Source organism: Furipterus horrens, unplaced genomic scaffold (genome assembly GCF_987537825.1).
Source record: "Furipterus horrens unplaced genomic scaffold, mFurHor1.1.pri manual_scaffold_2, whole genome shotgun sequence".
Taxonomy (NCBI): domain Eukaryota; kingdom Metazoa; phylum Chordata; class Mammalia; order Chiroptera; family Furipteridae; genus Furipterus; species Furipterus horrens.
In genome coordinates, this window is record NW_028327172.1 from 104322540 (window position 1) to 104466718 (window position 144179).

The window sequence follows — 144179 nt, forward strand, 5'->3', positions numbered from 1 at the left end:
TTTCTTTATGTCTTCATATTCTTCACAAAAACAAACTAAATGGCCAATTGGGACTGCACCAAATAAATTGCCATTGTGAAGGAGGACACACTACAAGCTCCGCTTTGAGCTATCGGTGAACAGTTGCCATTCAGTTGCATTCTAGGTTGGAATTCCCAATTCCTTCATTAAACCACGTATGTAATGGCAATACACAAAGTCACCGTCACTTTGAAGGTACTGCAGAAATGCACTTTCTCTTGATCAAAAGTAGTATACCTTTGCTCCTTTTTCGAGCAAATTTATCTCATGCAGTCTTGATGCTAGGAGTTCTGAAGCCTTTTTGGATAGTCCCAAATCTCATGCCACATCATTCAACTCATGTCAATCAAATCCCTCACGAACTGAGTCATCTTCAATTTCAAAATCTTCATTGTTGCTGTCACTTACTTCTTCACCGTACTCCTGTTTTTCAGAAGAGGGTAGTTCAATGAAACTGGCACTGGGATTTCAGATGAATGAAGAACACTGGGCATGTAGCTGATGATAGACTAGGATACTCTATTTTACATTTATTTTTCTTGTTATATCCTGATGTTTTCACTATACAAAAGTAACAGTCACTTGAATGATCTCTGGGCTCTCGCCAAAACATAGGTATACCAAATGGCAATTTATCACATGTTCCCTTCGTCCACATCCATAAACTCTTGACACACTGCTTGCACACCTTGTGAGGGACCCAAGACTTATCTTGATCACCAAGTTTTACTTTAAAAAATGCAAAATCGGCTTGCCTGACAAATGTGCTGTTTGTCCTTTGGGAATGGTGAAACTGCCACAGATACAACAAAATGAATCAGGGTTGTTTAGGCACTTACGATGAGAAATAGCAGAGGCAGACATGATCTGAAGGAAATAAGTACATATGCAAATAAAAAAATAAATTCTGCTAACTCCTTGTATACAGACAAGAACTCGGACTACACTTTGGAATACAATTCACTCTATAGAGCGACACACAACCTCTCACCACACTGTCTCATGTGTAACTGAATAGCCTAGACAAGTATGAATCTGTCACTGGTCTCCAAGGTCATCCCCCACCCCTCCCCACTTGAGGGAGGTTTGCTCTCAGCCAACTGGACAGCACTAGTGCTTCCCTCAATCCAGGCTCTATCCAGCCTAGAATGGTCACATTAAGATAAGCTGTAGAGAAAAACTTGACATGACAGAAGAAAACTAACGGCAGATTTGAAATCAGCATGCCTATTTAAGTCTAAAACAGCTGAAAAATCAAACGCAACAGGAATTATGTTAAAAATTGTTCCCCTGTATAATTAATACCTACCAGATTGGCAAGAATTAGGTTTTACAATAGCAAGTAAGTGGTAAACCATATTGTCAATTGGCACACCATTTTGGAAAAAACTGCATTATTGAGAAAACTGATACAAAGCTAACCAAGCACATACCTACAACCAACTCTACTTGTAGTTATATACTCTAAAAAACACTCTTGACTTCCGGCCAAGATGGAGACCTAGACAGACATGCTCTGTCTCCCTCCACAACTAAGGAGTACAACTACTCAAATCTAAAGACAACAAAAAGTTCCAGAAAATCCAACAGCATGGAAGTCCAACAAACAGATAAAAAAGAAATACTCATCCATACAGGTAGGAGGGGCATAGAGAACGCAGTGCAGTGGTGGCAGCAGTGGCAGCAGCAGGCTGGCAGAAAGCGCAGTAAACATTTTAAAAAGTTGAGAGGGACACCTGGGGAGCACTCGCAGCATCAGACCAGACCACACAGCTCATGGTTCTGGCACTGGGGACAATAAAGCCTCATTGCTTCTGACTGTGCAAACCAGTGAGGGTTGGGGCGGAGGCAGAAACTGCTGGTCTCTCAGCACAGTCCACTGGTTTAAAGGGCCCCCATGGTCTTAAAATGTCTGCAGACCCACCCACTCTGGAAATGACAGCCAGGGCAACAGCTAGAGGTGCCAGTCCCATATGGAAGTGAGAGAAGTGCCTGGAAAAGGGTCAAGTGCTGAGCAAGTGGCATTGTTCCCTCTAAGACCCCTCCCACACACACAGCACCACAACATGGTGAAACGAGTCGCCTTGTACTGATGAATACCTAAGCCTCCGCCCCTTACAATGTAACAGGTGTGATAGCTCTACCAAAGACACAGAAGCAAACAAATACAGGAGCCTGTCAAGATGAGGAGACAGTGAAGTATGGCCCAAAAGATGGAACAGATCAAGGTTCCAGTAGGAGAACTAAGCAATGGGGAGATAGCCAACCTAACAGATGCAGAGTTCAAAATGCTGGTGATAAAGATGCTCACAGACTTGACAAATATGCTTAAGTATGGGAAATGCATAAGGGAAGAAGTGAACGCTATGCTAAGTGAAACGAAGGAAAATCCAAACAAAACCATTGGTGAAGAGAAAAAAATCAGGGTTCAAATCAATGATTTGGAATATAAGGAAGAAAAAAAGTGAACCAGTACAAAATGAGGTAACAAGAATTGAAAAAAAATGAGGAGGCTTAGGAACCTCTGGGACAACTTTAAACATACCAACATCCGAATCATCGGGGTGCCAGAAGAAGAGGAAGAGCAAGAAATTCAAAGCTTATGTGAAAAAATAATGAAGGAAAAGTTCCCAAATTTGGTGAAGGAAGTAGACATTTATGTCCCAAACGCAGAGTCCCAAAGAAGCTAGACCCAAAGAGGACCACACCGAGACACATCATAATTAAAATGCCAAAGGTTCAAGATGAAGAGAGAATCTTAAAAGTAGCAAGAGAAAAGCAGAGTTACTTACAAAGGGGTGCCTATAAGACTATCAGCTGATTTCTCAAAAGAAATTTTGCAGGCAAGAGGGGACTGGCGAGAAGTATTCGAAGTGATGAAAAGAAAGGACCTACAACCAAGACTACTCTGTCTAGCAAAGCTATCATTTAGAATGGAAGGGCAGATGAAGTGCTTCCCAGACAAGGTAAAGCTAAAGGAGTTCATCATCACCAAGCCATTATTATATGAAATGTTAAAGGGACTTATTTAAGAAAAAGAAGATAAAAACTATGAACATTGAAATGACAACAAACTCACAACTATCAACAACTGAATCTAAAAAATAAAAAAACAAACTAAGCAGACAACCAGAACAGGAACAGAATCATAGGTGTAGGGATCATTTGCAGGGTTAAAGGCTGGGAGGGGGAAGGGAGAGAAATGGGGAAATGGTGCAGGGATCAAGAAGCATAATTGGTAAATACAAAATAGACAAGGGGAAGTTAAGAATAATATAGGAAAGGGTGAAGCCAAAGAACTTATATGCATGACCCATGGACATGAACTACGGGGCGCGGGATTGCTGGAGGGAAGGGGGTTACTGGGAAGAGGGGAGCAAAGGGAAAAGAAATTGGCACTAATGTAACAACCAATAGTTAAAAAAACACTCTTGCCCATGTGTACCAAGAAACTATATGAAATATGACTGTTTAACATTGTAAAAGCCAAAAAATAAAAAGGGAAACCATATCCAACAAAAATTACAGCTTTTCTGCCAGCTGCTCCCAACCCCCAAGCTGCCTAAGCTAGTGTAGCCCTTGTCTCCTTCCACCTAACTTCATGATCATCTACTGGGACTTCACCAGCCACACCGAGATTACAGGCAGCGTGTGCCTGGAGGTGGAGGGGAAGAGTGTCAGTAGCACAGAGGGTAACACTGATGACTTGGTCATTGGTGAAAATGCCTCTGCTGAAGACCCTAAGGGCAAAGATTCTGAAAGCACTGTCATCATTGGTGTTGATATCATCAAGAACCATTATTTGAGCCCTGGCTGCTGTGGTTCAGTGGATTGAGCGTCAGCCTGCAAACCAAGTGTCGCTGGTCTGATTCCCAGTCAGGGCACATAACTAGGTTGCAAGCCAGGTCCCCAGTTGAGGGCACGTGAGAGGCAACCGCACACTGATGTTTCCCTCTTTCTCCTTTCCCCTCTCTCTAAAAACAGATAAAATAAAATTAAAATGAAATAAAGTAACCTTGTTAAAAATATATTAAAAATAAATACTTAATTAAAAAAAAAAAACCATCATTTGCAGGAAACAAGCTTCACAAGGGAAGAGTACAAGAAGTACATCAAAGGGGACATGAAATCAATCAAAGGGAAACTTTAAGGACAGAAGCCAGCAAGAGGCAAAGCCTTTTATGACAGGGAATACAGAACAAATTGAGCATATCCTTGCTAATTTCAAAACTACCAGCTCTCGGTTGATGAAAACCTGAATCCAAATGGCATCGTTGCTGTGCAGGAGTACTGTGAGGATGCTGAGCCACGTATGATTCTCTTAAGGATGGTTTAGAGATGGAAAGTGTTTGGGTCTATCACCTGTCATCATAACTGGCTGCTGCTTTTCATCCACATACCAGGACTAGGACAAACGAGGCTGTTATCTTGAGCTCTTCATTTTTTACCTTGATTTGGAAAGGAGGCATTGTTTTAAAGGAATAAATGGCACGTAGGTTGTCTAAAAGTAAAATGCACTTAAACTCATTTGAGAGAATGCCTCTTAGTTTTAATGCATATTTAAATTGATCCTGTATACAATTCCTGGAGAAGCTAGAGCCTGGTTATATACCACTACTATAAAGCATAAGACTCTTCATATAATTTCTACAGTGCAACAGCTTCTGGGACTGGAATATAAAAAATCAAGGATCAAAAGTCTTTAATTCTGGTCCTGGATGATGTGGCTCAGTGGATTGAGCACCAGCCTGTGAACTGAAAGGTCACCTGTTCAATTCCTGGTCAGGGCACAAGCGTGGGTTGCGGGCCAGGTCCTCAGTTGGGGGCATGTGAGAGGCAACTACTTGATGCTTCTCTCTCACACATCAATGTTTCTCTCCCTCTCTTTCTCCCTCCCTTCCTCTCTAAAAATAAGTAAAAATATTTTTTTAAAAAGTCTTAATTCTGAGTTGAAGTAAAGGGAAAGAACATGCTCACAGCAGGGCCAAGATTTGAAATGGATTTCTTAGATATTTCATCACCTACAAACAGAAGTGGAAGAGATTACCTAAAGAATAAAGAGACTATTAATACAGTTGGAAAAAAAAAATACAAAAATTAATCTGTTGAATGAAAAGATTAAATACGTAAGACTACTTATAAGTACAACACTATTTTTAAAATAAAGCTCACCAACAAAAGCAAACAATATGTTAACAGGGATATATGTATAAAAACTCAAGGAAAAAAGCAAACTAACGATTGATTCAGGATACTTACTTTTCAGGTAGAAGAGTAGGCTGGGAATTGGAATTGAGAAGGAACACTGCTGTAGTCAATCCTACCAGAATGTTCTAGTTCTTAATTAGGATGTGGGTATATAGCTGTTTTATTAGTATACTTGATAATGTCCACATTGCATATATTTTCATGTAGGTGTCAAATACACATACAGAAATAGAGTGATAAGTGGCTACCACAGGCAGTTGTAGGGAGCTGGTGAAATGGGTGATGAAAGGCAAAGGCATAAACTTCCAGTTCTAAGTCCTGGGGATGTTATGTACAGCATTGTGACTATAGTTAGTAATACTGTATTATATATTTGAAAATTGCTATGAATGGTGATAGATGTTTAGACTTATTGTGGTGATCATTTCACAATATACACATATATTGAATCATGCTGTACTCCTGAAATATGTCAATTACATCTCAATAAAATAGGAAAGTGACAAAAAAGAAATATAGTGACCAGAAATACTTTCATACTGCTAAGAAGAGACTGTGAAAAAGCAAATAATCTTCCCTTATATGTATGTATACCATCTTGTAAAAAAAGTTATATAACTGGCTAGGTGGAACAGTGAAATTCTTCAGTCATAAAGAATACTGGTTAACCACTGATTAGTTCTGGATCTTGTAATACTTAATGTCCTTGAAACTATTTTTTAACTGTAAAATGAAGAATTATTATAGGTTAAAATATTATTTAAAATGTTATTATAAAGTGACTAATATAGACTGTACATTTTAAAAATTTTATGTATTAATACTCCCCATGACTATTACTCAAATTTAAGAAAACCCTTACAGTCTAAAGAGTATGTTCAGGTAGACTGAATTTAGCCTCAACCATTAAGATAATGGAAGAGTGATTTGTTAAAACAGCAACAAAAAGCACCAGAATTTTTTGCATTTAAATAGTTTCCCCCTCAAAGAAGCTATATACTTCATTCATTGAAGTTGATATTGCTCAGGGTAATTTTAGTACTCATCCACTAAAACTGTTTACACTTTTGAAAAAAATTGTTTTTCTAGTGAATGAAAAGATTCTTTGAGGGCAGATTTCACCTGTGATAAGCATAAACTATTTTGAATCAAGTCTGATGAATAAAAGTACAAAAAACTATAATCAAGTTAAGACCCTGCTCAAAATTAACATGACTCTCATGAGACCAATTCTCTTAGATGACTTACAAATGGACTCTTCGAAAAGTTTTTAGCAATGGCAACACAGCTAAAAAAAATAAATAAATCAATTACAGCTTCGCAAAGTTACTACCTAGAAAGACAACATTCATTGTAATGCATAAAGAATCTCATTTCTATATAGTACAAGTCTGCAACTGATGAAGAGACAATTGCCTATTCAGTCACTAAGGTTAGTGAAACTACTGGTATCAGCTCATAAGGGTAACAAAAATCTTCGTATTTCCAGTTAAAACAGAAAGATCCTTTTTATGAGAAAAATATTGCAGCCAGTCTACTAAGTCGATTGGTATCTGAGATGGAGAATAAATAATTACATTGTTTTGATAGGATTCTATAAAAGTAATCAAACGGTGAGAAGCAAAGTGTTATTGGCCTTAAAGTTAGATGTTCCTATTTATGATACATGCAATATTTAATCAATAAATAGCACTGATATGAACCCAAGTCTTTTATCTCACTACTTGATAGTGTATATAATAATTTATTATTTTGATTTGCTCTGTAGTAGTACTACACAAATTTACATATTGTTTTAAGAAAATATTACATTGAAGTTTTACTGCTACTTGTAACTCCACATAAAGGGGAAAAGAGCCTATGGCATCCCAATAATAATTTCCTTAAAGTCTGATATGAGAAACCACAGAAAACATGCTTAACTGGTAAGACATGAGTTGGATTCTAAATGCATTTTCTACCATATAATACAGATGAAAAAGGAACAAAAAATTTTCACATTTATCATTTGTTAAGAGTAGTTTAGGCAAGTTCAACAATCTCTGAACTAGACATTTAATAACCTTTAAGTTCAAAATACATTTGGTAATTAAGAGAATAAATAATAGAGGGAATACAAAGTTTATTCAAACATTCAAAAAATAATCAATTAGTTACACAGAATATAGTGAAGTTAGTCAAAAACAGTATCGAGTAATTTGTTTTTAAAGTGGTAGTGCAATAATAAAGCAATGGTTTTAATGACTATATGGGAAAATCACATAAAAGTACCTAGAACTATACCTTGAAAAATATGCAAATTTTCATGTTTTTCTTTTTTCTATGTACAATTTCAAAATTTAGCTATATTTTATATCACCTTTTGATAGGTGTTATTAATATCTGAAGTTAAAGTAACAGGGCTCACACCTAACGGATCATCTTTGAATATTTCATCTTTTTATACCTATGAATACAATAATCTGTCAACTGCATAATTCCTTCAGCCTGATTCTCATTTCATATCTAAAAGAATGTGTGTTTAATAAAGAGATTGTGCATGTGATTCCACTATCTATGTTTTTGACCACTGTCAGGTCCTTCAAGGCTGTGCTTCTGACTGCCCACACATAATGTTACAGACAGCCACACATTCCGTTTACTTTATGTGACTTCTCTTATGAGTACTTCGTATTTTATGAGTAGCTGGGGTACCAACTTAGTATGTTAGGTAACTACTGTATAATAAAAACCAGAATTGGAAATGTAGCATCTTTATGTTCCTAAATTCTATACATATGACAAAGGCAGAGATGTTAAAAAAAAAAGACTAAGTAATCTTAGAAATAAGATCAAAATCCCCTTCACCACAAAATAAATATAACAAACTAACTAGTAACCATGGCTACACAAGCACTGTAATACAAGAATGCCATGAGATATGATACATACATGTTGAAGCCAGGTTTTGAAATTTATTCTCTACTTCCAGCTAGTTGTAGCCAGTGCTATAGAGCTAAATGCTTTTGGGATTGCCTGAATATGGTTATAGTTATATAAGAGAACACTGGTTCAGATCCAGCAATGACACATGAACTTGCCCATAGCCTGGGAGCAAAAACATGGCATCATTTGGGAACTTTAAATCTACTTCATGAAAGACCTTTTTCTGCTAGCCTGAGCTCTCTTACATTTCTTTTCTTTCTTTTTTCTTTTTTTGGAGGGTCTATTATACCTAACAGGCACTGGCTTTTGTAATGTGGCTTTTTGACCTACTACTGCACTGACAAGCCCAGGCTGCCACGAATAAGGACCAACAGAGCTACTAAGCAATGAGCTGCAGGGCTCGCTAGGTGGGGTTAGTGTTCTCCACTCCCCTGCGAACCACAAGACTGGCCAGTAGTGAATTATACTAAACTCTAAGGCATGACTAAAGGAAAACTTAGAAAGGCCTAGAAGAGAGGTGTCAAATTGCATTGCAAATACAAAACAGACTATTTTAATATTCCTCATAAATATTTATAAAAATATATATACATATAACGAATAGGTCATTTTATAATGCTGGTTAAAACCACGAAAACCTGTTAAATCAGTACGTGTATGAATATACTGGTTTCAAATTAATGTACAGAAATATTTTCAATTAAAGTTCAATAAATATACCAAAGGGGATTAAATAAAACAGGAAAAAAAAGTAGTTTCAATCTTTCTCTGTTACCAACAATATCTTTTATTGGTAATGATGGACTTGAACTAATCAGTAAACTACAGTCTATACAGAGTTTATATAAAAATGCATTCATTTTCTGATAATAAATTAATCCAGATTTACAGTTAGAAACACCAGAACGGTGGCAAATAGTAAGATAGAAAGCTCAAAATCAAATATTAAGTCAAAATAGAGTGCTGAGCATATTTTCAGGTCTCCCTCATTAGGGCGTCACTTAATCGGTACTGTTTCTCCTTAAGGTTTCATGACTGGGCACCAGAATAACAACAGCTCTAAAGCCTTCCTCTAATATTTACTCTGGTTCAATTTCTGCTTATTATGTAAGAATTCCTTTTTGTATGAGATGAAAAAAATAAAAGTGCATCGGTTCAGGTGGAATTAGTTCAGCTAAGTCTTTTGATGTCTTAACAAATCAAACTGAAATTAAAATCTTATAACACTCTTATAAGCTTCTGAAAATGCAGTCAAGTGGCACACAGAAAGAGGAAACATTTGTTTCTACTTCTGTAAATATCCAAGCAATTGAAAAATCAACACCTAGAAAAAAGCAAGGTATAAATTCATGAGCACCAAATAGAATTGCTCTTTAAAAGGAGGTCTCTTACATATCCTGATATTCTGGTGTTAATGAATAGGTTCTAATCTCCTCTCTAGGAAAAGTCTACTGCCTAAGGTTAACACCTTTAGGCAAAAGATGTAAAATTCAAATGACTCTGTTGTACATTTTGATTCATCCACATTTTTTTAAATGGCGATTCCAACATTTGGCATGACTTTAAATGTTTTTTTTCAGAAAATATATGGTTTCAGGTTAGAATGTCTTCCTTCCCTACTCAATTATTTGCTAAAGTGAGAAGAAGCAAATTTAACTTAATTACTAATAATTCTTTAGCTATTATTCCAAAAGATGCACTAAGTCACAATATAATTGTTTACATTGAAATAAGACTCTAGTAATAGTTAAAATTGTTCAGGTGGTCATACAAAATCCTGGAAGTCTTTCTTGACTATTGGATATGACTAAATCATTGATGGCTGAAACTCAAATCACATGCAGTCAACCACATTATTTGGTCCATGGCCTACATCTCGAATTTGGCTAGTTAAACAGTCACACACAGCTACACCTGCGCCAGCTCTGCAGTGAGACACAGATCCAACCAGCTCCCACCTGAAAAGATAAAGGAGAAAGAATTTTATCTTGAAACAAAGCATGATTTACTTTACTCAAAATACCAACAGGATAAAAATTGCTTATTATGGGACTGGTTTTGAAAGACACCAAGCTTCCTTAAGGGAGAAAAGATATCCTAAATGTTTTAAGTTAACTACATCTAGCAGCATTTTAGCACTGTAACGTAATCAGTTACTGGAATATCCCATTAAAGCACAGAGATAACACAAATTACCTATTCAGCACTGGATCAAATGCTTCGACAGTATTTAAGTATGCATTGCCATTATGACCACCAACTGCAAAGATCTTGCCCATCACTGTTGCAATCCCCACTCCACCCCTGGGAGTGGTAAGTGCTGCTACATAATCCCACTTGTTGCTTCGAGGGTCATACCGCTCAACTGAACTCAGAGGAGAATTATCATCAAAACCACCTATATAGAGAAAAAATTTTAAAAGGCATTACATTTCATATAAATTAACTGCTGAATCTCAATTCAACAACTTCTACAATCTAATCTTTCAAAAACATTTTAGAAAACAAAAAATCAGGGAAAAAACTCACCTCAACATCTTTCACCACTACTAACTCCTATTAGATATTTTCTACAATTCATGATAACTGAAATAGTATTTTACTATAATACCAGGATTTAATCTTAAAGTAGGAAATACTGGAGTCCCTGTATCTAAGAAGATAATTTAAGAGAAAAGGAAAATAAAAAACAAAAAACCAGACACTGCTATAATTTTTCCTTAGCCTCCTACAAGAAACGAGACAGTACCGAGATTCCTGTGTGTACATGTGTGTATTATATTTTTAAACAGTAACAGGGCTTGAGAAGAGAATTAACTATATTAAATCATTTGACTCATTTAGATATAAGTTAAAGTTTTTCAACTGTTTCCCTTAATACCATAATTGCATCATAACTAGAAACAGTAAACTAGAATTGAATCCTTACCAATTTTGGCCAAAACTACATCCTCATGCTACATTACTGTAGGTGATGATAGTCCTCTCTACAGATCATTCTAACAATGTTACCTATAATATTCCTGTGGTTGAACAGAGGCTGTTATTTTAACAGTGCTTTTTCCTTTGCAAATAAATGTGTCTCTCTTTAGGCTCCATCTCAGTCTACATGAGTAACAGTTCTCTTTGGTGACTAAGCCTAATTTTCTGAGGGCAGGAAGTGTTGATATTATGATCAATCTATTTAGAAGCAAGGTCAGTAAAAATAGAATATCAACAGTCAACTTCTCTAATGGGCTTAACTTGATTTAGTCAACTTTTAAAAAGTATATTTTATTGATTATGCTGTTGTCCCAATTTTTCATCATTTGCCCCCTCTGCCCAGTATACCCCTTCTCCACAGCAATCCCCCTTTAGTTCATGTCCATGGGTCGTGCATATAAGTTCTTTGGCTTCACTCTTTCCTATACTATTCTTAACTTCCCTCTATTTTGTATCTACCAATTACACTTCTTAATCCCTACACCTTTTTCCCCTTTCTCCCCCTTATCCCCACAGCTGATAACCTTGCAAATGATCTCCATATCTATGATTCTGTTCCTATTCTGGTTGCTTGCTTAGTTTGTTTTTGTTTTTTAGATTCAGTTGTTGATAGTTTTGAGTTTGTTGTCATTTTAGTGTTCATAGTTTTGATCTTTTCCTTTTCTTAAATGAGTCCCTTTAACATTTCAAGTAATAACGGCTTGGTGATGATGAACTTCTTTAGCTTTACCTTGTCTGGGAAGCACTTTATCTGCCCTTCCATTGTAAATTATAGTTTTTCTGGATAGAGTAATCTTGGTTGTAGGTCCTTGTTTTTCATCACATTGAATACTTCTTGCCAGTCTCCTCTTGCTTGCAAAGTTTCTTTTGAGAAATCAGCTGACAGTCTTATGGAAACTCCTTTGTAGGTAACTCTGTTTTTGTCTTGCTGCTTTTAAGATTCTCTTTTTATCTTTAACCTTTGGCATTTTAAATATGTGTCTTGGTGTGGTCCTCTTTGGGTCTAGCTTGTTTGGGACACTCTGTGTTTCCTGGGCTTGTATGTCTTATTTCCTTCACCAAATTAGGGAAGTTTTCTTTCATTATTTTTTCACATAAGTTTCCAATTTCTTGCTCTTGCTCTTCTCCTCTGGCATTCCTATGGTTCGGATGCTGGCACTTTTGGAGATGTCCCAGAGTCTTCTTATAATCTCATTTTTTAAATTGTTTCTTCTTTCAGTTTGGTTGAATATTTATTTCTTCCTTATGTTCTGAGTTGTTGATTTGAATCCATACTTCCTTCCCATCACTGTTGGTTCCCTGTGGATTTTTCTGTATTTCACTTAATGTAGCTCTCATTTCTTTTCTTAAGCATTTCCTGTCCTCAGTGAGTTTTCAGAGTATCCTTGTCACCAGTGTTTTGAACTCTGCACCTGAGAGGTTGGCTCTCTCCATTTTGTTTAGTTCTTTTTCTGGGGTTTTGTTCTGTTCTTTCATTTGGGCCTTATTTTTTTGTCTCCTCGATTTGGCAGCCTCCTTGTGTTTGTTTCTGTGTATTAGGTAGAGCTTCTTTGACTCCCTTAGTACACCTGTTAAGTTGCATGGGGTGAAGCCTTGGGTATTTGCCAGGGTGGGGGGACCCACTTCACTGCTTTGTGGTTCTGTGGGTGGGGAGGGGTTGGAGAGGAGATAATGCTGCTATCTGGCTTCTGGAGGTTTGCCCAGCAATTGCCTCATTTCTAGTCACTTCACCCACTTCCCATATGGGAGTGGCACCCTTCTAGCTGTTGCCCTGGTGGTGATTTCCAGAATGGGTGGGTTTATGTACATTCTAAGCCCATGAAGGCCCTTTAAACAGACTCTCTTGAGAAATCAGCAGTTTCTTCCACTGCCCCAACTCCCACTGGTTTTTACAGCTAGAAGTTATAAGGCTTTATCTTCCCAGCAATGGAACCCTGGGTTGTGTGGTCTGGCCTGGGGCTAGGATCGCTTGCTCCCAAGGTATCCCTCCCAATTTTTATCTACCACATGTGAATGTGCCACTGCCTGTGTAGGTGCCTCTCTACCCCGACTTCAGGTTTCTACCCCTCTCGATGACTGTAGCTTCTTTAAGTCCTTGGTTGTTGGACTTCCATACAGTTCAATTTTTGGCAGTTCTGTGTGGGGAACCGCTCCTTGTGGTTTAGGGAATTGTAGCCCCAGCCTGAGTATGACCTGCTGCCAGCACTCTGGCCGTGCTGGTCTTTAAGCCTCAACAATGGCTGTGTGGGAGACATGCCTGAAAACCATTCAGAGGGTTTCCATGGAGATTGGATTCAAAGAATATTAATATGCTTTAGAACTTGCTCTGCTTTCCTTTACCTTTTAATTAAGTATAAACAATCTCTAACAGGGAGTATTTGAAATCTTGTACCTAGTGCCAATGTGGGGTCAAAATGGTTAATAGACCCTGGCATAGACTATTCGTTGTCCCTGCTGTACTGAAATTTGTAATCAGTTATTATTGATTGTAACCTAGGTACCTGAAAGCTATTGATAATTTATGAATGTTGATCTTATATCTCCAATGGTATCCCCTTCTCAATAAAAACCATGAGGGATGAAGGTCTAGCTACTGTTCTCCACTAGAGAGGCAGTCACCTTCCTTCCTCCAGACATAATGAAATGTCCTGGGTAAAAGTTATTTCATCAGACATAATAAAATGCCCTAGATTAGAGTTTATTCCGCTGTGGTCATGAAGCCTCTGCTGGACAGAGCAACTTCCAACCGAGCCTAGGGTGTGTGAGGCACCTCTGCCTCAGTTCTGGGTGTTTTTTTGCTTTGAGGTTAATCGTAATTCTTCTTGTGGTTGTGCAAGGAGGCGAAGTGTGTCTACCTATGCTTCCATATTGACCAGAGTCCCTCCAATCAACCTAAGGTAAAACTCACCGATTTTATGTGCATAATTAGATGAATTTCAACAAATGTATCAACAGATGGCAATGACTATCATCACCACCACAACCATGATATAGAACATTTCTTCATTATAGTAAGAATTTAGTTTTAATTATTGCTCATGCTAATGTAGAAGATTAAGTTTTAATTGTCTTTTTCATAGCCCTCGTTTGCACTGGCTCCCTATCATTTCCCTAGGTAATGCATATAAATGTATAAAAGAGAATTCAAAGAAGAGAAAAAAAGGATGTAACTTGCTTGTGAGACATGTGCATAGTTACCTCCAAATCTTTCTGATTCAAATCCATTAAGTAGGATGTGAAGACTAAGAGGGTTTTTTTAATGTTCAACCTGAGTTAGTCTAATTCTTACCATATCTGTTCCAATCACAAGGTTAGATTAAAAAGTGACAGCAACAATGATATTCCTATTGACATAACACATGTAATGCCTATGCTGGATAGGGAGCTGTGAGAGGCAGGAACTGTGTACTGTAAAATCTAGTCTCTCAAGAACTAGAATAACAACAACAAACAAAGCCTAGGGCAAAAAGAAGGAAGGAAATCATCAAGATCAGAGCAGAAGTAAATGACATAGAGACTAAACAAATATTCCAAAAAAATCAACAAAACTAGGAGCTGGTTCTTCAAAAAAATAAAATCGACAAGCGTCTAGCCAAGCTCATCAAGAAAAAAAGAGAGAACACCCAAATAAACAAAATCAGAAATGAAAGAGGAGAAATCATGACTGATACCACAGAAATACAAACAATTGTAAGAAATTACTACAAACAACTGTATGGCAAGAAATTTGACAACCTAGAAGAAATGGACAAATTTCTAGAAACATATAACCTTCCAAAACTGAATCAAGAAGAAGTAGAAAGTCTCAACAGACCAATAACAAAGAAGGAAATTGAAACAGTAATCAAAAATCACCCTGCACACAAAAGCCCTGGACCGGTTGGCTTCACAGGCGAATTTTACAAAACATTTAGGGAAGAACTAACTCCTACCCTCCTCAAACTATTCTAAAATATCCAAGAAGAGGGAAAAATCCCAAACTCTTTCTATGAAGCCAGTATTACCCTAATCCCAAAACCAGGTCAAGACACAACAAAGAAAGAAAACTACAGGCCAATATCGCTGATGAACATAGATGCTAAAATCCTCAACAAAATATTGGCAAACAGGATCCAGCAATACATCAAAAAGATCATTTACCACGATCAAGTGGGATTCATCCCAGGAATGCAAGGATGGTTTAATATTCCCAAATCAATAAATATAATACATCACCTAAACAAAATGAAAGACAAAAATCACATGATCATATCAATGGATGCAGAAAAAGCATCTGATAAAGTACAACACCCATTTATGATGAAAACACTCAGCAAAATGGGAATAGAGGGAGCATACCTTAACATAATTAAGGCTATATATGAGAAACCTGAAACCAACATCATACTCAATGGACAAAAACTGAAAGCATTCCCCCTGAAATCAGGAACTAGACAAGGCTATCCACTCTCTTCACTCCTATTCAACATAGTCTTGGAAGTCCTAGCCATAGCAAGCAGACAAGAAAAAGAAATAAAAGGCATCCAAATTGGGAAAGAAGAAATAAAACTATCACTATATGCAGATGACATGATAGTATACATAGAAAACCCTATAAACTCCACTAAAAGACTACTCGATATAATAAGTGAATTTGGCAAAATAGCAGGGTACAAAATAAATATACAGAAATCTAAGGCATTTCTGTACACCAACAATAAAACATCAGAGACAGAGACAGAAAAGAAAATATCATTTACTATAGCAACAAGAAAAATAAAGTACCTAGGAATAAACTTAACCAAAGAGATAAAAGACCTGTACACTGAAAATTATGCAACATTGAAGAAAGAAATTAAGGAAGATACAAATAAATGGAAGCAAATACCATGTTCTTGGATGGGAAGAATCAACATCATCAAAATGTCCATACTACCCAAAGCAATTTACAGATTCAATGTAATCCCTATTAAAATATCAATGCCATATTTCACTGACCTAGAACAAATACTCCAAAAATTCATATGGAACCGAAAAAGACCCTGAATAGCAAAAGCAATCTTGAGACAGAAGAACACAGCAGGAAGAATCATGATATCAGACATCAAACAATACTACAAAGCCACTGTGATCAAAACAGTCTGGTACTGGCATAAGAAGAGACATATAGATCAATGGAACAGAATAGAGAGCCCAGAAATAAATCCAGGCCTCTATGGTCAACTAATATTTGATAAAGGAGGAAGGAACATAAAATAGAGTGAGAAGAGCCTCTTTAACAAATGGTGCTGGGAGAACTGGACAGGGACGTGCAAAAAAATGAAACTAGACCACCAACTTACACCACACACAAGAATAAACTCAAGATGAATCAAAGACTTAAATGTAAGCCGTGACACCATAAAAGTCCTAGAGGAAAACATAGGCAGGAAAATTTCAGATATCTCACTTAACAATATCTTCACAGATACATCTCTTAAGGCAAGAGAAATAAAGGAAAAAATAAAAAAATGAAACTACATCAAACTAAAGAGTTTCTGTTCAGCAAAAGAAAACATCAGCATGATGAAAAGGAAACCAACCATATGGGAAAACATATTTGCCAATGATATCAGACAGGGGGCTGACCTCCAAAATATATAAAGAGCTTATATGACTCAACATCAAGAAAACAAACAACCCAATTAAAAAATGGGCCAAGGACCTGAACAAACACTTCTTCGAAGAGGACATACAGAAGGTCCATAGACACATAAAAAAATGCTCAACATCACTAGCCATCAGAGAGATGTAAATAAAAACCACAATTAGATACCACTTTACACCAGTCAGAATGGCCATCATCAACAAATCAACAAAGAACAAATGCTGGTGAGGATGTGGAGAAACGGGAACCCTACTGCACTGTTGGTGGGAATGCAGACTGGTACAGCCACTATGGAAAACAATATGGAATTACCTCAAAAAACTAAAAATGGAACTGCCTTTTGAACCAGCGATTCCACTGCTAGGATTATACCCGAAAAATCCTAAAACCCTAATTCAAAAGAACTTATGCACCCCTATGTTCATAGCAGCCCTGTTTACAATAGCTAAGTACTGGAAACAGCCTAAGTGCCCATCTGTAGATGACTGGATCAAAAAACTGTGGTACCTCTACACAATGGAATACTATGTAGCAGAAAGAAAGAACTCCTGCCATTTGCGACAACATGGGTGGAACTAGAGAGAATTATGCTTAGTGAAATAAGCCAGGCAAAGAAAGCAAAATACCATATGATATCACCTAATACAGGAAACTAAAGAACAACACAAACAAACGAACTAAATAGGACAGAGTAGAATAGCAGTCAATAGGGGGGAGGGGGGAGGTAGAGAAGGGGGATAAGTAAGGGAAGGGTCTAGTCAAGGAACATGTATAAATGACTCATGGACATGGACAACGGGGAGGGATATGATTGCGGGAGAAGGGGTGGGTTGGGTGTAGGGGAGCAATGGGGGAAAAATGGGACAACTGTAATTGAAAAACCAAAAAATAAAAGGAAAAAAAAAATCTAGTTTCTCACAGACCCAAGTACAAATTCCAGCTTTGTCACTTGTTTAGGTATGTAACTGAGTAAATTATTCACTCTCTCTGAGTCTGACTACTTCACAGAACTACTGTGATCAGGCAAGATCTAAAGATAAATTATGTTATTCCTCTTCTTTAATACACATGAGCACTGGAAGATTCATTATTACTTTTATTACTTGGAGATATTTAAACACTAACCATATCACACTCTCTTTTCAAAAACCCTAAGGTATGTAACATCTCACTATCTACATGAACATTAAGTATGACATGTGCTAGTGACAAACTCTGAATTTGTTTCTTCCTCTGTAAAGGAAGGAATTACTAATCCCAATATAGCTACCTATTTATTGGGTAACTACAAAGTACCAGATGCAGTTTGAGATGTTTAACATATATTATCTCTAATTCTTAAAACAATTTTGAAAGATAGGCATTATTATTCCTATCTCTTGGTCCTTCAAAGCCTAACTATTGGAAGTGAGTGGACAGGAAGTAGCATCAATTACTACTAGGGAACTGATAGAAATAAAGAATCTGGGCCCCTCCTTTGCATTTTAACAATATCTCCATATTATTCATATACATATTAAAGTTTGAGAAAACACTGCCCTACGATTCCTTCCAACTCTGCAATTCAGTAAGTCAAAATTCAATACAATGATGCCAATACCCATTATGTATAGCTTAAAGTAGTCAATATAATTCTCCTGAGATGGGTAAAACATGTCTTAGATCTTTAAAGATTTTAGCAAAGCACATTCAATTTGTGCCCTTAGATTAAAAAAATATATATTTTATTTCAATGTAATCCCTTACTTTAGATATACTTGCTACTCCTAGTAAAAACATGGGGTAGAAATTTTAAACATGAAAGAGGAAGATGTAAACAAAAAAGCATGAATGTGAACCCTAAGAGTTCAAAAGTAAAACTTAGGATGGATTCCACTTGAACCTAAATACATAATAATTTGTGTTATTGTGTTGTTTTATAACACTGTCATTGTATATCCTGTAATAAATTAGACCAGAGAAATACCATGCACTCACCAACAACATATAAGCAACCATGGAGCTCACTAACTCCATTGCCTGCTCTTCGTTGACCCATCTCTTTAACTTCTATCCATTTATCCAGATATGGATCATATCTCTCCACACTAGATAAAGAAGCTACTCCATCATTGCCACCTACTGCATAAACATGGTTCTAAGTAAAGAGAAAATAAAAACATATCATGTTAGATTTTGAATTGATTTATATATTATCCTAATGGTAGATCAAAATATTGAAAGAAAACAGCATTTTGTGAAATAATATGATGTATAATCAACATGTGCACACTGAAGATATGAATATACCAGATCTTTCCTTATTTGGTTAGGGGTGTGATGAAAAGCAATCCAATGAGCAAGTTGCCATATAACTTACTATTAGAGCCACAGAGCCAACTCCTCCACGGGGAGTATTCATTGGTGCGACTGTATTCCAATGATCACATTCTATGTCATATCTCTCCACGTAGTTGAAGCAAGTGTTGTCATCTAACCCTCCAATTGCGTAAATTGGGCCTCCTAAGGAGGCCAAGGCAATTCCTCTCCTGCAAAGATGATAAAACACACTTTGGCATCTGGGTTTGTTTTTAGAAAACAGGTAGCAAAGAAAATTGTGCTAATGCAAGTCATTCATGATGCTAAACTTCAATGTGCTATTTAGATTTCTCAAAGCTTCTGAATAGATGGGTTTGGTGTTGCCAACTGTGCAAGTCTATGTGAACAGTGCCCTCTGAAGTTTTATGATGCACAACATATACAGGTTACTTTAAACTCAAGTGAAGTAATAAGGTAAAACTCAACAAAATATTATAAATAGAGTCTAAAATATTCAATTCGTAAAACATAGTTGCATAATTGAGAGGCTGATGAGTTGCAAGATGGTTTACTATGGAGATCAGAAGTCAGTATCATTTTTAAATTCATGTAATTTGTAGAGTACTCTTTGTTGCAGGGTTTCATTATATCACACAAAAGAATATCAGTTTTTATATTACATAGCTTTACTTATATAAGACATTTATTTCTCTTCTTGGAAAGGAAGAGATTTAGCCCATGATAAAAGCTAATTTATTATAATGATGATCAGAAAAAGATCACATAAATTTCTTAAAAAACACATTGCAACAATCAAAAGTTGAACTATTTTAGAACTATTCTGTATCACTAACTTGGTATGCACTTTGGATAAAATAGTGTATTTCATAAATCTCTTCTACCTTGCTTCTTTATCTGTAACCCATTTGAGACAAGAGTAGATATAGCTGATATTAGTGAGTTAATACAGGTAAAGCACTAAGAATAGTGATCAGCCCATATTTAGTGCTATTTATCAGCTATTGTTATTGGTGAGAGCAGCTATTCTACTGAGATCCTAACTCTAAGTTTACCAAAAGAGTATCCTAGGAAAGAATTCTTAAGGATAATGTCATTCATTTTCAGTCACCTTAACCTCTTTTCTCTTAAGTATAAAGCAATGACTTATAAAATCTTGTGGTTTAAAATTTTTTCAGGTGTGTGAACACATGTGTTCACTCTAAAACATAAGGGTGTTATATCATGGCAGAAGTAAGTGTGCCTGATAATTTTCCCTCCCCATTTACACATCAAAGCACAAGAGCATATGACATTGACTATTTCCTATTCCTCAAAACTCTCCTCTTGATTTTCATGACATCACATGTTGGAGTTCCCTCCTACATCGCCAGCTGGTGCTTTTCAGTTTTCTTTATCAGGGCCTTCTTTTCTACTCCATTGTTAAATTATGAAGTTTCCTAAGGCCCCTTATCACCCTCTCCTCTCTCTTTGTAGGCAATCTCATCCTTCCAATGGATTTATAACTAATATCCAGATATATATCCAACTTCTACCTCCAATCTGTTTTGCTGGCTCTTCAACTTCACTTTAATCTGACGTGAAACTCACTTCCCTATGACAGGCAGAATTTTAAGATGCCCCCACTAGGATATTCACCCTCCAGTTTTTGCTTATGATATGCTGTATTACATGGCAAAGGGGAGTCTACTCTAGTAAAACATGCCCTTAAAAGCAGAGAGGTTTATCCAGCTGGTAGCAGAAGACAAGTTAGAAATTTAAAGAATGAGGTGGATTCTGCATCCACTGCTTGTTTGACAATAGAGAGGATCACTTGGCAAAAACCTGAGAGTAGCTGCTGGCCAAGAGCCAGTAAAAATGAGAAACTCATTCCTACCTTGGAAGAAGTTTCTTCCTCAGAGCCTCCAGATAAGAGCTTAGCCCAGTCTACACCTTAATTTTGGCCGTGTGAATCCCTCAGTGGATAATCTAGTTATACCTGTGGAGCATCTGACCTATGGAACTCTGAGCTAAATAAATGGATGTTGTGTTAAGATGCTAAGTTTGTGGTAACTGGTTACACAGTAATAAAATACTAACAGACCCATCACAAGACAAACAAAAATTTTATTCTATTCCTGTCTTGTTTTGCCTAATGCAGAAAACTGCATCACTATCCATATCCAGATGATTAAGCAGAGAACTGAAGGATCATCTTTGCCTCTATCTTATTATTCTTTCTAGCTCCCACACCTAATTATCTTGTTAATAGTACACTTCTGAACTCTCTCAAATATGTCCTCTTTTCTCTATCCCACCTTCTACTACTTTAGTCCAAGCCACCATTATCTCTTGACTGAAATATTACATCATCCTTATGGTCTCCCAGACTGTTTTTGGTCCTTCTCAAATCACTTCTCCATTTCACATGCAGAGGATCTTAGAAATGAGAAACATGATTCTATCATTTCCTGCTATTAAAAAGTGTGTGTGTGTGTGTGTGTGTGTGTGTGTGTGTATTTCACAGCCCAGTAGATAAAATAAATCTTGGCAAACCTGAAAGGCCCTCATTCTTTGCCTACTGTTTCAGCCTTGTTTCTATTCACTATTCCCTTTTATTTCTCACCCATACTTGACGTCTTTCATACTCTCTGCTCTGGTTCACCTCCAGATTTTTAAAGATTCTTCATTTTTTTCCACCCCCCACCACCACTTAACTAGGCTAAATTATTCTATCCCTTCAGATTTTAGGTTAAAGGAGACACTTCATTAAAATCTTTTCCACTCTCCAGCACCCTTTACTTACCCTGTGCTAACTAACATTACTACTGCTCTTGTAATAGTGTCTTTATTTGTATTTTCCCTTCTAGAATGTAAGCTCTATGGAAGCAGGGACTTTAGCTGTCTTATTTATTATTGTATCTTCAGCATTGGTATGTCTTGCAATGGTCACTTAACTGGTATTAGCTGAATAAACCAATCAGTCCCTAGAGATGCTTTGTTAGGATGAGGAGTTTCAATAAATCACAGGTTAAACAAAACCAGTGTCCATTTTAGCGGAAAGATGAAAAAAGGTGGGGGGGGTAAAGAAAACCAGTTACTTTACATGTGAATATGATATTGGAATGCATACTGAAAAAATGATTTTAGGCAAATAATAACAAAATAATTGTAGTTCTATTATTTTTTATATAGTTGGGTAGCTATTGTAAAGTGCTCAAGACATATTTTAAAAGATTAAAGAAATTCAACTGCTTTTTGCTGGAGAAGTTTCAATTCTTGGCTAAAAGTAAGCTTAGCATGATAAAGAGGCAAGGATATAAAGATAAAAAATATACTTTAGGATTTTCTCCCTTATTTTAATTCATCCACTACAATTTAAACTATTTGTAGTTACCACGTAGCATAAATCAAACCCTACTGAAATATGAAAATGTCACTTATATATATATTGGAGGTAACAGCATATTTTAAGATCAGCTTTTTCCCCCTAGGATTCTTTCTCCTTGTGGGGGAAAAAAAAAGGCTAAAAATATCTTTTTAGCAGAACTCTCTTCACAGTTCCATCTAATCTTTCATACTTATAACACATCAAGAAAATCCAGTTAAAAACACTTCATTTTAAATTGATAAAGTATAGAAAATTAGATGGCAATGTATCCCATGTGCAGTTCAACCTAAAATTGCTTGTTTCAGTAACAAGTCATTTTTAACTCTTACAGAATGTTGCTACTGTTTACAAATCATACCAGTTATAATGTCTGAGGTTAAGTTTTGCTTGGGTTTGTTTTTTAAACTAAAATTATAATAGAGATGTTTTGATTTTTGTTCTCTATACAAATCTATTCTTAAGCAGTATTTTGAATGCTTATTCAGATAGACCTCTTTTTCTTTCTTTTATTACGTTTTCACTCTGAAACAAAGAGGAAGAATTATTGTAGCTAGGTTTATGGAAATTATTAAGCTCATTGTTTGAAATCCTCCCCCTATTTGCTGAATATTAAATTTAAAAATGAAAAGAATAGGTAATCTAATTTCCCACTTGGTGCAAAAAATATGTTATCTTTCTGACATATAATTCCAGTCATTAGGAGGTATTATAGTATGCTGTATTATTATATTGAACTATAAATACATATTTATTTCTTCCTTCTAAGGCACCACACATCTCTTAAAATATCTAGGTACTCTCTTAAGTGCTTATGTCTCCAGACCAAAACTCTTCAACAGTTTTTTACATGACATGGTTTTCAGATCTCTTACTAACCTATTAGTCTGTACTTCCAAGCAGCCCACATATATAACAATTTTTGTGCACCCCTATAGACCACAGCTATTTTCAAATTGTAAACACATATTACTATACTAACAGATTATGTTCGTTATAAAAAATCCACTCAAAATAAATTTAAAAGGATGAAGTTAAAAATGTGCAGAGTCCCATATTTTATTCCCACACCCCACTGATGTGCACACCCCACTCTGAGCCCACAGCTACAGGCACAGACGGCGCAGCACAAGGAGCAGTGCAGCTGCAACCTCTCTTGACCGAAAGGCTTCAGTTCTTTTAATGTAGGCAACTACATTACACTGCTTTTTCCTTTCTTTTTCTTTTTTTTTAAAGTGCTGTGCTTTATTTTGGTTCAGGTACTTTTTCCATATGAAAATAATCACAAACCTGACTGCCCACTATGCTGCACTGGTGTAATTGATTTTTAAAAATTATGTAAAGCAGTTGTTCATCTAGGACTCTAATTTTAATATTTTTAGGTTGTCTCTAGATCTAGAGTATGTTTGGTCTGTTTGTTACATTTCTGAATCCTGATTTTGTCACATACCTAAAAATTTGGTATTGAAGTCATTTTAAGAATTCTGAACAGGCTAGTCAACATTGACTAAGTCATGTTACTAAAAATCTTCTTCCCCTTTAGACTGATGCATTTATCAACATATATTTCAATTTACTCTAGATGAAGATTTTAAATATTAGTAGTCATAATGATAAAAAACAATAAACAGAAATTGTAGGATATTTTCTTATCATGTTAAAATACATATACCTGAGTCCTAAAGCCATTATCTTATAGGGAAATATTTTTAATTCTCAAGAAAATTAAAAAAAGTTGTAACAAAGCATCACATTGGATGGTTTAACAAAATGTGTTTGAGAAGATTATTTAAAGGTTCTAAAAACGTAAAAATAAAAAAATTAGCCCTTTCAATCATAGGAAGCTTTATTTTATACCAGCAAATCAAAATAAATTTCCATACTGATCTACCTCTTTGTGTTCATTGCTGCCTTCATCATCCATTTATTAGTGAGAGGATCAAACATCTCCATGCTACCTAAATGTTCATTTCCATCATGTCCACCTACTGCATACACTTTACCTGTCAAACAGAGAATTGTTTTCATTTGATTCCAAATAAACTGACAGTTATTTTTATATATATTCAATATATGAGGTCTGTCCGGAAAAAGTCCAGCCATTGTAAATATAACGAGAATGGTTTGCGCGACATCGATGTAACCTGGGAGCCAAGAAGAGTGGACTAAAATGCACATGCGTGAACAATGACGACTTCACTGTACTAGTCCATGGGGCGGTAGACACCATTGAATGAGCATGTGTACTCTGTGGCTATCACATTTAAAGTGACTGAGCAAGTAGAGCAATGAATTTGCATCAACATTTGCATTAAGCTTGAACGTTCCTCTGTGGAAACTATTCATATGATTTAGAAGGTCACAGCTATGGGCAACTGGTTATTGACAGCTTCATCACAACAACACGCCGCCTCATACATCACATCTAACGCAGAGTTTTTTGGCGAAACATCAAATCACCCAGGTGGCTCAGCCCCACGACAGCCCAGGTTTGACACCCTGCGACTTCTGGCTTTTCCCAAAATTAAAATCACCTTTGAAGAGATTCCAGACCATTGATGAGATCCAGGAAAATACAACAGGGCAGCTGATGGTGACTGGGAGAACTGTGTGAGGTCGCAAGGTGCCTACTTTGAAAGGGACTGATGAAGGGGACTGAGATGTCATTGTGCTATGTACAATGTTTTCTTGAATCTTTTATCATCTTCAATAAATGTCTCTTTTTTTTTCATATTACATGGCTGGATACCTTTTCTGGACAGACTTTGTATAATTAGAACAGCATAATAATTTTCAGCAAGTATTCTTCTGGCCAACATTATGATCAACGTCACTTTTGTAGTCAAGTGAAAATAATTGTATGCTTCTACTTAATAAAATGCCTGGAAGGTACTGTTCTAATGGAGTTATTTAAATGCTCAAACACTATCCCTCCCTTCAGTTGACCAACTTTTCATTACTTAGTAGATAAAATCAGTAATCATACTTTCAATGGATACTTAGTAAAATGAAAAAATGCTCTTACATAACAAAGAATATAAAACTTAATACAATATGGCCAATCTTTTTCTAAATGAAAGAAATAAAAATACACAAACACATGTAAAGACTACATGTCAAAATGTTAACTGTGACAATTTCTGGGTGGTTACATTACAGATTTTTCCATTTATTAAAATGTTTTATTTTCCCCAAAAAGCATTTATGTGTTTATAATCAGAATAAAAGTGATTTTTTAAAAAGTCTCCTAACAATTTCTCCATGATTTTCTGCAATTAATCATTTTCAGTAACCAGTAAAAATAAATCTAATTTCAATGATAATTAGATGGGTATAGAAAAAAGCTGATATACATTTATTATTTGGATTCAATAAACATTTTTTTTCAAGTTGGTTCTTTTAGAAATATAGTTCATTTTAACTCCCTTTTCCTTGATGCTCATCTCTTGTAAAGCAACTACATGCAAGAGATTGTACGCTGATAATCAATGGGCATAAAGTAAGTAAATAATCAACACCCAAGTATTTTATTAATATACTGAAACATATCTTATGGTTTAGCAATTTTCTTATAGAAAGAAAGAATTCTCAAAGTTCAAACATTTTAAAAGAGCATCATGATCATGTGATGTGATTTAAACAAGAGTGATCCCACCTTCCACAGAGATGACACCCACATGTCGCCTTCTACTATTCATTTCTGGTCCAAAGAACCAACTGTTTTTGTTGATAGAATAGCATTCAATACTGCGAAAAGGGTCACCAGATCCACCTCGACCACCTACACAAAATAGCACACCTAAAGGTAAAGTCACAAAACAGAGGTCAAAATCACAGTTGCCAATTTTTTAAAAAATTCGTATGGAAAAAATATTTAAGAAGTTAAAAGTTTGATTAATGGCAAAAAAACAAAAACAAAAAAAGGAATTATCTGTGTAGCATTCAATGTTATTACATTATTAGAAATCTAATTTTCATTTTTTCTTTCACTTCATTTGATTTTTCTCAAAGAATAGGATACATCAGCCACCCTGCTTGTTAACCTCCCATTACATTATGGTTTAGATCCTCACCCACTACGTAAAATTGCTCTCTCTAAGGTCATAACAAGAGCCAATGAACTCTTAATTTCTACTGAACACAACTGCAACATTTGATCACTCTGTTTTTTGAGAAAAATCCTTAACTCTCTTGGTTTCACTAATATCAGTCTCCTTTTGTGTCTGATCATTTCTTTCCTTCCTATGTTTTCTATGGTTCATCCTTAGCTAACTTCTCCCATACCTCATGCTCACACAGGAAAAGTTTATTCCTTTATTTTAAATTCCATCTGTATGATAATGCCTTCCAATCTATATTTGTATGCCACATTTCCACCTGATGTCTCACAGGCACCCAAACCCAACATGTTCAAAAGGATCTCCCTTTCTCACCGACCCAAACAACCTCTCCCTTCCCTGAGGTGTCCTTCTTCTTCGCTATTCCCACTGCCCCTGCCTTAGTGCAGGCCCTCCTCAGTGATCTTTATGTTTTCAGACTGCCAAACGAACAATCTAATTATAAAGGTTCTTGTAACAGCTTTTCATTACCTACATCAACAGTTTCTTAAAAGTGTTAGCAATGCCACTAAATTATACATTTAAAAATGGCAATTTTAATGCCACACAAGCATACCTCAGAGATACTGCGGGTCCAGTTCCAGCGCACCACAATAAAGCCCTATCACAATGAAACCAGTCCAAGAATTTTTTGGTTTCCCAATGCACAAAAATGCTATATTTGCACTGTACTATAGTATATTAAGCATGCAATAGTATTATGTCTAAAAATGTACACACCTTAATAAAAACTACTTCATTGCTAAAAAATGCTAACCATTTATTATCTGAGCCTTCAGCAAGTTGTAATCTTTTTTTCTGGTGGAGGGCCTTATCTTTATTTTGCAAAGAAAAAAAATGCAGTATCAACTAAGGCAAGAAAATGAGGTATACCTATGCATATTTACCACAATTAACAAGAAACCAAAATTTTAGTGTGGCTCGGGGTCACCCCAAAGGCATAAAACACTGATTGTGGGGCCTGATCCCCAAAGTTTCTGATTCAGCAGGTTTGTCGTAGGTTCAAGATTGTACTATTTCTAATAAGTTTCCAAGTGAATGCTGATGCTACTGGTCCAGGCACCACCACTTCCTTCATACTATGAGAACCACTGCCCTACAAGATAAGGCCTTAGCACAGATAAAGGCCTGCAGTTTCTAACTTGATTTTCTCCCTCTCTTTCTCATAAGACTTCAAGTTCCTGCAACATGCATATAGTTAGTGCTCATCCTTGATGTTCTGATAGCAACTTTTTGGCAACTCTCATTCACTTAATACACTATTTTGAAATAATCTATATATTATGCTTTTATTTGTCACCAGAAGCTAAGCTAGGTTAAGACTGGGTGGCAAGTATTCATGCAGTAATAAGGACAAGAACAGTTCCTGGCATGTATTAGGCATTCAATAAATGTAAAATAAAAAATAAACAGAATACCCCTTCCCCTAACTGGCACCCAGAAAAACATCTATTTCTTATTAAAAACCAAGATTGAGGTTTACTTTTTTATAAAACCTTTTCTGACCTTTGCAAGGTGAAAATTACCACTCTTTTCTCTGTGCTTCTTATTACATCTTATAATTATATCAAAGTATTTGTAATACTTTATTGCATTTATTTAGCGATATGTCTATTTTCCTAGATGAAACTACAAGTTCTCTCAAAACAGAGTTGACTATATGTGTTTGCATTCTAATGTTAACCTAGAACCCAGCACGTGGTAGGCACTTAATAAATGTTTGCTGAATGACTGCATAAATAAATGTTCAGAACTACTTGTGCTATATTTTCCAACTAATTCAATATTTTAAGTCAGAGGAATTTAAAGTTGGAAGAGACTTTAAAAATCACACAATCAAAATTGTTTATAAATAAATTGAGGCCATTAGAGATAAAGAAATCTGCTCCAAGTATATAGATATTTAATGGCACTGCTGGAATGATAATCCCAGAATGTAACTCCAATCATTGGTGAGATTTTCTTTAAATGGATATCAGTATTTCAGCTACATAAGTCACCTAAGAACATGACATGGGATAAAAGAAAACTAAGAATGAAGCAAAAAGATCAGGATGCAAATCCTTTCTCTGCTATTTCTCTGTGTGGCCTTGAGCATACTTTCACCTTCTCTGATTTTTAGTCTCATCCATAAGTGGAATAACACCAAATATCTCATAATGAGGATCAAATCCTTCACTGAAGTCTACTTCATTAAGTTCCTGAACATGTAAGGGATCATATACATGAGGGTTGGGCATATGCTTGGCATATAACCTAGACTACCAAGATGTTGTCTGAATTCAAATCTAAATCTGAAGAATTTCATTAAATAACTTGACATTCTGAAACAGGATTCACAAAAAAATAAATCTACACTTTAAAATAATTTAATTATTGAAACCAACCTATAAAAAAGGAAAATAAATCAGCAGTCCTTTCCTGTTAAAATTATTTATAATAACTATACTTCATAGGCAAATCTATGACATTCAGATTTTCTTTATACTACCTAGATAAAATCCCAGTATATGTAATCAAATATTGCCTTCTGTTGTTGTTTCAAGCTATTCCATTGGTGTCTTTTTTAATAACTATGTTAGATAGCAGCAAATTTAGCAGAAATCTCTGATCAGAGTACTAATATCTGAATTCCTGGACCTAATTTATTTTCCTTCCTCCCTCATATACTCTTTATATTTCCAGAGTAACATTAAGTGAACATAAACTTAGGAAAAGATCAAATCTGAAAATTGTGCAAATAAAGGTGAAACTGCATGCCTTCTCCAAAATGAGAGTTTTAGGTTCTAAGAGTTTAATATGGTATGTTATACAAATGTTAGATTTAGTACCTTTCTTTTGATTTGATAAAATGCAAAAAGACCCAAGTATTTAAGAATATACTATGTGTCAAGCTCCATGCCTGGCACTACAGATACAAAACTAAATAAGATAGGTATCTGTCTTTGAAGGGCTCAAAATATATCAAATAAATAAATTTTAATGCAACAGAGCAAAACTTTGAAAATGCAAATGTTCTAAAAGCACGAATGAAGAATTAAAAAGATCTCAAGAGATATTTCAGCGGGCTCCTCAGAGTGTATAAGATTTATAATGGCTTTTTCATTTTTCTTTTTTATTAAATTTATTGGGGTGACATTGGTTAATAAAATTATGTAAGTTTCAGGTGTATCATCTGTGTAGTGCATTATGTAATGGCTTTTTTTTAAGTTGGTATATTGGTAAAACTATCTGAATCATGTACAATAAGAACTCACATATGATGTCAGAGGAATGGCAGCATGAGAAATCCCCTTGGTCTCTCCCCTGAAAATGTCAACAATTTGAACAGCTATAACTCAACAAAAGATTCCCTGCTCAAAGTACAAGCATGCCTGAGAGATCCACACATTTAAGCATCTAAAGGTGGATCACTGGGAACAAACAGGAGATGAGCAGGGAGAAGAGCTGAGCCACGAACAGCAGCCCTGCAGCTCACGGTGGGGCTCAGCCCAGAGAGGGGAGGAAGCCAGATGTGGAAGGCACTCCCTTCAGCCAAGAGTAGCAAAGAGATTTGGTGGGCATCTCAGAAAGAGTGAGCAGTACGATCCAAGGCTAAGCCCAGAGATATGGACAAGGACACAGCACTGTGGTACTGGAAACAAAGTCACAGAGCCCAGCTCAGAGCTCTCTCTTCTCCCTTCACCCTTGGTGTTGGGTTGCAGAGCACATTATCTGCAAACCTGAGAACTGGTACTACAGAATGTCTATTTTCTCTGAGGAAAGGGTACACTCTGTGACTGGTCCCAGGTCGAGGTTCAGGGGGGACCTGGCATAGGTCCAAGGCCACCATTACCGGGAGGGCAAAACAAAGAAGATGGCGGGGTTCCCCTAGCCAACTCAACCCCATGTATCGTGGCTACACTGACAGCAGCCAGAGACAGCTGGGGTCAGTGCTGGGATTTCACAGACCTAAAAACTTGTGATTCGGCGCCACCTACTGGAAAATAATAGAAAGACGCCTTCCTAGTAATCTATTAAGAGAAGTGCCACTCATACACAGATGCCTAGGCAGAAGAGGAATCCATCAAATACCATACATAAATAACCAAGGTAACTAGGCAGCTCAGAAAGAAAATAAAAAATCTCCAGAAAGGAAAGTTAAGCACATGGAAATATGTGATATAAATAACAGAGAATTCAAGATTGCAGTTCTGAAAATACTCAATGAGATGCAAGAAAATATAGACAGGCAATTTAACGTGCTCAGAACACAAATTAACAAACAAAATGAGTACTTTACCAAAGAGAACGAAACTTTAAAAAGAATCAAACAGAAATTCTACAGATGAATTCCATAAAAGAGATCAAGAATGAACTAGTAAGCATAGGAAATAGAGCTGACCAGATGAAGGAAAGAATGAGTGATACCAAAAGTAGAAATCTAGAAATGACGCAGAGGGAAGGAGAGAGACTTGAGCATAAAAAAATGAAAGAAGTCTACAAGAAGTATCTGACTCCATCAGAAACAGCCATATAAGAATAATAGGTATACCAGAAGAAGAGAAGGAAAACGGAACAGAGAGCCTATTCAAACAAATACTTGATGAGAACTTCCCAAATCCAAGCAGCAAACAAAACACCTAGTTACCTCAATCCAAAGCCTTTTCCAAGGCTCATTGTTTTAAAATTGTCAAAAATTAGTTACAAAGGAAGAGTTCTCAAGGCACCCAGGAAAAAGAATAAAGTAAACTATAAAGGAAAGCCCATTAGGTTATCATCAAACTTCTCAGCAGAACTCTATAAGCCATAAGAGAGTGGAACCAAATATTCGAACTACTGAAAAGACAGAAATTATCAGCCAAGAATAATATATCCAGCCAAGTTATTCTTTATATATGAAGGAGAAATAAAGAATTTTCCACACATACAAAAGCTGAGGGGGTTTATCACTAGATCTCCATAGCAGGAAGCACTCAAGGGGGTTATTCTACCTGAAACAAAGAACAAAAGGTCACAAAACAATGTGTAAGATCACCAACAAACTTACAGCATAGAGACAGTTTGTTACAGCAAAAACATAAAAAAGGAGGGCGTAAATATCTGAATTCACAAACAAGGATGGAGATCAGATGCAATCAGAAGAAACAGGCCAACTGTATATATGAAACTATCTTTTTCATAAATCTAATGTTAACCACACAAAAAAAACTCCAAATTGAGACACATAGCTATTGATTAAAAAAAGGAAAGGGAGGAAAGAAGTATGAAATACCACCAACAAAAACAAAAGACAGAAACACAAAGGAAAAGAGCCAACAGAGACACAGAGCTACCAGAAAACAAAATAAAGTGGCTATAGGAAATCCTCATATATTATATAAATAATTAACATAAATGTAAATGGACTGAATACACTAATAAAGAGGCACAGAGTAGCAGACTGGATCAAAAAACAAAACCTTATCATATGCTGCTTTCAGGAGACTCATGTAAGCTACAAAGATAAAATTAGACTCAAAGTGAAAGAGTAAAAAAGGATTCTCCAAACAAATAACATCCACAGAAAAACAGGTGTAGCCATACTTACATCTGACAAAATAGATTTCAAGATAACAAAGGGTAACAAGAGACAAATATGGACATTTTATAATGATAGAAGGAATACTACATCAAAAAGATACAATACTTCTTAATATATATGCATTCAGTCAGGGAGCACCAAAATATATAAAGCAACTACTAACAGAACTAAAGGGAGAAACTGACAAAAACACAACCACACACACACACACACACACATATATATAAAATACTCCACTGACAGCTCTAGATAGATCATCCAAACAGAAAATCAATAAAATACTGGCCTTAAATAAGAAATCAGAACAAATGGACATAATAGACATTTACAGAGACTTTCATCAGAACATCAGATTATACATTCTTCTCCAGTGCACATGGAATAGTCTCAGGAACAGACCAAATGTTGGGTCACAAAACTAACCTCAACTAGCCTCAATAAAATTCAAGAAAAATGAAATTATACCAAGCATATTCTCTGACCACAATGCTTTGGAATTAGAAATCAACTGCAAAAAGGGAGTAAAGAAATCCATAAATATAGTGAGATTAAATAACATACTACTAAAATATGACTGGGTCAAAGAAGAAATAAAAGGTGAGATTGAAACATACAGAGAGACAAATGAGAATGACAATGCACCATAGCAAAATTTCTGGGATACAGAGAAAGCAGTAATAACAGGGAAATTTATATCATTACAGGCCTGGCTCAAGAAACAAGAGAAATCCCAAGTAAACAACCTAACATTACACCTTAAAGAATTAGGAAAAGAAGGACAGAAATAATCCAAAGTCAGCAGAAGAAATAAAATAATAAAAATTAGAACAGAATTGAAAAGAGAACAAGAAAACTACAAAAAATTAATATAACAAAGAGCTCGTTCTTTGAAAAGATTAATAAACTTGACAAATCCCTGGCTAGACTCACTAAGGACAAAGAGAAAAGACTCATACAAACAAATTCAGAAATGAAAGAAATTACCACAAACATCACAGATATACAAAGGATCATACTATAATATTATGGAAGACCATATGCCACCAAATTCAATAACCTAGAAGAAATAAACAAGTTCCTACAAACATATGACTTTCCAACACTGAATCAAGAAGAATTGGAAAATCTAAATAGACCAGTCAACGGTGAAGTAATTGAAACCATCAAAAACCTCCCAAAAAGTAAAACTTCAGGACCAGATGGCTTCACTAGTGAATTCGACCAAACACTCAAAGAAGATTTGATCTATCTTCCTCAAACTCTTCCAAATAACTGGAGAGGCAATGTTCCCTAACACATTTTATGAGGCCAACATAATCCTGATACCAAAATCTGACAAGGATCACACAAAAAAAGAAACTATAGACCAATCTCTCTGATGAATACAGATGCAAAAATCCCAAACAAAATACTAGCAAATCAAACACAACATACATTTAGAAAATAATTCATCACACTCAAGTGGGGTTCATTCCAAATGCCCAAGGATCACTCAACACATTACAAATAATACACCACATTAACAAATCGATCAAGGTATTGGGTTGGCCAAAAAGTTTGTTGTTGTTTTTTTTGTCTGTAAGATGGCTGCAGTAGTGCTTAGCTGTCTTTAACTTCATTTGAAACAATTTTGTTAGACTGTATGGTGACAGCTGTCATATCAGCATGTATTTTTTAAAAGTTATTAAAATTGGTGGATTTTTGTGTAGCCATTTTAATATTAAAGATGGAAGAAAATATGCAACATTTTTGGCACACAATGCTTTATTTCAAGAAAGGTAAAAACGCAACTAAAATGCAAAAAAAAAAAAAAAGATTTGTGCAGTGTATGGATAAGGTGCTGTGATTGACTAAACATGTCAGAAGTTGTCTGTGAAGTTTTGTGCTGGAGATGCTCCACAGTTGAGTAGACAAGTTGAAGTTGATAGTGACCAAATCGAGATATTAGTTGAGAACAATTATACCACACAGAAGATGGCCAACATACTCAAAGTATCCAAATCAATAAACTTATTAGTGAAAATGAAAAATGTGTCTTTTTGGCCAACCGAATAATACAGCACATTAACAAAGGATAAAAATCATATCTTATCAATAAATGAAGAAAAAGCATTTGAAAATATACAACATCCATTTATGATTAAAATACTCAATAAAATAGGCAGAGAAGGAAAGTACCTCAATTAAATAAACGTCACGATAAACCCTCAGCCAATATTCTACTCAGTGGTGAAAAACTGAACGCTTTCCCTCTAGGATCAGGGACAAGACAAGGATGCCCACTCTCACCACTCTTATTCACCATAGTTCTGGAAGTCCTAGCCAAAGCAATTAGGCAAGAAAAATAAAAAAATAAAAAGCTAAAAGTCATCCAAACTGAGAAGGAAGAAGGAAACTATCAGTTTTTGTACATGACATAATTCTGTATAAAGAAAACCCTAAAGACTCCAACAAAAAACTATTAGAAACAATAAACTAATACAGTAGCATTGCAGGATACAAAATCAATGTACAAAATTCCACAGCTTTCTTATATTACCTGATTTCAAATTATACTATAGAACTATGATAATCAAAACAGCACGGTATTGGCAGAAAAACAGGTACATAGAATCAAGAGCCCAGAAATAAAACCACATGTATATGAGCAAATAATTTTTGACAAGCCAAAAACACACAATGGAGTAAAGAAACCTCTTCAATAAAGAGTTCTGAGGAAATTGGAAAGCCATATGCAAAGAATGGAACTAGATTATAGTTTGCTCCCCTGTACAAAAATTAATTAAAAACAAATCAAAGACCTAAATATAAGATCTGAAATAATAAATTATATAGAAGAAAACATAGGTACTAAACTTATGGACCTTGGTTGTAGAGAATATTTTATGAATTTGACTTCAAAGGCAAGGGAGTTAAAGGCAAAAATAAGTGAATGGAACTATATCAAACTAAAAAGCTCTAGCACAGTAGAAGAAACCACCAACAAAATAAAAAGTCAACCAACAAAATGAGAGATGGTATTTGCAAACAATAGTTCCAACAAGGTGTTAATATCCACAATATATAAACAACTCATACAACTCAATACCAAACAATCCAATTAAAAAATGGTCAGAGGACATGAACAAACACTTCTCCTAAGAAGACATACAAATGGGCAACAGATTCATGAAAAGATATTCAACCTCACTAGCTATTAGGGAAATACAAATAAAAGCTATAACAAGATACTACTTCACACCTGTTACAATGGCTATTATCCACAAGACAGGTAATAAATGTTGGACAGATTGTGGAAAAAAGGGAACTCGCATTTGTTACTGGTGGGAATATAAACTGGTGCAGCCACTATGGAAAACAGTCTGGCAGTTCCTCTCCTGGGTATCTATCTACCCAAGAAACTCGAAGACATTTATTTGCAAAGATATATGCACTTCTATGTTCACTGCAGCATTATTCATGGTGGCCAAGACATGGAGACAACCAAGGTGTCCTTTGATAGAGGATTAAAGATGTGGTACATATATATAATGGAATACTACTCAGCCATAAGAAAGGATGAAATACTGCCATTTGCGACAACACAGATGTACCTTGAGAATATCATACTAAGTGAAATAAGTCAGTCAGAAAAAGCTAAGAAGCATATGATTTCACTCATATGTGGAATATAAAACTTAAACTCACGGATACGGGCAACAGTGAGATGGTTGCCACAGAGAAGGGGGTGAGGAGATGGGAGGAACTAAAGAGTGGCCAGACATTTGGTGACAGAGGACAATCTGACTTTGGGTAGTAGACACATGATATAATATACAGATCCGGTATCCTGGAAATGTACACTTGAAACTTATGAACCTATTAACCAATGTCACTTCAATAAATTTAATTTAAAAAGTCATCATCAAGGAATTAGTATAAATGACCCATGGACATGGACAACAGGGGAAAAACTGGGACAACTATAATAGAATAACAATTAAAAAGAAATTTAAAGGAAGTCATTAACTATCCAGTGTTTTCCAATCCCCATTACTATTTCCAAGATACAGTTAATTAAAAAAATATATCATAAATAACCTTATTTGTCAATTATTACTCTAAGATAATCAGATATTAATCATCTTACAATTAAATCTAGGCATACATAACCAATTCTCAAATACAACAAAGATCCTTCCAGCAGAACTGATAAATGAGTAATTTTATTACCAGCAGTATGCTTCCTTGGTGTAGTCCGAACAGAGTATTCAAAGTCAGGTACTGCTCTGCTACTCAAGTGAAGGTGGTAATTTCTTGCTTCATCCAATAAATCTCTACATTTTAGATTCTGCTTGACAATCTGTTCTTTTGCCACAACACCCATAAGAAAATCCACTGGCAACAGCGGCAAACGAACCTAAGATCATGGATAGTTGTAGATACAAATTTAAGTTGTAACTGATCACTCATTCTCTACTTTCACTGCAGTACATTATCTTTCTTTTTAAAACTGACTTCAAAGAGAGAAGAAGGGAAAGAGAGAGAAACATTGATTGTTTTGTTCCATCCACTTATGCATTCATCAGTTGACTCCTGTATGTGCCCTGGCCGGGGACTGAACCTAAAATCTTAGGGTATTGAGACAATGCTTTCACCAACTGGGCTATCCGGCCAGAGCCCACTGCAGTCTATTTACCTTTTAAAACTCATTTACTTCATAAAGACTTAAAGTACAATGTGCCAAGTTCTAAAACAATTTCCAGTAGGTCTGCATTAATGAAATCATATTATATGCTAAATAAATTCTCCTCTTTCAAATACAGATTTAAGTAGTCTAAATAAATTCAATTGTCTTCATTCAAGTTTACTTCCAAAATGGTATTGTCATAATTAGAAGGCCCCTTGTTGCTAAAGAAAATGCACAATCAAAACAAAATGAATGTTCTTTGTTATTTTGCCCCTTAAAACTAAGACTGAACATATCAAAAGTGATCTATATCTTATCTAAACACACAAACATTCAGATCTAAAACAAATAGGTGTTTTCTTCAAATCAATCACCTTGGAAAGCTATATATACTAACTCAAGGATGCATCCCCTCTTTTAGTAGAAGCATTCACCATTCCTCTCTTAAAGAAGCATTCATTTTCTAGTGGATTAAAGAGATTATCAAACCCAGTGATACTATTTTGAGTTAAAAGCATGCACACACACAAGATATAGCTGCAAGATAATGAAACTTTTTGTTTATTTTTGACAAATTTGTTTTCAAAGTAATTCTAAGGCCTATTTATTATTCAAGTAACACCTGTTGACACAGAACATAAATGATTAAAATAAAGACCCATTTCTAAGATTTAAAAAGTAAAACTGAGTGAGGGAAGAAAATGGGAAGTGATACCTTGTAATTCTTTCCAGAACAAATCTATATGCATTAGGAATAAGTGTAGTTTCATTAGCAATGTAATTCAGTAGAAACTTCATTAAAAACAATAGTTATAAATGAATTTTGAGCAGTTTCCTCAGAACCATTTTCTACTAGAATAAAAAATATTCATTACTACTATCTCAAAGGGATATTTTAAATATTAGTTTAAAAAGCAGAGAATGTAAAAAATTCAGATTTATCCTTAAATAGTACAGTGAGTAAATAGGAGAGTAGGGGTCAAAGCCATTTTCATGTATTATATCAATTGCTAATTTACACCTTTCATGGTAAATGAAATATGCTGTTTGCCTCTGTATTGTTTATATCCATACACAAGCTCATTTCAGTCCCTACCTGTGCAAGTATTTCATCTAACCACTTGGAATGATGCTGAGGATTGGCAAGAAGCCACTTGATGGCTGCATTATAGACCTGCTTTTCATTCTCAATATTTAGATCACTGGAGGACAAAAGCTTATGGAGATGCTGGGGTGACACACTTGCAAAGTCTTCACACTCCACTACTTCAGTAAAATGCTCACAGGCATACTGATCTGCCATGTCCATTAAGTCTATTCGATTGTGACTTTCTGCAAAGGCTCTTACTGCCAAGCAATTGGAGGGATGAAAATGTAACTTCATGTATTCACAACAAGCTCTGGCCACCAGTTCAACCTGTAGAATACAGGCTGCATATAAAAGAGGCTGGACGTTGTCCACAGTCAAAGTGAGCCGTGAAGAATAGACAAACTTTACCAGGTCTTCTATTGCATCCCCATCAAAATCTCTAATCTCAATCACTGTTTGCGTGGCTTCAGCCATTTCAGAGAGAAACATGGCTCTGAAGTAGGGAATAACACAAGCCAATACCAGTTTGTGACATGTGATTAACTTTGAGCCAACCTGTTCAAAACAAACAAAAAGATACTCAGTTTAACATCACAATTAGTTTTAGATCAGCTATAGCAGGGACAATAAATCCAGAAAAATTTGATGTATTTGTTTTTAACAATGTAATTCTTTGGTCACTTACTTTTAATCTAGGCCAATTCTCAAAATCAGGTAATTTTCTTCCAAATTAGACACTTATCTTCTACACATCTATGTATATACAATGTGTACACAGTAAACTATGACATATAACATTGATAAGTTTAAGATATACAATATAATGATTTGATATGTTAATATTATGAAATGATTACCACAACAGGTTTAGTAAACATCCATTGCCTCACATAATTATTTTTTTCTTTCCTTCTGATGAGAACTTTTAAGACCTTAGCAACTTTCAAATATACCATCCAGTATTATTAACTATAGTCATCATGTCAGGAACTATTCTAAGTGCTTTTCATATATTAATTCACTTAGTTGTCCCAATGCCCTATGATCATGTACTATTATTATCCACAATTTATCAAGTGAGGAAATTCTGAAGCACAGAGTAAATAAATCAATATTTAGTAGTATTTACTATGACTTAACTAAGGTTTCTTTTAATCATTTCCTACTTGTTATTTTGAAGTAATATATTTGGTATAAAAATAATAAAAATACTGAAATCTCACCACTTTAATTATTGAAATATTAGATTGCTTACAATAGTTTACTATTACAAATGACCCAGTGATGTAATTTGTAGAAATTGACTTTGTCTACATTCCCTGTTATTTCCTACATATAAACTCCTAAAAAGAGAAATGCTGCTTCAAAGAATAGGTGCAATTTGGATGCATTCTGCTAAGTTGTCCATTTTTGATCTACCTACAATCTTTGTGTCATTTTCTGAGTGTTAACTTGTTAAGAAATATTTGCCTGTTTGATGAATGAAAATATTATCTCATTATTTTAGTTTTTCTTTAACTAATACAACTGATTCATTCATACATTGTGGGCTATTTGTTTTTCTTCTATAAACTTTTTTTTCTATGACTTTTTTTCTTTTGTAAGAACTCATACATTTAGAGTATTAGTCATTTGTCTCATATATACTTCAATTTTCTTTTATAGTGTGCTTTAAATTTTACTCTCCCCTATAGATTTTCTATAATCAATCTTTTCTTTATGACGTCTGCTCTTGGAACTATGCTTCTAATATTCCATAAACATTTATTTCAAGTATTTTTTTCTAGTATTTTTTAATGTTTTACACCACAAATTTTATTTCCACCTGGAAATTCTGGGTACTGAATAGACAGATATCTTCTTTTTAACACACAGTAGTTATACAATTTCGCCAGCACTTTATATTGAATAATCAATGAATGAAGGTAATAGAATAGTAGCGTTTTAGCAATTTTCCTATTTTCATGTAGCATTTCATTATATAACACACTTATAGTTGTGTCTCATTATTTGGGAACTAATTTTAAAATAAGAGCTTGTAAAGAAAAAGGCCCAAGGAATGTTACAATGTGTAAATGGTTTTGCTTAAAAATGTCCTTGCCCCAAATTTTTTCACTGATTTAGAGGGAAAATGAACACTACATATTTCAACAGATGATTATTTCTGTCATATATACTATATTAAATTTGTGAAAAAAATTTACAAGGTAGGGTTTAGATTCTATTGGAACTAAAAACTACACTAAAGTAGAAAGCTTGGCATGTTTTCAAATTCACTTCAGCCCTACAATGAGATCTAAAATCTGATATCAAACATTTTCAGAATATCCTTAATATATACCTTTTTTGAATTATCGGCACATGCCACCATTGAGATTTCATTTTTATAGAGATATCTGTAAATCTCACATGACTTACACGGTCAGTTAAACCACTTGCCAACATTCTATTACATAACAGTACTATGGAGTTCTAAAATTTCCAAATAAACATTATTTTACCACCACCTTCTAATTCAAGCTGTACAAATGAGTGGGGTCCATAAGTTATCTTTATGTTGTTTATGATAAGGGTCTGTGCCCTCTATAACTATGGTTTAATTTCTTAAATAAACAAAAACATGGATATTTAATACACAAACACACATACATAATCACACCCTTATGTAGCCCTTAGAATAAATACCCATCTTAACTTTAAAAAGAGCGCTAAGCAATATGTATGCAATAGGAACATTAAAGATTGCTTTTTTACTAATTCTCTTTTGACACTATATAGTTTCACTATATTCTTAAAAGTTTATTTGTACATTTTCCTTCTCTGGTATACAAAAAAACATTTCATCAGAAATTTAGAATTAAAAGAAATCAAAGTCTGTAGACTAGATGTTTAAAATTAGGTGAAAAATACACAAACTACAAAATATAGATATCACTATACAATTTTAAATGATATAAATACTATATTATGTGTCCTTGGTGCTAGTAAAATTTCTAATTGATATATTTCTTATCAGATCGGTAAACATATGAATAATTCAAGATGTTCAAGGGGAAAACATGTCAAGCTTAAACTTTAGTAGAAATACGTGGAATATCAACATTAATAATATGATTCCCATTAAAAAAAAAAAAAAGCTTTAAATACAAACTATAAATCAAAACCTTGAGTAATTTTTCATGGAGTACCCAAAAGGGATCAAAATACAATGAAACAATGGCTTTTAGATTGGTAAAGCATTCCCCCTTCACAACAGGGAAAAAGGAAGTGGGCAGTCAAACATCCTTAATTTTAATTGCTTAGTCCACATATAGGTCTAACCAGAAGCACTACATGAAAAACTAAGTAGAACTCTGAAATATAAATGATCTTCTCTGAGTTATGAGGTAAAATGAACTAAAATGATAATAAAATTGCATAACATTAACTAAACAAAGAACATCAAAAATTTCATTCAGATCTGACTTGTAAAATGAACCTAACTTACATAAAAAGGTCATTTATTTTCAAGTTTTCTTTCCTCCCCCCTCCTTCTATACAGCATATATTTGATGTGTAAAATCAAGAAAGTACAGAAAAATATAAGGAAAAAAATTCACTCAACAAATAATATCAACTTATTGGTATGTTTCCTTCAAACTTTTTTTCTGTGCATTTTGAAATATAACTGAAATTGTCCTGAACTTTGTTTCCTAAGTTTTCCTTTTCCCAAGTTTCTGAAAACTTTTGTAAGCTTCATTCTTATTGGCTGCATGCTATTCTAAACAGTGGATGTAACACAGTTTATTTAACCATTTTGATATCAGCCATTTAGATGTTTCCATATTTTAAATAAAATTAGTACCTTAGAGCAAAGGTTTTTTTCCCAGCACTTTAGAATATTCCCTTGAGATAAAATCTGAAAAGCAGAATTAATGAATCAAAAACTGTAAGCCTTTTATAACTCTTGATACATAATGCCAAACTGTCCATGAAATACAAAGAGCCAATTTGCTTATCCACAGCAGTGTCTGAAATACCACTTCATTAAAATTTGAAAAGCAATAAATGTTTTAAATATTCAATATGTTGATAAGTAAACAAACTTTTAATTGATTTTAGCTATATTTTACTTTTTTAAAAATTGGCTATCCTGTGAAATATTCTTTGGCAAACTAGTTGTTTTACACAGGTTCACTTATGTCAGAACATGGTGGCTGCTGGACTGCCTGCCTGGACTTTTGATGTATGCAAATGAACCATATGCAAATTAATCTGGTCCTAGCCCCTCCCAGTTGGAAATGAAAATGGACTTTGCTTATTCTCAGAAGAAATGTTGATGAACCTAGCCCGATACATTGACTGGCCTGGTGAGGGGAAAAGCAGGGAGATGTAAATAACCTGCTGAATGTGTTGATGCGTAAACTCATGCTAATCCAACGTGTTTGGCAAAGTGTGGAGACAGCGCCTGCAGAGGCTCAGGCAGGCAATTCATACGGGCCTCATGGGTGACCCGGAGTCTCTACTCTCTCTTCCTATCCCCTTTCCTCCTTCCCCCTTCCCTTTTTCCATTGCTCCAACAGGTCCCTGCGAGTTGAATAGGAAGTCACCCCCCACCCCCCAAACCCCCAACCCCGCTTCCCTTACTCCTACTGGCCCTGGAGTTTGTCTGGAAGTTTCCTCTTCCCTCCACGCCCTCCCCTCTTTTTCATCAATAAATCCATTGTTTAACCCTAGAATGGTCTCCGGGTGATTTCTCAGAGTAAGGCTACCTGACAACTTCATTTCTAAGTTTTAATTATATAATCCCATTAACACAGATTATTAAAAACAATTTTACAAACACACCAAAAAAATTTTAAATCATCAAAACAAAAACTAAAGTATATTAGGTTGAAATGTTTATAATTATGCCACAAACAGTAACTCAACCGTTTGAGAACTACACTGAAATAGAAGTACAGAAAACACACAGTGGAACATAAATGAAGACAGGAGGGGGAAAAAACCTATTTAACCAAGATTCCTTGTGTGTACATGTATAAACTGTATTCTAATTTTTTAGTTCAATCCCTTTCAATTTTGCCCTTTTAAATTAAATAGCTTCTCCTTTCAACAATTCACTAATGTTAATGAGCTTGAGTAGCCAAAAAAGTGTTTTATTGTCAAGATCAAGGAAGAGTTAAACATTTAAGACTCAAGATAATGTCTTAGCTTGCAGTGAATCACCCTATCACAACATCTAGCCACATTTACAGTTCTACAGTCTTAACTAATCTTATTCATTTTTAAAAATCTACACAATGGAAATAATTTAGATAGCATTTGGAAGGTCAGATAAATAAGGATCTAGGAATATAGAGTTAATATCTCTCTCCTTTTAAAAAAAGAATTAACATTTATTACCTCATACAATCTGTGGGTATCAAATTTGAGAACAGCTTAGATAGGTGGTTCTGGCTTGGGGGGGTCTCTCATGAGATTTCTTTTCTTTTTAAAAAAAAAAAATAGTTCTCTTTTTTAGTGTAAATACCCCTCTTCTAAGCAACATGGAAAAAATAAAAATATTGACTTATAAGTTGAATGGAGTGATCATTTTATAGACTTAACATAGAATGCTAAATGTCACATATAGTATAACTCTCTCCTTTATCACTTCTCTTTTATTACAGTATGTCTACTTTTCCATCAGGAATTAACCATTACATTTATAAGGGCAATAATGTTATCATTTATACCTCTTGGAAGTATAATTTATAACATAGTTCAAGTATTTTTTTCCTGAATTGTTTCAGAGCACTTATTCTACTTTATAGCAAATAGTAACACAAAGAGCCTTTTAAAATGTGTTTTAGAACCCTATATTTGTTTTATTTTTAAATACTTGTTTTTAAAAAAAAATCACAGGAACGTGCACTTTCAAAAAAGAGAAACCGAATAAAATGAATAAAACATATTTAGTGGTTGAATTAGGAGGTGATGTAAGGGGTTGCCTTACTCTAATAATCTCTAATTAATCTCTTGAGGAAAAATTAACTATGATTTTTCATAAGGACAATGACGTTTCCTCAAACTACATAAAGCATGAATAAAAGCATTTTTGTAAATGCTACTCCTGTTGATCTACAAAACAACATTTGCAATGCCTCTTCAACACAATTTCCTCCTGCCCCTTCCCCAAACAAATTGTTTCCCTTAAGAGGCTTCCTCCACATATAATTTTAGAGCTGCTACTGGATATAGTTTAAAATATTTTCCCTAATAAATCGTCGGCAGCCGTCCGTCTCGAGAGACGATGGTGTAGCTTCTTAACTATCTGCACCGCCGAGAATGGCTGTGCAGTCCGACTCGGGAGTGACACGGTATCTGTCTCCTCCCGTGTTGAATCGACATCTTGCGATGACGCTGGAGTGTCCTCTCCAGTGAAGCTGAAGCTACAGAGCCTGGGCAGGGTGATATGGAGGGTCTGCTGTTGCCCATGCAGCAGACCCCCCCTCTCTTCGCAGCTGAAGGGTCCAAGGGAAAGACGGAGTCAATACAGCTTGGCTTCAGGTGCGCCGCAGGAGTTGCCGGTGTTGACTACAACGTCAAACCGCCTTAGGGACTCCGGCTCCGGATTTTCTGTCGGGGTTTACTCCCTTAGCCTTTCCCCTGAAGAGGTATGCCGCAAGGCAGCGGAGGTTTTTTGGAGTCAGAGTTTTCCTTCTCTGATGTGCCCTGACTGGAAGATCGAACCAGCGACACTTAGCTCGCAGGCCGACGCTCAATCCACTGAGCCAAACCAGCCAGGGGACCCTTCTCCTATGCTCCCATAAAAATAACATAAAAATGACAATCACTAAATTGTATTACAGTTAGCTGTGTAAGTGCCTATCTCTGGCTAATACAGTATATTCTTCAAATTTATTTATACTCTCCATGTACTAGAGTAAGACCTTAGTAAATATTTGGCTAAATAAATGTATTTGTTGTTCACTTTGAATTTTAATGATCTTATATATGAATAAAACAAATTATGATAACTGCTTTCCTAAAATGTTTATCCTAAAAGCAGTATGATCAAAGAAAACATAATAAAAGGAGATGAATTTACATCAAGGAAAAATCTTCTAGGTTATATGAATATAAAAAGTGAAGTTTATGTTGAATAAAGCATTATAAATTATCCATAATCCTACTTGGTTTAGTTGTTCTGTGATAATTAAATTCTGAAAAGTTGAAGAAATGTGAAAGAAACCAATCCAATAACAAACCTGATAAAACATTAAGTTGTCATTCTTTCTAATGAACAGGAACAGAATATACCATAGCAGAATTATGTAATACCCTTAGAACAATATTATACATAATGATCCTAATAGCTGATATGTACTGATTATTTTGTCCCAAGAACTCTCATAAGGACTTTATACACCTCAATTCTCTTATTCCTCACAATAACCTAACCATCAGCATAATTTTACAGTTGAAGGAAAAAATGATAGTTTCTTTACATTAGTGAAGTTTCTCATTCCTAAAAGACTTCTGTCACTGCTTCAAACAGTATTTTTCATCTACCACCACAGATTCTTCTGAAGTTTTCATTTCAATCTATTGCTGAAGTTACTCAATAAAGAAAACTTACGAGTTTAGTTATCATTTGCCCTAACATGACTATATCCTTATTTTTTAAAGTATATTTTATTTATTATGCTATTACAGTTGTCCCAATTTCTTTTCCCTTTGCTCCCCTCCACCCAGTACACCCCTTCTCTCCAGCAATCCCTCCCCTCAGTTCATTTCCATGGGTCATGCATATAAGTTCTTTGGCTTCACCCTTTCCTCTATTATTCTTAACTTCCCCCTGTCTATTTTGTACCAAACAATTATGCTTCTTAATCCCTGCACCATCTCCCCATCTCCTCCCCTTCCCCCTCCCAGCTGATAATGTATCCTTACACTTTACTTAACAAAATTAATATGCAATAGCTTGCAAAAGTTATTCTAAAATCTAATTAAAATTTATAAAGTAATATTTTATTTAATTACTCTTCATGCATATATTGATATGCTGAATTGATAATTGAACTAATTTAAATAATGTTTTTTACATTTTTTATTTTTGCCAAAGCCAGTGCGGGTCACTGAATATCATACTAAGGCTGAAAATTAGAACAGTGTGTGAGATTAAAACATAATTTACCATATGAATCAACATGTTCTTTCACTAAAATATACGCATAGCTAAATTTCACACAGAGCTAGCAGAATTATATAATAGCTTTTTCCTCAAAATCTTAGGACCTAGAAATATGTTTAGCACACTGAAAGTTTAAGTAAAGAGGATATAGATCACTTATTCATAGTGTGACACTAGACTCCTGGACATTCTGGGCCTGAAACTCAAAGCTTATGTTTCCAGCTACAGACTTTTGCTGAGTGTCTCCTGATCTTATTCTCTAAGTATGCCCTCAAGTCCCACAACTATGAGCTCAAAGAACCTGTGTCATCAGCAACAGAAAGCAAAATCTAAGACATCCTGAAGTGGCAAATCTTATGTGAAAAATGCTGCATGGATGTATATGAATCACTAAAAAAATTTAAAACTACACTGATAGAAAAAAATAAGAAAGTATCTTAAACAGATAATGAAAAACAATTAGAACACAGGGTCTTCCACACTACTGGATCACTTTCCAATTTTATTAAAACTGTCTTTTGTAGCAGACTGACCTACCCCTATAAACCAGAGACTGAAACTTTACTAAATACTTTTTCATCCAAGTCTAAATAGATTTTTTTATTTCACCATCAGGTACAGATAAACAATCTCACTTAACAGAGGATAGTACTAAAGTAGAGATTAAATTACCAGGACAGGAACATAAGTAAAACACTAGCGCAATTGCGTAAACAACCAAGAATTCCTGTCTTCGAAAATCAAAAGTAAGTGAATGTATCAAGTTTTTAAACTCAAAAGGTTATATGGTCAACAGCAATTTGTTAATTTTACAAATAATAACAATGTGTTGTTTTGGAATTCAAGAACTCTCAGAAATTAAACTAAGAAATAATGACTATTAACCTTTTTCCTAATCTCCCTTTATTTACCCTCCCTTATGTCCCTTCCCCTTCAATAAAAAGGAGTGAAACTAAATATTATTACAACAGCACCAAAAATTTGCCTAAGTGGTAAACAGAAACCCTCATTTCTTATAATACTCTAAAGACACTGAGAAAAGTAAGAAAACAATAGTCTCACCTTTAGTGTGACATCACAGAGTTCTCCATTTTCATAAAACCGAAGAAGAGATCCATGAAAATCTTTCCAAGCTTCATGTGCTTCAAAGATAAAGGAGTCTTCTCCATCACCATCACTAACCGAAGATCTATTCTTTACTTGCTGGTGCTGTTGCCTTTTTCCCTTTGTGAAGTGACTCCTAGCTTGTTTTGCATTCATAGATTCTGAAGCCATTTGCAACACTCTTCTTTTAACAGAGCTGTCTTCGCAAACACCCCATTTACTCTTTTGTAAATGGCTGGGCAAAAGCAGAAGATAGATGAGCCCACCAAGCTTCAGACATTTTCAAAACTCATTCAACTGCCATTGTCCAGTTTTCTGAAACTGAAAAATGAACAACAAAACATATGTAGAAATAAATCAAAAGAAAAATTCAGTAATAATTATAGCTTACCAATACTATATATGTAAAAAGACTATATAAAAAAGAACAAGTAACTTTGGAGATGTTATGATGAATGTCACATAAATTATCTCAGCAAAATACACGTGACCCTTATGCAGAGGGGGTTAGCGGCACCACTCCCAACTGCAGTTGGAAGCCCAGATATAATTCTACAATTGGCCTTTTGCATTCACGGATTTAACCCACCAAAGATTTAAAACAATATTTTCCATTCACAGTTGGGAATTCAGTTGGAAATCCATGGTTAAGAATGAGAAAATACTGCTTTTGATCCAGGGCTAGTTGAATTTGCAGATGTGAAACTCATGGATACGAAGGGCTGACTATAAATCTGTATATAAGTGGACCAACATCGGTCAAACCTATGTTTTGGAAGGTCAACTGTATTTTGTATAAGTGAAGAAACACCTTTAAAATCTATTTTGAAAATTGTGGGGAGAAGGTGAAATAGAAAGCACCAGGAATTTGTCTTCCCAGGTAGATAGCTGCAGTGGCAGAATCTGTCTGGTGTAACTATTTTGGAACTCGAGTGTTGAAGGCTTGCAACTTCCAGGAGAAGACTTGGATGGTAAATTATGGTTAATTTTTGTCAATTTCAGCTCCTAGTTCAGCAGTAGCTGTCCCTTCCACAACCCCAGCCATGTGGCAAGCAGCTGTGCCTGTGTTACTGGAGCAGTTTGCACACAATTTGCAGGAGCCATGATGGGCAAAAAGGACCCTGTCCTCTTATTGCAGAATGCTATTTCCAATCACAGAGATGTAGACAAAGAATGAGCAGCCATTTTTGTTGCACCTCATCCTACTATTGCAAGCTTCTCCTTCTCAGTTAAAGTAACTTCCAAGGGATTTGCAAGGGTGGTGTCCTTTACCCCCTACATTTCATGCTTTTTCTCCTTAAGGGAGCAAGACACAAAACACTTAAAACATTAAAAAAAACAAACTACTGCGCAGCTCTAGATGGAGTGTCTCAATTGGTTGGAGCATCATTCTGTAAACCAAAATGTCTCGGGTTTGATCCCTGGTCGGGACAAATACCTGGAGTTATGGGTTCAGTCCCTGGTCAGGGCAACTGCGTGTGAAAGCACTGACTGATGTTTCTCTCTCACATTGATGTTTTTTCCCTCTCTTCCCCTCCCTTTAAAGTCAATGAGGATGTCTTTGGGCAACGATTAAAATAAATCCTACTAAATATACAAGGAATCTTAAAAAGTCATAGTGTGTGCCCAGGAAAAGGCTCAGAAAAGAACTGAGATCACCTTAAGCTTACACATCAGGGTGATCTTTAGCAGAGACAGAAAAATAATAACAAAGAAACAGCAAACCTTAAGAAACAGAAAGAATACGATTTTCAGATTTATCACAATATTAGATTCAAATATCCAGTGTTCAACAACAAAATCACAAGGCATATGTAGAAATGGAAAGGTATGGCCCATTCAAGGGATAAAATAAATCAAAAGAAACCACCCCTGAAAAAGGACTAATGACATGTATATGTACTAGGCAAAGATTTTAAGACACTCTCTTAAAGATGTTCGAAGAACCAAAGGGAAATCTGGTGAAAATAATTTGTGTGAACAAAATGTGACTATCAATTAGAAGCAAAAAAAAAAAAAAAAAAAAAGAGAGAGAGAAAATCTAAAAAGGAACCAAAAACAAATTCTGGAACCGAAAAGTACAATTACTGAAATGAAACATTCTTTAGAGGAATTCGAAGGCAGATCTGAGGAGTCAAAGAAACAACTGGCAAACTTGAAGATAAGACAATGACAATTATCAAGAGAGGAACAAAAGAAAAGATTGAAAAAATATGAACAACACCTCAGGGATTTATGGGACACCATCAAACAGACCAACATATACATTATGGGAGTCCTAGAAGAATAAGAGAGTAAAGTGGAAGAGAGAGTAATTTAAAAAATAATGGCTGATAACTTCCTCCCAATTTTTTTGAATATCCAGTGTCTTTTATTTTTATAAGTATATTTTATTGATTAAGCTGTTACAGTTGTCCAAATTTCTTTTACCTTTGACCCCCACCTCCCAGTAACCCCTTTCCCTCCAGCAATCCCAATCCCCTTAGGTCATGTCCATGGGTCGTGCATATAAATTCTTTGGCTTCACCCTTTCCTATATTATTCTTAACTTACTCCTGTCTATTTTGTACCAACCAATTATGCCTCTTAATCCCTGAACCATTTCTCCTTTCCTCCCCCTTCTCGCTCCCAGCTGATAACCCTCCAAATGATCCCCATACCTATGATTCTGTTCATATTCTGGTTGTTTGCTTAGATTGTTCTTATTTTTTTAGATTCTGTTATTGATAGTTGTGAGTTTGTTGTCATTCTAATGTTCATAGTTTTTATCTTTTTCTTAAAGTCCCTTTACCATTTCATATAATAATGGCTTGGTAATGATGAACTCCTTTAGCTCCACCTTGTCTAGGAAGCACTTTAACTGCCCTTCCATTCTAAATGATAGCTTTGCTGGATTGAGTAATCTTGGTTGTAGGTCTTTGCTTTTCATTACTTTGAATACTTCTTGCCAGCTACTTCTTGTCTGCAAAATTTCTTTTGAAAAATGATCTGATAGTTTTATAGAAACCCCTTTTAAGGTAGCTCTCTTCTCTCTTGCTGCTTTTAAGATTCTCTCTTCATCTTGAACGTTTGGCATTTTAATTATGATCTGTCTTGGTGCAGTCCTCTTTGGGTCTAGCTTGTTTGGGACTCTCTTTGCTTCCTGGACTTGTATGTCTATTTCCTTCACCAAATTAGGGAAGTTTTCCTTCATTATTTTTTCATGTAAGTTTTCAATTTCTTGCTCTTCCTCTTCTCCTTCTGGCACCCCTATGATTTGGATGTTGGCAAGTTTAAATTCATCCCAGAGGCTCCTAAGCCTCTCCTCACTTTTTTCAATTCTGTTTCTGCATTCTCTACTGGTTGACTGTTCATTTCTTCCATATGTTCCAGATCATTGATTTGAATCCCAGTTCCCTTACCTTCACATTAGTTTCATGTGGATTTTTCTTTGTTTCACTTAGCTTAGCCTTCAGTTCCCTCCTGTGTTTGCCATATTCAAGCCTATCTGTCAAGTCTGTGAGCATCTTTATCACCAGTGTTTTGAACTCTTCATCTGTTAGGTTGGCTATCTCCTCGTTGCTTAGTTCTCCCACTGGAACCTTGATCTGTTCCCTCTTTTGGGTCATACTTCTCTATCTCCTCAACTTGACAAGCTCCTGTGCTTGCCTCCGTGTCTTAGGTAGAGCAGTGGCACCTGTTAAGTTGTAAGGGGCAGAGCCTTATGTATTCGTCAGTACTGGGAGACCTGTTTCACCATATTGTGGCACTGCATGTGGGGTAGGGGTCTGAGAGGGAACAATGTCACTTGCTCAGCACTTACCCCTTTTCCAGGCACTTCTCTCACTTCCCATATGGGACCGGCACCTCTCTATCCGTTTCTCCCGTTGTGGTTCCAAGAGTCGGTAGGTCTGTGGACGTTCTAGGACCATGGGGGCCCTCTAAACAAAACAAACTCTGCTGAGGGACTGGCAGTTTCTTCCTCCACCTCAACTCCCACTGGTTTTCACAGTCAGAAGCAGTGTGGCTTTATTTTCCCCAGTTCTGGAACCATGACTGAGCAACAGGTATGGTGCTAGGAGTGCTCACCAGGTGTCCCTTACTACTTTTTTTTTTACATGTTACTGTCTTTTCCACTGGTCTGCCACTGTTGCTGCCTCTCGACTACAGCTCCACCCCTCCTACCTGTCTGGATTAGTATTTATTCTTTAAATCTTTGTTGGACTTCCATAAAGCTAGATTTTCTGGAACTTCTAGTTGTCTCTAGTTTTGAGAAAGTTGTATTCCTTCTTAGTGGTGGAAGGTGATGCAGCGTGTCTACCTACACCTCCATCGGGCGAGAAGGCCCCTAAATTTTATTCATTCATTCATTCATTCATTCATTTTGGGGGGACCCTCGCTCTGTAACAATACCACCCTCTCAGACTTAAGACCCTTTATAATCTTATAAAGGACAATGGGTGAAGGTCTTGTGCTCCTCTAGCTACTTCAAGCTGGACATGGTAGTTGTCCTACCTACCCTTGGGCCCACAAATCCCTAATAAGAGTGGGGGTGTGGAGGGGAGGGTGGCCTTCCCACATGGGGAAGGATCTTGCAGACTCTAGGTCAGTTGGCTGTGCCCGGACAACGGTGCACTTGGTTTAACAGGCTAGCATCCTTGTTGTGTTCTGGGGGCAACAGATTTGGCGAAAAGGGTTAAAAGACATCATTCAACCCATAAACACTAGATGACAAAAGGCAGGGATTAATTTTTCAATGTCTCATATTAGGGAAAAAAAAGGCTTCTTTGGAGGAAGGTGTGCAAGGCACGTCACACCTATCCAAAGCCCTTTTGCCCACTATACTTAGTTTGGCCTGAGGGGAATATTTTAGGTTCCCCCCCCCCATCTCAGACCTCTGAGTCCTTTCTGTCCAAGCCATTAGGACAGAAAAGAAAAATCAATTTTAAAGTGAAGCCCACAGACCACCCCATACTTCACCAACCCAACCACTTAGTTCAGTTTAGTTTAGTTCAGCCAAACTGTTGAATCTCAGGGGCAGCAATGCAGCCAGGATGAAGTGTGGCTTACATACAATCACTCAGGTAATGAGATCACAGGCTATGACCTATGAAAACAGAACACACATGTTAATTTATACAACATAACCCACAAACCAGTCTCTATATCTGTGAGACTGTCCTATTGGGAAGACATCCAGTTGCAAAGCACTTGACATTCTTCTTGCCTATAAATGAAGCATCTTTGATGATGTCACAGACCTAGTTTAACTTTCAAATGAAAACAAACTTTGATGAAAATAAACTTTAAAGACAGTTAGCTGCACTAGTTTATAGTCTATCACCGAGCATTGTGATTTTCCTTGAATCGTGATTTTTCTCCTTAAGATTATCCTCCTTGTCATTAAAAGGACTGCTTTAAGTCTAGTTTTAATTATCCTGTTCATTTGCATAAACACAACAAGAGCAGCAAATGATCACATACGATCTTTAGGTCTGCTTAGCTGGAACTTACAAAATGAACCTTTAGTGAGACTTTTTTTTTTAAGGTATATTTTATTAATTATGTTGTTACAATAGTTTCAATTTTTCCCCCTTTGCTCCCCTCTGTCCAGTACCCCACTTCCCTCCAGCAATTCCACCCCCCTTAGTTCATGTCCATGGGTCATGTATATAAGTTCTTTGGCTTCACCCTTTCCTATATTTTTCTTAACATCCCCCTGTCTATCTTGTACCAACCAATTATGCTTCTTAGTCTCTGTACCATATCCCCATTTTCCCTCCTCCCCCATCCAAACTGATCTTCATACCTATGATTCTATTCCTATTCTGGTTAGCTTAGTTGGATTTTGTTTTTCTTTTTAGATTCAGTTGTTCATAGTTGTGAGTTTGTTGTCATTTTAGTGTTCACAGTTTTGATCTTTTTCTTAAGTAAGCCCTATGACATTTCATATAATAATGGCTTGGTGATGACAAGCTCCTTTAGCTTTACCTTCTGGGAAGCACTTCATCTGCCCTTCCATTCCAAATGATAGCTTTCTGGATAGCATAATCCTGGTTGTAGGTTGCCTTTCATCACATTGAATATTGCTTGCCGGTCCCTTCTTGCCTGCAAAGTGTCCTCTGAGAAATCAGCTGATAGTCCTATAATTCCCTGTAGGCAACTCTCCACCTCTCTTTCGCTGCCCCCAGGACTCTCTCTTTATCTTTCACATTTGACATCTGAATCATGATGCATCCTGGTGTGGTCCCCTCTGGGTCCAGCTCGCCCGGGACCCTCCGTGCTTCCCAGACCCGTATGTCCAACTCTTTCACAAAATTTGGGAAGTTTTCCTCATTTTTTTCAATTCTTGCTTTCTCATTCTGCACTGGTTGACTGTTTTTTTCTTCCTGATGTTCCAAATCATTAATTTGAACCCTGGTTTCCTTCCCTTCACCATTGGTTTTGTGTGGATTTTCCTTCATTTCACTTAGCATAGCCTTCACGTCTTCTCTAATGCAGCAGTACTCAAGCATATCTGTCAAGCCTGTGAGCATCTTTATCACCAGTGTTTTGAATTCTGCATCTGCTAGGTTGTCTATCTCCTCATCTGTTAGGTTGGCTATCTCCTCGTAACTTAGCTCTCCCACTGGAACCTTGATCCGTTCCCCCTTTTGGGCCATACTTCTGTCTCCTCCTTCTGACAGGCTTCTGTGTTTGTTTGCCTTCATGCCCCAGGTAGAGCTGTCGCTCCTGTTATAAGTGGCGAAGCCTTAGGGATTTGTCAGTACAGGGCAACCTGTTTCACCACGTTGTGGTACTGTATGTGGGCGAGAGGGAACAATGCCACCTGCCAAGCACTCGCTCCTTTTCCAGGCACCTCTCCCACTTCTGCACCAGACTGGCACCCCTCTAGCTGCTGCCCTGGCCGCTGTTCCCACAGTGGGTGGGTCTGCAGATGTTCTAGGATCGTGGGGGCCCTTAAAACAAGCGGACTCTGCTGAGAGACCAGCAGTTTCCACCTCTACCCCAACCCCCACTGGTCTGCACAGTCAGAAGCAATGAGGCTTGATTTTCCTCAGTGCTGGGATCATGAGATGCAAGGTCTGGAGAGGAGCTGGGAACGCTCCCCAGGTGTCCCTCCTGACCTTTTAAAATGCGTGACTGTGCTTTCTGCTGGTCTGCTGCTGCCGCCACCACACCACATCCTCTCCACCTCAGCTCTGCCCCTTCTACCTGTCTGGGTGAGTATTTCTTCTTTATATCTTTGTTTGCTGGACTTCCATGCAGTTTGATTTTCTGGAACTTCTGGTTGTTTCTAGTTTTGAAGTAGTTGTATTCCTTCTTAGTTGTGGAGGGAGACAGCATGTCTGTCTATGCCTCCAGCTTGGGCAGAAGTATCTAGTGTGACCTTCAGTCTGCCCTTCAGGGCACAGAAGCTGAGCCACATACCTGCCATTCAGCCTTGCCTGTAAACACCTGTCTTTTCCAATTCCTTCAGGTTTTCCATTTTGCCTTAAGGTTCCTTCTAGCCAGCTTTCAGGAAAGCAACCTTCAGTTCCTTCCCTGGAAAGATTGCCATGAACCGCACCACCAACAAAGGTACCAAGTCTTTTTTCTCATGGGCTTTTATTGTCTTCAAAAGTCGATCCTAGTTCCTCAGTGCTTTTTGGTAACAACCAGAGCCCAGGCATGCCTCCTTTAGGCATGACATTCTAGTCAAAGTCTTGGTTAACAAAGCCTCTATTAACAACTGGTCTTATTAGTTTTATGCAAAGAACCTTATGTCATTGCTTGCTTCAGAATGCCAAATTCTGGAGGGATCAGGTAGGGAGAAAAACATACAATGTGAAGGAAAATCCTTGTCCTTCTAATGTTTACTAAAATTGCATTCCCATACTTTACATTTTGTTTTGTTCACTTTCCTACATATGAAGTTTTTCTTGGGGGCGGGGGGTTGCTGACTCATTTATTTTGCTTTCATTTTTTTCCCCACTAAAATTTTTTGTTTGTTTCTCTATTACAGTTGTCCCACTTTTTTCCTATTGCTACCCCCCACCCTGCCCACCCCTTCTCCCACAGTTAATCCCCACCATGTTGTCCATGTCGATGTGTCATTTATACATGTTCTTTGACTAGACCCAGAAGTCCCCTAAATTTGAGAGACATGAATATAAACATCCAAGGAGCTTCAAAAGAAAGATAAACTCAGAGACCCAAAACCTATATACATTACAATCAAACCCTCAAAAGCCTATGATAAAGAGAATCCTGAAATCAAGCAAAGCAAATGAAATTGTCACATAACAAGAGATACTCAATAATATTATCGGGTTGCTCATTGAAAACTTTGGAGGCCATGAGACAGTAGGAAAATGTTCAAAGTATTCAAAGACAAAATCTGTCAACTAAGAATCCTATATATCCAGCAAAACTGTTCTTCATATGTGAGGAAGAAATAAAGAATTCCTAAATAAACAAAAGCTGAGGGAGTTCATGAGCACTAAACCTGGTCTGCAAGAAAAACTCAAAGGAGTCCTACAACGTGAAGTGAAAGAACACTAAATTAAAAATGGAACTGCCTTATAACCTAGTGATTCCACTACTGGAAATTAATCCAAAGGAACCCAAAACACTAATTTGAAAGAACATAAGGACCCCTGTGTTCACTGCAGCATTATTTACAATCACCAAGATATGGAAGCAGCCCAAGTGTCCATTGGTAGATAAATGGATAAAACAACTATGGGACATTTATATAATGGAATACTACTTGGCAATAAAAAAGAAAATTTTACCCTTTGCTAAAGTACAGATGGACCTGGAGAACATTATGCTGAGTAAAATAAGCCAGAGAAACACAAACACCATATAATTTCACTCTTATGTGGAATCTAATGAACACTGAACTAACAAGCAAAGTAGATAACAGACTCACAGATAGCAGGATGACAGCTAAAGGTGGGCAGGGTTAGGGGGCAGAGGGATTGAGCAAAAAAGAAAAAGGACTATGGACATGGACAACAGGGTGGTGATTGTTGGGGGAGTAAAGGGACTAAATGGTAATGGAAAAAAAGTACAATAAAAATTTATTCAGCCCTGGCTGATGTGGCTCAGTGGACTGAGCACTGGCCTGTGAACCAAAGGGTCGCCCGTTCGATTCCCAGTCAGGGCACATGCTTGGGTTGTGGGCCAGGTCTCCAGTTCGGGGTGTGCAAGAGGCAACCACACTTCGCTGTTTCTCTCCTTCTCTTTCTCCCTCCCTTCCCCTATCTTTAAAAATAAACAAGATCTTTTAAAAATTTTTATTCATTAAAAAATATTCTATGCAAATAGCAACCAAAAGAGAGCAGAAATGACTACTACTATCAGACAAAATAACTTTAAATAAAAAAAAAATGTCATGAGATAGAGATTCAATACAGCAAGAAGATAAAACAATAACAAACATTTACACATATAAGGACAGATCATCAGAATATATGAAGCAACAACTAACAGAACTGAAGAGAGAAATCAATAGTTCTACAATAACAATGGAGAATTCGATCCCCCAGTAACAATAATGGGTAGAACATCAGATAGAAGATAAATATGGAATCAGAGGACTTAACTAGCTCTAACAGACATATCCAGCACACTCTACCCTACAACAAAATACACATTCTTTTCAAGTGCACACAGGATTTATTCCAATATAGACCATATATTAGGCCACAAATGTAAGTCCCAATAGATTTAAAAAGATAACCATATCGTTATCTTCTACCACAATGATATGAAGTTAGATATCAATAACAAAAAGAAAAATGGAAAATTCACAAAACTGGAATTAACACAATTTAAAACCACCAAAGGAACAAAGAAGAAATCACAAGGAAAATTAAAAAATACTTAAGAGTTAATGAAAACTAAAACAAAACATATCAAAACTCAGTGAAAGCAGTGCTCAGGGGGAAATTTATAGCTAGAAACACATTTAAAAGAAAGTCTTGAGTCAACAACCAAACTTTACAACTTAAGGGACGGGAAGAACAAACTAAAACCCAAAGCAGAAGGAAAGAAATAATAAAGATTAGAGCAGATATAAACATACAATTTATCATATTAACTATTTTTAAGTTCACAGTGATACAATCACATTTTTGTGCAACCATCACCACCACCATCCCCTATAACTCTTTTCATCTTATAAAACTGAAAATCTGTACCCATTAAAGAAGTTCCCATTCTCTCCTCCCCTCAGCCCTTGCCAACTATTACTATACTTTCTGTGTTTATGATTTTGACTACTCATACCTCATATAAGTTGAATCATACAGTATTTATCTTTTTGTGACCGACTTATTTTACTTAGCATAATGTCCTTAAGGTTCATTTGTGTTGTAGCTTATTGCAGAATTTCCTTTCTTTTTAAGGCTGAATATTATCCCATTGTGGGATACAGCTAAAATAGTATTTAGGGGAAAATATAGAGCATTAAATACTGATATTAAAAAAAAAAAAAAAGCCCTGGCTAGGTGGCTCCATTAGCTGGTTGGAACATTGTCTTTTTACACCAAAAGGTTGTGGTTCAATCCCCGCTCAGGGTGCATATGGGAAACAACACTAATCAATGTTCCTCTCACATTGGTGTTTCTCTCTCTCTGTCTCCCACCCTTCCTCCCTCTTCCTCTCTCTCTAAAATCAATAAATATACACACTCAGGTACAGATTTTTAAATATATTTATAAAAAAGCTCTTATATCAATAACTTAAGCTTTCACCTTAAGAAACTAGAAAAAAAAGAGCAAAATGTACCCAAAGCAAACATAAGGAAATGAGTACAAATCAGTAATGTTGAAAACAGAATAGACAAAATCAAAACCAAAAGCTGTTTTTTGAAAAGATCAACAGAATTCATAAACATCTGGAAGACTGACAAAGAAAAAAAGAGGGAGAAGATACAAGACCCCAATATCTGGAATATCAGGTATTATCACAATGAACCCCAGAGGCACTGAAAGTTTAGTAAGGCAACTACTATGGAAAACTACATATGATATTCAAATATGACAACCTAGTAAGTGTAAGTTCTTTCCAGTTCAATATGGCACAAAAAAATAAATAAAAGGCACAGAGATTGGAAAGAAAAGAAGTCTGTCCCTATTAGCAGACATGATTGTCTGTGTGGGATAGACACATATAGGAAAAGAACAGTACAGAGAGTTAAAAAATAGACACACACCAACATGGCCAATTTACTTTTGACAAGGTACAAAAGCAAAGCAATGTAGATAGTTTTTTAACAAATGCTGTTAAACATCCACATTAAAAAAAAAAATGAACCTTGACCTCAGCCTCATACCTTAAATAAAAATCAATTGAAAATGAACCAGACTGCACACACACACACACCTTTTAGAAGAAAACAGGAGAAAAACTTCATGCCTGAGTTTAGTCTTTAGAAAAGAATTTTTAGATACATTAAAAAAAAATTGATAAAATGGACTTCATCAAAATTTAAAACTTTTGTTATGAAAAAGACTGTAAAAGAATAGAAAGATAAGCTACAGACTAGGAGAAAATGCTTGCAAATAAAACATACGACAAAAGACTTGTATCCCAAATATACAGGAGTGGGGAAGAGCAGGATTACAGTTGTGAATATGCAAAACATAGTTTATTCTTGTATTATTATTTATTATTGTATTATTTTCCATATGAACAACTGTAAACCTACTTTTTGCCCACACCCATATAAAGAACTTTCAAAACTTAACAGTAAGAAAACAACTACTAATTAAAATATGGGCAAAAGACTTAAGGCATTTCAACAGTGGAGATATACAGATAGCAAATAGCACACAAAAGATGTTCAACATAATCACCATTAGGGAAATAAAAATTAAAATCATAACGAAATACCACTGCACACCTATTAGAATGGCTAAAATAAATACTTGTACTGAGCACCAGCCTGTAAACCAAAGGGTCACCAGTTCAACGCCTGGGTTGCAGGCCAGGTCCACAGTTGGGGGCTTGCCAGAGGTAACCACACATTGATGTTTCTCTCCCTCTCTTTCTTCCTCCCTTCCTCTCTTTCTAAAATTAAATACAATCTTGAAAAAAAAATACTAACACTACCAAATGCTGGGGAGGATGTATGTAACTTTCATAGACTGCTGGTAAAAATAACATGGCACAGCCATTCTAAAAAAAATTTGTCAGTCTCTTATACATACAATATACCCTATGACCCAGCATTCCCACTCCTGAGTATTTATAAAATTTTATGTTTGAGGCCCTGGGCAGGTAGTTCATTTGGTTGGAGCATTGTCCTGTACACCAAAAGGCTGTGGGTTTGATCCCTGGTCAGGGTGCATACCTAGGTTGCAGGCCCAGTCCTGGTTGGGGCACGCACCGGGTGTGTATGGGAGGTAACCAAATCGATGTTTCTCTCTCACATTGATATTTCTCTCTCTCTCCCCTCTTCCTCTCTCTCTAAAATCATAAATATATCCTCAGGTGAGGATTAAAAAATTTTTTTTAAACTTACGTTTGTACAAAAACCAGTACATGATAATTTATAGCAGCTCTATCTACAACTGCCCAAACTGGGAACAAACCAAATAATCTTCAACAAGTGAATGAATAAACAAACCATCGTACTTATTCAGTGGAACACCACTCGGCAATAAAAAGAAAAAAACTCAATACATAAAACAACTTGAATGGATCTCAAGTGCATTATGCTGAGTGAAAGAAACCATCCTCAAAAGATTACATTTATATATTTCCATGTATATGATATTCCCAAAAGGATAAAACCATAGAGATGGAAAACAAATCAGTGGTTGCCAGGGGTTAGGGGGAAGAGGGATGGTATGACTATAAAGAACTGGCACAAGGGAGTTTTGGGGAATCATAGAGATGTTTCATATGTTCATTTTGGTGGGAATTAGGCAAATCTATACATATGTTAAAATTCATAGAATTGTATACCAAAAATGTCCAATTTTACTGTAAGATAAGAAAACTGATAAAAGGAAGTTATATTCCAATATATTCATGATAAAATTTAAAGGACACAAAAGGCAATATAATCACAAGCTACTCTATTCCCTAAAAGGATTAATCAGCCACATAATAACATATTAAGGCAGATAATGTCATCAATACCAACATCATCATCACCATCATCATCCAAAATGCACATATCATATCATCAATGCACAAAACACTAATACCTGCCAGCCACTGTTTTTAGTGATTATGGATATTAAATTGTTTAGTCCTCACTACAAGTCTATAATGCAGCTACTTTTATTTTACCCTTTTTGCAGATAAGTAAACTGAGCACAATGAGGTGGAGTGGAGCCCAAGTGATGGAGCCAGGATTCAAACCTAGGCAGCAGGGCTCCAAGAGTCTGTGCTGTTAATCACTGGAGTACTGTTCAAAGCATTCTGCAAGTGAAATAGAATTACAGAACAATAATGACAAAAATGTATTTAAAAAATTCAAGGTCCCTATTTTCTCCCCTCTAAAATCAGCCTTTCTTTCTAATTCTCCTACTCTTGCAAGTCAACACCATTTTTTCAGTTGTCTTATTTCAAAACCGGAGCCATATCTGACTCTTCTCTCAACTTAACATAGTCTATCAGTTTCAATTCCTCTGATTTTTACTTGGGAAATTCTCTCTCTCATTCCATCTCTTCTTTCCTACTCTCACTGAACTCTAATTCAGATGCACATATCTTGCCTGAATTATAAGTCTCCAACAATCAATCATCATGCCCTTCTCTCCTATCTCTTTACATCAATCAAGGGCAATGCCGCCAGACCTATCTAGCTCTAGGTGTCACTTTCATACTGCTTACTGTAGGTAGTTCAAACAGCTTATCCAGGCATTCAAAGCCATCCTCCACCTCCAGCCCACCAACCAGTCTTTTCCTCCATTAACTTTTGGCATAAAGTAGGGGAAAGGAGGGGAAAGACTACTTACTAAACCACTACGTGCCATATATTTTGCTAGAAATATTACACACATGCTTGCTCATTTAAGCATCATAACTATGTTACAGATGGCCTAAACATCCCTGACTTGCCCAGTCACACGGGCAGAAAATAGTGGGAACTAGGGTTTCAATTCAGCTCTGATTAAAGCCCATTCTTTTTCTACTATATCATAGACTTCACTTTTCTGATTTCCTCAACTATCTGTTTAAGTACTCACACCATTCCTTGTGGAGAAATGATGTGAAGATCCAGCTTAAAAACAGCCATTTCACAAAACCTGTTCTGAATTCTCCCAATGGGATGTGATCTCCCTTCTGTGAATCCACATAGTACTTTGTACTTCTCTGACATTCACTTTCTTACCTTTATCTGTGCTTTAGACGTACATACTGAATACAGTATGAACTCTTTGAGAAGACCATGTCTTAACAACATTTCTGCATCTTACCCACATGATGAGCCTGGGTCATGAGTGACTGAATCAACATGACTTTTGTTAGTTGGGTGCTTCTCCCACTCCAAATATATACATAAAAAAAAAAAAAAAATCTGAGTCAACTCTTCATTATTGGTTAATGAGTCTTCTTTCATCTAGAACTTTCATCACATCAAGGTTGTGCCCTAAGTGTCTGAGTATTATGACTACAGACATTACTAATATTCTGTTTTTAAACTTTACGAGGTTGCAATACATACAACTCAAAACTATCACACACTTTTCCCCATTATATCCAACCACTCTAGCATTTGCCTAGCAAAAGGCTTTATTTATTTATATATTTATTTTTGCTCCTTGCACACACATTTTAGATGTTTTGCATTTTTTAAAAATGTTTCATTGATTTTGCTGTTACAGTTGTCCTAATGTCTTGTCCCTCTGCTCCCCTCCACCCAGTGACCCCTACTCCCTACAGTTGTCTCCCCGTCTTAGTCCATGCCCATTGGTTGTACATATAGTTCTTCTCAACATCTTCCTGTCTACTCCACTCCCTCCTACTATGCTTAATTCCTGTGCCATCTCCCTCTCTTTCCCCCTTTCCCCCTCCCTGCTAACCTCCCCCATACCTATAATTCTTTTCCACTCTCATTGCCTACTTTGCCTTTGTTTTGGTTCCCTAACTTCTGTTGTTGGTTGTTGTGATACAGTTTTCATTTTAATGTTCATAGTTTGGATCCTCCTTCTTCTAAACAAGTCCCTTTAACATCTCATATAACAGTGGTTTGGATCTAATGAACTCCTTCAGTTTTACTTTGTCCTGGAAGCACTTTCTCTGCCCTTCTATTTTGAACAACAGCTTCACTGGATAGAGTAATCGTGACTGTAGGTTTTTGATTTTCATCACCTTGAATACTTCTTGCCAGTTCCTTCTTGCTTGCAGAGTTTCTTTTGAGAAATCAGCTGAAAATCTTATTGGGATCCCTTTGTACGTAATTCTCTTCTTCTCTCTTGCTGCTTTTAAGATTCTCTCTTTGTCCTTAATTTTTGACATTTTGATTATAATGTGTCTTGGTGTGGTTCTCCCTGGATCCAGTTTTTTGGAACCCTCTGTGCTTCCTGGACCTGTAAGTCTATTTCCTTCCCCAAGTTAGGGAAGTTCTGCTTCATTATTTTTTCACATAATTTTTCAATTTCTAGTTCTTCTTCTTCACCTCTGGCAACTCTATGATTTGGATGTTGGCCCACTTATAGCTGTCCCATAGGTTTCTGAGCCCCTCCTCATTTTCCTCACTTTTCGTTTCCTCTTTCTGCACTGACTGACTGTTTGTTCCTTCCCTATGTTCTGATATGTTGATTTGACCCCTGGATTTCTTTCCCTCACCACTAGTTTTGCATGTGTTTTTGTTCATCTCAGCAGGACTACCCTTCATTCCTTCCCCATCTTAAGATCTGCTGTCAGGTCTGTAAGCATTCATATAACCAAAGCTCCGAACTATGCCTCAGAAAGATTTCCTATCTGCTGCTTCGTTAGATGAGATATTTGCTGTCTGGTCAGCTGCGTCACTGGGATCTCTATCATGATTTGTGCCATCCTGACAGTTTTGTGTATACCTTTGCTTCCTGGGTGGGGCTGTCACTCCTCCTACACTATAGGGGGAGGGCCCTGTGCACTCGTCACAACTGGGTGGCCCTTTTCACCACGCTGTGGCGTTTTCTGTGGGAGTGGGGATCTAAGATGGATTCCTGCCATTCACTCTCCACTGAGTGACCGGGAGCCTCATCCTCTGTCCCCATCCCCTCTGGGCCTCACCGTCCAAGGCAATGGAGGTCTGCCTTCCCCAGTGTTGGAATCAAAAGCTGATGGGTCTGGTCTGCAGTCAGGGGTGCTCCCCAGGCGCTTCTTGCCTCCCCTTAAATATGGGTGTCTGTGCTTACCGCTGTCCCTCCACAGCCCCCGCAGCTACCGCTGCCCTCACGGCATGACCTCTCCGCCCTGGCTTTGCCCCTCCTGCCCGTCTGGACGAGCACCACTTCTTTATAACTTCATACATTGGACTTCCATTTATTTTCTAGAAATTCTGGTTATTTCTAGTTTTGTGGTAGTTGTAGTCCTTCTTAGTTGTAGAGGGAGATGGAGCGTGTCAGTCTAGGCCTCCATCTTGGCCGGATGTCTCCTGTGTGTGTTTGTCTCTGTGTCTTAGGTAAAGCTTGGATATATTATTTAAATAACAATCATATTTAGTATTTTAACAAAGACATTTATTTCCTTTTTTTCTTTTTCTTTTTCTTGGCAGGGCCAGTGGAGACACTGTTTTGGGAAAAAACACTTGATTTGGCTTTTTGTTGGGGGCATGGGTAACAGATGGTCCCCCAGGCAGTAAACTCCCCCACCCCAAGGGTGAGCTGAGGACCGGGGTTGAGCTTCAGATAGATCTCCTTTGACCTCCCCTCTCTGGCACAACTCCTTTTCCGCAGGCTCAGAGGACAGGAGGGACCGTAGTAGTTGTTCACTTGGGCAGGACATCAGATAACTCAGACACAAGCTTCCCATCATGGGTCTCAACCTTCTTCACAACCACTGTCTTGGAGGAGCTAGTGCTTGTGCGACTGACGGAGCCCAGGTCCCCGCCACTGTCCAAGATGGACTGGAAGCCACTGATGGTCTTGGTATGGATACTCCTGCCAGTTTTCCTCACTCTCCAGCACCTAGTGGTAGGCAGCAATCTCCACATCCAGGGCTAGCCTGATGTACATGAGCTTCTGGTAGTCACATAGCTGCCAGACCATGACCTGTTTGGCAGTTCTCAGATGTGGCTTCCAGCTCAACCACCTTGGCCTGAGCATCCTTGATGGCCAGCTCCCTATGCTACTTGGCATCAGCGATGGTGGCCTCCACAGGAGCCCTCTGGCCATGAGGCCATCGCTCTCGGCCTAGATTCGGCTGATGTTCCGTTTAATCTCAGAAATTCGTCTTCATGTGATGCAGGTCATCCCTGTGCTTCCCAGTCAATGTCTGCAGCTCCTCGTACTTGATCTGGCACATGTTCTCAGCCTCAGCCCAGCTGCGGATGGTGACCCCCTTGTACTGGGCCTTGATATTGGTGATGATGCCATCCAGGTCCAGGAAGTGGCTGTTGTCCATGGACAGCGCCACTGCATGTCAGAGATCTGGGATTGCAGCTCATGAATCTCCTCTTCATATAGCTGCCTATAAAAGCTGATCTCATCCATCAGCCTTTCCAGGTGAGACTACAGCTCTACCTTGTTCATGTAAGCTTCATCTACATCCTTCCTGATGAGGAAAAATTCATTTTCCATTTCTGTGCTGTTGATCCCGTCCTCATTCTTCAAGTCCTCCACACCAGCTCCTGCAAAACTCTGCCTATGGTCAAGTTTCTCCTGGGCCAACATTTCCAGCTGCTGCAGGTTGTTGATATAGATCGTGAACATGCTGCCCATGTTACTGCGAGATGTCTTCTGCTGCTGCAGGAGAGTCCACTTGGTCTCCACAATCTTACCCTGCTACTCCAGGCTCTGTACCTTATCGATGAAGGAAGCAAACTTGTTGAGGCTATTCATCTGCTCCTTCTCCTGGTTCTGCACAACCTGGATATTGGGGTCCACCTCCAGCTTCAGGGGGGCTCAGCAGGCTCTGGTTCACTTGGACAGCTTTGATGATCCCCATACTCCCAGCTCCACTGAAAAGCCCCAGCCAAATTCGTGTTGGTGCCTAGGCCAACTCAATAGCCGCTGTGTGCCCACTTGGGAAAAGGCCAAGGACCTGATGAATAGCCCACTCAAGTATGAGAGGCTACTGAAGGCCTGGGGGCCAGAAATGGACACCTTGTAGATCTTATGGGTCACGCCTGTGGATATGGTAGAGGCTGGAGTGGAGGTGAGGAGGCCAAAGCAGACAGAGATATAAGGAGCCAAAAAGTATTTTTAAATTGTTTTATTTCAAAAGTAAATGTTTTTAAAATTTCTTTTACTTTTAAATCAAACAAAATTAAACTACTCATTATTTCCTTTTTATTTATAAAGGCACAGAGTAGGGGTTTTAAATTTTGAATCAAATAGCCCAAAAGAAAATATATTGTGCTAATAATTAAAAGGAGATTCTCCTGTTCTGACAAACTGATTTAGTTTCAATAGTTCCTATTCAGTCAAGGTATACATGACTTCCAACAGTTTAGTACTATGACTTAAAAAAATGTTTTTATGGCCCTGGCTGCGGTGGCTCAGTGGATTGAGTATCGGCCTGCGAGCCCAGTGTCGCTGGTTCGATTCCCAGCTAGGGCACATTACTAGGTTACATGTCAGGTCCCCAGCTGGGGGCGTGAATGAAAGGCAACCACACAGGAAAAAAAAAAAAGTTTTTATTATCAACAGCATTCATTAGATACTGTTACAGAAAGGGGGTGTCCAAAAACCCCCAGAGCTGGCGGCTGGGGTATGGGGAGAAGGAAGCAGCTTTCAGGATGCCTTCACATGCCTGAGGCTAAGGGCTACTGTCTTTGTTATGCAAATGGTTTAATGCATCCAAGGCCCGGGGAATGGTATGGAAAGAGCACACAGAGCCTGCGTGAGGTTCTGTGAATGGTAAGAACTGGGGACCATGCTCTCTGCATCACAGGACGCAGTCAGGGATTTAAAAATAAGCGGCAGACATTTTAACGAGACTGACCATGCGGTTTTGAGAAGTTCTCCATGTGGATTACAAAGGAGGGTACACCATGCAGTTTTAAGAGGGTGCACCATGCTGCTTTAAGAAGGGAAAACTCCATGTAGCTTATAAGGAGGCTGGGAATCTACGTGGTTCTGGATTAAAAGCTGGTGAGTACCATAACACAGAAAGACCTTCCCAATCAGAATTGAATGATTGGCAGCTACTGGTAAAGCTAAACTGTGTTTAGGAAGTAGGGAAACAATATCTCTAACTTCTCTAAAACTAGCCTGGTTTGGTAGAGGGAGGCAGAAATATGTGTTTGTGGGTGTTTTAAGGAACATAAGACTTCACGGCAGAAATTCGCAAATAATCTAAATCTATATAACTATTAAACAATTTTTTCTTTTCACTAAACTCTGGTATTGAGAGTTATAATTCTGATGGTGGGCAATCGGGCCCCTAACTAAACAGCCCGTGGGTGCTAGGTTTCAATTGGAGCAGCCCAGGGGTTCTGTAACAATACCACTGTTATTAAAGTTTGCTTGTTAAATACTAACGCCATTTCCAGTATCTATAAATAATATTTTCACTGTACTGAATACTTTATGTTTCTATTGGGGTGGTCTATTTTATTAAGGCACTCTATTGTTGCTTCACTAGCATAATTATTTCCTTGTTTGAATTGGACTGCTCAATTTATTAATAGTCAGAGTAGTCTGAACATCTAATATAAAATAGTAAAAAAAATTGACTTGGATTTTATCTAAATATGTGAACTACATCTATTATTATTTTTATTTGAGCATGCACAGAAGTCACAGGATTATACTCAAGGTAACAAATAATAATTTTTGAATAAAAATATAAAGCCTACCAAAAAATAAATTTACTAATAATTTCTTTCCAAGTGTGAAAAGATATTTCCCACTAGATATCTTAAATAAAACCAAAACCACTAAGTTGAATAATATCATTCCTTAGTTCAGGGAGAGCCCTGCTGGTCAGACACAGTCCCTCTGAGTAGAGCACATTGCTAAGCTTACACAGGGTTTGGAAGTATGCAGTTCAAGGGTTGGTGGACTTTCAAAGGCTTACAAGCATGGTTACTGGAAGGGCTATCACTGACTGGTTGGCTTGCAAAATTCTGTACACTAAGGCAAGTTATTTGCTAATTGATTACACTGACCTAAAACCAATTCTAAAAGAGTATCATTTCTTAAGTAGGTTTAACACTGGTTCTGGTAACTGTTACCAAGGCTAAATAAGAATGAGTCTTCTAGGAGTTTGGGAACTCCCTTTTATTTTTATAAGGTGAGCACAGAAACCAACATACACATATATACATACATATTAGTCATAGTTTTATAACCACATTTCAAGAAATTTCAATAGAAAGAGAAATGTGACTGTGAAAGGGAAACACCATTTTTTAATATTAACTTAGTCAGTCATCACATAGTATATTACAGGTTGTGGAAATTCAGAGATAAATACGAAAAGCAATGACCAAGTGCTTTTAAAGTAGTGCTATTCATAGTGGGTCTGATCTACATACTTTTCACAGGTCTGCAATGAAGTACAAAAATGGATTCTTGTATCACTTCTTGGCCTTTTGGCTAAGACCAAGTGTACAAATGCATTATTTAAAAACTCTTATAGTAAAATTATATTTGACAGAGTAATTTTATATCTGTTGAATCTAATAAAAAGTTGATGTTTGTATTTTGTGTCCTTTCTTTCATTTTTCTAGTAATTCATTTTTGTTTGTTTTTTTACCAAAGTATTAGTTCACAAACTAGTCTTTCACCACAGAGAGTTTGAGATGCACTACTTTATGGGACTCAAGAAAGGGAGGGATCCACAATAGGTGAGCCTGTGTTATGTATGTTCTGCTACTAAGATACATGTAAAGGATATGTATCACACAGCAAGCAAGTAAACATCTGCATCAAAATTTGAAGAACTGTATTGATGACTTACAAGAAAATACCTCAGAAGGTGATACAGCACACTTAAGAAAGGCTGCATCATCAATCCTCTCTAGATAGACTAGGAGAGTATGCTATATGGAAAAACAATTGACCCTAAGATTAAAATTTGCAAGAGTCAGACCCCGATTGTGAAGAAATTTAGGAATATCTTACCCAATCTATCCCTTGTGTTTTCCTTTTTTAAAAAGTGTAAGCAAAAGATTAATCTATTTTGTAAACTATTATTTACCTGAAATAATTTCCCTCCAAAAGAGAAATAAGACATGACATAATTCCTACTGTTAAGGAGCTTGGATCTAGCTGGGACAAAAACAGATGATAATAATAATAATGTGATAAAGGCAACAGAAGAAAGGTATATTGGGTATTATGGGACAACCTAAACTAACCTGGGTGATCAAGAAGGCTCCCCATTGAATGTGATAGGTCACATGTACTCAAAGTTCCCATTCAACTCTAACTACTATAACCAAGTTTCATACATCCTACTTCCTAAATTTCTCTCATATTGTTGACATTGCTTCTTCTCCAGCCACAACACTTTAGTCACTGTCCCCATCATCTCACAGCTATTATTATAGCCTCTCTCACCAATAATACACCCTTCGTACTGCTGCCAGTTATTTCCTAATTCAAATCTGACCACATCACCTCAACGCTTAAAAACTTCAGGAATAATGTAATGGTAAATGGAAAAAAGGGGATATAAAGTGTTAGGTCTCTATTTTGTAAATATGTACAAGGTCTGTCAGGAAAAAGTCCAGCCATTGTTATTATAACGAGAACAGTTTACATGGCATCAGTGTAACCTGGCAGCCAAGGGGAGTGAACTGGAATGTGCATGTGCGAACAATGATGACTTCACTGTATTTGTCAGTGGGGGCAGTAGACGCCATTGAATGAACATGTGTACTGTGTGGCGGTCATATGCAAAATGACTGAGAAAGCAGAGCAATGAATCTATGTCCAATTTTGTGAAAAGCTTGAACATTTCTCCATGGAACTATTTTGATGACTCAGAAGGCCGCAGCTATGGGCAACTGGTGATTGGCAGCTTCATCATGACAATGTGCGCGCTCACGCATTATGTCTCGTGTAGTTTTTTGGCAAAACATCAAACCACCCAAGTGACTCAGCCCGCCTACTTCTGGTTTTTCCCAAAACTAAAATCACCTTTGAAAGGGAAGAGATTTCAGACTATCCATGAGATTCAGGAAAATATGACAGGGCAGCTGACGGTGACTGGGAGAACTGTGTGAGGCCCCAAGGTGCCTACTTTGAAGGGGACTGAGGTGTCACTGTCCTATATACAATGTTTCTTATACGTTGTATCTTCTTCAATAAATGTCTCTTTCTCATATTACATGGCTGTATACCTTCTGGACAGACCCCGTATATGTGACAGGTTTCCATCTGCAAGACAGGTTCCAACTGCAATTGCTGTTTTGTAATCCAATTAATAAAATGATTCTAAAAGCCACTTTATTACAGAAAAATTTGTGGAGGAAAATAAGGAAACATAAGTTTAAACTGGACCACAGAACTTTAAGGCATGGGCCATACAAAGTACACACATATTCCCAAAGCTCTTCAAATTGTAAGGGAAGAGAAATGATTAAATGTTTACTGTTATTATAACGAGCATGTCTATTTTAACTAGGTTATATGAGTATATTCTTATACAGTCACGTGCTGTATAACATTTCAGTCAACAACAAACCGCAGATACAACAGTGGCATACCATATAGCCTATATGTGTTGTAGGCCATACCATCTAGGTTTATGAAAATCACTCTATGATGTTCACACCATGATAAAATCTCCTAAAGATGCATTTTTCAGAATGTATCCAGGACAATAAGTGGTGCATGACTGTATATCATAAAAATTTTATGATACTTTACAGTCTTATATAATGATCATATAGTACACTTGTTGATTTCATAGAATGTACAAGGTAGCACGGTATAGCAGAAATAACAGTTCAGTTAGGTAACAGGAGAATTGGATTTTAACTAGTTACATTATTGGGAAATTATCTAATCTCTCCAAGTCTCAGTTTCTTCATTTATAAAAGAATAGAGGTAGTCCAGGTCAGGGGTCAGTTTCTTTTACTGTAAAGGGCCAGAGAACAAATACTTTAAGCTTTGTGGGTCATCTAGACTCTGTCACTACAGCTGACGCTTGAACAACAGGGGTTCTGAACTACCCCACTTAAGGGAGGATTTTTTTAAAAAAATGACCTAGATCAAACCACATAGTTCAAAGATCAACTCCATGGCTGGGAATATGTATATGCATCCATGACAGTAGTTAAAGGCAGATTTTCGACTTCAGGGAGGTCTATGCCTCTCCTCCTCACCCCTGTCAACTGTACCCAAATATGACACTATAGTAGGAAACCAGCCATAGACATATATAAAGAAATGTGTGTCGTTGTGTTCCAATACAACTTTATTTTACAAAACCAGCAGCAAGCTTAGTTTTCCCTATGAGACCTTAGTTTTAGGTAATCACTGTTTACTCCCAAGTCTAAACTAGGAGAATACTTTTTTTTTAATTTAAAATTATTTAAGCTGTTTCCTTGCCTTTTTAGAGACATGTTATCATATCTAGCACAAGGCACATAAACTAGAGGTTAACAGCAGACTTTAGAGCCAGATAGTTTAGGGATTTCCTATCAGCTGAATATCCCTGGGCAAGTCACTTAAAAATATTGAGTCTTGCCCTGGCTGGGTGGCTCAGTTGGTTGGAGTGTCATCCATGCATCAAAAGGTTGTGGGTTCAATCCCCTGTCAGGGCACATAACTAGGTTGTGGGTTTGATTCCTAGTTGGGTCACAGATGGGAGGCAACCAATCAATGTCTCTCTCTGTCTCCCTCTCTCTCCAAAATCAATGAAATATATATGTATATATATCCCCATCTCCTTGGGTGAGAATTAAAAAACAACAACAAAAAACTGAGTCTTAGCTTTCTTGAAAGGTTGTTTTATAGGTTAAATGAGATAATATATATAAAGTACTTAGCCCTATATCTACCACACAGTAGGCATTCAATAAATGGACATTAATACTTTTATAAGTTATGAAATTCTGAGTCACTGATCAGAAACACAATCTTCCAAATCACATTTTTTCCAGCAAAGAAATAAAATATGCTTTATAATGATCTACATGTTGATGAACTTTTCACTAAGCAAAAGATAAGGACTGGCTATATTACTTTAGGTCTTCCCCTTCCCCCTCTCCTTTTTTAAATGAAATCAGTCAGCATTAGTGAAGTGCTTACTATCAACTTACTAGCTATATGACCTTGGTTCAGTTACATAACATTTCATTAACCTCAGTTTCTTCATTTATAAAAAAGAAGAAAAGTACAGTACTAACTTCATAGGACTGTTATAAGGATTAAATGAGTTAATAAATTGGCACATAAACTATATTAAGTAATTACTATTTTTTCAGTTAGATACTTCACATTTATTGGTTTCAATCCTCCAAAGAGATATTATTTCTATATTCACATAAAGATATATGTATAATGAGGCCCAGAGAACTTAAGAAAACTATCCAAGGCCATACAGCTATTAAGTGGCAATGCCCAGGACTCAACATAGGCTTGCCTGACTACAAAGCCAAAACTCTTTAACACTAGGCCAAAGATGGCATTAACTATATCTCTGTGTGGGGAGCATAACTATATCTTTACATGGTATGCATACATTATTTTATGAGAACTAAAATACAAGTATTAATAATATTCTGCCCACACAAAAAACATGTTTGAATTTTTAAAAAGCTCAAGAGGAAGAGAATACACATAAAATCACTGATCTTAAAATGATAGTACTCCTATAAGTAACTTTTTTCTAAAATAATTCCTCTTTGTTTTCCATATCCAATTAATTTAACTCACTTTCATTATTAAAGAAATAAACAATCCTATACATTAAAATAACTAAAAATGCAGCATACTGGCTTTTCTTTCATACATACAGTACCATGCAAATGCTCGCATTCATCACTAATTAATCTTTGAGATCTATATAGACTTATCAGACTATTTTTATAAAGAACAAATCTAGAGAGGCAAAAACAGTTCTGTTACTTTATTCTATAAATCCCCAAATATTGATTTAGAACCTTGAACTTTGAAAAGCATTACGATTTCAAATTTTTAAAAAGACTGATCAATATCAAAGGGAAAAGGACAAAAAAGATCAGAGGAAAAAGACAAAAAGACAATATTCTAGCAGACAGATTCATTGATAAGTTTGTAAAACATCACTTGATCCACCTCATACTCTTCAGACCTTGTGACTACTACTGGTAACTGACCCAGAAACAGAAGTTGACTTCACATTTTAAAGCCTTATAGCTCAGCAACCTATCACTTACAAGGAAAAAAGGGCAGTTTGATATAGCTTACTTCAAACTCAAAAGAATGAACTCAAACTTAGAACTATAACCTAATTCTGAAATTTCCCAAATGCAAATAAGATTAATTTTAAATGTTATAAAATCAAATAATAAATTATAATCTAATTTACATAAGACGATTGTAAATTCCATATTCTTTCCTTACCAGCAATACTGAAAGTCAAAATGATCGATTAGGATTTAAAATAACTTTCTGCTCTCTGCTATAGAAGAAGAAATATCATTCAACACATATACTATGTAAATATCACCTAGAAGATAAAATACTTACTTTTCTTTCACATTTGGTGTTTTGTTAATAAAAGAAAAAAATGTTCAACTTTTAGAATAAACAAACCAAATTATCTTTTAGCATTTCAAAATAATAGTCTAACATGCTGGATTGTATTAGGGTGCCATTCTTTGCCATGCATTCTCTAGCACATCAAGGCTGGGGAGGGGAGGAGTGGACAGTATCTGCCTAATGACAACAGATGAATCAGTGGTGTAATCTCCAGGTCTAAGAAGCAGCACTATCATTCATATGAAAGTATTATATCATAACTATCAACTTCTACTTCTAGTAGAAAACAGCGACTCATGGCGATTTAAAATTACTGTTCACTTTCTTTTCTCAATAAACCAATGTTAAAAATAATCTGCAAAATATTTAGTAAAAACAACTGCCTAGAAAATTGAAGCTTATGGTTTTTAGGAACTTTGGGTGGGGGAGGATGTCCATAAACACCTTTTGAACATATTGAAAGCTGCAGTCTTCTTCCCAGAAAACTACTGTACAGATATATATAGAGTTTACACTCTTGGAAGACCATTTATGGGGACACTCATAGGTCAGGTTAAGAACCAGTGAGATGACATTGTAATTTTGCAGAGCAGTGTTTTGTTACTCAATGTGGTTATGCTACTAAAAAGTGCTTTTTGATTCAGCACGTTGTAAAAGAAAATGGGTCATTTTTTAACTTATTAATCACTCCATGGGTTCTAGATATCAAGTTTATTGGTTGAAGTTTGCTTTCTAAGTATTTTAAAGCATTAATACAATTTGCACAGGAAATAGTGAAGTATAGCTCCACTCTCCCCTATATTGTTCTTATCCATTCATTTCTATGAACAGAACTATTATATCCTTTCACCCACAAGTTGGAGAACAGGTGATAATTGTGTGCTGAGAATGGGCATGGTCTATGTCAAAGCCCCGACCATGCAGACAGTAGCAGAAATATCATCCAACATGCTTACTGGGCACATGGGACCTAGCACACCAGACCAGAAAAACTGTGGCTCAGTGGCTCTTGGTCACATTTTACTGTAGCTATATCTTGACATTAGTAAAGAAAAATTAATATAACTAAAATGTCCAATTTCTTCTTCATTGGTTAACATAAAACATGTTTTTTCAGAAAAGTGAAGAAAAGGTCAAGTGAATGAGTTTTAGGACTGAAAATATGACATTTTGTTTTTCTATGAAGCATTTCTTCTCCCTCATCTCTTTACTCCTTAATATACAAAAACAAATAATTGTTGAAAATTCAAATATAAGAAACCAGTTTAAACATCCAAATTTTTTAAAACATAAAAGCTATTTGAAATTAATTTTTAGAGTATTTAAAATATGCTCTTTAATCTTCTAAAAATGACAACACTCATTTCAGTTTCCTACACCTCATAAAAGTTCTTGACTTTTTTTAAAGGAGTCATTTATCTAAATCCATAGAATGTACAGACACCAACAGTGAATGGTAATGTAAACCCTGGACTATGAGTGATAACAATGTTATTAATGTAGATCCATCAGTTATCACAAATTTACCATTCCAATGTGGAGATTTTTATAGTTGGGGAGACTGTGCATATGTGGGGCAGGGCAGAGGACATATGGGGCAGAAGGTACATGAGCTATCTCTGTACTTTCCAACTCAATTTTACTATGAACCTAAATATATGCGTATTATACTATGTCTGAAAAGGGATTGGGGTGTTATGTACCTCACTATCTTCTTAACAATGAGCAAATAATGTTTGTTTGTTTTTAAATTACACTCAATGACCATGAATTAAGTTTCCTTCCAGGCTATAGAACATGCAATTATTACAGAATATATTATCATAAAAGATAATGTGAGAAAGGCTCACAATAAAAACACTGGGACACAGGACTTAAGCAGTAGACGAGGCAGTTGTTTATTCCCAGATCTGCAACTCTGGGCGCAGCCAAATCAAAGGTGCGAGCGGAAAAAAGGGAGCTGGCTATTTTTATCCTAACAAGAGTAAAAAACCCCTCTTTCCCTCTCCCCCTCCTTTTCCATTTTTCCATGCTAGATACTCCAGAGTTACAATCTAATGCAATTAACTAAATTAACTGAGGGTGATCTCGTTATAGGTCTATCTCCAGCTCTCCTTTGAAATTTCCCTAGTTTGCTGGGCTGTCTAGCTACATTTTCCCATTTCCCTGGGTTTGGTAATGAATATCTTTCCCCTTTGATCTCAGAGGCAGGCATTTGTGTTGAGCTTTGGAGTGTCCCTTCCTGACCTGTAAGTGTGCTAATACTGTTAACTCTGGCTCAGAGACCCCTCCCCCCCAATTCAAGATTACATTTGTCCTTTGCTACTAATCATTTTCTACTGGTTTGAGAGTCACCAGTTTCCTTGCCCCTTACAATAATAATAGTAATTTTACCAAATACTAAAAGAATTAGTAGCTTTAAATGTTATCATGATGAAGGTAAATGCAACAATAGTTAAGGCACAGTAACCTCAAATTTCTTTTTACATCTATATTAATACTATTTGGTATCTTAAACGCAATTTCTAAAGTGACTAAAAGTTTGAAGTGGGTCATGGGTCGACTGAATAGGGGTGACAGTAGGAATAGGAAATGCAATAACCAATGAAAAAAGCCACTGCCAGACAGAGGTTCTCTCCTCACCCAAGTCTACCCTCTGTCAGGGTCAAGACTGGAGGGAGATGCAGGAAGAGGATTTCCTCCTAGAGTGAGAATGAGGAACACCAAGAGCTGAACAATTACAGAATCAGCTTACACAGGAGAAAAGCAATGCAAAAAAGAAAGGTGCAACTAGCAGATAAAATACTTTAAACCCAAGTTCTTCCAAAAACTTTTTCCCAAAGAATCCTTCCAAAGTGGTAACATTAGTGAAGGGAGCAAAGTTTTCCCTTCCTGAAGCTGCCTTTTTAAGATGTTGATTTTTAAGTTGTTTATTAAGAAACAAGACTCAAAGAGAATCCTTGACCCTCCCCCCTTTCCTGCCCAAGACATTCAGACAAAGAAACATGCTTCAGGAAGGATACATATCTTAGGAAGCTTTATCCTAATTTGAGTTATGTATGGTAAACAAAAGGGCTTCAGGCTAGATACAGCACATGTTCCATTGTTTCAGTGTTGCCAGCAAGGGTTTTCCTGTCACGTATGTCCGCTCTTAAACTACCTGTAAACCGTTCATTCCGCCCCCCAACCACCCCCCCGCCTTTTTTTCCCTTTGTCCAAAGTCTTATATACCCAATGTTGCCTCACTGGTTCTGGAATGTTCATGCCTGTGTGAATTCCCCATACACATATATGAAAAACTGTTAATTGGATGAGTAGCCCAGCCAGAAGAACTTAAGAGGGTGGGAGAAAAAGTATTAATATTATTTGAGCTCGGTATTAGCATAGGGGAAAGGGTCAAATGTGGTTATGCTATTAAAACAGATTTAAAGGGAATGATGAGAAAAGTTCAATTTTCTACGAAAAGTCATCTGATTAAACACTGCCAAGAGGGAAAATATATAAAAAGGTTTTCAAACCCAGGCACCTGGGAGAGTGTAAATCCAGTAAAGCGCGAGCCCCAGGCTAGGACACACCAGCAAGGTAGACAAGTCACCCTCCCTGAAGAAACCAGCAAGCTACCTAAGCCCAGGGCAGAGTGGAGAGAGCTGGCTGGCATCGCTGCAGTAGAACAACTCCACTGAGCGACTGCGTGTGTTGAAAAAGGCTGCAGTTTCCGGTGTCACACCAGGAGGCACTCTTCCACACGGTCTCCAGCACCGCAGGAGGTACACCTGTTGCAGGCAGAAGCCCCTGGTGCCAGCAATTGTGACCGGCAGTGGGCCGGCTGCGGGGCAAATTCCGTTGGGCAACTCACCGCCCTCTTCCAATCCCCCGCCCCCGACCCGAGTACCCCAAGCCCGGGAGAGGTACCAAGCCCCCTAAGCAAGTCCCGGAGAGGCAGCGATGCCCTTCAGCGGGCTGCGATTTCCCGAACAGCAGGGCCCGGAGACAGCCCACCACCCCGCCCCCACAGCCGCTGTTCTGGGGGGCGTCCCGCGCCCTCCCTGACCCCGAGCCCCCGCCAGCTGATTCCCTGGACCCCGCGACGCACCTGCTGGCCCTCTTTTCTCTGGAAGACCGTCAAGAGCGCATCAGGGGGCAGCCTGTGACACAGACAGAGCCGGAGGCTGGGATTCTCCTGGAGGAACGCGACCCGTTCCTCCAGCCAAAGGGAGCAACGGAAATCATGCAGCACTTTAATGGGCCCAAACCCCCTGGGCTACGGAGTTTTGTTCACTGCCCGCAGGGCTGCTGTTTCCCGGGCGTCTGAGGCGCGAGCCTGGCGGCGGTAAGATTTGCAGCTGGGGTGAGAGAGGGCTCGGCGGGAGTGCAGGGTGCCGCACAAAGGAGCGGAGAGTGAAGGGGAATGAGTAACTACTTACCTCGGTCCTTCGCTAGTCCCTCCGCTTGCTTCCTGATGGCCTTGCCAAGACTGCAGCCGAGCTACCAGGTTCCCTCAGCTGCCAGGCACTAGCCCTCCATAGCGAGCAGCCGTGCGTCCTCCGGGCTCAGCCCCCTAGAGCGGCGCCTCAGGGGCGGGGCGAAGAGTGTGCTCGGACTGCGCACAGCACTCTGGGAAGTGTGGTTTATGTTCCCGCCCCCACCTCCTGGGCGCCCCCTGCTCACTCCTTGTGTTGTCCAGCTGGGATGTGGCAGGCCAGGGCCTAGCGGCAGTCCTAAAATCATGTTTTTGGATAGGACACTGGTAGAAAACTCTGGAGTTATCAGTTTCTTCATTGCAGTGGCTGTACAAAATTTAGTTTATTTTTATATCCACCAAGTTTCCTCATGTGCGTGGTGTTCTTAAGTTTTATGACTTTAAAAAAAGAGAAAAAAGGGTTCTACTTTTATTCCTATATCACTTTCTCCATATGCTCTACAAAGGATATACAAAACAGCTCGTGTTTATAACTACATACCCACAGGTTATCAACCTAAGAAAACAGTTTATTGACCTAAACAAACACTGCTAAAAAACCATTGTGAGTAAAAATGATGATGAAATAAACCAACTTTTCAATAGTTAATGGAGTGTAGGAGGGTAGAGATAAAGAGCAAGCAAAGAAAAAAATTTAAAAGAACGATATTCCCCTAAATGTGCCTTTTGTTTTAGCAACCTTAAGCTTCTACAACCCTGGGAATCTAGTTCAGAATAAATTCAACCATAGTTGCATTTATGAATATTAATGCATAGGTTTGTTTTATGCTACAAAAGAACTTTTCTTACATTAGCATCTTATGTAAAAATTCTAAAATGACTTTTTGCATTTGAAATTTCATTTCTAGAATCTAAAAGAGGAAATCACATTTTTTACATAGCAGAAATAGAAATAAATAATTCTTAATATTTCAAAATACTAATCTTCAGAGCATATTTTGAAAATTGAATGCAAAAACCCTTAGAAAAATAGAGCAAGACCAGTTTTAAGGTGTGCACACACACCCCCAAAAATGTAAAATTTGTCTGGAAGCATCATGTAATACAATGTATATTTAATAGGACCATGTTCTAATAGAATTTTTTATAATGTGAACTTCTTTTTTAGTCAGGTATGCAATGTTTCCTAAAAAAATGTTCATGGAGATCTTTTTTTCTGCTAATTGACATATGCAAACAATAGAATACCTGTAGTTGCTACTGACATCAGAGAAATATTCATGATGTTTCCATATTGTTATTATTTACTTATTCAGAAATATTTATTGAACATCTACTGTATGCCAGACACGGAGCTAGGAACTGAGAAATACACAGTGAACAAAACTCAAACCCCTGCCCTGATAGACTTAAGATCCAGTAGAGGAGACAAAGAACTAAACAGATGGTGAGAAATCAAAAGGTATGCACAGGGTGGCTAGGGGAGGGGGAACATATAAGGTACATCAATGTAGAGCTATTTGTTGGGAGAGGGGAGTCAGGCAAAAGTTCTGAAAATTAAATGAGATTCTCAAAGCAAATGACAAACCATGGGGAAAAGTTCTTCCCTTAAAAATGATATATCCACAACAATGCTCTCAAATGTAAATATATATGTAACAAAACAAGCTATATCTTGATGTGGTTCAGGACATGCTGCCTAAAATACGGCAGCTTGGCATATTAAATATTTTTAGCTGAAGAAATCTGTTGACAGAAAGAGAAATGTCACTCTTTCTTCCACACCTCTATTCTCCCTTCTTCCGCTGAAACAAGTCATAAAACTCCTATGTGAAAGATACTCTCTGTTCCAATAGAAAAGAAGACGTTTTTATCACCAGAGAGGGAAGTTAGGGCTGAGAAGTCTGTATAAACAAACCTTGTTAAACTAACCCTTGTCTTCCTAGATATTGTGTTGTCCAAAAAGTCCATTTAGTTTTTGCTGTAAAATAAAAGACACTTTTTTTCATTTTCACCAGTAACTTTATTGATTTCAATATTTCGAGTAAATTGGCTATCTCCTGCATGGTAAAACATTGATTTTTCTCAATTACTGTCAAAATCTGATCGCTGTCAATTTCAACTGATCTACCCAACCATGGAGCATGTCCAACAAGTCTCCAACACAAAGCTTCCCAAACCACTTTTGACACATTTGATCAGAGCACCTTCTCCATATACTGAACAATTTTTTTGTGTGTGTTTCAATTGCATTTTTGCCTTTCTTGGAATAATAAAGCATAATATGCTGAAAATACTGCATACTTTCTTTCATCTTCAATATTAAAATGACTACACAAAAATTCATCGATTTTGGTAACTTTTTTAAAATGCATACTGATATGACAGTTATCACAATCTGACAAAATGTTTTGAATGAAGTTCAAGACAACTAAGTGCTACTAGAGCCATCTTAGGGAAAATACCAAATGAACATTTTGGCCAAACCAGAACTTCTTTGCCATTTAATAATCCTAGCCCAAACCATTTTGTCTTGTCAGTTCTTCAGAGATTTGTTTATTTGTTTAAAAGCTATAAAAGCTTCCTGCTCTGGTCACTTCTTTGGGTCTTCATTCTCTTGTGTACATGTACATGTAAAAATTCAATAAAATTTGTATGCTTTTATACTGTTAATCTGTCTTTGTCAGTTTAATTTTCAGACCCACCAGCCAGGGACCTTAGGATGGTCAAAGAAAACTTTTTTCTCCCTTACAACGTCAACTGGAAGAAAAGAACATATATTTCCTAAATCTAACAGAAGGTATCTTAGCTTTTATCCATTGCTTCCTGCTCATTTGAGAATAAACAGGACAGGCAAGGATCTTTCATTAGAAACTCCTTCCCTTCCCTAAAAATCTCATAAATCAAAACTGGAAAAGATCTGATATCTGTTTTGCTCATTGTCTGTTGTACTTTGGTACAAATGCATTTCATTTTTTTCTACATCTTTTTTAAATTAATTAAATCAATTTAATCTATTGTATTTTTAACAGCTATAAGAAATATGTTGGGAGGTTCAATATATGAAGGCTTTCAACTTTGTATAACATTCTTTAGTTTAAGTTACTCAGATATGAAGTAAAGTAGTAGGTAAGTTTTCAATTAAACACTAACAGTATGATATCTAAAAGCAAGTTTACTACTGCTCACATCAACCTTTTCCCTTCCTTAATGGGAAACAACAAATCACAACCATTTTACATTACTGTCTACCTTTCAATCTTTTAAGGCACTGTTCTTTATTTTCTCGATAATATAAGGTGCTTTACAAGTATTAACAATAACCTGCTACACTTTAGTGGTTTGTATACTTTCCATTCATTTCTTTAAATCTGGAATGTAATTCCCTGGTTGGCATTTTTTTTTTTAATGCAGGAAAAATGACTATTATCAAGCACAAAATTTTACTCTAAGAATACAGTATATTTTATGGATATTAAACATAAATTTATTCCATTTTTAAAATGATTGCCAAAAATCCACCTAACTGATGCTAATTTGGCACATTCTTCTCAATTCTGGTCACTAAACTACATACTGAGGATGAAAATAATGCAGCTTTCAGGCTTTAAAATGATTAAATTTAACTGCCAGAAGAGTCATGAGGTTGTCTGTGCATGACAGTGTTTACCATCACTTGCAGAGTTACATTTGACATGTCAAGAACAGAACATAATCCCACAGCAGCAGCCATTAAAAATATAAGAAGACAGCTAGCCATAGGATTTGTGCAGAATATTTTAAATATTCCTGTTGAATGATGCTCCAAAATATCTTATATGCATCCTTTGAAAATGTAAAGATCCTGGAATAGCATCTTCCATGTGGGACATCTTGAAAGATAATATTTTGGTTTCATTGAGTTACACACAGTCCTTGTTAATCTAATGGGTACATTTAGAGTGTGGTAGATTTGTTCTTTCGATTTGTAGAATTTATAGAGAAAGAAAATTATAGCCTATATGTCCAAGACAAGAACAGTTCCTCCAATGAAACTGGTGGCATCAAAGGTAGACTTCTGCATAGGCTGTAAAGTTGAAGTTAAAGTGGTATTAGTTGAACCTGGAACAGTAGCCGTAGAAGAGGAAAGCATAGTTGTGGTTTTAACTGTAGAATTGGTTGGCAACGGACCAACATCGGGCACATAACAGAAATCTGTGCTGTTCTTCCACCTAGCAATCACTAACTTGAATTATGTGAACAGTAGCTTTCACCTTTACATTCCATCCAAAGGCAGGTGGTACAGTATTAGCAACAGCATTGATAGCATTAACACAGGAAATACAGCTTTTGCGGTTTTCACCGGTTTCTGGTACTAGAGTGGTGACCAGCGCGAGGGTCGTCGACGGCGTCAAGTGTGTGTGGTTGATGGACGCTGAAGTCGTGTTGGGGGCCATTGTGCTGTTCTGAGCCACCGTTGGTACACAGAGCACGTCCAGGCAGACAATGGCCCAAAGCAGCAGGCGGGGAAGCCCAGACATCACCACCTTCCTGTCAGTGCTCTGGCCAAAGCTGCAGTGCACAATGCTTGGCGTGCACCTCTGTTTTCTGCAACACCTCCTCCCAAATTCTTTACATCTTTATTGTATTTTTTCCATTACCATTTAGTCCCCTTATGCCCCCCCCCCCCATAATCACCACATTGTTGTCCATGTCCATGAGTTCATATGTAACAGAACCCCTGGGCCGCTCCGATTTGAAAACCCACAGGCTGTTTAGTTAGGGGCCCGATTGCCCGCTGCCAGAATTATAACTCTCAGTACCAGAGTTTAGTGAAAAGAAAAAGAATTGTTTATTTAACAGTTATATAGATTTAGATTATTTGTGGATTTCTGCCGTTAAGTCTTATGTTCTTTAAAACACCCACAAACACATAGTTCTGCTTCCCCCTACCAAACCAGTCTAGTTTTAGAAAAGTTAGAAATACCGTTTCCCTACTTCCTAGGCACAGTAGCTGCCAATCATTCAATTCTGATTGGGGAGGTCTTTCTGTATTGTGGTGCCTGCCAGCTTTCAATGCAGAACCGCGTGGATTCTCAGCCTCCTTGTAAACTGCCTTCTCAAAGCCACATGGTGTTTCCCTCTCAAAACTGCATAGAGAACCTCTTCACCAAAGCCACATGGAGAGAATTCTTCTTAAAACAGCATGGAGAGCCCCGCTAAAAATGTCTTAGCTGCTTTTTAAATCCCTGACTGCGTCCTCTGACGCAGTAGGTGTGGTAACCAGTTCTGACCATTCACAGAACCTTACGCAGGCTCTGTAAGCTCTTTCAGTACCATCCCATGGTCCAACCCCCCCCCCCACCCCACCCGTCTTCTTGGGCTTTGGAAGTATCAAAGCCATTTGTGTAACAAAGACACTAGCCACTAGCCCCAGGCATGCAAAGGCATCTTAAAAACTGCTTTCTTTTGCCCATCCCCCAGCTGCAAGCTCTGGGGGTTTTTGGACAACCCCATTCTGTAACACTCCTTTTTGCTCAATCTCTCCACCCTTTCTCCTACCTTCTGCCCCAAATTGCAGTTTTAACCTCAATTGACATTTGCTTTTCAAATCTTTATCTCTAATCCTGGAATAAAAGGCTTTATAATCTCCAAAAGACTTTCAAAAGAGGCCTACAGAGAGATTTGGGAAGATTAATGAAGATGACAATTTTATCTTCATTTGCAGTGAAGGCAAAGCTTGTAACTAGAGGGCAGTCCTCTGGACAGCTGCCTGTCTATGAAAACTCCCTTAAAGAACCTTAACACTACCGGCAATATCACCCCTTCCTGTCCAGGTCAAAGTCGCTGGACCGCAGGTAACCTTTCTTCCCACTCCTTAACTCATGTCTTATCACTCTCCTCCACAGCCACCCCTTAGTGTGATGGTTCAGCTTCCCTTAACAACAACTACTTCCTGCTTTCTACCCCACTACAAACTGTGTTTTCTGGCCTTGGTCCAGTGGCCCAGCAGCCCAGCTTATGCTATGTTAGTTTATGACAGTTCTTTCATCCTTGCTTAGCAAGCTAACATAAGTATTGCTGTGCCTTCTCCCTCTTTTCATGGCTAACTCCTACTCATTATCCAATATCATTTTAGGTACTGTTTTCATCAGGAAGCCTTTCCTGGTTATAATACCCCTCTCTTCTGGGTTAGTGCCTCCTATATATGCCTATAATGCAACTTATTTTTGCCCCTAAGATAGCACTTACCAGTAAGCTTTTTAATTAGTTATCTACTCTTTCATTTGTCTGAGAACTTCTAAAATAGAAAGTAGGAGCACAGTACCTGATATATAATAGCTGTTTAATAACTACTCAGGCAATAAATGAATGCATGTTAACTTTATGCAGTAAAGAAGGACTCAGCAAATATCTTCTGTAAAGGGCCATATAGTAAATATTTTAGGCTTGTGGACCATAAGATCTCTGTTGCAACTATTCAACTGCTTCCTGAAGAACAATGGCTAGTTCTCTCCAGATACCTCTATAAGATAGAATTTGAGCTTAAAATTGAGTGGAAGGAGAGGGCTAGAGGACAATATTTGAGAATATGTTTCCATAACAGGTACATTGTTTTTGTTTAGAGTGATTATTTCAGGTAGTTTGGGTTTGGGTGGGGTTCAATTTGTATATAAAATTCTTTGAAAATGAACTATGTTGGTGAGTTTTTAGAATTTATAATTTAATCTGGGATGGTTGTTTTTCCATTTTTTAACATTTCACTTTTGCTGTTCCATCATGCCCAAGTTAAATCACTCTCCATTTCCCATGAACTTGCCTAGACATGGTTGCTCTTTCAGGCTGCATATATGAGGAGCTGTGGAAACCTCTCTAGAGCAATATGTGAAATGACAGGATGAGAGCAATTTGTTTCTGTCCCTGCTACACTCCAGAAGTGCTGTGACTTTAGTTATCAGAAAAAAAAATTGAGAGAAACTTTATTTTCCAACCTCCATGTTTGAAATGTGTGCAATACACTTTTGAGCAAAATTATAAAACAATGTAATATTGTTTCAATTTCAATATGTATTGCAGATGTATAATATTTCATTAAGATACAGTTCTATATTACATTAGCTTTCTGATATCATCACATTCTCATAATAAAATCTATCTCGGAAAAATTTATTTATTTACTCAAATCCTCACCCAAGGATATGCTTATTGATTTTTTTTTTAAGTATATTTTATTGATTATATTGTTACAATAGTTCCAATTTTTTTCCCCTTTGCTCCCCTCCGCCCAGCACCCCCCTTCCCCGACATTCCCCCCTCCAAGTCCATGCCCATTGCTCACGCTTTCATATATTCTTCTTCTTTTTTTTAAAAAATAATTAATTAATTAGTTAAATATTTGAACAATAAAAAATAACAATCCCTCCCTCTCAGACTTAAGACCCTTTACAATCTTATAAAGGACAATGGACGAAGGTCTCGAGCTCCTCTAGCTGCTTCAAGCTGGGCATGGTCGTCGTCCTACCTACCCTTGGGTCAAGAAATCCCTAATAAGAGTGGGGTTGTGGAGGGGAGGGTGGCCTTCCCACAAGGGGAAGGATCGTGCAGACTCCAGGTTGGTTGGCTGTCTCTGGACAACAGCATGCTTGGTTTAACAGGCTGGAATCCTTGTTGTATTCTGGGGGCAACAGGGTTAAAGGACATCATTCAATCCGTAACCACTAGATGACAAAAGACAGGTATTAATTTTTCAATGTCCCACATTAGGGAAAAGAAGGGCTTCTTTAGAGGAAGGTATTCCAGGTACATCTCACCTGTCCAAAACCCTTTTGCCCATTATACTTAGTTTGGACTGAGGGAAATATTTTAGGTTTCCCCCCTCTCAGGCCTCTGGGCTCTTTCTATCCAAGCCATTAGGATAGGAAAGAGAAACCAGTTTTAAAGTGAAGCCCACAGACCACCCCATTCTTCACCAACCCAGCCACTTAGTTCAGCCAAACCATTGAGTCTCTGGAGGCAGCAATGCAGACAGGATTAAGTGAGGCCTATACGTACAGACAATCACTCAGGTAATGAGATCGTAGGCTTATGCCCTTTGAAAACAGAAAACACATGTTAATTTATGTAACATAACCCACACACAAGTTTATAGATCTGTAGGACTGTCTTATCGGAAAGACATCCAGTTGCAAGGCATTTGACATTCTTCTTGCCTGTAAATTAAACATCTTTGATAATGCCACAGACATAGTTTAACTTTCAAATGAAAACAAATTTTAAATGAAAAGAAACTTTAAAGACGGTTAGCTGCACTACTTTATAGTCTGCCACTGGGCATTGTGATCTTCCTTGAATCTTGATTTTTCTCCCTAGGATTACCCTCCTTGTCATTAAAGGGACTGCATTAAGTCCATTTTTAATTTATCCTGTTCATTTGCATAAACACAACAAGAGCAGCAAATGATCACTTATGATCTTTAGTTTTGCTTTGCTGGAACTTACGCAAGGAACATTTAGGGTGACCTTCAGTCTGCCCTTCAGGGCACAGAAGCTGAGCCACATACCTGGCATTCAGCCTTGCCTGTAAACACCTGTCTTTTCCAGGTCCTCCTGGTTTTCCATTGTGCCTTAAGGTCCCTTCCAGCAATCTTTCAGGAAAACAACCTTCGTTCCTTCCCTGGAAAGATTGCTATGGACCGCTTATCCATCCAAGGTACCAGGCCTTTTATCTCGTGGACTTTTATTACCTTTGAAAGTCAGTCCCAGTTGCTTAGGGCTTTTTGGTAACAACCAAAGCCCAAGCATGTCTCCTTTAGGCATGACATTCCAGTCAAAGTCTTAGTCAAAAAATCGCTATTGACAACTGGTCTTATTAGTTTTATGCAAAGAAACTTAGGTCATTACTTACTTCTTTAGAATGCCAAATTCTGGAGGGATCAGATAGGGAGAAAGTATATACAGTGTGAAGGAAAATCCTTGTCCTTCTAATATTCACTGAACTTGCATTTCTATTCTTTATATTTTTATTTTTTCCCTCCACTAAAAATTTTTCTGTTTGTTTGTTTTTCCATTACAGTTGTCTCACTTTTTTCCCCCTCTTGCTTCTCTGCACCCTTTCCCTCCCTTCTCCCACATTCAGTCCCCACCCAGCTGTCCATGTCCATGGATCATTTATACATGTTCCTTGACTAGACCCTTCCCCTTTTTACCACTTCTCTCCCTCCCATCTCCCCCTTTGTTACTGTTAGTTTATTCCTCGTTTACATACCTCTGGTTCAATTTTGCTCATTTGTTTGTGTTGTTCATTAGTTTCCTTTAACAGGTGATAGCATAAGGTAATTTTCTTTTGTTGCCTGGCTTATTTTGCTAAGCATAATTCTCTCTAGTTCCAATCATGTTGTTGCAAATGGTAGAAGTTCCTTCTTTCTTTCAGTATTTATTCATTGTCATTTTCCCCCTTTGTACTCGTGTTCCTCTCTGTCTCTCTCTGTTTCTTCATCTTCTTAAAGCAGACCCTTTAGCATCTCTTGCAATACTGGTTTGGTGGAGATGTATTCTTTTAACCTTCTTTTGTCTTGGAAACTCCTTATTTCACCTTCCATTTTGAATGAGAGCCTTGCTGGGTAGAGTATTCTTGGTTGTACGCCTTTGTTTTTCATTACTTGGAATATATTTTGCCATTCCCTTCTGGCTTGTAGTGTTTCTGCTGAGAAATCTGATGATAGCCTTATTGGAGCTCCCTTGTATGTTATTAGTTGTTTCTCTCTTGCTGCTTTTAGGATTCTCTCTTTGTCTTTGAATGTTGGCATTTTAATTATGATGTGTCTTGAAGTGGGCCTGTTGGGGTTCATCTTCATTGGGACCCTCTGTGCTTCCTGGACTTGCATGATTCTTTCTCTCTTCATGTTAGGGAAGTTTTCTGTCATTAGTTTTTCAAAGAGGTTTTCTATCCCTTGCTCTTCTTCTTCTCCTTCTGGAATTCCTATGATACGGATATTATTACGTTTCATGTTGTCCTGCAGCTGTCTTAGAGCCTCTTCAGTCTTGTTCAGCCTTTTTTCATTTTGTTGCACTGTCTGTGAGTTTTTGTCTACATTGTCCTCCAGCTCGCTGATCCGATTTTCTGCTTCCTCTAGCCTGTTTTTAATTCCTTCTACTGTGTTCTTCAATTCAGAGATCATATTCTTCATTTCCTCCTGGCTCTTATTGATAGCTTCCATGTCCTTTTTGATGCTGGTATAGTGCTCAGTAAGTTCCTTATAGTTCTTCTGGAGTTCTTTGCAGTTTCCGCTGAGCTCATTGAGCTTCTCCATAATACATGCTTTCAATTCCGTATCTGATAGTTGGCTCCCCTCTCTTTCATTTAGCACTCTTTCTGGGGACTCTGCCTTTCCTTTCGATGGGGGGTTGTTTCTCTGTCTCCCCATTTTTGTGACTCCTATTGTTTGTTGGTGCTTCTTAGAATGATCTGCACTTCCTGGATCTGCCCCTGGTGGCGTCAGATCTTGTACCAGTCTGGGCCTAGGCAGCCTGTTGGAGACTTCCAGGGATCTACTGCCTTTGTCTGTCTCCTTTAGTTGATAATCTATTCAATCTGTGATTAGCCATCAGGCTTAAGGACCGTGGGTGTGGCAGCTTAATTCCTGTAGGCAGGGCCTTTGCTTCCCCTCAGGCTGATGCCACTTGGCCGGGAATGGTCTGCCTGCAGTGTGGAGATGAGTCAGCACTGGGACCCGGCCGGCTGCTTCCCCAGCTCTCCCCTCAAAGCCACCACACCAAACTCTCCCCAAGCATCTCCAGTCCTCTCTGCCTTTCCTCCGCTTGAGCCCAGGGTAAGTGGGGACCAAAATATCTTTGTATGTGATCCACTTAAGAGCTCTTTTTCTCCGGCTGTTTCTCTCCGGCTAGCAAGAAACCCTGTGGCTGTTACAGAACCCCTGGGCTGCTCCAGTTGAAAACAAACCCACGGGCTCTTTAGTTAGGGGCCCGATTGCCCGCCGCCAAAATTATAACTCTCAATACCAGAGTTTGGTGAAAAGAAAAAGAATTGTTTATTTAACAGTTATATAGATTTAGTTATTTGCAGATTTCTGTTGTTAAGTCTTATGCTCTTTAAAATACCCACAAACACATATCCTTGCCTCCCCCACTTCCAAACCAGGCTAGTTTTAGAAAAGTTAGAGAAACCGCTTCCCTACTTTCCAAACACAGTTCAGCTTTACCAGCAGCTGCCAATCACTCAATTCTGATTGGGGAGGTCCTTTCTGTGCTGTGGTGCCCTCCAGCTCTCAATGCAGGACCGCCTGGATTCTCAGCCTCCTTGCAAACTGCCTTCTTCCTGCAAACCGCATGGATCTCCTCTCCTCAAAACCGCATGGCAAGAGCCTCTTAAAGCAGCCTGGAGACCCCTTCTCCGAGTCACATGGAGAAGGCCTCTTTACCAAGCCACGTGGAGGGAGCACACAAGAGAGCGAGAGAGCGAGAGCCCCAGACCGAGCGCGTGAGCGTGAAAGAGAGAGCTAAAATGTCCACAGCTGCTTATATATCCCTGACTGCGTCATCTGACGCAGTGGGCGTTGCAAACCGTTCCGACCATTCACAGACCCTTACGTAGGCTCTGTGTGCTTTCCATACCGTCCCCCGGTTCAAGACTCCTCCCATCTACCTGAGGCTTTGGATGCATTAAAGCCATTTTGCATAAAAAAGACACTAGCCACTGGCCTCAGGCATGTGGAGGCATTCTGAAAAGCTGCTTCCTTCTCCCCATCCCCCAGCTGCAAACTCTGGGGTTTTTTGGAACACCCCTGTTTCTGTAACATGGCTTTTCGCTTTTCTCAGCTGGATACTATTTTACTTTCCACTCTGTTGCTGTAGACTGGGAAGTTCAGCTGGGGATTTAGACCCTGCCCTTCTCAGGGGGAACCCCCGGCTGCTGAGCTGTTTCTCAGTCCCTTCAGCTGCCACCCGTGTGAGCCCAGCCAGCCCTTCCGCGTCTCCGCACTCCCTACCGGTCACGTTGTGATGTAGCGGCCTTTTCTGTCTCTCCGTGGTTATAAGACTTCTCTCCAGCTGGTGTTCGGTTGGTTATTCCAGATGATTTCTCCAAAATTGCGTTGTAAATCCAGACTAGTTCTGGGAGGAAGTTAGTGTAGCTTCCACTTACTCTTCCGCCATCTTGTTTCTCCGCTTATTGATTTTAAAGAGGGGGGTGGTGGTGGTGAAAAATAGAGAGGGAGAGAGAAAGAGAGAGAGAGACATCAATGTGAGATAGAAACATTGATCAGTTGCCTCCTATACGCACCCCAACAGGGGATTGAAGCCACAACCTAGGTATCTGCCCTGACAGGGATGGAAACTGCAACCTTTTGGTTTCTGGGACGATGTTCCAACCAATTGAGCCACCCAACCACAGCTGAAAATTTTATTTTTTGAAAAATTTTGGCAGATACTGCTAGCTGCTTAAACAGTATCTTTTTGCTTCATTAATAAAAGAACCCCAGTTTTTTTTAGAGTGACTATGTACCTAGATAACAGATTACTTTTCATCCTCCCTGACAGACTAAGCTCTATCCATGAAATTGAACTTAGGACTTTGAGATGGCTGTCTAAAGGGATTTGATTCAGCTGGGAGGGAGCTTTCTTATCTTTCTTCTTCCTTGTTGAAAGAAATAACTTAAATTTTAGCAGCCATCTTGGACTATGAGAAAGGAAAGGGTGTCTAAGCTGCTGTTCCAACTTGATCAGTAACCAAGGGGAACACAATAAATTCCTAACCCCATATACCTTCCAAAAATTGCAGTTAAGAAGATAGTTACAGAGGGCAGTGACTCTTTTTCACACATGCTTATACAAATGTAAAAATAATTGCTTCCAGATCCCTTTCCACACTCCTGATTCCAGGTGCTTATGACCCTACCTTACCTGTATATTCTCTCTACCTGATGCAAAACCATTAACCTTTGAATGAAACTAAAAGTGCTGATGCAAAGTTCTGTTTTTCCTTGTCCTCCTGAACATATAAACATCCCCTCATTTTCCTAACGTTAGAGCACTGTTTCAAGTCTTCTCAGAACTCTGCTCTCAAGCAATGTCCTCAGATAGGCCCAAATAAAAATCTTCTTTCTTAAATCTACAAAGGTTCAAATCTTTTTTCATTAACAACTATGAGGTCATCTGAAGGTGAAAGTCATGTATAGGATGGTGGGAAAATGACCGAAGATGACTAGTCCCTGATGTTCATCAAACCACCAAAACAATCTCACTACAGGCCCCAAGGGGTTGGAATTTCCAGTTGTAAAAAGGATAATATTTGTGTCTAATAAACAAACCATGGCTGCTTCCAAAATTTGGACTGGCACAGTGTCCTGCCCAGACTTGCAGGCTTTCTTATTAATTAGCAATTTAGGACTGCTTTTTCACTGGGTCAGTGGAGAAAGACAGCATGACAGTCTGGAGACATGAAGAGATCAGCAGATGAAAACTACTGACTGAAAGAGCTAAACCAGCTCTGGCTGAGAAGCTCAGTTGATTATAGTGTCGTCCCAATATGCCAAGGTTGTAGGTTCCGTCCCTGGTCAGGGCACAGATAAGAAGCAACCAATGAATGGATAAGTGGAACAACAAATCAATGTCTGTCTGTATGTCTGTCTCTTTCTCCCCAAGATCAATTTTAAAAAAATGAAAGAGATAAACCAGGGTTGTGTGGAGGAGAGACTATTCCATGACATCACTGCATCCTACCAGGCTAGTGGGACCAAGGCCTAATTGGAGATTGGAGATAGCTTACATAGAACCACCTCAGAGACTGTCTAATTATAATTGGTGTCTATTCTGACACAAACCCTTCCCCTGCCTCCTGCTATGTGCTGGATTCTGGGACAGGCCATTGTTCTGATCTAGTCAAGCATCTAATTTCCTATACCTGGTAGCATTCATGTGCTAGCACCTGTGACTAGCCCCCTTCCTTTACCCTATGTAATTCTCTGGTGCCTATTAAGCATCTAAAGGATCTATTTTGTCTTGCAGCTGCCCAAGACACACCTTATATGTAAGTTTCCCTTAATAAACTCTACAAATTACTATATTGGAGTAGCCAGTCTTTATCTTCCATCTTTCCCTGCCTTCCAATTACGGAGATAGATTTTCAGTCCTAGGACGTTTCCCTGGGTCTGTGTGTACTAGCAACCAGGGAAATATCAGAGAAGTTATGTGAACTTACTTAACTAGGCCTTGACCTGTTTGCACAGAAACTTTAAGACAATACTTTGAAGTTATCTTGTTGCAATCTTTTGAACAGGTAATTCTTTACCTAAATGTTTGCTGGCTGTCAAGTCAGCACAACCTATTAAAGAACTCATGTACCCACGATCCTTGCACAAATTGTGTCAAAAGAGGCTCAAATTTTCAGGTCCCTTTGTAAGTCATTCTCTTTGGGACTTTATGAGCCCATGTTGAAAAGGAGAATTTGTTTTAAAAAAAGAAAGAAAAAGAAGTTGTTATATTTCTTTTTCAAGGAAGCAGAACTAGAAGAAAACCTTTCAAATTCCTCAGAGGCAAAACTGGATTATAGAATAGAATAGCCCATTGTTCAGCTTATTTGGAAAGTTTCAATTGCTACTTTTGTCAGCTGAGACTTGAATCATAGAAACACCCGGGATAATTGAATATGTGCCCACCTGCTAGAGGTGCCACACAAAGACTCTTCCTTTACTAGTAAACAGTTAAGGCCAAACAAAGCTCAGGATAGAAGATATGTGATCACCTTTGCTACATGCTCGTTGGCAAGCAGACGTTTAGATGTCACTTAAAGATTTTTTAACTTCATTCTGAACATTATCCTCAAATATGGAGTACCATTTTCTTCAGTAAAACGATATGTCCAGCTTACATCGCTCTACTTTTCTACATGAACGCTTTCCTCAAGCTCTGCTAAATACTTCATTCAGTGTTCTCTTCTCTCACAGGGCTCATTCTCAACCCTCAGTCAGGCAGCAGGCAGAAAACTACTGGTACATTTAAGAAGCAATTTTTTAAAGATTATATTTCATTAATTATGCTATTACAGCTGTCCTGGTTTTCCCCATTTGCCCCCCACCACGCATCAACCCCCACTCTGTCAGGCCATCCTCCCGCTGTTGTTCATGTCCATGGGTGATGCATAGGTTCTTTGGCTGCTCCATTTCCTATGCTGTACTTTACATCCCCATTCCTATTCTGTAACTACCTATTTGTACTTCTTAATTCCCTCACTTCTTCACCCATTCCCCACACCCCCTCCCATCTGGTAACCATCAAAATGCTCTTTGTATCCATGATTCTGTCTCTGTTCTTCTTGTTTGCTTTGTTTGTTCTTTAGATTCAAATGTTGATAGATTTGTATTTATTGACATTTTATTGTTCATAGACTTAATCTTCTTTTTCTTAAACAAGTGCCTTTAACATTTCATATAATAATGGTTTGGTCATGATGAACTCCTTTGTTTTTTTTTCTTGTTTGGGAAGCTCTTTATCTGCCCTTTGATTCTAAGTAATAGTTTTGCAGGGTAGAGCAATCTCAGCTGTAGTTCCCTGCTTTTCATGACTTGGATATTTCTTGCCAATCCCTTCAAGCCTGCAAAGTTCTTTTGAGAAATCAGCTGATAGTCTTATGGGAACTCCTTTGTAGGTAACTCTCTTCTTTTCTCTTGCTGCTTTTAAGATTCTCTATCTTTATACTTTGGCATTTTAATTATGATGCATCTTGGAGTAGGCCTCTTTGTATCCGTCTTGTTTGGGACTCTCTGTACTTCCTGGAGTTGCATGTCTATTTCCTTCATCAACACCAAATTATGAAAGTTTTCTTTCATTATTTTTTAAAAATGGATTTCCAATATCTGGTTCTTTTCTTTGTCTGGCACCCCTATGATGCAAATGTTGGACCTCTTGAAGTTGTAGCACAACTGCTTATACTATTCTCATTTTGGGGGGATTCTTTATTCTTCTTGTTTTCTAATTGGTTGCTCTTTGTTTTTTGTTCCAAATAATTGATTTAATTCTTGGCTTCATCTACTCAACTGTTGTTTTTCTGTAAATTGTTCTTTATTTTAATTAGAGTATCTTTCATTTCTAACTGGATCTTTTTTATGCTGCTGAGATTCTCACAAAGTTCCTTGAGCATCCTTATAATCAATGTTTTGAACTCTGCATCTGATAGATTGCTTTTCTTCATTTAATTTAGCCCTTTTTCTGGAGTTTTAATCTGTTCTTTCATTTGAGCCATGTTTCTTTGTCTCTTCATTTTGGCAGCCTCCCTGTGTTTGTTTTTATGTATTAAAAAGAGCTGCTTTGATTTTGTATCTTGGTACTATGTTCTAATATAGTAGGTGCCCTGTAGGGTCCAGTAGCACAGCCTCCCCTACCAACCATGCGGGGTATTCAAGGTGCCCCCTTCATGTGGGCTCTTGTTGTTGAACCTGGGATTTACCCAGGCCAGTCAGCTGTATGGATTGGCTGTGACCACTCGCCACCAACGTCCGCATTTTGTGGAGGATCAGCTATGCAGGGGCAGGGTGGTGGTGCTCTGATGTGGTCTGTAGCTGTTCATTGGGTGCTCTGGCCATGGGGTTCCCCAAGTGGTACAGGCCAAGGTCAGCCCCAACCTGTGTTTTGCCTGGGGCACTCTGCCTGAGCTATAAAGCAATCTGAGATGGCTGCTATTGTGCTGGGCTTGACATTCCCAGCAGAAGCCAACATGTGAATCTAAGGTATTCACTGGTAGTGCTAAGCCTGGAGCTCAGTGAGGCTAGCTGTTGCTTGTTTGAGAGGACTTAGGAAGCTGTGAAGCAGGAGCTAAGACCAGCTGTTCATATGGAAAAGCAGCTTGGGTGGGCCTATATATTGAGTGGAGCAGGGTCTCTGGGGATCTCCAAAGCAGGTCAAACAGTGTTAGCCAGGTTGATGGAGTCTCAAATATGGCATCAGCATGCTGGCTTGGTGGCTCTGTTGGGGGAGGGTTCAGAAAAGGGACAACGGGCTCTGCTCATCTTGATGCCAGACACCTCAGTCTCTCCCAGCATGCCACTGGTGCCTTCCAAATTGTACCCTAGTGCTGGAACTCAGAGGTAGTGAGTCAGAGTAAGTGAACCTATGTGTGGGTTCTTCAAGAGGAACTGCTTGGGGCTCTAGCAGTTTCTTCCACTGGCTCAATCCCTACTTGTTTTTGCAGCCAAAAGTTGGGGACTTACCTTCCTGGCACTGGAACCCTGGGCTGGGGGGCCTGGTGTGGGGCTGGAACTCCTTGCCTCCAAGATATACCTCCAGAATTTTTATCCACCACACATGGGTATGGGATCAGGCTGTTCCATGTCTGTGCCCCTCCTACCAGTCTGGATGGATGTGGTTTCTTTAATTCTGTAGTTGTCAGACTTCCATTCAACTCAATTTCTGACGGTTCTGTGTGATGGTTGTTCTACATTTTAGTTGTAATTTTGATGTGGTTGAGCAAAGAGACAAGCCATGTCTGCCTATGCCACCATCTTGACTGGAAGTTCTCAAGGAGCAATCTGAGGAGAATTTAGCAAAGGTGTGGATAAGTTCTAGGAAACACTAGAAGGAATAGCACAGTATACCTGGGCTTGTAAGATAGCAGTAACCAGAACCTGGAGAGGAGAGAAAGCTGTGTGTAGGGGCCCACTGACTGTTATAAAGCCTGATAAAAGAAAGCAGCTCACTTCACTTGGAGTGACCCTGCAAGAAGGGAGCTGGAATAGAAATACCCCAAACTTCCTCTTCTTCTCTTTGACCTCAAGTGATACCTTGCCAAAAGAAGTTGCTGGAGGTCCAAGGAAGTCAAGTCTATTAATCTCATCATAAAGGTCAGCCTTCCTGGCACACAGCAGACTAGAGCAGAGTGAAGAGGAATCTAGAGAGACAGCAGAAGATATTCAGCATACCTGTTATTACATTTTTGCTCATCCTGGGCTTATCGTCTAGAACACTCTCATTTTCAACTGCTGTACAATTTTCTGGTCTGGTCTAGGGTTCAGTGTATAACCTATTTTTAAACACAGGAATGCCTCTCTCCTCAGCATTTTTATCTGTATACTCACACTGTTGCCACTTAAATGTTTCATATGTATATAAGTATTCTCTTATATTGTAAGCTCTGTGGACCAGAATTTATGAGTTACACTTCTTTACCATTTCCACAGCACCTAACACAGCATTCAGCACAGACTAGTTGAAGCAAATTTTAATCTTCTTAACTTACTTCCTCTTTTTATCCTCATCCCCTCCCTGCCCCATAGGAAGCTTATACCTTCATGTTATTATGTGGGCACTCAAGGGGAACAAAAGCATTTAAAAGCAGTATTAGAAAGCACAAGAGATTTAGGCATTAGGATTTTTACACAGCTGTTTTAATGGGGATGCTCCTGAAACTGGTCAGTGGAGCATTCAGGTGGAACCCAGGCTCCATCTGCAGACACCTGCAATTCTCTTTCTTTTTATCCTCAACCGAGGACATTTTTTCATTGCTTTTAGAGAGAGAGGAAGTTAGAGGTAGAGGGAGAGAGAGAAAGAAAGAGACAGAGAGAGAGACATCAATGTGAGAGAGAAACATCAGTTGGTTACCTTCTTGTACATGCCCCAACCGGGGATCGAACCCACAACTTAAGTATGTACCCCAGCCAGGAATCAAACCCATGACCTTTCAGTCTACTGGAGGACACTCCAACCAACTGAGCAACATCAGCCAGGGAACCTGCAATTCTTTATCTGAGGGTTTTTTGTTTTGTTTTGTTTTTTTCCTATCTGTCTGAGCAGCCCAAAGGCAGGAGAATGCTGGGAAGTTTGCTGTTTCTACTCTTCTCCAAAGCAGCTCTAAATCAGTGACTGAAAGGAGTTGGTGATTAAAATCCCAGCAACCTTACCTACCTGGTTAAAGGCAACTCTTCTGCACACTTTCCCAGAATTCCCAGGGGATGGAGCCCAGTCTCCTACATGGGTAATCTGCATGAAAATGCACCCAAGCATATAATTAGCAGAAGAGTGTTTAAATGTCTAATGTGACATAAAATTAAAGAAAAATCTGAGATACTTGAAAATTTTTCTTGCACTGCAGTTTGCCACAGAAATACTAAAAGTATCTTAGAAATTATACACAGAACTACTGGTGTTCCAGAATGAAGATGAACCCAGGTTGAGGGAGGCAGCACAGGTATATGGAGATGATTCACTAGAATGAGATGATGAAGTTAGGTAGGCAGGGAAGACACTGATGTTAAGCTGATTAAAAAATAAACATTTATTTTATGAAAAGGAAAAGAAAATGCACCAAAGCTTAATTAGCTTTCCTCCCTTTCTTTCTTGCTCTGCCTCTCTGCTGCCATTGCTTTTAGGAATCACCTCTCACGTGAAATACAAACTTAAATTTCTTAGTTTTCCTTCCAGGATAGAATGATGTAATATACCAATGATATTCAATCCACTTGTGGCAGAAATATACAAGGATCTGTTTTGCTCCATAGAACTTCTTGTCCTGATATTTTCCTCTTTCTTTGCTTTCATGATATCTAAACATACTTTTGATCTACTAGAGAAAAATTACAAAGACATTTTTAAAAATGAAATGTAAACGTTAGTGTTGTTTTATCTTATAAAAGCAACATATGCTTATGATTGAAAAATTAGAAAGTAAAGATAACATCATTTCTAAAACAGCAACTGTTAATTTCTTGCTGTATATTCTTTTGAAGCAGTTTCTTTACACAAATTAATGTTTTTTAATTTCTTCTGCTTCTTTTCCCACTTTAGACTATATGCTGAATAATTTGCCAAGTTAAAAAGATATATTTATATTTAGCAATATTTAAGAGTGATTGCAGCCCTGGCTGCTGTGGCTCAGTGGATTGAGCGTCAGCCTGCGAGCCAAGTGTCACTGGTTTGATTCCCAGTCAGGGCACATTACTAGGTTGTACGCCAGATTCCCAGTTGGGGGCACAAGTGAGAGGCAACCACTGCGATGTTTCTCTTCCTCTCTTTCTCCTTTCCCCTCTCTCTAAAAATAAACAAACAAACAATTTTTTTTAAAAGAGTGATTGCAGAATGTTTCACTGTATGGACTTACTACTAGTGTTCCATTAATCAAACTTTCATTTTTATTTGCTTTTCAGTTTTCAAAAAAAAATGCTAGGTTGTATAACTTGTAGCTAAGTCATCAAGATATTTCCCCAAAAGAGAAACTGCTACTTCAAAGAGCACATAAATTCAAAAGATTTCAGATATCTCACCTAAGTTGTTCCTAGGAAGGTTTATGTTCCTACTGGCAATGTATAAGATCATTTTTTTTCCTGACAGCTTTATCAACTCAATTTTATTTTTTTTTAAGTTGTTGCCAATATTTTATTTTATTTCTTTGATTAATAATGTGAAACTTTTTGGTCATTCTTTTCGTTTTTTTATAAATTGCCTTGTTTCTATACAAGACAGTTGTAGGAAAATGCTGCTGCTGTAATACTAGCTGAAGGTCATGCTATTATTGCTGTTTGTTACTCAGTTGGTTACTCCTCCTCCAAGAACAGACCCAAGAGGGGATGTGAAAGCTCCGTGCTTTAGGTATCTCATTCACACTTAAGTTTAACCTTGACCCTCGTACCAATAACCTCACACATCAGGCTTTCCAGTAACCTGGACCTCTCCATTGGCTTTCCTGTCAGTGTTGAACTTCAGCATCTTGAGTCTTGACTTCTAATCTGTTACTACTGTATTGCCAATCTCCTCAGTGCCACCCCAATTCTCTTGGCCTCCAAAATTTGAAATAGTGGGACTTAAATTTTTTTTTTTTGCACCCAAATCAAATCAAACACGATTTAACAGTTTCTTTGTTCACAATATCTCATAGACTTTGTGCCAACACTTTATATCTACAACCATGACTCCAATTAAAACCTATCACATACTGTCAGAATGACTTCTCCTCAGTCAGAGTTAATAGAGCTTTAAACATAAACATTTTTAATATTTTAAAATAACTAAATTTATGTGGCACTTAATGACATATGTGTATACATAAAATGGAAAAGATAATTAAATTAAACTATGTTCTTAACCTCTGTGGGCTCCTTTACAAACACATTTCTCACTCTCTATTCCACTGAGGTAAACACTATCCCAAATGTAATATTTATCATTTCTCATATATTTCTTTGTAGTTTTACCCTATTTACCTTTATTTTGCATGTTTTTGAACTTTAAATAACATTGTAAGGGGCAAGGAAACTGGTGACTCTCAAACCAGTTGAAAATAATTAGCATCAAAGGACAAATGTAATTAGAGGGTCCCTGAGCCAGAGTTAACAGTATTAGCATATTTACAAATCAAATCAGGAAGGGGACATTCAGCAGCTCAGCACAAATGCTTCTGAGAAGAAAGGGCAAAAATATTCACCACCAAACTCTGGGAAATGGAACAAAGTAGCTAGACAGCCCAGTAAACAAGTTAGGGAAATTTCAAAGGAGAGCTGGAGACAGACCTATAACCAGATCACCCTCAGTTGATTTAGTTAATTGCATTAGATTGTAACTCTGGAGTATCCAGCATGGAAAAATGGAGAAGGAGAAGGAGGGGGAGGCGGAGGGGGGGGTTTTACTCGCGATAAAATAAAAACAGCCAGCTCTGTCTTTTTGGTGCACACCTTTGATTTGGCTGCGCCCAGAGCTACAGATCTGTGAATAAACAAATGCCTAGATTACTGCTTAAGTCCTGTGTCCCAGTGTTTTTATAGTGAGCATTTCTCACAGTATCATAGGGTATTTTTCTGCAATTTGTTTTTTTATTTTTATTTTTTGCTCAACATTATATTTGTGAGATTTGACTCAGTGCATTTGGCTGTGGTTTACTTGTGTTTTGCTGTATGTACCATAATTTACTTTCTATCCTGTTGATGGATATTGTTGTTTCCTGTTTTTTACCATTACAAAGCTGCTATGAACTCGTGACATGGACGAGTTAACAATTACAAATGCAAGAGTCTCTCTAGAAGTGGAATTCTTAATTTCACAGTATTCATGCTTTGATATCACTAAACAATGCCAAATTCTCTTCCAAGATGATTATATCAACTTAATATTTTAAGAAAAATGTTTGAGTCCTAGCTGAGGTAGCTTGGTTGGTTGGAGCATTGTCCTGATATGCCAAGGTTGTGAGTTTGATCCCTGGTCAGGACACATGCAAGAATCAACCAATGTATGCATAAACAAGTAGAACAACAAATTGATGTCTCTCCCTCTCTCTAAAAATCAATAAATAAACAATTTTTTTAATAAAAAAAGAAAAGTTTTTGAGGATTCCACTTGTCCCACATTCTGCTAACACTTTGTTTTGCCAGACTTTAAAGTTTCTGCCAATCTGATATATGAAATCTGTCCAGAAAAAGTCCAACCATTGTTACTATAATGAAAACAGTTTGCACCACATTGATGTACCTGGCAGCCAAGGAGAGTGGACTGGAATGTACCTGTGTGAACAATGATGACTTCACTGTACTAGTCAGTGGGGGTGGTAGATGCCGTTGAGTAACCATTTGTACTGTGTGGCCATCGCATTCAAAATGACTGAGTGAGTAGAGCAATGAATCTGCACCAAATTTTGCATTAAGCTTGAACATTCCTTCCAGGAACCTATTTGGATGATCCAGAAGGCTGCAGCTATGGGCAACTGATGATCGGCAGCTTCATCATGACAACATGCATGCTCATGCATCACGTCTCATGCAGAGTATTTTTGTGAAACATCAAATCACCAAGGTGACTCAGCACCCCCTACAGCCCAGATTTGGTGCCCTGTGACTTCTGACTTTTCCAAAAACTCAAATTACCTTTGAAAGGGAAGAGATTTCAGACCACCAAGGAAAGTCAGAAATATATAATGGGGCAGCTGATGGCGATTGGGAGAACTGTGTGAGGCCCCAAGGTGCCTACTTGGAAGGGGACCAAGACATCATTGTCCTATGTACAATGTTTCTTGTATCTTCTTCAATAAATGTCTATTTTTCATATTACATGGTTGGATATATTCTGGACAGGACTTGCATATAAAATAGTCTCCTGATTTTAATTTGCCTCCACCTCCATCTTCTACAAAATGAGTGGTCTTTTTCTTCATTCCACCTCATAGAGAAGATAATTTGAAGCTTTTTCCAACGGTATAGTCCTCATGAATCAGATCCTCCATGCAGATGATACCAAGATATGGAGCAAGCAATGTATTATCTGTCAGGGAAATTTGTTTTTTGTTGATTTTGCCGTAACCACACTTGTAGATCGATGTATTTAATGACTTCAAGTTTGGATACCCCCATATATGTAGTGGTTCCGCAACTCTTAGCATGTTAATCAAAGCCTCAGTGAGCTTAATGAAGGTGACATCGAGTATCTGGTGAAGGTGAAGAAGCTGCAGCACCTTCTGGGCCTTTGGGTTCATACCCTTGATACCTCTGATTCTGATGACAAATGCCAATTTGGGTTCCACAGGTACAGAGAAGTTGACAGCTTTTGTTGACATCCTAGGCATTTGAATCTCAGTTCTGTACATCAGCCTATATTCCTTCTGATAGTGCTTAACTTTTTCATAGATAAGCTTCCTCCATGCCTTTTGAAGCATCTTTTGGGAAAACTTCTTTCTTAGGCGCTTGATCTTTAACTGCATGAAATTTCCTCACTTTTTCTTAAGGGTTCCTGGCATAGCAGGAGCATTCTTCTTCTTCTCTTCTGAACTCTTCATGATTCCAGCTGGAAAGGAGTTAGTCTTTATATTAGTATTAAGTTCCTTCTTCCAGTTTGTGGCTTGACTTCTTATTTTTAGTGGTATCTTCTGATAATCAGGTTTTAATTAGAAGGTAGTAAAGTTACCAATGTTTACCTAATGAGTTGAGCTTTTTATATCTTTAAGAAACACTTTCCAAAAATGAAACAGTTCATATATAGAATTTTAAAAAAGGAAAATTTTTCCTATTTCTGAGTAGACACATCTGGTCAAGATGGCGGCATAGGCAGACGTGACTACCCCTTCCCACAACTATATCAAAATTACAACTAAAATATAGAACAACCATCAGCCAGAACCATCAGAAGTTGAGTTGAATGGAAGTCTGACAACTACAGAATTAAAGAAACCACATCCATTGAGACAGGTAGGAGGGGTGCACAGAAACAGAATGGGCCAAGTCTCTCACCCATGTTTGGTAGATAGAAATTTAGGTGGAATATCTCAGGAGCAAGGAGTCCCAACCCCACACCAGCACTCTCAGCCCAGAATTTCAGAGCCAGGAAAATAAGTCCCCAACTTTTGGCTACAAAAACCAGTGGGGATCAAGTCAGTAGAAGAAACTGATAGAGCCCCAAGCAGTTCCTCTTAAGAACCCACACATGAAATTACCTACTCAGATTCACTCCTTCTGAGCTCCAGCGCTGGGACAGCAGCTTAGAGGGCATCAGTGACATGCTGGGAGAGACTGAGGTGTCTGGCATCAAGGTAAGCAGAGGCCATTGTCCCTTTTCTGAACCCTTCTCCCACAGAGTGACTGAGCCAGCACACTGATGCCGTATCTGAGACTCCATCAACCTGGCCAACACTGTTTGACCTGCCTTGGAGATCCCCAGAGACTCCCCTCCAGCAAATACATGGGTCAACCCAAGCTGCTTTTCCATATGAACATCTGGTCTTGGCTCCTGCTTCACAGCTTCCAGGTCCTCTCAAACAAGCAACAGCTGGCCTTAGTGAGCCCCAGGCCCAGCACTAGCAGCAGCCAGCTTGGCATCTTCTGGGAGTGTCAAGCCAGCACAAGTAGCAGCCATCTTAGATTGCTTTATATCTCAGGCAGGGTGCCCCAGGCAAAACACAGGTGGGGGCTGACCTTAGCCTGTATCACCTGGGAAACCCCAGGGCCAGTGCACCCAGTAGACATCTATAGACCACATCAGAGCACTACCACCCTGAACCGCTGATATTCCACAGAAGGCGGAGCTTGGTGGTCAGCAGTCACAGCCAATCTTTGAAGCTGACTGACCTGTGTAAACCCACCCATTGACTGCCAACAGCATTCAAGGCTCAACTACAAGAGGAAGGTGTACTCAGCCCACACAAAGTGTGCACCTGAGTACCCAGTTTGGGTTATAGGGGAGGCTGTGCCACTGAATCCTACAGGACACCTACTATATTAGGCCATATTACCAAGGCATGGAATCATAGCAGCTCTACTCAACACACAGAAACAAACACAGGGAGGCTGCCAAATTGAGGAGGCAAAGAAATATGGCCCAAGTGAAAGAACAGAACAAAACCCCAGAAAGAGAGCTAAATGAAATGAAAATAGCCAATCTATCAGATGCAGAGTTCAAAACACTGGTGATCAGGATGCTCAGAGAAATGATGAATGTGGCCTCAAAATAAATGAAGAAATGAAGGTTATACAATACGAAATAAAGAAAAATATATAGGGAACAAATAGCGAAGGGAAGGAAGTAGGGATTCAAGTCAATGATTTGGAACAAAAGGAAGAAATAAAAATTTACCCACAACAGAAAGAAGAAACACAAATTTAAAAAAACAAGCCTCTATCTTGGCCGGAAGTCCTCAATACTCAGTATTTTGACCTCTTTTTTTTGTTTGTTTTTTTGATTTATTATTTTTAAAGATTTATTTATTTATTTTTAGAGATGGAGGATGGAAGGGAGAAATAAGTCAATGTGAGAGAGAAACATCAGTTGGTTGCCTCTTGTTCACGTCCTGAGCAGGAACCAAACCTGCAACCCAGGCGTGTGACCTGAACGAGAATAAAACTGGCAACCTTCTGTTTTGTGGAATGATGCCCAAGCAACTGAGCCACAGCAGTCAGGCTTGATTTATTACTTTGAAAGAATGGTTTCTAAGTGCTTATTTCAAGCTAAATGTATTTTTTAGAAGCACTCCACAATGCATTCTTTGTCATTGTTTAGATGTTGCATAAATTACTAAAAGCATGAGCAAGCCAATAATTTACCACAATCACCATTCAATTCTTAGATGACTAACTAGATTTAGAGTGAGATGAGTTCTAGGTCCACACCATAGATGTAGCGATATTTTTATGTAATTGACCTGCTAACTAAAAATATATATATGAAGAAAGCATTCTCTCATCCTTTGAGATGAAGAACAACTTTGAGGAGGAAATATGGTTATTGTCCCTTAATCATCATTTATCATGATCCCTAACTATATAGCAAATCAAGAATGAAAAAACTATGCTCTATACTTCATATTGTATACTTAAGTATGACCTCCTTAATTAAATATGGAGAGGTGTGTTAAAAATACAGTCTCTCTCTTCAGGTTTTTTAAACCCTAGCAGTTCCTAATACAACCCTAGGGGGAAGCCAGGGCCCGTCCAATGCCTTGGCACCAGAATTAGCCCAAAACTTAAGTCTTTGGGCTAGGTGGAGAGGAAGGAAATGAAGGCAAGATGGTAATATGTATGTAGTTGTAAAACACTTGAAGCTCCCTCTGCTGGAATATGTTGCTAAAGGAGCCGAGGTCAAGAAAGTGCTCTTACTCCAGGTGGAAGGAACGGAAACAAATGGCTCTAAGTTAGCTTTGATGCCAAGTTAAAGGGAAAGCTCCAAACAACAGTAGGCTTTCTTCTAGGGTTTTACATAGAATTTGTTGCTTTTCCATTTACTGAAGGAATATTTGCCTTATAGTAGGAAAAAACATGAACTTGATTTGTTAATTGACACCTTACAGGAACAGCCTCAGGAAAGAAGAGCACAACATCATTTTAGAATGCTGATGACTGAACATCAGTGTTCTAAACTCTTATTTATAGCCTAGAGTTCTACTCACTATGTAACTTTTGGAAAGTCATCTAACTTCTCTGTACTGTGTCCTTCTAATTTTAAAGTGAAGATGACAAACGCAGTCCACAGAGCCTAACACTGGGATAATGGGAGAGTAAACAAGAAGGCAAGAGATGTGAAACAAACTTCCACAGTGCCACAAATACTCATGGCTAAAATCCCAGGACTGGCTGGTAACCATGTTCCCTGATAAACATAGTGTTGCCTCCCAGGGACTGAGTCAGGCCTGGGTGATACAGTGATGAATAAACCATGTGCCTCCCCCTCCCAGAACTGACAGTTTAACAGCCTACTGGGGAAGACACTATAATCACACAAACAATAACAATGAAACATGGCAAATCCTATGATAATATTTTGGAAGATTATGAAGACGTAATTTTTTGGATGATCAGAAAAGGCTTCAAAGAAAAGTTGTATTTGTACTGGGACTTGAACGATGAGGTATTTGCTAGTACATACTGCTTTCCTTTCTTTTCTTTTTTATTGAATTAATTGGAGTGACATTGGTTTATAAAAGTATATAGGTTTCACATGTACAATTCTACAATACATCATTTGTATATTATATTGTGTGTTCACCACCCCAAGTCAAGTCTTCTTCTATCACCATTTCCCCCCCCCCATACCCTCTTATACCTCCCTTCACCCCTTTTCCCTCTGGTAATCACCATACTATTGTCTGTGTCTATAAGTTTTTGTTTTCATTTTTGCTTAATCCTTTCATATTTTTCACCCAGCTTCACAACTCCTCACCCCTCTGACTGACGTCAGTCTGTCCTCTATCTATGAGTCTGTTTCTGTTTTGCTTGTTAGTTTATTTTGTTCATTAAATTCCACAATAAAATCATATGGCATTTGCCTTTTTCTGACTGGCTTACTTAACTTAGCATAATGCTCTCCAAGTCCATCCATGGTTCTGCAAACATGAGATTTTCTTTCTTTCTTTCTTCTTCTTCTTCCTCCTCTTCTTCTTCTTCTTCTTCTTCTTCTTCTTCTTCTTCTTCTTCTTCTTCTTCTTCTTCTTCTTCTTCTTCTTCTTCTTCCTCTTCTTCTTTCTTCTTCTTTTTACCACTGTGTAGCATCTCATTGTGTAAATGTAGCAAAACATTTTTTATCCACTCATCTACTGATGGACACTTGGGCTTCTTCCAAGTAATAGATGTGCTATGATTCCCAGTCTTTGTGGGGTGGCTTTATGTAGTAGGTGTTCTGTGAGGTCCAATGGTGCAGTCTCCTTGATCACCTACACTGGGTGGTCCATAAATGTCCCTTGTGTGGGTTATATAGGCCCTCCTGTTGTAATTGAGTCTTGATTGCTATAGGCCTGTTCATGCATGAGATCAACCCACAGGCTGGCTGACTGTGAGTCTCAGCCATGACCATGGCATGTGAACTGCTGTGCAGATGCTGACCACACAAAGTGGAATTTGCCTCAGCAGGGTTTGGTGCCTGCCAAGATCTCCCTTTGGATATGCTGCTTGTGAATATTATTGGATTCTGTTCTGATGTTGTTGGAAGCTGGCCACCAGATTTTTTGATTCTGGGCCTCTTGGGAGGTACTCTGGTTCAGACAGACCTATGTCAGACACTTCCTGTGACTGGCTCTGGGAAACCTGTTTTGAGCTACAGGTGACCCACAGTTTGTGGCTGCCACCGTTGGGCTTGGGTGCACAAGGGAAGGACCAAGCTTTTCACCAAGGCTGGCTTTACTATCTCTGGGACTTGGGGCAGGTCAGCAAAATTCCAAAGCACTCTGATATCTGCCTTTGCCTACCTCTACCTGCTGGCTGCCTATTATGCTCAGTCACTGAAAGAACCTGCGGTGGTACTTGAGTTGCATGAGTTACGTTCTCAGTCAGTCATCAGGGAAGAGTGAGTGGTGTTCACGAGATTGACACAGGTTCAAACTCAGTGCCGGTGCTGGGGATGAGACCACTCAGCAAATGTCCCTCAGTATACTGAGTCTAGCTGCCACCCACTAGGTGCTTGCAACAGCTTTCTGTTGGTTAGGAGTCTCAGGGAGTCGTCAGGGTGAGGCCAGCATAGTTTTTCAGGCCCAGACAAAGGTTTACCCTTGTGAAGGGACATCTCTGCTTTGGTCAGGCCTGCAACACAAATCAGCCTGTCTCAGATTCTACTGGTAGGAGACAAAGGTCAGCAGAGTGGGGCTGCCAGGAGTCCAAAGGGTGGGGCTAGTGGATCTCCTATGATGGGAGGTGCCAGTCAGGCTTTAGGGAAGGTGGCAGAGTGACTCCAACCTCAGAACCACATAACTCAGTCTGTCCTGAATTTTGCCCTGATTTTGTCAGGGCAGAGCCACTAGGAAGAAATTGGGGGAATGGAGCCTCCAGAGCCCAGAAGGAGGGTTTGCTGGAAACCTGGAGGGTGTTTCTAGAGAATCTCCTGTGAGGGGGATTCACCAGTCAGGTTCATGGGAAAGTGAGTGGAATGGCCCCCTCCCCAAAGCCACACAACTCAGTCACTGACACCCTTTGAGTCGTCTCATACCTCTACATCCTGGCCAAGGCAGCCGACTCTTCAGCAGGGTGGGGTGAGAGGGAGCCCAGAGTGTGGGGCTATTGCTCCCCTCCAGGCTGATACCATACGGAGGGGAGTGCTCCCCCCAAGAAAGATGGTATCTGCAATATCAGAGAATGACCCAGCACAGGGATCCTGGCACCTGTCCATTAAGCTCTCTCCCCAGAGCCTCAAACCCTAGACTCATTCACATGACTCTTTTTACTCTCTCCTTCTTCCACTGGAACCTAGGGTGAGAGGCTGTGGATGAAATTTGTGGGTTGGCCCTTTAAGAGGGCACCTGTGTCTCTAGCAGACTTCTGTTTCTCCCTGGTGGACAGAAACCTTGCTGCTTTTCACAGCCAGATGTTATGTGGGCACCTCTTCCTGGCTCTGGTGCTCTGGGCTGGGGAGCCCAGCTTGGAGTTTAGACCCCACACTTCTCAGGGGAACACCCCCACAGCTGATATCCTTCAGCTTCCACCCATGGAGTGGGGCCAGCCCCCTTCATGTCTCTTCCCTTTCTACCAGTCTCAATGTGGCTTCTTTTGTAACTCCTTGGCTATAAGACTTCTACTCAGTTAGTTTTCAGTTGGTTATTCAAGATGATTGTTCTATAATTTAGTTGTAATTTCAGTTTGATTCTGGGAGGAGGTGCATATACCTTCTACCTACTCTGCTGCCATTTTGGATCACATATTTCTTTTAAAAAATTGTTTACTTAGCTGTTCTCAGTAGAAAATATCTTCAAAAAATGTTTAAAAAATAATAATTAGGAGAAAAGACAGTTAGCCTACTTCTAGTTTATTTCATTGGGAGGTATAACAAAATACATATTGATACAACCATTGGTCAAACAAAAAATTAATTAGACTGAGATAAATATATTAAAAGGGCATAAGGAAAATAGTGGCTGATTTACAGGGAGAAATTAATGAAGTGATAGATCCTCAGCTATATATTGATCATTTATACTTTATTTCTGAAAGAAATGTTAGGCTTGGTATCTCTTAGTGTGTATATTGATAGTGATTAATTCTGTTTTTGCTCTCTCTTCAGTAATAAAGTCTATGTCCTGTTAACACCTTTAAGGTACTTGGATGCTAGGTATTACATCTTATAGTCCAGGCATTTAGTTTCTGATGATTTCTCAACAAGCATATTTTTACTGCAGGAAAAAAATATTATACCAGCAATAGCCTATATTAGAAAAGAAGGAAGATCTTAAGTCAATACCTAAGTTGTATACCTTAAGGAAGTAGAAGACAAAGATAAAATTAAACTGATAGCAAACAGAGGGAAAGAAATAATAAGGGAATGAAATTATATGAAATAGAGAAAGAACAAAAGAGAAAATGAAACGAAGTTTTAAAAAATATATTGAGTTGGTGCAAAAGTAATGTCCAACTTTTTTAAAAGAAAGTTTTAGATAGTATTTATTATATTTGTACCACTTCTTATAATTTTTTGATGTCACAGTGATTACTTTCTACCTTATTTTTATAGATTATTGAAGTATTGTTCATAATCATCCACAATATTTGCACACATGTTTGTCCCATCTAAAGACCACATTAGAAATGTTTTACTCTAGGAGTTTCATAAAAGTGCCAATGCAAGTACAGCAGCAAAGTCTATTCAGAGTGCTTATGGGAATGATGCAGTGACTGAAAGCAGCTGCAGGAGGTGGTTTTCCTGTTTCCAAAGTGGGGATTTCAGTTTGAAAAATGAGCCAAAAGAGGGTCATCCAAAAAACTTTATTTCGAAGTGTTGGAAACTGTGGTCACAGAAAACCCCACCATTACCTCTAGGGAACTTGCAGAACAATTTATCATAGCCCATTCAACCATGCTACGCCAACTGAAAAGGATGGGAAAGGTTTCAGTAGTTGGAAAATGGGTCCCACACAAACTGTTTCCAGAGAATCTGCAACAGCGTGTTGCTTTTTGTGAATCATTGCTTTCACGACACCTTCAGGCACCATTTTTAAGCAAGCTTGTTACAGGTGTTGGGAAGTGGATCCTTTATCATAACGTTAAATGCTGCCAGATCCTGGATCAGTTGAGGAGGAAGAAGAGTTCAACAACCAAGAGGAGGACTTCATCCAAAAAAGATCATGTTGAGTGTATGGTGGAATATGGAAGGAATTGTCCATTAGGAACTGTTAGACAACAATCAAACAATTACTGCTAATCTTCACTGTGAACAACTTTGTCATTTGAAAGCAGCTTTGAACCAAAAACAACCCTCCTTAGTCAACAGAAAAGGTGTCATCTTTCTATCACACAGCTCGTCCTCACAGAGCTCGACTAACCAAACATTTTTTGAAAGAGCTTTGTTGAAAGTATTGCTTCATTCTTCATATTCTCCTGACCGTGATCCTTCTGATTATCACTTGTTTTGGGGTATACAGAACCATTTTGATGGTCTTAGGTTGACATCAAGAGAAGAGGTTGAAAATGAGTTGGATTCATATTTTGCTTCCAAACCTAAAGAATCTTACAAGCATGGCATTTATAAGCTAGTTGACAATGGAATGAGGTTCTAGAAAGCAAAGGAGATTATGTTAACAAATAAATATTTTCATAATCATGGGCTTTTTCATTTTTAAAATAGACCTGAAAATTGAACATTATTTTTGCACCAAACTTATACTGTATTAACAAAATGACAGAGTTTAAGCAAAACTGACCAAGAACCAAAAAAGGAAGACTCAAATTACTAAAATCACGAGTGAGAGCAGGGACATTACTACCGACCTTACAATAATAAAAGGATTATAAGGAAATACTATGAAAATTATAGGCCATATAGATCTAGATAACTTACATGAAATGGACTGATACATAGATTTGTCTCAACTTCTGAATTCATTCTATGAGTCTAATATTATTCTGATACCAAACAATAGTTTTTATGAATATAGGTGCAAAAATCCGCAGTAAACTGAAGCCAGCATCATTTAAAAATAGTATATACCATGACCAAGTAGGATTTATCATAAGAATGCGAGGGTAGTTAAACAAATGAAAATCAGTTGGTTTAGGGAGTCCCAAGATAGCAGAGGAGTAAGTGGAAGCTACACTAATGTCCTCTCAGGTTCAATCTGGACTTACAATTAAATTGTACAGAAATCATCCTGAATAACCAACTGAACAGTAGCCGGAGAGAAGCCTTATAATCAAAGACAGACAGAAGAAACCATGTCACCACAACAAGACAGAGGCCACCTTTCTCAGGTAGAACAGTCCTCCCCAACTGGCATCAACCTGAAGGGAAGCAATAGTCGTGTCCACAGGAATTACTCTGCCCCACTCTGTGGGGTGACTGATTACAGCTTCAGGCTATAATCACAGACCAGTTTAACAAGTAAGACAGAAAATATAAAGAAGCAGCCAAAATGAAAAGACAAAGAAATAACCCCAAATGAAAGAACAATAAAATTCTCCACAAGAAGAACTGGATGAAATGAAGACAAGCAGTTTATCAGATAGAGTTTAGAGCAGTGGTCTCCAACCCACAGGCTGCAGACTGGTAACAGCCCGTGGCCTGCTAGGAACTGGGCCGCACAGCAGGAGATGAACAGCGGGAGAGCAAGTAATCTTTGCTCGCATTACTACCTGAGTTCCACCTCCTGTCTCCCCCACCCCACAGTCCATGGAAAAATTATCTTCCATGACACCAGTCCCTGGTCCCAGAAAGGTCAGGGACCTCTGGTTTAGAGTAATGATTATAAGGATATTCAACAGCATGAAAAAAGACATAGAAACCATAAAAAAGGACTAGTCAGAAATAGAGCATGCAATCTCTGAAATAAATGATACACTGGAAGGGATAAACAGTAGGTTAGATGGAGCAGAGGACTGAATCGGTGAATTGAAAGGCAAAGTGGAAGAAAACACTCATGCAGAGTAGCAAAAAGGAAAAAGAATTTTTAAAAAATGAGAACTTCAGAAACATTTTAAACAACATGAAGTATAACAACATCTGCAGAAGGTGAAGAGAGTGAACAAGGGATTAAGAACCTATTTGAATAAATAAGGACCAAAAACTTCCCTAATCTGATGAAGGAAAATGACACACAAGTCCAGAAGCTCAGAGAGTCCCAAACAAGTTTGACCCAGAGAGGCCTACCCTCAGACACATCATAATTAAAAGGACAAGGTTTAAAGACAAAGATAGAATCCTAAAAGCCACAAGAGAACAGCAGGTTGTTACATACAAGGAAGCACCAAATAGACTGTCATCTGATTTCTCAAAAGAAACATTTCAGACCAGAAGGCAGTGGCATAAAATATTCAAGGTGATGAAAAGCAAGGACCTACAACCAAGACTACTCTACCCAGCAAGGCTATCATTTAAAATCAAATGAGAAACATTTATGTGAGAGAGAAACATCGATTGGTTACCGCCTGTATGTACCCTGACTGGGGACAGAACCCACAACCTTGGTATGTGCCCTGACCAGAAATCAAGCATGGAAACTTTTTTTTTTTTTTTTTTGGTGTATGGGATGACACTAACCAACTGAGCCACCAGGCCAGGGCATGAAGCATATATTGATGGACATAGAGGGAGAGATCAACAGAAATACAGTCATACCCAGGGATTTTAACACCCCATTGACTTCAATGGATAGATCTTCCAAACAGAAAATCAACAAGGAGACAGCAGCCTTAATGACACACTAGATGAAATGGGTTCAATTGATGTCTTCAGAGCATTTCATCCCAAAGCAGTAAAATATACATAACTTTCAAGTGCACTTGGAATGTTTTCTAAGATAGACCACATGTTATGACACACAAAAAAATTTCAATAAATTTTAGAAGGCTGAAGTCATATCAGTCATCATCTCTGATCACAGTGCTATGAAACTAGAAATCAATTGCAAGAACAATGAAAAACACACAAAGGCATGGAAGCTAAATAACATGCTAATAAACAATGAATGGGTCAACAACAAGATTAAGGAAGAAATCAAAAGATACCTTGAAACAAATGAAAATGGAGACAACAACCCAAAATCTGTGTGACACTGGGAAAGTAATCCTAAGAGGGAACTTTATAGCATTACAGGTCTATCTCAAGTAAAAAAAATAAAAAAATAAAAAAAACAAGAAAAAGCTCAAATAAACAATCTAACTTCACACTTAAAGGAACTTGCTAAAAAACAATAGACAAAGTCCAGAGTAAATAGAAGGAAGGAAATAATAAGGATCAGAGCAGAAATAAATGAAACAGAGCCTAAAAAAAGATACAAAAGAACAATGAATTAAGGAGCTGGTTCTTTGAAAAGATAAAGATTGACAAACTTTAACTAGACTCATTAAGAAAAAAGAGAAAACCCATATAAATAAAATCAGAAATGAAAGAGGAGAATAACAACTGACACTGAAGAAATACAAAGGATAGTAAGAAAATATTATGAGCAACTATATTTCAACAAACTGGACAACCTGGACAAGATGGATAAATTCCTAGGAACTGACTGTATGGGAGAACATATTTGCCAATGATACATCAGACAAGGGTTTACTCTCTAAAGTATATAATGAATTTATATGACTCAACACCAGGAAGACAAACAATCCAGTTAAAAAATGGGCAAAGGACCTGAATAGACACTTCTCTAAGGAGGGCATACAGAGGGCCAATAGACATATGAGACAATGCTCAACATCACTAGCCATAAGAGAGATGCAAATTAAAACCACAATGAGATATCACCTCACACTTGTTAAAATGGCCATCATTAATAAATCAACAAACAACAAATGCTGTCAAAGATGTGGGAAAAAGGGAACTCTAGTGCACTGGTGGTGGGAATGCTGACTGATGCAGCTACTGCAGAAAACAATATGGAATTTCCTCAAAAAATTAAAAATGGAAATGTCTTCTGACCCAGCAATTCCACTGCTGGGAATATACCCTAAGAATTCCGAATCACCAATTCAAAAGAATTTAAGCACCCCTATGTTCATAGCAGTGCTATTTACATCAGCTAAGTTAAAAATTTTTTTTGATACGTTTACACAATGGAATACTACACAGCAGAAGGAAAAAAGGAACTCTTAGCTTTTTTTGACAGTATGGATGGAATCAGAGAATATTATGCTAAGTGAAATAAGCCAGTCAATGAAAGACATATACTGACTTCTGGCCAAGATGGAGACCTAGACAGACAGGCTGCATCTCCCTCCACAACTAAGAAGGAATACAACTACCTCAAAACTAGAGACAACCAGAAGTTCCAGAAAATCAAGCTGCATGGAAATCCAACAAACAAAGATATAAAGAAGAAATACTCATTCAGGCAGGCAGGAGGGGCGGAGCTAGGGTGGAGAGGACGTGGTGTGGTGGCCGCAGCACCGGCAGCAGTGGTAGTGGTATCAGCAGGCTAGTAGAAAGCCCAGTCATACATTTTAAAATCTAGGGACGGACACCTGAGGAGTGCTCCTGGCACCAGACCAGACCGTGCAGCTCATGATCCCAGCGCCGGGGAAAATAGAACCTCATTGCTTTTGACTGTGCAGACCAGTGGGGGTTGGGGTGGAGAAGGAAACTGCTAGCTTCTTAGCAGAGTCTGCTTGTTTGAAGGGCCCCCACTGTCCTAGAATATCCGCAGACCCACCAACTCTGGGAACAACAGCCAGGGTGGCAGCTAGAGAGGCACCAGTCCCTTAAAAATTGGGAGAGGTACCTGGAAGAAAGGAGAGTGCTGAGCAGGCGACATTGTCCCCTCTCAGACCCCTTCCCCACAAATAGCGCCACAACATGGTGAAACAGGTCACCCTGTACTGATGAATCCCTAAGGCTCCGCCCCTTACAACATAACAGGAGTGACAGCTCTACCTAAGTTGCAGAGGCAAATAAACACAAGAGTCTGTCAAGATGGGGAGACAGAGAAGTATGGCCCAAAAGAGGGAAGGGATCAAGGTTACAGTGAGAGAACTAAGAGGCGAGGAGATAGCCAAGCTAACAAATGAGGAGATAGCCAACCTAACAGATGCAAAGTTCAAAAGACTGGTGATAAAGATGGTCACAGGCTTGACAGATATGCTTAAGTATGGTACCCGCATAAGGGAAGAAGTGAAGGCTATGCCAACTAAAATGAAGGAAAATCCACACAAAACCAATGGTGAAGGGACTGAAACCAGGGTTCAAATCGATGATTCAGAATGTAAGGGAGAAAAAAACAGCCAGCCACTACGGAATGAGGAAACAAGAATTGAAAAAAATGAGGAGAGGCATAGGAACCTCTGGAACAACTTTAAATATGCCAACATCCAAACCATAGGAGTGCCAGAAGGAGAAGAGGAAGAACAAGAAATCAAAAACTTATGTGAGAAAACAATAAAGGAAAACTCTCCAAATTTGGCAAAGGAAATAGACATACAAGTCCAGGAAGCACAGAGGGTCCCAAACAAGCTAGACCCAAAAAGGACCATCCCAAGATACATCATAATTAAAATGCCAAAGGTTAAAATTAAAGAGCAAATTCTAAAAGCAGCAAGAGAGAAGCACAGAGTTTCCTACAAAGGGGTGCCTATAGGACTCTCAGCTGATTTCTCAAAAGAAACTTTGCAGGCAAGAAGAGACTGGCGAAAAGTATTCAAGGTGATGAAAAGCAAGGACTTACAACCAAGATTACTCTATGCAGCAAAACTATCACTTACAATGGAAGGGCAGATAAAGTGCTTCCCAGATAAGGTAAAGCTGAAGGAGTTCATCATCACCAAGCCATTATTATATGAAATGTCAAAGGGACTTACTTAAGAAAAAGATCAAACTTAAGAACATTGAAATGACAACAAACTCACAACTATCAACAACTGAATCTAAAAAATAAAAACAAAATCCAACTAAGCAAACCAGAATAGGAACAGCATCATAGGTATGGGGATTATTTGGAGGGTATCAGCTGGCAGGGGGAAGGGGAAGAAAAGAAGAAATGGTGCAGGGATTAAGAAGCATGATTGTTTGGCACAAAATAGACAGGGGGAAGTTAAGAATAATATAGGAAAAGGTGAAGCCAAAGAACTTATATGCACAGCCCATGGACATGAACTAAAGGGGGTGGGATTGCTGGAGGGAAGAGGGGTACTGGGCATAGGGGAGCAAAGGAAAAGAATTGTGACTACTGTAACAAAATAATCAATAAAATGTACTTAAAATAAAAAGACAAATGTCATATGATCTCACCTATAAGAGGTATCTAATGAACAAAATAAACCAACTAGCAAAATGGAACCTGAGGCATGGAAACATAGAACAGACTGACAGTGACCAGAGGGGAGGTGGAAGGGGATAAGGGGAGAAAGAAGTGGAAGGGACTAATCAAGGAACATGTATAAATGACCCATGGACATGGACAATGATGTGGGGATTGACTGTCATAGCACAGCATGGGATGGGTGGAGGAGGGCAAAAATTTGGAAAACTATAATATAATAACAATAAAAAATGTTTAAATGGTGTTTTCTCAACAATAAAAACTTTTATGCTTCAAAGGACACCATCAAGAAAATGAAAAGACAATCCACAGAATGAGAGAAAATATTCACAAATCACGTATTTGATAAGAGGCTTGTCCAGAGTGAATAAAGAATATCTACATACCCACAATAAAAAAGACAAATACCCCAATTTTAAAATTGTCAAAGGACTTGAATAAACATTTCTCCAAAGAAATTATACAGATGACCAATAAGCACATGAAAAAATGCTTATCATCATTAGTCATTAGCAAAATTACAAATCAAAACCACAGATACCACTTCACACTCACTTGTATGGCTCTAATCAAGACAAGCAATAACTAGACAAGAATGTGGAGAAGTTGGAACTGTCATACGTTGCTGGTGAGAATATAAAATGGTATAACCACTTCAGAAAAAGTTTGGCAATTCCACTCCTCGATATTTTCCCAAGAGAATTGAAAGTATGTTTGTACAAAATCTTGAATCTAAATACTCATAGCAGCATTGTTCATAACAGTCCCCCAAGTGGAAACAACCCAAATGTCCATCATCTGGTGAATGGATAAACAAAATGTACTATGGCCATACAAGAAATATTATTTAGCCATAAAAACAAATAAAGTACTGATACAGGCTACAAAATGAATGGACCATGAAAATATTATGCTAAGTTAAAAGTAATCAGACATAAATGACCACATATTCTACGATTACATGTAATATCCAGAATAGGCAAATTATAGAGACCAAAACTAGATTAGTGGTTGCCAGGGAGTGTGGAGTGATTGGTAGTATATATGCGTTCCTTTGTGCAGTGATGAAAATGCCCTGGCATTAGGTCAGTGGTTCTCAACCTTTCTAATGCCACAACCCTTTAATACAGTTCCTCGTGTTGTGGTGACCCCCAACCATAAAATTATTTTTGTTGCTACTTCATAACTGTAATTTTGCTACTGTTAAGAATCATAATGTGAATATCTGATATGCAGGATATATTTTCATTGTTACAAATTGAACATAATTAAAGCATAGTGGTTAATCACAAAAACAATATGTAATTATATATGTGTTTTCCGATGGTCTTAGGTGATCCCTGTGAAAGGGTTGTTCGACCCTCAAAGGGGTCACAACCCACAGGTTGAGAGCCGCTGCATTAGGTAGTGGTGATAATTGCACAACTTTATGAGTATACCAAAAACCACTGAATTCGGCACTTAATTAAATTATACAAAACTAAACAGGCATAGCTTCAACAACATTTGAAAGCTGTGGAGGGAGCTAATAATACCTAACACTTTATAGCATTAGCTATTCTTAATTTTCAAAATCCATTACAGATACTAACTTATTTAGTCCTCATTCCAAGCCCATGACATAGTCCTATTACTATATTCACTTTTTTAGAGGCTGAAACCTGGGCTCAGAGAGGTTAAGTAACTTGCCTAAGTTTGCACAATTAAGAAAGGAACAGAGTTGAGATTCAAACCCAAGCAGTCTGACACCAGTACATTATTTGGCTTGTCATTATGGTTATGCAACAAGGTTCTGAAGGAACTGACAAGCAGGAAATAATTTTATAAAAAAATAATTCAAAAAAAAAAAAGAAAAAAATCATGGTGACAAAAATTATTATGCTTTTTAGTAGATATTGGGAAATTTAATCTATTTAAACAGAAGAATAAAACAATTTTTAAAATTTTTCTGAGTTAGAAAAGACCCTTTTCTGGCACTTACATTTTAGATATTATCGACAGCAGGCGAACCCAAAAGCTTTCATATTAATTCTCATTGAAAAAATGAGTTTTATTGCTTCTTTGAGTTCTATTCGCAGCACTCAATAGAATAAGAAATATTCATTTCGTTTTGAAGTGGAATCTGGAAAAAGCAGGATGGGGTATTTGGCTCTCATAATTAACAAGGGCTGAGTTTCTTTTAATGCTGCCAACTCAAGCAGACTCAGTGAGGCTAGTGTTGCAAGCTGCTAACAGTGGGATTCAGTTCCCACTGGCGAGTCTGGCCAAGGTCCACTTTGTCTCTGCACAGAGAAGAGCACTTCAGAGTAAGTGAGGGCTTATTCTTTCCTATGCTGATTAATCTGCTATATGTTTCCTCATGTTCACTATCAAGAACACCCAAAAGAAGTCTGGCTCTTGTCCCAAAGAGAACTATGTGGTAGAAACTGTCTAGACCCAACGAAGTCATTTATTATCTTGAAAAATAGAATAATCTTCATGAGAAGGCATAATTTAAGGACACAAGATTAAGGATAGTGCCTAAGTGCTGGAGATGACAATGAGTCTGCCTGTTCCCACTCTTACCCACAAATATCTATAGTCCATACAGTAGCCAGAATGAGAATGAAATAAATGAGATCACAATAGTTTACTTTCCTAATGGCTTTTCATTGCACTTAAAACCCAAAGGTTTTACAATGGCTTATAAAGCCCTACAAGATCGAGCTCCCCTGGCTGCATATCTGATCTCTCCTACTTCTTGTTTCTTCAGCAACAAATTGCAAAGGAACAAAGAGCAGCAGGGAGAACTTAAGTTTGAAGAAACTTAAGAGACCTGTAAATTACAAGCAACGTGAATTCTGGTTGCATTTTGAATTAAGCGAGACAACTATAAAAAATTATGAGGCAATTTGAGTAACTTGAACATGAAGTAAATATTTGTATTAAGAATTATTGTTGGACTTCCAGCCAAGATGGAGGTGTAGACAGACATGTTGTGTCTCCCTCTCTCGAAACTGGAGACAACCAGAAGTTCCAGAAAATCCAGCTGCATGGAAGTCCAACAAACAAAGATATAAAAAAGAAATACTCAACCAGACAGGTAAGAGAGGCAGAGAAAAAGCAGTGTGGTGGCAGTGGTGGTAGCAGCTGTGGTAGCAGCAGTGGCAGGATGGCAGAAAGCGCAGTCAGACATTTAAAAAAGTAGGGAGAGACACCAGGGAGCACTCCCAGCCCCAGACAAGACCATGTAGTTCACAGTTCCAGCGCCAGAGAAAATAAAGCCTCCTTGCTTCTGACTGTACTAACCAGTGGTGGCTAGGGTGGAGGAAGAAACTGCTGGTTTCTCAGTAGAGTCCATTTGTTTAGAGGGCCCCCATAGTCCTAGAATAGTTCACCCACTCAGGTAATCCTAGCCAACGCAATAGCTAGAGAGGCACCGGTCCATACAGGAAGTGAGAGGAGTGTCTGGAAAAGGGGTGAGTGCTGAACAAGTGGTATTGTTCTCTCTCAGACCCCTCCTGTACAACACCACCACAATGTGATGAAATGGGTTGCCTTTTACTGACGAATACCTAAGGCTCCACCCTTACAACATAACAGGTGTCTACCTAAGACACAGAGGCAAACACAGGAGCCTGTCAAGTTGAGGAGACAGAGAAGTATGGCCCAAAACAGGAAATGTGTCAAGGTTCCAGTGAAAGAACTAAGCAATGAGGAGATAGCTCACCTAACAGATGCAGGGTTCAAAACACTGGTGATAAAGATGCTCACAGACTTGACAGATATGATTAAGTACAGCAAACGCATAAGGGAAGAAGTGAAGGCTAAGCTAAGTAAAATGAAGAAAAATCCACACAAAGTCAGTGGTGAAGGGAAGGAAACCAGGGTTCAAATCAATGATTTAAAATGTAAGGAAGAAATAAACAGTCAACCAGTACAGAATGAGAAAACAAGAATTGAAAAAAATGAGGAGAGGTTTAAGAACCTCTGGGACAAATTTAAACGTGTCAACATCTGAATCACAGGGGTGCCAGAAGGATAAGAGGAAGAGCAAGAAATTGAAAACTTATGTGAGAAAATAATGAAGGAAAACTTTTCTAATTTGTTGAAGGAAATAGACATACAAGTCAAGGAAGCACAGAGAGTCCCTAAAAGCTAGATCCAAAGAGAACCACACCAAGACACATCATAATTAAAATGCCAAAGATTAAAGATCAAGAGAGAATCTAAAAAGCAGCAGCAAAAGAAAAGAACAATAACCTACAAAGGGGTGCCTATAAGATTATCAGCTAATTTCTCAAAGAAACTTTGCAGGCAAGAGGGGACTGGCAGGAAGTATTTAAAGTGACGAAAAGCAAAGACCTACAACCAAGATTACTCTATCCAGCAAAGCTATCATTTAGAATGGAAGGGCAGATGAAGTGCTTCCCAAACAAGGTAAAGCTAAAGGAGCTCATCATCACCAAGCTATTACTATATAAAATGTCAAAGGGACTTAATTAAGAAAAAGAAGATCAAAACTATGAACATTAAAGTTACAACAAACTCCCAACTATCAACAACAGAACCTAAAGATAAAAACAAAACCACAAACAAACTAAGCAAACAACAAGAATAGGAAGAGAATCATAGTTACGAAGATCATTTGGAGGGTTATCAACTGGGAGGGGGAAGAGGGAGGAATGGTGAAGGGATTAAGGAGCATAATTAGTAGGTACAAAATAGACAGAGGGAAGTTAAGAATAATATAGGAAAGGGTGAAGCCAAAGAACTTATATGCACAACCTATGAATTAGAACTGAGGGTGGTGGGATTGCTGGAGGGAAGGGGGGTTACCGGGAGGAGGGGAGCAAAGGTAAAAGAAATTGGAACAACTGTAACAGCATAATCAATAAAATATACTTAAAAAAAAAAAAGAACCAGGAAAAAAAAAGAATTATTGTTAATGTTTCAGGTATGACAATGGTATTGTGATTAGGTTTTTTAAAAGGGCCCTTATCTTTTAGAGATATGTACTAAAATCCAAGTAAAATAATACACCTGGGATTTACTTCAAAATAATCTAATGATTCATGGAGTGTAGAGGTATAAATGAAACAAGGTTGGCCAGGAGGAGATAATTACTGAAGGTAGACACAGAACATGAGAGTTTGTTATGTAATTGCCTCTATTTTTTAAAGGGCCTTTGACTTTTCTTCCCACTCACCATTTCTATTACTTATTTCTAAAGCCAGAACATCATCATTTTTTCTTTTTATTTATCCTAAAGCTGCTGTATAAAATCCTTTTGATTTGAATTACAACAAATTTTCAGTTGATCATTCTCATGTCTTCTTAAATTATTCTTACTTTCTCCATTGTGGATCTCCAAAATTTCCTCACAGTCTCAGGCCCTCAGATCCTGTGACTCTTCTACTCCAGTACATGTGTTCTTCTACTTTACTTTTGAAGGCTTAAGGGTTCAGCCTGAAATCTTTTTCTTCTTTTAGCCTTCTAAAAATCTCTCTTTTTCTCCTGAAATTTACCATGTTTAATTTTTGGATAAACTTCTTTGGAGTTTTTTATTTGAATGATCTTTGACTATATGTATTACTTGTCCATTTCAAACACAATTCAGATAGGATCAAATCCAAAATTCAAGGATAAGAAGTATATATCATAAAAAAATTTTATATACTTAGATAGCCAAGCATGTATCAAAGATCATAAATCCTTGGATTTTTTATATCAGACATGAGGATTTTCACAGGAATATCTTGAAAGAAGAAAACATGTGAGTAATTGCATCTGGAAAAACTCTCTAAGAGAACAAAATCAGATTACACAATGGGGAAAAATCTTTAAATGTAAGCTTTATTGTTAATTCGTTTCCATATTAATTTAATTCTTGACTTAGTAATACTGTGCTGAAGTTGATATTTTTAAGATTTCTGTACGCATCTAAAATAGCAACCCTTTTTCTATTGAAAGAAGAAAGTAAGGGTGTGACTTGTCATGTTCATCTTTGTATCACCAATGCCCAGCACATAATAGGTGATCCAAAAGTGTTAGCTGAATTAATTGATATATGATATTTACCACCTTTTTCCTTCATTCATTTAACAAATATTTATCAACAGTCTACCAAGTGCTAATGAAAGATCTTATTATATGACCACCCAGGGAGTGTTGAAGCCAGAGGAAAATGCACAATTAAAGGTCTGTTGATGTGAAGAAACTTGGTCTGTTGGAAATAGGGAAAAAAAGCAAGTTTAGCTAGAAAGTAGTGAGAGAAGTCAGAGAGGGAGTCAGATATGCAGCCAGGGGCTAGATCTTGTAGGGCTTTGTACTTTAAGTGCAATGAAAAGCCATTAGGAAAGCAAATATTATGATCTTTTTTAGCCTCATTCTCATTCTCACTACTGTGTAGGCAATAGAGTATTGTGGGACAAGAATGGAAACAGGCAGAGTTCTTGCTGCTTCCAGTACTTAGGCACAGCCCTCAATTTTGTGTCCTTCTGTTCTGACTTTATATGGTGATTTTCCTGTGCACAAGATAAAGTTGAATTATATAGAAGATTATAACAAGGGACTTAAGAATGCTTAACCTAACACAAAAGTATGGGTGAAAAAAACCCAGGAGAAGGAAGAACAGGTAAAATATAAAGGACATATTATATTTCTTCCCATTAGTCTTTAGTCTGGCTAGATCTCTTTTATAAATCTTATGAACAGTCCTAAATATAGTTCTGAAGAGCTTCCTTGGTCCATGAGTGATAAAGTCCCACTCCAGTATTTTTAAGAAGTTCCATTTGTTTTCTCTTTGGGTCATAATCCAGTGTGTTGAAGAACTAGCAGTGTCTGATAGAATGTGACAGGGGCTATGAGACTAAATAAGAGTCAAGTTAAAACAACATACTTAAGGTTTATACAACAAGAGAAAGTCAAGGTTCTAGGAGTAGTAAAAAGTCAAAACATTTTGAAGAATACTACTATGAGGACATTTACTTTAGTAATAATATTTTAGTTAATATCAACAGATACTCAGAGCATTCTATATGAGACAATTGTAGAATCAAATATTTGATAAATATTCAAGTATATTATGAATAAAATGTATTTTGACAATACTTTATAATTATAAATCATGAACAATAAATGTATGATATAATAATAATCAGAGAACTGCAAATATTTTGGCAGAGATTTTTGTTTAAAAAAACAATTATTGACAAAGATTTAAATGAAATGATGGTGCCTAGTGTTCATGAAGGTGGAGAAAAAAAGATATGCACAAATATAATGAAATAACCATGCAATGACTAAAAAAAATGAAGCAGATCCATATATAATGACATGGAATTATGCCCACAATCTATTCTTGAACCCCCCCAAAAAACAGTTCCAGAATATGATCTTATGTTTGTAAAAATAATAATGGGTGAGTACATATTGGGATTTGCATAGACAATGGAATTTCTCAATGAGGCCTACCTTGGACTCCCTATTTAAAACTGTACCCCACCAGCTTGTATTCCTAACCCTCCTTTTCTTACTTGCCCTGTTTTACTTGTTTTATCCATAGCACTTAGCACCTTCTAACATATTACATAATTTAAATATGTATTATTTGTTGACTTTTCTCTCTTTTAGAATGTAAAATTAATGAGAATAAAGATATTAACCATTTTGTTCATGAATCATTCAAGAATCTAGGTAGGACATTGCTTGGCATATAGTAAGTACACAATAAATATTTGTTGAATAGTGAGTGAATGGAGGAATTCCAGAGGAGTAAGATTAAGGGGAGGAGTGACTTTTACTTTATGCTTTATGAATTTTCTTATTGCTAGAATTTTTTATGATTATATTTTACTTTTATTATTTAAAATTATATGTAACAGAATTACAAGTTCTGTCTTTAAATCTTATAAACAGTACCAAATATAATTCTGAAGAGTTTCCTTGGCTCACTGAGTTACTATAACCCTACTTTTTACTTTGTAGGAAAATGAAGGATGTGTTCAATGGAAGTCCCAGCTGTCATTAAGAACCTTGCTTGAGGCCAAACACAACTAATTACCAAAGTTTAGAACGAATGTTTTAGTTCTATGAACAAAAACTAATTTAATTCTAAAAGGCTTTATCCTATATAAATGTCCACTGAGGGTGGTGACTGGAAGATGGCGGAGGAGTGAGGAGAGGCTGCGGTTTCAGGCTCCCGAGACCCGTCTGCAGTTTAGGCTAATTGCAGACAGAACATCTCAGTAAGCAGCTGGACACTGGCAGGAGTCGAACCTTGGCACTGCTGGATTAGAGAAAACCATCTGGGAATGACCTGTTTGGTGAGGATAGCGGAGGAAAAAGGGATGAGACAGGATTTCTGACTGGGGTGGCTACCCGAACTGCGGCTGGAAGTACACAAAGGCTTTTTAGCGACCACAGGCTTCCCCAGAGAGGAATCGGGAGGAGAGCAGATCTCTGCCCACTGGCAGAAACAGGACTCGACCATGTGACATTGGCGCTGAAAGACAAGAAACAGCGACTGCTGTGCATGTGAGAACGTGATTTTCCTTCATATTTTTCTCTTGTGAACTGCAGAGAGGGGAGGAAAGGTTGGGGGTGATAGGATATTCTTGAGGAGCGCAGGTACAGAAGTGCACTCGCCCACTCCCCAACCCTCCCCTTGGGCCGCGCGGGGGCGCATAGAGAAGTGCCCTCCTTTACTGGCCCAGGTGCACGGTGCCGTGCATCCAGGTGCCCCTTTGACACACTCCAACAGACATAAGATCAGTGCCCCAATGGGCGCAGGGAGGGCCCACTGAACACGCAGAAGACCGTGCGCAGACACACCTGCCCAGCTCCAGTGGGCGCCAGGCCGGAGCGCAGACCACTTGCTCGGGCTCTGCTCGTGCCGCCCATGTGGGTATGGGAACAGCGGGTGGCAGCGACTCACAGATGCTCACTTCCACTGTTCACAAGTGTCCAGGGCTCCGCCTCAAGAGGTGAGAGACCAACTCCTGGACCGCAACTCCGCAGGTCTGAGGCTAGCTCTCGGGTATGGGCGCATGCGCAAAAGCACCTCGGCCAGCTCCAACAGGCGCAAAAGGAACACGCCACGCTGGCCACCGTGGGCGCACACCGCTGCTGCAAGGAACAGGAACCTGTGGCCTGCATTATTAGACCAGCTGTGGATCCAGAAAAAGAAGATGACACACAAAGGCTGAACTTTGTAAAAACATTTCTTTTATGTATTTTATAAAGTTTTATTTCTATTTTAGTTTTTCTTATTTTTTTAAATTTCTTATTTTTAATTTTAAATTTAATTTTAATTTTTACTTTGTTTTTTAATTTTTTTCCTTAAAAAACTATATCTTTAATTTGTTCCATACAATCTCTCCTTCTCATCCTTCCTCTTTAATTTTTGTTTATTTGTTTGTGTGTCTAGTTTAGCATCCCTTTCACACTAAATAAGTAGAATATAACTACTATATAAATCTAATACTATACAATCCCACTTTCTTACTATATTCTGCATTCTTCCCTCCTTTTCTTTTATCGTTATTAACATACAAGGTAAATATTACCTACTGTCTCGCATAGTCTCAACACTACTTGCTACTATTATTAATCTATCATCCCTTCTCTCAAAAATCATATTTTCCCCCTTCAAAACAACTCTTATCTATTCTTCCTATAATATAAAATCTCTAATCTCTCTACATTTATATTAATACTGGCTCACTGGCTGACGATAGCGGGATAGAGCGTGGGGGATATTTTTAAGGGTGTGGTTTCCTGCCTGGGCTGTGTGTTTATGTTTTTAATAGCATCTCCACAAAAGAACTCAAGACAAAATGGATAGAGTGACTCTAGTTGATTAACAAGCCAGAGGGAAGATCCTACCAAAGAGCATCTGAAATATAACCAGACAGTATAAACAAACGACATAAAGGGTACCCCAAGAACATAAAGCTCAGGAGATCAAAGAAACTGCACCACTGAAACCCCCAGATCTCCAATAAAGAATCTGATACCACAAAGGTGGGAAGTCAAAGCAGACAAATCCAAAAAACAAAAACAAACAAGAAGAATCCAACATGGTAAGATGCAGAAACTACCTCTCAATGAAAAGAAAAGAGGTATCCCCAGAAAGAGAGGTAGATGGAATAGACATAGCCCAAATGTCAGACACGAAATTCAAAACAATGGTGGTGAAGAAGCTCAGTATACTCGACAACCTCAAAAACAACTATGACAACCTCCAAGGAAGTTACCAACAGCTCCAAGAAAATTACAGGGAACTTGCAGAGAACTACACCAGCATAAAAAAGGACAAAGAAACTTTTAACAAGAACCAGGAAGAAATGAAGAATACAATCTCTGAACTGAAAAACACAGTAGAATCAATCAAACGCAGGCTAAACGAAGCAGAGGATCGGATCAGTGAGTTAGAGGATAATGTAGAAAAAAATTCTCAAACAATACAGCAAAATGAAAAAAGATTGAAAGAGTACAAAGAAGATATAAGGGAATTACAGGATAGCATGAGGAAAAACAAGAACAGAGTCATCGGAATTAAAGAGGGAGAAGAAGAGAAACGAGGAGTAGAAAAGCTGGTAGGAGAAATAATGATAGATATTTTTCCGAGCCTGATGAGAGAAAAAGTTATGCAAGTTCAGGAAGCACAGAGAGTTCCAATGAAGAAGAACCCCAAAAACCCACTCCAAGGCGCATCATAATTAAAATGGCAACATTCCAAGACAAAGAGAGAATCCTAAAAGCAGCAAGAGAAAAACAGCAAATAACATACAAGGGAGCTTTGATAAGGCTATCAACTGATTTCTCAACAGAAACACTACAAGCCAGAAGGGAATAGTCAAAAATATTTCAAGCAATGAAAAACAAAGGCCTACAACCAAGAATACTCTACCCAGCAAAGCTCTCATTCAAAATGGAAGGTGAAATAAGGAGTTTTCCAGACAAAGGAAGACTAAAAGAATACATCTCCACCAAACCAGCATTGCAAGAGATGCTAAAAGAAATGTTTTAAGAAAAAAGAGGAAGAAAAGAGGATAGGAACACAAGAACAAAGGGAAATGAATAAATACATGTCAATAATGACCTTAAATGTAAATGGGTTGAATGCTCCAATTAAAAGACATAGGGTAACGGAATGGATAAGAAAACAGGACCCACATATTTGCTGTCTACAAGAAATACACCTGAAAACAAAAGATTTACATAGACTAAAAGTAAAGGAATATGAAAAAGTATTCCAAGCAAATGGACATGAAAAAAAAAAGATGGGGTAGCAGTCCTCATATCAGACAAAACGAATTTCAAAGCAAGGGCAATAAAAGAGACAAAGAAGGACATTTCATAATACTTAAGGGAACAATCCATCAAGAAGATATAACAGTGATAAATATATATGCACCCAACATTGGAGCACCCAAATATATAAAGAAAATACTAGAAGACCACAAGAAGGATATCAACAACAACACACTCATAGTAGGGAACTTTAACACTCCATTATCAACAATAGACAAATCTTCGAAGCAAAGAAACACCAAGGATATACAGGCATTGAACAACACACTAAACCACATAGACGTAAGTGATATATATATAGAACTTTTCACCCCAAAGAAGCAAAATATACATTCTTTTCAAAGGCACATGGGATATATTCAAAGATAGACCACATGATAGGACACAAAACAAGCCTCAACAAATTCAAGAAAATTGAAATCATATCAAGCATCTTTTCAGACTACAATGCCTTGAAACTAAAAATCAACCTCAGGGAAAAAAATCAAAGACACCCAAACTCATGGAGAATGAATAACACACTATTAAACAATGAATGGGTTAACAATGACATCAAAGAAAAAATCAAGAAATTTCTGGAAACTAATGATAATAAACACACAGCAGCCCGAAAACCTAGGGACACAGTAAAAGCAGTCCTAAGAGGGAAGTTCATAGCAATGCAGGCATATCTGAAAAGGATAGAAGAATCTCAAATAAAAAAATCTAATCCTAAAGCTACAAGAACTAGAACAACAACAACAAACAAAACCTAGGGCAAAAAGAAGGAAGGAAATCATCAAGATCAGAGCAGAAGTAAATGACATAGAGACTAAACAAACATTCCAAAAAATCAACAAAACTAGGAGCTGGTTCTTCGAAAAAATAAACAAAATCGACAAGCCTCTACCAGACTCAGCAAGAAAAAAGGAGAGAAGACCCAAATAAACAAAGTCAGAAATGAAAGAGGAGAAATCACGATTGATACCACAGAAATACAAACGATTGTAAGAAATTATTACAAACAACTGTATGGCAAGAAATTTGACAACCTAGAAGAAATGAACAAATTTCTAGAAACATATAACCTTCGAAAACTGAATCAAGAAGTAGAAAGTCTCAACAGACCAATAACAAAGAAGGAAATTGAAACAGTAATCAAAAATCTCCTTCCACACAAAAGCCCTGGACCGGATGGCTTCACAGGCGAATTTTATAAAACATTTAGGGAAGAACTAACTCCCACCCTCCTCAAACTATTCCAAAAAAATCCAAGAAGAGGGAAGACACCCAAACTCTTTCTATGAAGCCAGTATTACCCTAATCCCAAAACCAGGTCAAGACACAACAAAGAAAGAAAACTACAGGCCAATATCACTGATGAACATAGATGCTAAAATCCTCAACAAAATATTGGCAAACAGGATCCAGCAATACATCAAAAAGATCATTTACCACGATCAAGTGGGATTCATCCCAGAGATGCAAGGATGGTTTAATATTCATAAATCAATAAATATAATACATCACCTAAACAGAATGAAAGACAAAAATCACATGATCATGTCAATAGATGCAGAAAAAGCATTTGATAAAGTACAACACCCATTTATGATGAAAACACTCAGCAAAATGGGAATAGAGGGAGCATACCTTAACATAATTAAGGCTATATATGAGAAACCTGAAGCCAACATTATACTCAATGGACAAAAACTGAAAGCATTCCCCCTGAGATCAGGAACTAGACAAGGCTGTCCACTCTCTTCACTCCTGTTCAACATAGTCTTGGAAATCCTAGCCATAGCAAGCAGACGAGAAAAAAAAAAAAAAGAAAAGGCATCCAAATTGGGAAAGAAGAAGTAAAACTATCATTATATGCAGATGACATAATAGTATACATAGAAAATCTTATAAACTCTACTAAAAGACTACTCGATATAATAAGTGAATTTGGCAAAATAGCAGGGTACAAAATAAATATACAGAAATCTAAGGCATTTCTGTACACCAACAATAAAATATCAGAGACAGAGATGAAAAAGAAAATACCATTTACTATAGCAACAAAAAAAATAAAGTACCTAGGAATAAACTTAACCAAAGAGATAAAAGACCTGTACTCTGAAAATTATGTAACATTGAAGAAAGAAATTAAGGAAGATAAAAATAAATGGAAGCAAATACCATGTTCTTGGATGGGAAGAATCAAAATCATCAAAATGGCCATACGACCCAAAGCAATTTACAGATTCAATGCAATCCTTATTAAAATACCAATGACATATTTCACAGACCTAGAACATATATTCCAAAAATTCATATGGAACTGAAAAAGACCCCGCATAGCAAAAGCAATCTTGAGACAGAAGAACACAGCAGGAGGAATCATAATACCAGACATCAAACAATACTACAAAGCCACTGTGATCAAAACAGTCTGGTACTGGCACAAGAACAGACATATAGATCAGTGGAACAGAATAGAGAGCCCAGAAATAAACCCAGGCCTCTATGGTCAACTAATATTTGATAAAGGAGGAACATAAAATGGAGTGAGAAGAGCCTCTTTAACAAATGGTGCTGGGAGAACTGGACAGGGACGTGCAAAAAAATGAAACTAGACCACCAACTTACACCACACACGAGAATAAACTCAAGATGGATCAAAGACTTAAATGTAAGCCATGACACCATAAAAGTCCTAGAGGAAAACATAGGCAGCAAAATTTCAGATATCCCACGTAACAGTATTTCCACAGATACATCTCCTAAGGCAAGAGAAATAAAGAAAAAAATAAATAGATGGGACTACATCAAACTAAAGAGTTCCTGCTCCGCAAAAGAAATCATCAGCAAGATGAAAAGGAAACCAACCATATGGGAAAACATATTTGCCAATGATATCAGAGACAGGGGACTGATCTCCAAAATATATAAAGAGCTTATATGACTCAACATCAAGAAAACAAACAACCCAATTAAAAAATGGGCAAAGGACCTGAATAAACAATTCTCTGAAGAGGACATACAGAAGGTTCATAGACACATGAAAAAATGCTCAACATCACTAGCCATCAGAGAGATGCAAATAAAAACCACAATGAGATACCACTTTACACCAGTCAGAATGGCCATCATCAACAAATCAACAAACAACAAGTGGTGGCGAGGAAGTGGAGAAATGGAAACCCTACTGCACTGTTGGTGGGGATGCAGACTGGTGCAGCCACTATGGAAAACAGTATGGAATTACCTCAAAAAACTAAAAATGGAACTGCCTTTTGAATGAGCGATTCCACTGCTAGGATTATACCCGAAAAATCCTAAAACTCTAATTCAAAAGAATTTATGCACCCCTATGTTCATAGCAGCTCTGTTTACAATAGCTAAGTGCTGGAAACAGTTTTCGTGCCCATCTGTAGATGAGTGGATCAAAAAACTGTGGTACATTTACACAATGGAATACTATGTAGCAGAGAGAAAGAAGGAACTCCTGCCATTTGCGACAACATGGATGGAACTAGAGAGAATTATGCTTAGTGAAATAAGCCAGGCAAAGAAAGAAAAATACCATATGATATCACCTAATACAGGAAACTAAAGAACAACATAAACAAACAAACTAAATATGACAAGGAGCAGAATAGCAGTCAATAGGGGGGAGTGGGGAGGTAGAGAAGGGGGATAAGTAAGGGAAGGGTTTAGTCAAGGAACATGTATAAATGACTCGTGGACATGGACAACAGGGAGGAATATAATTGTGGGAGAAGGGGTGGGCTGGGTGGGGGAGAGCAATGGGGGCAAATGGGACAACTGTAATTGAAAAACCAAAAAATAAAATAAAAAACAAACAAACAAAACAAAAAATGTAAGACAGTCATCACAGATAAGATAAGTAAAATATGCCACCTGCACAGATTGGATTTGATGTTTCCCGTTTGGCAGTTACTGTACACTAAGGATATGAGCCTCCATTTCTAATAATCAGACTTGTTGGGATGGAGTCTTCCAATATTTAAATTGAATTTCCAGAAGCTGCTAAGGTATGAAGAACAACAGTTATCTAGCAATATTTATATAATGCTTTTGTGACAAAAATAAATTTAAGTTAGTATTAATCAGTTGAGTCATTGACATGAAAATGATTTATCTTGATATAGCCCTTAAAAATTGTACAGCATGAAATCTGGCTCATTTGTAAGGAACAGGCAAAAGATCTGATTCACAGGTGTGGGGTGGGGAGGAAGTGGGTGGAGGTGGAAGAGGGTATATAGGAGATAAATGGTGATGGAAAAAATACAATAAAAATAACCTTAAAAAAAAATATCCACTGACTTACAACTTTCTTGACCATTAGCTCTTTGAGTGCAAGTGTTGAATCTACTTTAGAGTCCTCTAGGCCTAGTTCAAAAATATCATCCCTTTTATGAAAACTTCCTGCCTATTGTTTAAGTACTCTTTCATTTTTACACATGTACCATGAACAGAAAGCAGAAGTTTTCCTGAATAATCCAGATTTCAAATTCTTGGACCACTTTTCCTCTCATAAAATTCTCAAGATGTCCTAGCAATTCCAGAATTCAGTATCCAAACTACATCTCCTAAATATTTCTGTAGCTCCAGGAAGGGCCACAAACATACTTTATAAATTTAAAAAACAGGAAGACAGCATGACATCTTAGAAAAAGTGTAATATTTGAAGTAAAACATCTGGAACCCTAAACTTTGTCTTTTACTAACAGTATCTCCTTGAGTAACCTCTCTGAGTATCTGTTTTCTTTTCTATAAAACTAGGGGTTGTAAAACCTAGTCTGAAGCAAAGTTGTGAGAATTAAATGAAGTCACATATCAAAACCACCTACTGTAGTGTCTAGCACAGAAAATGCTTAATCAGTGACACCTTTTACTATTTATCAAGAAACAATAATAAAAGTACAGCAGTTTATTCCTGTACCACTCAGTTCTTATTTCTCTCTACTGGTATTTAACTTTTATTATCTGTGCATTTTTTTCTTGCAGGCAGGAATGTAAGCTGCTTAAGAAAACTGAAATTTTTAAAACTATTGTTTATTGTGCCTAGAACAGTGACGGTCATGATAAATGACTACCAACTGACCAAAGCAAAACAAGATGTCTGTCCTCTGAGTTTGGGCATCAAGAACTAACAGTGAGTCATTAATATTAACAATGACTGCAGAACATCAACAGGTGTATTTTTTATTAATTAGAGTTATTAAACACATATTTATTGAGGGTCAAATATGTGCCAAGCTCTGTTGTAGGCACAAGAGAGGAATGAAAGTTAAAAAGAAAATTTTCAAATACTGGTTAACACTATGACATTAATTGTATCCATACGTTTTCTCTTATTTTTGTTAATGTAAATGGTAGCACTCACTTTCACCCACTTGCTGTAGTTCTGACATGTTTTGTATTAAGACCAACTTACTTGACAGCGTATGTGCTTGGCATTAAAAGCAGGATAAGAATTCTATTTCCAAAGGAGGCATAGTTAACTGCTAGACTCTCTGCCAAAGCAATTTCCCCTCCCTTCCTTTAACCTCATAGAGAGACAATTGGTTACATTCTGAGCAGATGCTTGCTCACAGAGTGGGCAGCAAGCCGTGGGCAGCCTGCTGGCTTAATGTTAAGCAAGATCTTTGTGTATTTTATTTTATTAATTAGTGTATTGGCAAGATTGAATGGGATTTTTAAACCAACAGGGGTTTTGCTGATTCCTTAATTTGCAGTTTGTGATGGCTCATTTGTTTTTGTTTAATTATTCCACTCATTAGACACTTCAGTCTAGCATGAGCTGTAATTCCCTGTCATGATAAAGCTTTGGGGAGCGATGTATGAAGGAGGCTGCAGCGAGGGGGGGGGGCAAGGTTCACTTTCTCTTTAGTACTGATTTGAGAGTGGGAAGCTACTCTTATTTTATGCACATGGCCTTTTTAAAATAGTATTTTATTAATTGTGCTATTACAGTTATTCCAATTTTCCCTCTTTGACTCCTCCACCCAGCAACCCCCATGCCCTCAGGCAATACCCCCACCATTGTTCATGTCCATGGGTCATGTGTATAAATTCTTTCACTACTTCATTCCAATACTGTACTTTACATCCCCATGGCTATCCTGTAACTAACTATTGGTACTTCTTAATCCCTTCACCTCTTCATCCATTCTCCCATACCTGCCTCCCATCTGGCAACCATCAAAACCCTCTTCATATCCATGACTCTGTCTCTGTTTTTCTTGTTTGCTTAATTTGCTTTTCTAGATCCAATTGTTGATAGATATGTATTTATTGCCATTCTATTATTTATAGTTTTGATCTTTTTCTTAAATAAGTCCCTTTAAGATTTTGTATAATAATAGTTCAGTGATGATGAACTCCTTTAGTTTTTTTTTTGTTGTTGTTGTCTGGGAAGCTCTTTATCTGCCCTTCGATTCTAAATGATATCTTTGATGGATAGAGCGATCTTGATTGTAGGTCCCTGCTTTTCATGACTTTGAATATTTCTTGCCAATCCTTTCAAACCTGTAAAGTTTCTTTTGAGAAATCATCTGACAGTCTGTGGGAACTCCCCTGCAGACAACTAATTTCTTTTCTCTTGCTGCTTTTAAGATTCTCTCTTTATCTTTAACCTTTTACATTTTAATTATGATGTGTCTTGGAGTGAGCCTCTTTGCATTCATCTTGTTTGGGACTCTGTATTTTCTGGAATTGCATGTATATTTCATTCACCAAATTAGGGAAGTTTTCTTTCACTATTTTTTCAAATAAACTTTCAATATCTTCTTGTTCTCTTATTCATCTGGCACCCCTATGATGTGAATGTTCAAATGCTTAAAGTTATCCTTGAGGCTGTTTATACTATCCTCGTTTTTTGGGAGATTCTTTTTCCTTCTTGTTATTCTGGTTGGTTCTTTGTTTCCTTCTATTACAAGTCATTGATTTGATTCTCAGCTTCATCCATTCTACTGTTGTTTGACTGGATCTTTTTTATGCTGTTGATGTCTTCACTAAGTTCTTTGAGCATACTTATAACTAGTGTTTTGAACTCTGCATCTGATAGATTGCTTATCCCCATTTTGTTTAGTTATTTTCCTGGAGTATAAATCTGTTCTTTCATCTGGCCCATGCTTCTTTGCCTCCTCATTTTGGCAGCCTTCCTGTGTTTGTTTCTGTGGATTAGGTGGAGTTGCTACGACTCCCTGTCTTGGTAGTGTGGCCTAATGTAATATGTGTCCTGTAGGGTCCAGTGGCACAGCCTCCCCTATCACCGAAGCTGAGTACTCAAAATACATCCTTCATGTGACTTTGTTACAGGGTGAAAAGGGGGTTCTTTCATGTGGTACCTTGGTGCAAAACCCAACAACTAGTGTTGAGGAAAACAGTTCTTTATTTACAGTATGCCAACCTGGGGAGGGCAGTGAGCACTTCAGCTCAGAGCCCTGTTCTCCCATGGGACTCAGGACTTCTCTTGCTCCCCAAAAGGCTATAATCCAAAAATATGCCCAGAAGTTCCCCATCCCTTATCTGTCAGCTGTCTCCTCAGGATCTGGGGTATGATGTCATCAGCCTCCCTGTAATAGTCCAGGAAAATATATGCTTTGCCATTTCAAAGCCACATGATATTCTACCTTTCAAAGCAGCATGGAGTTCTCCCTTTCCTTTTCAAGCTGCATGGAGTTCTCTCTTTCCTTTCCAAATTGCATGGAGTTCTCCTTACTGCAAACCATTTGGGTCTCCTCTCTTCTTCTCTAAAATGGTTGCCACCTATTTTTAAATCCCTGCCTGTGTCCTGTGATGCAGTAGGCGTGGTAACCAGTTCTGACCATTCACAGGACCTTGCGCAGGCTCTGTAGGCTCTTTCCGCACCATTCCATGGTCAAAACCCCTCCCATTTCCTTGGGGCCTTGGAAGAACCAAAGTCATTTGCATAACGGAGACACTAGCTACTAGCCATAGTCATGCAAAAAAAATCTTAAAAGCTGTTCTCTTTTCCCCATCTCCTAACCTGCAGGCCTTGAGGATTTTTGGAGACCACCACTCTGTAACGGTCTGAGTATACCTCTTGTAGTTGAACCTTGGTCAATGGGAAGGATTTACCCAGGCCAGCTTGCTACAAGGACTGGCTGTGACCACTGACCCCCAACCTCCACCCTCTGTGGAGGATTAGCAGTGTAGGGACAAGGTGGTGGTGCTCTGACATAATCTGTAGCTGTTTCCTGGGTGTGCTGGCTCTGGGGTTTCCTGGTTGGTGCAGACCAAGGTCATCCCCCACCTGTGTTCTGCTCGGGGCCACCCTTCCTGGGCTATAAAGCAATGTGGGGTGGCTGCTACTTGTGCTGGGCTTGGGGATTCCCAGGAAAAGCCAAGCTGTGAATCTAAGCTGGCTGCTGCTAGTGTTGGGCCCAGGCCTGGATCATTTAGCAAGAGGTATGGGGGCTGGGGCATCGCTGAAGCCAGCTCTTCCTTGTTTGATAGCATTTAGGAAGTTGTGAAGCATGAGACAAGACCAGTCATTCATATGGAAAAGTCATGATTAACAGTTAGTATGGGTCTGTAAGTTGGGTGGAATGGAGTCCAAGGGCAGGACAACTGTGTTAGCCAGGTGGGTGGTATCTAAGCTATGGCACCCACCTACTAGTCTGTGGCTATGTAGGGGGAGGGCTCAGGAAGGAGACAATGGCCTCTGCCCAAATTGCTGTCTGAGAGAATGCTGTCCCCCTGCTCCTGCCTTGATGTCAGACACTTCAGTTTCTCCCTGTATACCACTGATGCCTTTCAAGCTGCTATCCTCCTTATAGAACTCAAAGCGAGTGAGTCTGAGTAAGTCCATGTGTGGGTTCTTTAAGGGAAACTGCTTGGGACTCTAGAAATTTCTTCCACTGACTTAATCCCCACTGGTTTTTGCAGTCAGAAGTAATGGGGACTTATTTTTCTGGCACTAGAACCCTGGACTGGGGGTCCTGGTGTGGGGCTGGGACTCCTCGCTCCCAAGATAACCCTCCTGAATTTTTATCCACCACACATGGGTGAGGAACCACCAGCCCATTCCACATCTTCAGCCCTCCTACCAGTCTGGATGGATGTGGTTTCTTTAATTTCATAGTTGTCAGACTTCCATTCAACTTGATTTCTGATGGTTCTGAGATGGTATTCTATATTTCAGTTGTAATTTTGATGTGGTTGTGCAAGGAGGCAATCTGTGTGCATTTAACTATAGGAGTGAGCCTGAGAGATGATGCCATGTTGATGTGTTTTTTAGTTATCTGTAGAAAAATTTTTCAAACTTTCATTCAAGTTTAGATTACACAAATAAAACCATCTGATTTAGACATCCTGGGCCAGTGGAGTGAAGACTGGAGGCAGGAAGGATAAATTTGTGGATTTATGTAATTGAATGTCGAGGGGGATTTTTCCCTGTTGCCCTTGAATTAATTACTCATCTTCTCACCACAGTTTGAGGGCAAAAATGCTCTAAGTGTTATCTCATCTAATTCTCACCATACTCATTGTAGTTAATAATATGCAGTCCAGTCCAGTTCAATGCTTCATTCTCTAAGTCTACATAAATCTTCTTTTTCTACCATCAGTATGAGCTTGATCCATGGCTTGGAGGGGAAAACCATGTGGTCAGCTCTCACATCCTTCTGTCCAGCACCTATAAAATGGAAAAAAAATTGTTTATTACTTAAAAATATATTTTGTTGAATATTTTGTAAAAATTTAAACGGGGCCTCAATGGAGGTGATAGAGAAATGCAAAGGAGTTCTTGCTGAGGAAAATCTGAGAATTAAGGAGGGAATTAGTGAATAGATGCCTTATAGTTAATTTGATAGAATAATAAAACATCTCATTTTAGAACAGTTTTATTTTATATTTTCTTAAATGTATTTTGATAAATTCCCAATTGAACAGGTAAAGTTTGTGTAAAAAGATCATGTGGACCCTAAGAAAAAAGATTCTACCAAGAACTCCTGGTGGCTCACTGGGCTCAAATTTAAAAAGCAAAGCCTCGCAGTCATTTCTACACAGAGGTCTCTCTTGCAAACTGCAAACTGCACTTCAGGGAGAAACGTGTGCTCAACTGCCTGTCTGCAGTGTTCCTGTCAGCTGAGTCAACCCTTAAAAAAAGTTTCTGGAATTGTATTTCAACCAATAGGATTGAGACTTTCCCCATCCAATTGGAGCTCTACAGCTACATCCCATCAGCATCTTCACCAACCAATCAGAGTGGCTTCACCCTAACCAATTAGGACAGTAACTTTTGAAACAATCAAGCTGTGAGGATTTGAAGTCCTCCTTTGTATTAGGATAGACCCATCAGGAGCCAGGGGTGGTAACTTTGGTCTATATAAGTCAGCTCCTCGCTGGCTCAAGAGAGTTCACTTTCCCTTTTCACCAAGGACAGGAGGCTGTATTTCCCCTGCTGGAGCTGAACCACCTAAGCTAAAACTCCAAAGATGTCTTTCTAGACCAGAGTGGAGAAGAGAAGGCAGGGCAGAAAAGAGCAGAGCACAGCTGTCTAGCTAGAGATAGCCCTGGACCCAAGATTGTCTTACCTGAGGGCCACTTTACCCCAGGGCTACCTTACAGCTGTGGTTTCACAGCCATGCTGCTTCATTATTGAACTATAACATTATTGGACTGTTCCATAGCTGTGCTGTTCTCACAACTGTGCAATATCTCTGAGTAAAATCTCTTCTTCACCACACCTCATATTGGGGATTCCTGTTGACAATGAATCGATGCCAACAACCATCAGTTAAAAACCATAACCAAACAAGTTCTTCGAAGAAAAGTGGAGGTTTTGCTTTTCAAAAGTCACTGCTCTTAAAAAAAAATCTATTTGTAACAGCTGAGGAGGGAATAAAATAATATAGCAATCCTATCCTTTTCCCCCACCATTAGACCATGGAGTTGCTTGGGAATCATGTTAGTAAGGGGGTGTGGGTCCTAAAAATAAACAAATAATTTATTTAGAAAAAGAAAGAGGTAAATATGAATAGTAATTATTGAAACCATTCACTATAAATACTTAAGTTATAAATAAGCATGCAGAATGACTTCTAAATTATAAATTAATCCATCTTGAAAAAACATCAGGTGTTCACATCTTAAATTATAATACACTATGGAAAACAGTATGGAGGTTCTTCAAAAAAGTAAAAAGAGAACTGCCTTATGACCCAGTGATTCCACTTCTGGGTATATATCCAAAGAAACCCCAAACACTAATTCATCAGAATATATGCATCCCTATGTTCATGGCAGTGTTATTCACAATAGCCAAGTTATGGAAGCAACCCAAGTGACCATTAATAGATGAGTGGATAAAAAAACAATGGTACATAGCCCTAGCCAGGTGGCTAAGTTGATTGGTGCTTTGTCCTGTACACCAAAAATGTGGTTTCTATCCCCCATCAGGACACATACCTAGATTGCAGATTTCACATACCTAAATTGCCAGTTTGATCCCTGGTAGGGGAACATAAAGGAGGCAACTGATCAATGTTCTCTCACATTGATCTCTCTCTCTCTCTCTCTCCCTTTCTCTCTAAAAAGCAATGGAAAAAAAAGTCCTCTGGTGAGGATAAAAAAGGAAGCAATGGTAAATATAAATATATGCAATGGACAATTATTTGTCCATGAAAAAGAACAAAACATTGCCATTAGCGACAGCATGGATGGACCTAGAGGGTATTATGCTAAGTGAAAGAAGTTAGTCAGAGAAAAACAAATACTATATGATTTCACATATATGTGGAATCTAAAGAACACTGTAAATGAAGAAACAAAACAAAAACAGACTCATAGATACAGAGAACAGAATGGTGGTTGCCAGAGGGTAGGGGGATTGAGGGACTGGGTAAAAAACGTGAAGAGATTGAGAGGGGCAGATTGGTAATTACAAAATAGTCACAGGGAGGTAAAGTACAACATAGGAAATATAGTAAAAATTACTGTAATAACTTAGTATGTTGTCACATTGGTACTGGGAATATTGAGGGGAACACTTTGTAAAGTACATGATTGTTTAACCACTATTCTGTACACCTAAAACTGATAATAAAAGAAGAAAAAAATTATTATACACTTCTTTTTGCTCTCTCTTTTTATTTCTTTTTCAAAAGAAATGATGCTTAAAAGGGTACATGGCATTTTTTTCCTCAATGCCTTTACTTTGAGACATGAGGAGAAAAATTTACAGGTACACACAAAAAAGACAGGCATGATCACAGGTAAAAGTGAAGACAGCCTAACCAGAAAGCTTTAATGCCTGTCAGTTGTTGAACCTGAAGTTCTGAGTATGACATGTTGCAGGGTTGAAAGGAATGGTAACTTGTATTCTTCTCCTTCAATAGAATTTACACCAACCTCCTCATAATCCTTCCTGAGGGCTGCCATGTCCTCATGGGCCTCAGCAAACACTCCTTCCACCATGCCCTCACCCATGTTCCAGTGGACAAAGGCATGCTTGACATACATCAGGTCAAACTTGTGATCTAGGAAAACCCAGGCCTCAGCAATAGCTGTAGTGTTGCTCAGCATGCACACAGCTCACGTTACTCTGGCCAGGTCTCCACCAGGCACCACAGGAGGAGGTTGGTAATTAATGCCAACTTTGGGGCAGCAGTCCACAAACTAGATGGTGCACTTGGTCTTGATGGGATGGTGACAATGGCAGCATTGACATCTTTGGGAACCATGTTACCACAGTACAATAGGAAGCAAGCCATGTATTTACCATGGCAAAGGTCACATTTCACCATTGGTTGGCTGGCTCAAAGCACACATTGGTGATGTCTGCTACAGTTAGCTGTTCATGGTAGGCTTTATCAGCAGAGATGACAGGGGCATATGTGACCAGTGGGAAATGGATGTGGGTATAGGGCATTGGGTTTGTATGGAATTTGGTCAGATCAACATTCAGGGCTCCATCAAACCTAAGGGAAGTGGTAATAGAGGACATGATCTGGCTGATAAGGCAGTTAGGTTAGTGTAGGTAAGGTGCTCAATATCAAGGTTTATGCAGCAGATGTTGTATCATAGGTGGCCTCATTGTCAACTGTGAAGGCACAATTAGAGTGCTTTAGGATGCTGTGGGTGGTAAGGATAGAGTTGTAGGGCTCAACTATAGCTGTGAAAACCTGAGGACTTGGAAAACAGAGAACTCTAGCTTGGACTTCTTGCCATAATTGACAGAGAAGTTACATCAGCAGGGAGGTGAACCCAGAACCAGAGCCCACCAAAACTGTGGAAAGCCAAGAAGCCATGACGACCTGTGCACTAGTCAGTCAGTTTCAAAATTCAGTCCAAACCAAGCTCAATGATCTCCTTTCAGATGTTGCAGTGTCCACTGTCATAGTTATTGGCAGCATCTTTCTTGCCTGTGATCAGCTGCTCAGGGTGGAAGAGCAGGGGATAGATACCAGTACAAATTTCATCAATGACTGTGGATTTCAGGCCACAAACACTACTCTGGGCACATGTTTGCCAATTCCTGTCTCACTGAAGATTTTGTGGAAGGAGTCATCTTCTCTCCAAATGGTCTTGTCGCTTGGCATCTGGCCATTGAACTGGATGCTGTATTCTAGGCAGTAGAGCTCTCACTAGGCACTGCAGATTTGGATACCAGCCCGGCCAATGTGGCTGAAGATGCACTCATGCATGGTTATGGGTTAGCAGGTGCAAGCAACAGGCGTAGACACTGGGTTCCCATTACTGTCCCTGACAAGCTGAGTTGAAGTAACACACACTATATGACATATTTTTTGAAGTGTTATATTCATTTACTGATAGTGATAAACAGTAGAGGAAAACAGAAAGTGAGAAATGTGTGGTATTGAAAATTATGACTGTTGGGACATTTTAAAGGTCATCTAGGTTCCAAAAAGTGTAATTATTTTGGAAGAGTTAGCAGTATTTTGAGAAAGACTTGTGTAAGGTATTTATTAAAGTGCCTGAATGTTTTTTCTGAGACATGGTCTAGAGTAGGTAAGACATATTAATGACAATTTATATCTTAGAAGGGATGTTTGCATTATAGTTTTACTTTTAAAGCTTCCCTTTAAATTTTATTATGTAGCACTTATTTCGGCTGGGAATTTATCAATGACTTGTTGATTATAAAATTTTAGTCATTGAATATCCATGTGGCTTATTATCTTACAGAAGAAATTTTTTTTCTAAAGCAACATGTGGCTTCTGCTGTTCCCCAAATCCATCCTTTGAATATCCTTGTGAGAAAATAACCCACCCCAGATAAACTTGGCTTTGTGTCCAAGCTCCACAACCTACTGGCAATGACACTTTCAACAAGTTACTTAACCTCTTTAAACCTAAGTTTTTTAATATACAAAATGGCAATTATAATGGTACTTACATCTTATAGTTGTGGGGAGCATAGGAGAAACAGTACGTAAAAGTGTTCAGCATGTGAATTGCCTGGTACATAGTAACACCAGAAGTCTTTAACTATAATTTCTTCAAAGACCATCACTTATAAAAATAGATCTCTGTTCCTTCTAAGAAACAAAGCCACATCCCTGCCCTATATACAATGTGCTCTCACTGAAAGTACATAGACCATTTAATTGAATGAAAATCATAGATTAGGAATCAGATCCAAGTTCTTATGAATGGTAAAAAGGATAATGATTTCTAAGTTTCAGTAGAACAAATAGAAATCAGTGGTAGGAATCTGGAAAGAAAAACAAAAACACACCAAACTAAACTTCTGAATGGAAAAAATATTAACAACATGTCATAGCATAGTGATAAAGAGCAGACACTCTGTTGCCAGCCTACCTGGATTCAAATTCCAGCTTTTCTACTTACTACTGTGATATTGGGCATGCCACTTCACCTCTCTGTACCTCAGTTTCTTCTAAAAAGAGATAAAAAAAATACCTGAAAGAGTTGTTGAGATAATTTCTTTTTTTAAGTATATTTTATTGATTATACTGTTAAAATAGTTCCAACTTTTTCCCCTTTTCTCCCCTCCACCAAGCACACCCCTCCCTCAACAATCCCCCCCAAGTCCATGCCCATGGGTTGTACATACAAGCTCTCCTGCATCACCCTTTCATATATTCTTCTTCTTTTTTAATAATTAATTAATTAATTAATTAATTATTTTAACAATAAAATATAACAATCCCTCCCTCTCAGACTTAAGACCCTTTATAATCTTAAAAAGGACAATGGGCAAAGGTCTCGAGCTCCTCTAGATGCTTTAACCTTGACATGGTCGTCATCCTACCTGCCCTTGGGTCCAGAAATCCATAATAAGAGTGGGGGTGTGAAGGGGAGAGCGGCCTTCCCACATGGGGAAGGATCGTGCAGACTCCAGGTCAGTTGGCTGTCCCCAGACGACGGTGTGCTTGATTTAATGGGCTGGCATCCTTGTTGTATTCTGTGGGCAACAGATTTGGCAACAGGGTTGAAAGGCATCATTCAATCCATAACCACTAGATGACAAAAGGCAGGGGTTAATTTTTCAATGTCCCACATTGGGGGGGGGGCTCTTTTGGAGGAAGGTATATCTCACCTGTCCAAAACCCTTTTGCCCACTATACTTAGTTTGGGCTAGGGGAACATTCCAGGTTTCCCCCCTCTCAGACCTCTGGGCTCTTTCTGTCCAAGCCATTAGGATAGAAAAGAGAAACCAGTTTTAAAGTGAAGCCCACAGATCACCCCATTCTTCACCAACCCAGCCACTTAGTTCAGCCAAACCATTGAGTCTCAGGAGACAGCGAAGCAGACAGAATTAAGTGAGGCCTATACATACAGACAATCACTCAGGTAATGAGATCATAGGCTTATGCCCTTTGAAAACAGAAAACACATATTAATTTATGTAACATAACCCACATACAAGTCTCTAAATCTGTAAGACTGTCCTATTGGAAAGACTTTCAGTTGCAAGGCATTTGACATTCTTCTTGCCTATAAATTACACATCTTTGATAATATCACAGACATAGTTTAACTTTCAAATGAAAACAAATTTTAAATGAAAATGAACTTTAAAGACAGTTAACTGCACTACTTTATAGTCTACCACTGAGCATTATGATTTTCCTTGTCATTAAAAGAACTACATTAAGTCCAATTTTAATTTATCCTGTTCATTTGCATAAACACAACAAGAGCAGCCAATGATCACTTATGATCTTTAGTCCTGCTTTGCTGGAACTTATGCAAGGAACATTTAGGCTGACCTTCAGTCTGCCCTTCAAGGCACAGAAGCAGAACCACATACCTGGCATTCAGCCTTGCCTGTAAACACCTGTCTTTTCCAAGTCCTTCTGGTTTTCCATTGTGCCTAAGGTACCTTATAGCCATCTTTCAGGAAAGCAACCTTCATTCCTTCCCTGGAAAGATTGCCATGGACCGCACATCCAACAAAGGTACCAGGCCTTTTATCTCGTGGGCTTTTATTACCTTCGAAAGTCAATCCCAGTTCTTCAGGGCTTTTTGGTAACAACCAGAGCCCAAGCATGTCTCCTTTAGGCATGACATTCCAGTCAAAGTCTTAGTAAAAAAAAAAAAACCTCTATTAACAACTGGTGTTATTAGTTTTATGCAAAGAACCTTATGTCATTACTTACTTCTTTAGAATGCCAAACTCTATAGTGATCAGTTAGGGAGAAAAATATACAGTGCGAAGGAAAATCCTTGTTCTCCTAATATTCACTGAATTTGCATTTTCATTCTTTATATTTTCATTTCTTCCCCCACTAAATATTTTTTTGTTTGTTTTTCCATTACAGTTGTCCCACTTTTTTTCCCCCTCTTGCTTCTCTGCACCCTGCCCCACGTTCTCCCACATTCAGTCCCCACCCAGTTGTCCATGTCCATGGGTCATTTATACATGTTCTTTGACTAGACCCTTCCCCCTCTTACCCCCTTCTCTCCGTCCCTGCTCCCCCCTTGTTACTGTTCATCTACTCCTCGTTCACATACCTCCGGTTCAATTTTGCTCATTTGTTTGTGTTGTTCATTAGTCTCTTGTAATAGGTGACAGCATAAGGTATTTTTCTTTCATTGCCTGGCTTATTTTGCTAAACATAATTCTCTCTAGTTCCATCCATGTTGTTGCAAATGGTAGAAGTTCCTTCTTTCTTTCTGCTACATAGTACTCCATTGTGTAAATGTACCACAGTTTTTTGATCCACTCATCTACAGATGGGCACTTAGTTTGTTTCCAGCACTTGGCTATTGTAAATAGTGCTGCTTAAAGCAGACCTTTTAGCATCTCTTGCAATGCTGGTTTGGTGGAGACGTATTCTTTTAGCATGTAGTGTTTCTGCTGAGAAATCTGATGATAGCCTTATTGGAGTTGCATTGTATGTTATTACTTGTTTCTCTCTTGCTGCTTTTAGGATTCTCTCTTTGTCTTTCAATGTTGCCATTTTAATTATGATGTGTCTTGAAGTGGGCCTGTTGGGCTTCATCTTCATTGGGACCCTTTGTGCTTCCTGGACTTGCATGACTCTTTCTCTCCTCATGTTAGGGAAGTTTTCTGTCATTAGTTTTTCAAAGAGGTCTTCTATCCCTTGCTCTTCTTCTTCTCTTCTGGAATTCCTATGATATGGATATTATTACATTTCACATTGTCCTGCAGCTGTCTTAGACCCTCTTCAGTCTTGTTCAGTCTTTTTTCATTTTGTTGCACTGTCTGGGAGTTTTTGTCTACGTTGTCCTCCAGCTCGCTGATCTGATCTTCTGCTTCCTCTAACCTTCTTTTAATTCCTTCTACTGTGTTTTTTAATTCACAGATTGTATTCTTCATTTTCTCCTGGCTCTTATTGATAGCTTCTATGTCCTTTTTCATGCTGGTGTAATTCTCAGTAAGTTCCTTGTAGCTTTTCTGGGGTTCTTTGTAGTTTCCGCTGAGCTCATTGAGCTTCTCCATAATCCATGTTTTG

The 144179-nt window shown here is 38.1% G+C and overlaps 1 protein-coding gene and 5 pseudogenes across 3 annotated transcripts; 1 reads left to right on the forward strand and 5 right to left on the reverse strand.

Annotated features, from left to right (window-relative positions):
* The first annotated feature begins 3622 nt into the window (after positions 1–3622).
* On the forward strand, positions 3623–4395 carry LOC150019220 (translationally-controlled tumor protein-like; annotated as a pseudogene).
* Positions 4396–7664: 3269 nt separating this feature from the next.
* On the reverse strand, positions 7665–77495 carry KLHL8 (kelch like family member 8). 3 transcript variants are annotated; one of them, XM_090266269.1, is made up of 10 exons: positions 77350–77495; positions 47106–47468; positions 37892–38440; positions 36339–36525; positions 26101–26226; positions 24337–24448; positions 19122–19290; positions 18740–18899; positions 10351–10552; positions 7665–10112 (listed from the first exon to the last, which is right to left on the reverse strand). In XM_090266269.1, exons 2-10 carry the CDS (start codon positions 47316–47318, stop codon positions 9989–9991), a joined length of 1842 nt encoding a protein of 613 aa, XP_090122395.1. In that variant the 5' UTR covers positions 47319–47468; positions 77350–77495; the 3' UTR covers positions 7665–9988. The 3 variants fall into 3 exon arrangements, with proteins under 3 accessions (XP_090122395.1, XP_090122394.1, XP_090122396.1); XM_090266268.1 differs by having other exon boundaries at positions 26101–26244; XM_090266270.1 differs by lacking the exon at positions 37892–38440 and having other exon boundaries at positions 26101–26244.
* LOC150019222 (keratin, type II cytoskeletal 8 pseudogene) lies at positions 64051–64813 on the reverse strand (annotated as a pseudogene).
* Positions 64825–75481, reverse strand: LOC150019223 (keratin, type II cytoskeletal 8 pseudogene; annotated as a pseudogene).
* A 3664-nt stretch (positions 77496–81159) lies between the features above and the next one.
* Positions 81160–81865, reverse strand: LOC150019224 (sialomucin core protein 24 pseudogene; annotated as a pseudogene).
* Positions 81866–94894: 13029 nt separating this feature from the next.
* LOC150019225 (large ribosomal subunit protein uL30 pseudogene) lies at positions 94895–101079 on the reverse strand (annotated as a pseudogene).
* Positions 101080–144179: the final 43100 nt, after the last annotated feature.

What these genes read in the sequence shown, in the direction of transcription:
- KLHL8 (XM_090266268.1), bottom strand. Translation starts at nt 47,318, where the DNA reads ATGGCTTCAGAATCTATGAATGCAAAACAAGCTAGGAGTCACTTCACA. An exon ending in ACCAAGGAAGCATACTGCTG is followed by an intron (nt 26,245 to 36,338) that starts GTAATAAAATTA and finishes CTTTACCTTTAG; the next exon opens with GTGTGCTATTTTGTGTAGGT. An exon ending in TGGTTGCTTATATGTTGTTG is followed by an intron (nt 10,553 to 18,739) that starts GTGAGTGCATGG and finishes TTCTCTATATAG; the next exon opens with GTGGTTTTGATGATAATTCT.